Source organism: Dama dama, chromosome 16 (genome assembly GCF_033118175.1).
Source record: "Dama dama isolate Ldn47 chromosome 16, ASM3311817v1, whole genome shotgun sequence".
Lineage (NCBI taxonomy): Eukaryota > Metazoa > Chordata > Mammalia > Artiodactyla > Cervidae > Dama > Dama dama.
The window spans coordinates 181,981-326,159 of record NC_083696.1 but is presented as its reverse complement, the minus strand read 5'-3'; the positions used below and the strand labels follow the sequence as shown (position 1 = coordinate 326,159).

Sequence of the window (144,179 nt, the reverse complement as noted above, 5' to 3'; positions counted from 1 at the left end):
CATTAAAACTGCAAATTTCCCTCTAAATGCTGTTATTATTACTGTATTTATTTTCATAAAGGTCAAATATTTTCTGATTTTTCTAGTGCTTTCATCCTTTATCAATAAGTTATTTACAAGTGTGCTGTTTAAATTCCAAGTACTTGGGGGCTTTTCTAGCTTTTGTTGTAGTTGCTCTTTCCTTTGATTCTGTTCTGATCAGAGAACAGAAACTGCAAGATTTCAAGCTCTCAAAAGTGACTGACACTTGTTTCACGGCCCAGCACGTGGACTACCCGGGAGAGTTCCAGCTGCACTTGGACAGCACTTGCGCGCTCTAGCTGTTGTATGGCATGTTCTGTAAAAGGAAAATAAGCCAAGGTAGTTGATAATTGTTTCAAATGTCCATATGCTTGTCTTTTCTAGCTATTCTATTAATTACCAAGAACAGGATGTTAAAAGTCTTCGACTACAACTTTGGGTTTGTCTATCTTTCTTTCATTCTCAGTTTTCTTATAAAAAGAAATGACTTGAGGTTTACACTTAGATACATCCACATTAATGATTAGTATGTCTTCCTGAAAAACTGACTATTTTATATTTGCAAAGTGTTCCCCTGTGCCTTCGGTAACAGGTTCTGACTTGGTCTACACCTGGTTTTGGTATAAAGGCAGCACAGCAACCTTCTTATGCTCATGGCACGTCAGTCTTCTCCTGTCCTTTTACTTTCAACCTATTTTCTATATTTAAAGCCTCTTGTAGGCAGCATATGTCTTATTTTCTATTTAGTCTATTTAGATAATCTCTGCATTTTAATTGGACTATTTGACCCATTTACACTTAACAAAATTGCAAGATTGTCATGCTTAATAAGGCTAAGCTACCCTGAAAAATGAAAAATCACATGGAGAACAGTTTAAGAATCTTAGCGGAAAATCACTTACCCCTGCCAGGTGTGCACAAGTGATGAGGGGCGTTCAGATCAGTCAAAGCACCTCAAGCCGTAAGGACACCAGCGACCCCACAGAACCATGAGCTGAATAAACAGCCGTTGCTTTAACCGCCAAGATTTTATTACACAGCCAAAAGCCAGCTAATACACCACCTCGTTAACTACCATTTAATTAACTGACTTCTAACTGTACTTCCCATAACTGTTTCATCTCTGAGTCAGTCTGAATACTTCTTTGCCTGATACTCTTTCCATGTTATATATCTGTAGAAAATCTGTTAAGACCATTTCTGGCTAAAAACAAACAAAAACACTTTTGCTAAATTTTATTCAGTATATGATTTCATTTGAGTTTGTTCAACTTCAAAGATCTCTGTCCATATTTAAGTAATGACATGATTTCTTAGATGACCCCAATTATCCACCTGAACTTTTATTTTAAAGAGGCTGATGTTTTCTTTAATGTATTTACCCATTCTTGACCTTTTCCCTTCTTTTAAAAAAGAAAGATCTTCAATAATCTATCAGTTAGAGTACTTTATTTGGGCAGCCAAAAAGTCTCACCTATGTCTATTTTTGAATACTATTTTCCAGTTGACATATAGGTAGGGACTTAAAATGTCTCTGTGAAAAACTTAATGGGGCTAAACATCAGAATGCATGGAAAACCCATGCAGCTGACCCTTGAACAAGACGGGGTTAATCTGAGTGTCATTTATAGCTGGTCTCTGTATCCGTGTTTCCTCCACATCAGAGGGCCAGCCACCCAAGGACTGTGTGGTCCCATAGTGTTACTTTTGGGAAACATCCAAGTGTAAGTGGACCCACACAGTCCAAGGTCAACTGTTTGTATGCATATGGCTACCCTGAGGCTGCTCTAGCAGAGAATGAAACGCCCCATTAAAAACATCATTGGTCATTAGCTAATAAATGTTCTAAATATAAAGAACTTGTATGTATACCTCACAGGTTCACCATCATTGATACATGTCATTGATGATAAACATTAACTTTCAAGCTCACTTTCATCAAACAGCTGAATCAAAAACCTGAACACAAACTGCCAGGGCCTATGAGAAGTCACTAAGCTAAGCTCACAGTTATCAATCCTCGTAGGAGCTCCCATGCTCTGATTAATGATGGTATGGAACAAGATTTTGCACACAGATATTTTTAACACTTCATGTATAAATTTTTTTAAAAAATGAAAATTTCAGTTTAGGGCCATTTTGGAGCCTGAGAATCATTTTCTAATACAAAATTCGGGATCCCTAAGAAATCACCCAGGAGACTAGAATATTAGGTACTGCTGCTGGTTAAACTGCATTCGTTTCCATGCCCTCACATTCTCAAGGCACGATATTTTATTTATAGGAACTCTATATAAAACTTGGAAAATTGAATAAAAACAAACAGATATGGTTTGCCTTTTCAGTCATGAGAGATAAAAACTTAACAGTACAACAATGTGCTCATGGGACCTCCTAAAGCAACGTCAGGGTGGAGCTGGCGAGGATGGGTAGCTAAAGACACCATCAGTTCTGAGCCACAGAATCGTTGCCTGTGACCTGGCATAGTTAGAGCTCCAGGTTCAGTGGGAGTCAGTCCAAGGGTGTGGGAAACAAGATTTCTGGCTTCTGGGCCCTGGGTCTACAAACCATGAAACTTGGAACATCCAGAGACTCGAGCTGTGTGTTGCAAGATAGAAGAGAAGCCGATGGAGGCCTGGCAGGAATCTTTGCCAGTCGGCCTGGCACTCCAAGAGTGCCCCCTTGATCCAGCTGCTCACGACAGTCATGGGGCATAAGGAACAGACTCTAGGCCTTAAGCCAGAGAGGGGAACCAGATACCAGTTTTCACATTTATCTTCATGGAGTCTAGTTATTAGTGCAGCCCTGGGAGGTCTGGAGCTCTGCAGACAAGGACAACAGCCGATCAGCACCTCCCTCGGATGCAGAGTCAGTTCACGCCATTTCCCGTCTTGTGCCAGGAACAAGGGGCCAAGCTGACAGACTCAGGGAACAGGAGCCCCCATGGCCAGCCTGCAAACGCCAGGGAGGAAGGAAGCAAAACTGCTTCCGCAGGGCGTGCATCCCTCCAGGCTGAGCAGTCACCTCACTGCCGCTCCCGGTCTCACCTGCTCACTGCTCTGAATACCGGACTTGGAACTCTTCCTCCGGCTCTGAGATTTAGGGGGAAACGGTTGATATAATAGACAAATGGGGGCCATGGGAAATTCAGGAGCTAGAAACAAGGACGCTACCCTTCACATGTGTGTTAGTCGCTCAGTCGTGTCCTGCTCTTTGTGACCCTGTGGACTGTGGCCCACCAGGCTCCTCTGTCCATGAGATTCTCCAGGCAAGAATACTGGGGTGGGTTGCCATTCCCTTCTCCAGGGATCCTTCACGTAAGTCTCCACATATTTTTGAAATAAACTGGCCCTGCCTTCCCGATCTGAGGTTGCACAGGCAGCCAGACTCCCCGAGCGAAGGACCACCCACAGTGCACGGACTCTGGGTCCAGGCCACAGTCCGCCCCCAGCCCCACCGAAAACTCCGCTTACCCCAGTGACTCAAAAAACCCTGGTTCAAAAGGAACAGACGGGAAGATTTTCAGGTGTTTCTTAGCTCGTAGGGCTTCTGTCCTCAAAGGTTGCTGCTTATAGCCCAGGACAGTTAAGGACCAGAGCTTGGCACCTGCTCAAGCAGTGTCTGGCTGCCCTTCACCCCAGACAGCTCAGCGCAGCCCTGGAGCTGAGAGATGCACGGATGCGCCTCTAGAAACTGCTCACATGTCCTTCCTGCGAACCCCGAGGACAGAATCCGTGGGAGCCCACGTGTGAGGTAGCGGGCTGGGCCAGTCAGCAGAGGGCCTGGGAGAGCCCAGCGCAGAGGCAGGGGCGAGGCGGGGGCGCAGGGGGGACTGCTGGTGGGAGACGGGCGCCCCCACCCTCCGTGCTCGCTCGGGGGAGAGAAGCGTTCTCTCCAGAGAGCCCGTCCAGCTGGTGCTTCCGGACCACGTGGGCTTCCCCGGCTGACGACCCTCAAATGGCTCTAGAGCAGCCCCTCAATCCAGAAATGTGCCCCTACAAGCCACTCCAAACAGTAGCACATTTTCTTTCTCTTTGCTTCGGCTTCGGGGTCCTGGAAATCACACATCAGATCCGAAACTCCTCTCCCCTCAAGGCTGTGTGGGGACCCAGACAAGGGGCCCTTGTCAGCCCCCGAGATGGGGTGCACTGCGGCCAAGCCTCCAGTGAACATCTCCCCATGGGCCCAGGGTCACGGCAAGCCCCCCTGGGTTGTCATCTGCCCCCATAGCTACTAGGGCGTAAAGCACCACCCCCTCTAGGAGGGGCAGCTTTCATACTGATCTAATTTCAGATTCAAAATAGATCAACTTAAATTACTAAAATATAAGTGGTAGTTTAGACGCTGAGTATACCTTAAAATTTCTTTATGACAGTTCTTGGCCTGACTGAAAGGATCATCCCGCGAGTATTGCTGGAAAAGAGGAAAAGTCATCACTGTCGTCCTGCGCACATCAGGCCTGCGTCCACAGGCCGACCCGCGTCCAACGTCCACACAGCTGACCCCCATCCACATGGCAGACCCCGTCCATACAGCTGACCCCCATCCACATGGCAGACCCCATCCATACAGCAGACCCCCGTCCACACTGCTGACCCCCGTCCACACAGCAGACCCACTCCAGACAGCTGACCCCCGTCCACACTCCTGACCCCCATCCACACGGCAGACCCACTCCAGACGGCTGACCCCCGTCCACACGGCAGACCCACTCCAGATGGCTGACCCCCGTCCACACGGCAGACCCACTCCAGACGGCTGACCCGTGTCCACACACTGCTGATTCCTGTCCACACGGCAGACCCACTCCAGACAGCTGACCCGTGTCCACATGGCTGACCCCCGTCCACACGATAGACCCTGTCCACACAGCTGACCCCCATCCACATGGCAGACCCCGTCCATACAGCAGACCCCTGTCCACACTCTGATCCCCGTCCACACGGCAGACCCACTCCAGACGGCTGACCCATGTCCACACACTGACCCCCATCCACACACTGACCCCCGTCCACACGGCAGACCCACTCCAGGCAGCTGACCCCTGTCCACACACTGACCCCCGTCCACACTGCTGACCCCCGTCCACACGGCAGACCCACTCCAGGCAGCTGACCCCTGTCCACACACTGACCCCCGTCCACACTGCTGACCCCCGTCCACACGGCAGACCCACTCCAGACGGCTGACCCCCATCCACACTGCTGACCCCCGTCCACACAGCAGACCCACTCCAGACGGCTGACCCGTGTCCACATGGCTGACCCCCGTCCACACAGCAGACCCGCGTCCACGTGAGGGGTGGCCTCCCTGCCTCACAGACAAGGAAGCTGGGGTTCCAGACCCACCGGTGCACACAGCTGACTGCCGCACTGCGTCCTCTACACCTGGGGACTGGCCCTCGGTGGCTGGCACACCCCTCGGGATGAGTGAGGAGGGACCCGGCATGTCACAGCTGCCCTCTCCCTGGGTGAGGACACGCATGCACGTGTCCAGCCCCGGCGCCTAGAGGACAAGGCCCGCCCGTGGGCTCTGGTGGTGGCGGGGCTTCCTCCTCCTCTGTGATCACCAGCTCAACAGGGTCAGAGTCCACACCTGCAGGAAGCACTCTCCCTGGTAAAGTATGAGGACTTGCATGGATTGCTTGAGGGAAACTTTCACAAAACTTCTCTTACCTTATTTTTTAAAATATTGTATATAAATATAAGGAAGTGTTCTACCAAAGGTATGCATTCTGCAACTCAGGACACTCCCCACCTGAAGTCACAGTCATCCCCACGGTGCCCAGGGATTCGTGCCGTGCCCCGGGTTTATCCAGTCCAGAGCTCACCCGGGTGAACCTCCTAGCTGGCAGGTCAGGCCGTGTCCTCGGGGGCTCGGAGCTCACGTCCACTTTCCACGCCTTTCTGCTCAGAGTGAAGAAAGCTCCTCTGAAGCATCTGCTCTTCACATGCTCCTCTGCCTCTGACTTTCGTCCCCGCTGACCCTTCCTGGGCATGTGTGCTGCTTCCTAACTGACCGCTTCGCAGGACACCGTCTCTCAAGACAGGGGTGATGTCCGCAGTGACTGGCTCTCAACTCAGCCGCTTCCTCCTGCAAGTTTAGCTGTACCCACTGTCAAGTCCTGCCCGAGTCACATGGGAAGGAAGGAGGGAAAGCTGGCAGATTCTGACATTTCAAACACAGCCATTTACAAACCAGATTTCCTTCTGAGAAAGGTGTGTGCAAAAATAGCCCCGAGTGATCTGCACCCACTAACTGGAGCCTATAAACAGGTAGACGGGATCTGACGTCTCCCTGCAGGCAGGGCAGGTAGGCAAGTGGGGGTCCCAAAGCCAAGGCAAAACCCGCATGCGCCCTCAGCTCAAAAGGCACCGGGTGAGCAGAAGCGGCTGTCTCACTCAGTGAGGTCAGAGGACGCGCTCACCCTGGGAGCAAAACTACACGCAAACTCTCTAGGCCACCTGGATAAGCAAATGTGTGCAGAGAATCAGGCCTTAGGAAACATCATCTTCTGCTGTGATTTTGTGTAATTGCAAGTAGGAAAGCAGAAACCCAAGTGTGTGTCTGCGACGCCTGCCCCACCGCCAACAGCACCCTGAACTGGACTCCACCTCCCAGAGAGTAAGGCACTCTGACCTGAGGTGGGGGCTCCTGAAGACGGAGACCACTCCCGCCTTTGATTAGAAGTCAGCCCTGCTGCTGGGCGCCCTTGGAGCACCACCCAAGGCCAGTCTAAAGCCAAACCCCAGATTTAACCACCCTTTCCTAATTAGCATGTGCTGTATTGATTGCATGTGTCCAAAAGCGGAGGAAGTTTGAAGAGCCTGAATAGAGAGGGGTCAAGTCCAGCGATGCTGGGTCAGGGTGGGGGTGGGCTGGCCCCTCTCCAGCCTCCCTGCAAGCACAGTGCGGGCTGTTTATATCCCGTGCTTTTTCTGTCACTTGCTAAGCCACCATGGGGGAAATGAAAAATCTGAGTACCGGTGGTGCATAAGTAATTTGGCCAGATGCCAGGAGTGGCCAGTGGCCTGCCACGCAAAGCTGCTGGTGGAATTTTGCCTTTATTTGGTACCAAAGGAAGAAAGGAAATGAGCAAGTGAGCTGAATAGAAGCTAAGAATATCTTCTTGAGGAAAAACTCAACTTTCTTTTTGAATTTTGATTTTGGGTGGCTAAGGGTTTGTCCTTACATTCTGGTGCCAATGAAAGACCCTCTCATAGCCCTCAGCGCCCCACTCCACGTGCCTGATACGTCCAACAGATGTCTCGTATCAGGAACAGAATGCTTGCCTGGCATTAAACAAGGACATATAAGGTGCCAGACACACAGCCCCTCCTTCCCGCTGGGCCACGTGTGCTCAGGATGGTTTACACTTGGGCATGTGAAGCGATTTAGGCTGGCCTGGTGTTATACTGTACGGGGTTAGCTTTTACAAGGTGGGTGGGGTGGGGGTCAGTATTTTATTGCTTCTGCTCCTTGAAATGGGCCCATTTTTTGGCCGACACCATATTCTATGGGTATCTGGTTGTTGTTCTGTTGTGAAACAATTTAAAAATTAGATTTCTTAATCTACTTTTCCTCATATTATCACTACTACAGCCACTACTTTCAAATTTACACATTGCTAAACGCAAAGGTTTGTCTCTCATAAAACAAAGCTGATATGTTGAAAGGCAATAGGAACTCTGAATCTTAGAGGAAAAGAAGCCCCCCAAAATTTTTGTTTGCAAAGATAGGGTTAACTTTTTACCAAAATGACAGAGACCAGTTCTCCTGAAGCCAGCATGGGCTTAGGTGCCAGTCTGGGGCAATTTGCTATCAGGTCTGACTCATCAAGTGATCGTGCACCATGGGACTCACAGAGGAGGTGCTGAGGTGCTGGGTCTTGGGACCCTGACGGGGCCACTCTGGAGTCAAAGACGTCATGCAGCGCTGGAGACTCTGGAAGCCCAGGGCCTCCGCAGCCGCTGCCTGCCTGACCGCAGCCCTGTTCATCCCCACAGCCTCAGGCCCTGACCAGCAGGACAGAGACTCGAGGGCCACCCAGCGGACCCAGTGGCCCCACTGATCACAGATCACGCTAAAGATCCCTGCCACTCACAGGCTGGTAGCGACAGGCTCAGATTTTTATTCCATCACAGCAAATGTGTTCATCACACTAGAGCCTCCAGCTCAACTCTTGTGTGGGTTGCCAGCTCTGCCCATACAACAGAAGGTAATTTAGTTGAAAAGTGAAAAACGCCACTTACTTGGATGAGTGGTGAGTCACAAAACTAGAACCGCTTACTTTGCACAGACTGTGAACAGTCCTAGGAAATCTTCTAACTTCATCTCCTTTTTTCTCTTTGAAGGGCACAGAGGCTGAAGTTCAGGGTCATAAGCTACTTAGTTGCAGCTGATCCCAGAGCCCTGCCCCGAGCGAGGACCCTGCGGTCAGCACCTGAGACATGCTGTCAGTGGAGCTCCGCCCCCACAAGATGCCTACCAGACTTGCTCGGAAGAACACGCGCAGTGCTCACTGTTCAGAGACTGAAAAGCATTTTCTCAATTCTTTCAGCCAGGGTGATGGTGATGGGTGGTTTGGGAACACCCGGGGCCCCTCAGCCAATGTCCAAAGCCAGGGTGGACAGTGGAAGGAGCCACCCCAGAACACCTGCCCTTCCCGCTGGTAAACACCTGTTGAGCAGTGAGTCAAAAATCCATGTGAGCTCCATGCATGACCCTCCAGCATGCACCATGACTTAGATGTTGGGCATGGATTTACTATTGATGCAGGAAACATTGGGTTGTATATGTAATATATGTATCAGTTCAGTTCAGTTCAGTCACTCAGTCATGTCCAACTCTTTGCAACCCCATGAACCGCAGCACGCCAGGCCTCCCTGTCCATCACCAACTCCTGGAGTCCACCCAAACCCATGTCCATTGAGTCGGTGATGCCATCCAACTATCTCATCCTCTGTCGTCCCCTTCTCCTCCTGCCCTCAATCCTTCCCAGCATCAGGATCTTTTCAAATGAGTCAGCTCTTCGCATCAGGGAGCCAAAGCATTGGAGCTTCAGCTTCAACATCAGTCCTTCCAATGAACACCCAGGACTGATCTCCCTTAGAAACATATAAAAAATTGGGAGGATAGTACCTTTTGGGGCCTACATTGCTGATAGGTCCAATCAAAGAGACATTTCCTCTTTGAATATTAATTTCTATTTTGATTAATCTGGACTTTGTGAGCATTTTTTTCTATGATCGTCATTATAACCCTATTTAAATATTAATAGCTATTTATTTTAGTAGAGTGTTTTCAATATCACCTATACAAGTAGTTTTGATTTGGAAAGAATTGAAAGCCTAAAATTTCCATTCTTGGTCATTAAACTGAGTAAAGGCATCAATTCTATCGTTCAGAAACATTCACGGAGTGTCTACTCAGCTCAGTCTTGTGCGGTCTGCAGGAGACAGAACAGGTCCATTCTTGCCCTTCACTTGCTGATGCTCCAGGAGCGCTGGAGGCTCTAGGATCATACACTTTCACCAGGAGGCCCAGCGCTTGGGCACCAGGGCCGGCATCCTTGTGCACTGCGGGCCTACAGGATGCCAGACAGCAGATGCCCTGAGGGTTCTGACCTGCCTCCACACCCCAGAGGGAGGGCACTGACTTACAGAAGCCAGGTGTTTACCTCCTCAGGAAGCGGAAACACAGCGGCCCTGGCCACGGCCTGCTGCCACATATGGACCACAAGTTACAAGTCTCGGTGCAGAGACTTGTAAGGCTCACTTTTGAAGACATTGCGTGACCTCAGTTTTCTGTGCAAAAAGTAATCATTTTCCTTCTTTCTCCTGTTTTCAATTCAAAAACATTCTTTCCATAAAGCCCAAGGGGAAAGATCCAGTAAATGTTAAACAAATGCACTTAGGAATAAAAGCTAAAACCCGAAGCCAAAGCGGCATCTCAGGCAGCCTTAGGTAAGCCATCCTGGTAGGAAGCAGCTAAGGTGTGCGGGTCTGGGAGAGGCAGCCAGGCCCGCGGAGACGCAGGGCAGTCCGGGGCCAGGTGGGCTGCAGCGGAGGCCCCTGTGTGTTTCCAATTTGGGGAACAGAAACACACCCCAAAGGCCATAAATCTATACAGCTCGCCCTCCCCATCTAGCGACCACATCTCTGGAAACCCTTCCTGGTAGACGGCAGTTGTTTCAAGAGATTCCCAGGGAGAAACAGGTTCGACCCTGGCTGCAGACCCCTGAGACAACAGGCAGAAGGCTTGGCCACTGAACCTGGTGACGGAGGAAGTGAGGGGTGGGAGAGCGAACCACGTCTGTCCTCCTCCTCGTCCTGCCTCCAGCACTGCTCTGTAACCTTTGTTTTCTCTGGACTCACTTAAGTGGAGGCTTGTTGCGACTTTTTGAGCTGCACTAAATGCTACTTTCAGACTCTCTCAGTGAACAAATGCTGAATGGCCGACTGGGCCCAGCGCTTGGACCGAGTGCAGCCTGAATGCTCGCTGCCTGCCGCCAGTGCCTTTCCTCCCTCTGAGCTGAACACCAGATGTTTGACAAGCACAGAGGGCCTGTGTTGCCCTCTGGTCAGAGAAGGGATACAGGCCCTCCTGTGAGCCCAGATGACACCTACAGAGCATTTACACCCGACAGCAACACGGGGGCTCCCAGGGGATCTTAAGTCTAAAACCTGGGCTCATTTTAAGATGCAGTTGTGAGTATAAGCATTCACATTTGTTATGTCTCCTCCATTCTCCTCCTTAACAAATTCATCTTGTATCTCTTTCATTCCATATTTTTAAATGCTCAATTTCTTGTTAGATTCACAAGATTAAATTCTGATTCTTCTACCTGACTGCCTTGAGGCACAGGGAGGGGGCCATCGTTAAGGCCCTAGAACTGGGTTTCTGTGTCTGTAAGTGGGGATGTGTGACACTGACCCCGTGAAATGAGAAGGGGACCTCTGACCCTGCTTCGAACTGCAGACCCCCGCACACCCAGTTCTTCTCTGTTGGCTGCATTTCTCTCCATACTGTTTCATCATCTGACACACATGTGCTTTATTCTGTTTGTCTGCTAATCATCGTGCCCTTCCCATTCGAATTAAATGCCATGAGAACAGGGTTTCTCTATTTACTCACTGCTGCATTTCCAGCACACACAACAGTGGTTGACACATTAAGGGCACAGATGTTTGTTGAAAGAATGAATGTGTGTTTCCAGCTCATGTAGCTAACAGCACATGGGACACACCCTCTGAGTATCAGCAGCCACAGCGCTGGCCCCGGAAGGTCACCTGTAGAGGGTCTGCTCTCTTGTTTACAACCCACAACAAAGAACAGTACTTTTTATTCATGAAACAGCATGCATTTATAGAGTAGCTTCTACATGGAACATTAGAGTATATTTGGAACATGTGCTCTGTAAACCACAAGCATCAGATGAACTAGGGGAGCTTTTGAACAAACATACTATGTCTATACGAATATATATATATATATATATATATATATATATATATGTATATAGAGAGATAGATAGATGGACAGATAGACAAATAGAGAGAGAGATGTGATGTGCATGTCGTGTGGATATGGTTGGAGTCCTCCTTACTGAACCTGAATTCACCATTGATGGGAAAAATATCTTACTCTCTTTCATGGCGTTCTTAGTCTACATAGGAATCACCAAATCTTTGTTCTTATTTACAAAGAAGAGAGCTGAATACAGATGGTTTAAGCAGCAAAGTAACTCTTCTAAACGTGTAAGATGGTGAAAATATCTCCAAGAGCCAGAGCCAGGCCCCAGGCTTCACATGGCGCCATTGCAGGGCCTCCACGATAAGGTGCTCCTGCACCAGCCACGCGGCATCTGGAGGGCTGGCCAAGTGCGGGGGCATCCCCCTGCCCCTCCCCGGTGGGCCACCAGGTCTGACTGAGAGCTGAGGTCACACACCTGCAGGCTGCACCCGGGGCGCCTAAGACAGGAGGATGTTCAAGACGCTTCCCAAAGACAGGTGGCAAAGGTCCACGGGCAGGAACTGAAGCACCAAGTGAAGTTCTCCTCGTTTCTCAGAGGCCACGAAGCACTGCGTGCAGCTGAAATGCATTCAGAGTGCGTTCACTACTTTCCTGAAATGGAGCTAGTCATCCACATCGATGGTCAGACGTGTATCAGCCACTGGCTATAATGTACATTTGCATTGAGCCAATCTGAGAAAACAAGCAGCCCAATAAATTGGAGTAACTAACTTCTCATTGCTAAATTATGGCAAAATTTGTCTGTTTACCAACATCATCGGTTATCCTCTTTATAGGAGTAAAGAAAACAGAGCTGAACATTTTGGACTGGTTAGAACTTTGCTAAAAATGCAAAGAAATTTTAAAAATATATTTAAGTAGGCATATTTTCTTTCATGGTATTAAAATATGCAAAGCTGCAAAGCACGAAGAATAAACAAAGTGCTTTGAATCCAAGAAGGCAAGTCACTTCAGAATATGGGCATCACCATTTAAAACGTGCAGACTTTATGCAGTCATTCAATTCATTGTTTAGGTTGAGATTTTAAGCTACAGGCTCAGGATTTTCATGTTTGAATGATACTGCTGTGTACTTAGCAGACCAGTTCTTCAGACTAACCTGGGCTACCTCTGGTCCACTTTAAGGAAATCTTCCCATTCTCTCGTTATTTGGGGGAGGAGGGTAACATTTCTACTAAGAATGTTAACATTTCTGCTAAGAACAAAATGCTTTCTGTAGTAATTGGCTGAGAAAGGAGGAGAAGCAAAAGGCAAGGGAGAAAAGGAAAGATACACACATTTGAATGCAGAGTTCCAAAGAACAGCAAGGAGAGATAAGTAAGCCTTCCTCAGCGATCAATGCAAAGAAATAGAGGAAAGCAATAGAATGGGAAAGACTAGATATCTCTTCAAGAAAGTTAGAGATACCGAGGGAAAATTTCATGCAAAGATGCACACAATAAAGGACAGAAATGGTAGGGACCTAACAGAAGCAGAAGATATTAAGAAGAGGTGGCAAGAACAAACAGAAGAACTGTACAGAAAAGATCATGACCCAGATAACCACTATGGTGTGATCACTCACCTAGAGCCAGACATCCTGGAATGCAAAGTCAAGTCGGCCTTAGGAAGCATCACTACGAATAAAGCTCGTGGAGGTGATAAAATTCCAGTTGAGCTATTTCAAATCCTAAAAGATGATACTGTGAAAGTGCTGCACTCAATATGCCAGCAAATTTGGAAAACTCATACATGGCCACAGTACTGGGAAAGGTCAGCTTTCATTCCAATCCCAAAGAAAGGCAATGCCAAAGAATGTTTAAACTACCACACAGTTGCACTCATCTCACATGCTAGCAAAGTAATGCTCAAAATTCTCCACACCAGGCTTCAACAGTACATGAACTGTGAATTTCCAGATGTCCAAGCTGGATTTAGAAAAGGCAGAGGAACCAGAGATCAAATTTCCAACATCCATTGGATCACAGAAAAATCAAGAGAATTCCACAAAAATATCTACTTCTGCTTTATTGATTACACGAAAACCTTTGACTGCGTGGATCACAACCAACTATGGAAAATTCTTCAAGAGAGAGATGGGAATACCAGACCACATTGCCTGCCTCCTGAGAAATCTGCATGCATATCAGGAAGCAACAGTTAGAACTGGACATGGAACAACAGACTGGTTCCAAATTGGGAAAGGAGTACGGCAAGGCTGTATATTGTCTCCCTGCTTATTTAACTTATATGCAGAGTATATCATGCAAAATGCTGGGCTGGATGAAGCATAAGTTGGATTCAAGATTGCTGGGAGAAACATCAATAACCTTAGATACACAGATGACCCCACCCTTATGGCAGAAAGTGAAGAAGAACTAAATAACCTCTTGATGAAAGTGAAAGAGGAGAGTGAAAAACGTGACTTAAAATTCAACATTCAAAAACCTAAGATCGTGGCATCTGGTCCCATCACTTCATGGCAAATTGATGGGAAACTGGAAACAGTGACAGACTTTATTTTTCTGGGCTCCAAAATCATTGCAGATGGTGACTGCAGCCATGAAATTAAAAGACACTTGCTCCTTGGAAGAAAAGTGATGACCAACTTAGACAGCATATTAAAAAGCAGAGACATTACTTTGCCAACAAAGTTCTGTCTACTCAGTGGTATGGTTCCTCCAGTAGTCATGTATGGATGTGAGAGTTGGACTATAAAGAAAGCTGAGTGCCAAAGAATTGAAGCTTTTGAACTGTGGTATTGCAGAAGACTCTTGAGAGTCCCTTGGACTGCAAGGAGATCCAACCAATCCATCTTAAAGGAAATCAGCCCTGAATATTCATTGGGAGGACTGATGTTGAAGCTGAAACTCCAATACTTTGGCCACCTGATGGGAAGAGCTGACTCATTTGAAAAGACCCTGATGCTGGGAGGGGTTGAAGCGGGAGGAGAAGGGGACGACAGAGGATGAGATGGTTGGATGGCATCACCGACTCAATGGATATGAGTTTGGGCAAGCTGCAAGAGTTGGTGATGGACAGGGAGGCCTGGCGTGCTGCCGTCCATGGGGTTGCAATGAGTCAGACATGACCAAGTGACTGAACTGAACTGATTCCTGGATCACTGAACATTGTCATGTTTCAATGCAACATTGATTCTAAGGCAATCAATTCACTGTGTCAAACCCACAGAATCATGTCATCAATTATTAGTGAAAGCAGTTGATGTGTTTCCATTTTATTATGTTGAAATTTTTATAGAATCATCTAAGGAGATGTTTCAGTGCTTCGCTGGTGACTCAGTGGTAAAGAATCCACCTGTCAATATAGGAGACATGGGTTCAATCCCTGGGTCCAGAAGATTCCCTGGAGGAGAGAATGGCGACCCACTCCAGTATGCTTGCCTGGGAAATCCCATGGACAGAGGAGCCTGGTGGGCTACTGTCCATGGGATTGCAAAAGTTGGACATGACTTAATGACTAAACAATAACAAAGGAGATGTTTTAGCCTCTAGTAGAGGAAATCTTGTACATTGAAGATAAGTTCTTCAATCAAATGGTCAATGTCATTCAATATGGATTTCCAATCAGATGCTGAGTCACCACCTGCCAAGGAAAAACACTGATGTCTGGATAAGCAAGAAGTGTTCAGGAGAAACACTTGGACAAAATAAGATTCATGTTTCCTTTTTTGTTGTTCATTTTAGTTCTAGAAGCTCTTATAAGTCTTCATAGAACCATTCAACTTCAGCTTCTTTGGCATTAGTGGTCAGGGCATAGACTTGGATTACCATGATATTGAATGATTTGCCTTGGAGATGAACAGAGATCATTCTGTCGTTTTTGGGATTTCACCCAAGTACTGCATTTCAGACTCTTTTGTTGACTATGATGGCTACTCCATTTCTTCTAAGGGATTCTTGCCCACAGTAGTAGATATAATGGTCATCTGAATTAAATTTGCCCTTTCCAGTTCATTTTAGTTTCTGATTCCCAAAATGTCAATGTTCATTCTTGCCATCCTGTTTGACCACTTCGGATTTACCTTGACTCATGGGCCTAGCATTCCAGGTTTCTATGCAATGCTGTTCTTTACAGCATCAGACTTTACTTCCATCACCAGTCACATCCACAACTGGGCACTGTTTTTGCTTTGACCCAGCCTCTTCATTTTTCTGGAGCTATTTGGTGATGGAATTCCAGCTGAGCTATTTCAAATCCTAAAAGATGATGCTGGTTTACTCAATATGCTTCACTCAATATGCCAGCAAATTTGTAAAACTCAGCAGTAGCCACAGGTCTGGAAAAGGTCAGTTTTTATTTCAATTCCAAAGAAAGGCAATGCCAAAGAATGTTCAAACTACTGCACAGTTGTACTCATCTCACATGCTAACAAAATAATGCTCAAAATTCTCCAAGCCAGGCTTCAATAGTATGTTAACTGTGAACTTCCAGATGTTCAAGCTGGATTTAGAAAAGGCAGAGGAACCAGAGATCAAATTGCCAACATCCATTGGGTCATAGAAAAAGCAAGAGAGTTCCAGAAAAACACCCATTTCTGCTTTTTTTTTTTTTTTTAGTGTGTTATACATTTTATTTTTTTATTTTTATTTTTTCATCTATTTTTATTAGTTGGAGGCTAATTACTTTACAATATTGTAGTGGTTTTTGTCATACATTGACATGAATCAGCCTTGGATTTACATGTGTTCCCCATCCCGATCCCCCCTCCCACCTCCCTCCCCATCCCATTCCTCTGGGTCTTCCCAGTGCACCAGGTCCGAGCACTTGTCTCATGCACCCAACCTGGGCTGGTGATCTGTTTCATCGTAGATAATATACATGTTTCGATGCTGTTCTCTCGAAACATCCCACCCTCACCTTCTCCCACAGAGTCCAAAAGTCTGTTCTGTATTTCTGTGTCTCTTTTTCTGTTTTGCATACAGGATTATCATTACCATCTTTCTAAATTCCATATATATGTGTTAGTATACTGTAATGGTCTTTATCTTTCTGGCTTACTTCACTCTGTATAATGGGCTCCAGTTTCGTCCATCTCATTAGAACTGATTCAAATAAATTCTTTTTAATGGCTGAGTAATATTCCATGGTGTATATGTACCACAGCTTCCTTATCCATTCTTCTGCTGATGGGCATCTAGGTTGTTTCCATGTCCTAGCTATTATAAACAGTGCTGCGATGAACACTGGGGGTGCACATGTCTCTTTCAGATCTGGTTTCCTCAGTGTGTATGCCCAGAAGTGGGATTGCTGGGTCATATGGCAGTTCTATTTCCAGTTTTTAAGGAATCTCCACACTGTTCTCCATAGTGGCTGTACTAGTTTGCATTCCCACCAACAGTGTAAGAGGGTTCCCTTTTCTCCACACCCTCTGCAGCATTTATTGCTTGTAAACTTTTGGATAGCAGCCATCCTGACTGGCATGTAATGGTACCTCATTGTGGTTTTGATTTGCATTTCTCTGATAATGGGTGATGTTGAGCATCTTTTCATGTGTTTGTTAGCCATCTGTATGTCTTCTTTGGAGAAATGTCTGTTTAGTTCTTTGGCCCATTTTTTGACTGAACCAAAGCTTTTGATTCTATGGATCACAACAAACTGGAAAATTTTCCAAGAGATGGGAATATCAGGCCACCTTACCTGCCTCCTGAGACATCTGTATGAGGTCAAGAAGCAACAGTTAGAACTGGACAAGGAACAACAGGCTGGTTCCAGATTGGGAAAGGAGTACATCAAGGCTGTATATTGTCACCCTGCTTATTTAACTTACATGCAGAATGCATCATGTAAAATCATCACCAGGCTGGATGAAGCACAAGCTGAAATCAAGATTTCCATGAGAAATATCAATATCAACCTCAGATATGCAGATAACACCACACTTATGGCAGAAAGCAAAGAGGAACTGAAGAGCCTTTGATGAAAGTGAAAGAGGGGAGTCAAGGGATGGCTTAAAACTCAACATTCAAAAATCTAAGATCATGGCATCTAGTCCCATCACTTCATGGCAAATAAATGAGGAAACAATGGAAATCGTGACAGACTATTTTCTTGGGCTCCAAAATCACTGCAGATGGTGACTGCAGCCATTAAATTAAAAGAAGCTTACTTCTTGGAAGGAAAGCTTTGACCAACCTAGACAGCATATTAAAAAGCAGAGACATTACTTTGCCAACAAATGTCAGTCTAGTCAAAGCTATGTTTTTTCCAGTAGTCATGTATAGATGTGAGGGTTGGAATATAAGGAAAGCTGAGTGTCAGAGAATTGAAGCTTTTGAACTGTGATGTTGGAGAAGACTCTTGAGAGTCCCTTGGACAGTAGGGAGATCCAACCAGTCCATCCTAAAGAAAATCAGTCCTGAATAATCATTGGAAGGACTGATGCTGAAGCTGAAGCTCCAATACTCTGGCCACCTGATGGGAAGAGCTGACTCATATGAAAAGACCCTGATGCTGGGAAAGATTGAAGGTGCGAGGAAAAGGGGATGACAGAGGATGAGATGGTTGGATGGCATCACCGAGTCGATGGACAGGAGTTTGAGCAAACTCTGGGAGTTGGTGAGGGACAGGGAAGCCTGGTGTGCTGCAGTCCATGGGGTCGCAACGAGTCAGACATGAGTGAGCGACTGAACTGAACTGTCTTATTTTCAAGTGTATAAAAGATTCAGAGACAGAGAGAAAGCAGACAAGAGAGAGAAAGAGAGGGGGTGCTGTATTTGTCTCTCTGTTTACATGAAATGTGTACAAACAGACCCCTGAAGAGTCTCCAAACACTTAGGAGGCACATGGGGTGCGAGGACTGTCCTGATTTACTCCCTTACATCAAAATAAATTATTTCACAGTGAAACACAGTGAAAAGGTGTTTTCAGGTCACTGGTGTTGTTCAGCAAAATTGTTTTAAATATACTGTATCGTACTGTACTTTCAGATATGTATTAGTGAAGATTAGCCATTGATGCAGCACAATAAGTAACTGTTTATACTGTTTACAAAAAAGATTCAGGAGAGAAAAATGCTTGCAAGCAAAGGAATAACCGGCTATAAAATCCCTAGATTGAAGTCCTTTGGTCAGCAGAAAGACTGAAACTGAATGCTAACTAAGGCTCCATTTGGCAGAAAGGATAAATTAACAGAGTGGTTACCATAGCAACAAAGGGAGGCTAAGGGTATTGGGGCACCTGCATTAAAACAAGTAACATTGTAGTTGATCATTCACGCACTGACCCTCACCTGATGCCCATCACCCTGTCTCAGAAAAACTGGGCCATACAGGACCAATGTGTTTACATAAATTATTGAAAACACTAAGAAATAAACTAACAGAAAATACTAAATACATGCAAGACAGATGAATTTTGTTGACCATCAGTCACCACTGAGATTTCCCAGATATCCTCAGCTTAAAAACTCATTTCACCTAGTGTCAGTGTCCAGGGGTCCTAGCAAGCTCTGGAGACCACGGGGACTTGCTCCCCGCCAGCCTCCTAATGTCTGAGATGCTCAGACCCCGAAGGTCCGGCTCATGGATGGCAAAGTCTTCACCTCCTCCTCCTGCTGCCCTGTGAGAGGCGTGGCCCAGCCCCCTGCCCATCATTTGCCCAGTTGGTCCCCATGAACACTGACATCCACTCAGATATTCGACCCTTGTTTTTATAAAATAAGCTTGCATGTTCATCTTGTTTACATAGTCATATTTAAAAGGTCACCATAAGAAATTAGGAGTCTAGTGGGAACACCAAAGCCTTGATTCAGGCCTCAAATCTACCACTTAACAAGCTGTGCGATCTTAAGAAAAATGGATTTCCAGTAACTTTTTTGAATACATTCCTACAAAGGTGAGAGCATGACCATAGATCAGTAATTTTCAATCTTTATTAAGCAGTGAAATTCTTTAATTTTTTCCAAAGTATAATGTTAAGCAGAAGCTCAGTGCGAAAATGAAAGAGTTGTCCTAGATTAAGGGCCCTGCTATCAGAGCCCAGATATCCATTGTGGGGCTCCTGGAAGCTCTTGAAATACTGGTACTAGTTCCAATGCAATTTGACATGATTGTATCAAGTATCTCAACAACAAGAAAAACATATGGGGTTTTCCACACAAAGACACGGTAAGAAAAGAAATGGTGCTGTCTCTAAAATGAAGATGTCTCAGTTCTTGATGAAGGAAGATACAAGGAAGTTGTAATTTATGAAGAGAATCACCCAGGTTAACAATAGCAGCCTCAAGTAGCAGCAGTTGATTGTGTGGTAGGTTATTTCACTGATAAAGTAACATGTATTAAGGTTGAGTTTGGTTATATGGGGACTTCCCTGGTAGCTCAGCTGGTAAAGAATCTGCCTGCAATACAGGAGACCCCGATTTGATTCCTGAGTTGGCAAGATCCCCTGGAGAAGGGATAGGCTGCCCACTCCAGTATTCTTGGATTTCCCTGGTGGCTCAGCTGGTAAAGAATCTGCCAGCAATGCAGGAGACCTGGGTTCAATCTCTGGGTTGGGAAGATCCCCCTTACCCACTCCAGTATTCTGGCCTGGAGAATTCCATGGACTGTATAGAACACAGGGTCACAAAGAGTCAGATATAACTGAGTGACTTTCACTTTCTCTCTTTCCTTTCTTTCACCTGTGGCCACATGGATCAGGACACCCAACTTGCAATCGCTTGACCACATAGAAAATTATATTTTGCATGAAATAAGCAGGTGCCATTAGGCAACCCAGCAGATAAACAGCAAACCCACAACATCACCAGGCTCCCACCGGCCTTCTGCTTCACACGCCCTAGACTTATCGAGGGTCTTTCAGCCAGCAGGAAGCCCAGCAGAGGGAGGGGGAGAATGCCCTTCGCCGTCACCCCCCTGCTGCCTGCCTGTGAAGTCACCTGAGCTGATCTGTCTCTCCTGAAACCAGATCCTCTGCGGTGTTCTCACCTTCACCGCTCTGGGGGTGGGAGGTGGAAGCCCCTGTGGTTTCCCATGGCCTGTCTCTAGTCATCACGTCATTAAATGTCCCCTCCTACGTCTGATGACAGATGAGTGTAGCCATGATCCACGCTCTTGCAGCGCACCCCCTTTGGCCAGCCAGTCCCCGAACACTCGCCTCTGCAGGGCTTCTTGCTCTCTTCACATGCATTCTGCTTTCAGTTCAAAAATCCAGGGTTGCAGACAAAGTGAAGACCAGAGGCGGCTCCCCTGTCCACCAACCCAGTCTCTTAAAGGCTAGAACTTGCTGACAAGCGTATGCTCTGGGGCAGCAAAAACAGGAACAGAACGAAATCACACAGTAAACCCTTATCAATATCTTCAGTCACTGACTTGGGAAGACTCTCCACTGGGGACTGGGAAAAAAACCTTGAGCGTGAGACCAGGACAAAGCATCCAGACAAACGACGGAGGTGTTGGACTGACGTCCTAGAACCACTGACCAACTCCCAAAACTTCTACCCTGGCTCTGTGTATGTGTGTGGTGTACACACACACGCACATGTGTACATGCATTGTGCACGTGTGTTTTTAGCCCCCCTTGAGTTTCCTCTCATTATTAAAAAACCATCACTAAATCCATCATTCTCAGCTCTTAGGTCAGCTGTAGCCAAGCATGACAGTCTTGATGGTGGTCTGAACAGATCGTGTGACTGATCAGCCTTGAAGGTAAAACGCAGAGGTCTAGATGCTGGGGTCGGGAAGGGGCAGAGTAAAAGAAATTAAGTGCTTGTAGAGCAGAAGGGCATGTAGATTATCTACACTAAGAGTCAGAGTAAAGTGTGTGCATTTCCAGTGGAACCAGTGGAAAAGCGAAATGCAGAGAAATGATTCCATTTGTCTTATGGGAGGAGAGAGCTAAGAGGATGCAGACCACATCCAGATATCACAGGGCAAGTTTAAATCATCTAATGAGTTTGCTGCTGCTGCTACTAAGTCACATCATTGTGTCCAACTCTGTGCGACCCCATAGACGGCAACCTACCAGGCTCCCGTCCCTGGGATTCTCCAGGCAAGAATAGTGGAGTGGGTTGCCATTTCCTTCTCCAGTGCATGAAAGTGAAAAGTGAAAGTGAAGTCACTCAGTCGTATCCGACTTTTCATGACCCCATGGACTGTAGCCTACTAGGTTCCTCTGTCCATGGGATTTCCCAGGCAAGAGTACTGGAGTGGGTTGCCATTGCTTTCTCTGGTCTAATGAGTTTAGCATAACGTAAATGACTGCTTCTAACCTTTAAGGTGTGCGGAATCACCAGGTCTTACTGAAATGTAGACGCAGATTCTTGGTGAAGGGTGTGGAGATGGTTATGCCAAGGGGATGCCATGCTGGCCAGTGACCCAAGGTACCACCCGCACCTGGGGTCCAGCGCCAGCCTAAGAAACGGCTTCAGGAACCATCTCCTTGGAGAGGAGAGGACTCAGGGCCTCACGCTGAAGGTGGTTTTTTTCTGTTTGAGGCTTGTTTACTTGATCTGACTCTTATAAGTCAACATTTTTGGAAAGGACAGTATACATAGAAAATGTGGCATAATGAGCAAGTGGTCTCTCCTTGACCTTCAAAGATTTTCCAGCAAGTGATGATGAATGATGATGACGATGAGGATAATAAGACTGACAACAGTAAAGATGAATCCTTCCTGAATAAGAAAATGGGCTGCATTGCACTTCTATGGACTCTTTCAAAGCCCCAAATTCAAGTTAAGCCAAGTCTGCTTGGAGGCAAAGAGGCTTAGAAATGCAGAATTCCACAGTGGCAAACCTGAAGCCTTTGTATTTCTGCAGATACCACCGTGTTCTTACATAGCTTATTATAATTTAAATATGAGGATTAAAATAACTATTGTAAAAATGTAAGGAAATAATCAAAAGAATCCTAAGGCATCCAAGATTGTTTTAAAAATCTATTTCTACTTAGTGAAATAAATTAAAATTTGCAAAAAACTATAACGAATGTCAATTTTCCTCATTTTAAAAAGTATATATTTCTTTAAAAATAAACAAACCAGATTCTTTAAATAACAAACACCCTTAGTATGTTTAGGATTCAACTCAATTTAAATTTCACCCATGTTCTCAGGAATACACATAAGTAATTACAAGCATATTCTCAGGGTCAGCTCTACCAAAATACTTTCTAAAAAATGAGCTAGTTATTTAGATGGAATTTCTACAGATGCCAAACATTTGAAAGCATAGAAATGATTGATACCATTACTCATTTTTCATCTGAATGCTCTTGCCTTTTGTAGAGTGAATATTGTCATACTATATATCAGTTTCTCAAAACTGAGTGCATTTTAAAAGATGGAGGAAATTATAATTACTAAACCCTTACATATGGGACTATTCTTTCACAAACCTGCTAATCATAAGGGTTCAAATAGAAGTCAAAAGTGTAAAGAGCTGTTTTACTTTCTGTACATACAAATTATATTAGGAAAAAGCTGGACCCAGTGAAAGTTGCGACTTTGGAATTGATATAAATTTGTTTCTACCATTTTCTATCGCTCTAATTTCAATATGCTGACAATGAAAATGGAATTTCTTCATACTGTGGTATGCACATGGAATTCGTCAGTAGAAATATTCATCAGGATCTGCATCAGCACAGTTAGGAAGTAAGAAACTCTGTCAACCACTGTAAATAGGACATCAATTAATTTTTATAAAAAATATCCTTTGCAAACTGCTTATTGCTATCACTTCAACTAAGAATGCTTTTAAAATTACACCAGTCAATTCTAGGTTGTTCCAACACAGATCTCCATTAGACCGGTTACATCCTCATCAAAGCCATGGTATTGATAACATTTAGTCAGGGCCTGCCTGAAGGAAGTCTGATAACCGAGATTCTGAGCAATGCAAACTGGATTTACTTTTTGCTATTTATATCCAGTTACTATTTTGTAAAATAAATGCAATAAAATGCTAAACAAAGTGCCCCTTTTAAGGTGCTGTCTCCTCTCAAACTCAAATGCTCCCACTCTGTGGGGAAAACCCCACTGCCCCTGGCTTAAGCTCTGCTGTACCGGACACTGTCCACATTTCTGCGGCAGTGGCGAGAGGCAGCCAGGGGTGTGACTGTGTCCCCTGCCGCAGAGCAGTTTATGGCCTTTGTTTAAACTTTGGTTTTTTTTGTTGCCTATTTTTTCTAAGTGGCTAACATTACCTCTTAAGCCAAGTAGTGAGAACTTAGACTTTGCACACTGCAGTGTTCCTAAATCTGCTAAGACTGTTGATACACGGTGGGCACAAGACCAGTATTTGCTGAATGGACAGATGAATAAGCTAATGTAGGTTCAAGTCTGCATTTGGTCTTTTCACTGTATTTTTAATACACTTGGGGAAACTTGTCTCACTGGGCATGTTGACCTCGTGATGAAACAAGAAAGCAAACGAGGTAGTTCTCTCAGGCAGCCAAGACTTTCTTTCCTCTCCAGCCTCGTCTCCACACCCTCATTCCTGGGCTTTGTCCTTTTTTCACTTCTACTGCTGTTTCCATTTTTCAGATTTCTGTTCAAACGACACTTCTTCGGAGACGATTTCTCCTGCTACCTTGTGAAACACAGGTTCCCCTCCAAGTCTTGTGACCCCATCTTTCTCAGCATTTCTTTCTTTCCTTCTTCTGAGCCTTTTGTAATTTATGTTTTTACTCAGTCATCTGTTATCTGGCATGAGAGCAGCACTGGGCAGGGACCTGATGTAGCACTGAACCATCAGTGAGGTCCACGGTGAGGTCCACAGTGTGAGGTCCACGGTGTGAGGTCCGGGGTGAGGTCCACGGTGTGAGGTTCAGGGTGACGTCCACGGTGTGAGGTCCACGGTGTGAGGTCCATGGTGTGAGGTCCAGGGTGAGGTCCATGGTGAGGTCCACGGTGTGAGGTCCATGGTGAGGTCCACGGTGTGAGATCCAGGGTTAGGTCCATGGTGAGGTCCACGGTGTGAGGTCCACGGTGAGGTCCACGGTGTGAGGTCCATGGTGTGAGGTCTGGGGTGAGGTCCATGGTGTGAGGTCCACAGTGTGAGGTCCACGGTGTGAGGTCCACGGTGAGGTCCACGGTGTGAGGTCCATGGTGTGAGGTCTGGGGTGAGGTCCATGGTGTGAGGTCCACAGTGTGAGGTCCACGGTGTGAGGTCCACGGTGAGGTCCATGGCGAGGTCCATAGCCCCGCGAACTACAGCTGCTGCCTGGAGGGAGGGGGGAGTGAGGAGTGCCTCTTCACTGGGCCACCTGCCGCTGGCAAACACTCAGAGTCTATTCTCTACATCCACCCCCAGCAGGATCCATGTGAGATATAAATCTGAGGACCCCATGAACATATACTACATACCACAGGAGAGAGTCCACAGAATTCAGAATGGCCTTGTCTCTCTTCATTTCTCCAGAGAGGAATTCCTCAGATTTTCCAGGACTTACAACAGCTGAATGCATGAGTTGAAGTTTCTCCACATGAATCACCCTTCCTTGGTAGAAGTATAGCACTGTTTGCTGTCATTGAAGCCGAGTTCCCTCAGGACCAGGTATCAGCCTGCATCTGGAGGGTACCGAGTACCCCAAACACTCTGTCTGATGTGTTGAGTCATAAAAGTGGCAAAATAGTAGGGCTGCCATGTTCAAAGGTCCCCATGATTACAAGCAAGGGCCAGGTGATCAACAAATAGACCGTTCCTACATGTTCATGCCCCAAGCCAACCACACACACGTGTCTTCCTCACTAAAGCAGCGGGTCTTGTGCTGCCTCAGATTAGGGCAATAGCCCTCACCTGCTTGTCTGAGTGCCAGCTGGTCACATGGACTGTTAATAGTTCTGGATGTTTCAGTCCACTTTCTAACTATAGATTTTCCGTGCAGCTGTGAATGATTCACTAAATTCTGCTGCCCCAGACACTGTAGGATTTGGATGATGCTCTCTTTCACAGCGTGTTGTAAGAAGTGCAGAAAAAAAGACTTTTAGAGTGGGATGCGGGACTCAGACTGAGCCACGCTCTCCACCCTCCTGGGCTCCCGGGTCAGCAGCACTGCTCCCACCAGCCTTCTCACGCTCAGACTCCTATGGCTTTGTGCTCTCACCGTGGCCTTGGACAGGCACATCCCTCATCCCCATGGACAACCCCATCATTCAAGTGCATTTCAAATATCACTTTTCCTACCAAGTCTTATGAGATAGCTTAAGTTGGATAGAACATTTTCCTATTAACAGTGTATTAGTTGTGGCTTTACCATATGATCAGACTCTTTCTAAAGAGATAGCCCCTCTGTTCATGGGATACTCCAGGCAAGAATACTGGAGTGGGTTGCCATTTCCTGACAAGTATTTAAGTCATACTTTTTGAGTATCTGTCATAAAAATTACATAAAAATATCTTTATTCATATTTTCAAACATATTTACTTTGTCTGCACAATGTTTCCCATATGACATCAACATTGGCCATCTAAAGAGCTCATGGCTGCAAGAGGATACAGAAAAGTGACGCAGGATATTTCTGGAACTAAATGGAGTGAGTGAGGTTACTGCCGTGACAGGAAGAAGCACAGATGCAAGGCTCAGGCAGGTGGGGGCCGGGGGTTCCCAGAAGATCTGCTGTCTGAATTGGGAATGAGCTCTTCAACGAAAGTGAGGAGTAGAAGGAAGTGGTTCCACACAAAAAGAGCAGTTTGGGTAAAGGTCCGGGTGCGAGAATTTATGAAGCACAGCCGCATGGCTGAAGCACAGATCTTGAGACTGGGGTCTCCTTCGGGGAGGCCAGCGAGCCCTGCAGTCCTGCCTTTCTGCCCAGAGCATGGCAGTGGGCAGAACAGGGCTGGCACACATTCTACCCTGCCCCACCATCCACGAGCGGGCACGGGGGCCCTGCCCGACGCCAGGGGTTAGGAGCTGTTGCTTCCTGAATTCCTTAAGGGAAAGAAAATAGGTCTTAGGTTTCTGAAGAGAGCCTGCTCCTGCTACTCACAGTGATCTGAACCATCCTGTGGGAGGACAAGCTGGCATGTTTGGCGGGGTGCTGACCCTGGGCACTGGGCGGGCACCACGTACCAGCTCCAGGCCTGCTTCCACCACCCCCAGGCCAGAGGCAGAGGGCCCAGCAGGGGCTTGTGACCCAAAGAAAGGCAGCCCCTGAGTGACAGAAGGGAGAGACTGCGCCCCTCCACATGATGGACCCAGGCTTGCAAAAAGCCACCAAAATACAAGGACTGTCTGTTAAAGAAGTTATCTTACTTTTAAAAGTACCACTTGGTTTGGAAATATCTTTGGAATATGGCACCTTTTTTGCACATTGGAATTGCCTACATGACCCCAATCATTACACATATCTCTTTTGATCAGGATGTTTGATCTGCAGAAAAAAGTATCCAGAAGATATTAATAGACTGATGTGGGTATATCACATTGTTCCTCAGCAGGACTACAGTCTATACAGATATTCCCATGGGCAAACCTGACTGTTTACAAATTTGAGACATATTTACCAAATAAGGAGGTCTTTTTTTGATGTGGGGTGTCTACATTTCTATTTACTCTCATTGTTGCCATCAAAAGGTACCAGAGTGTTACCTCTAAGGACAGAACCTGTCAGCAAGCCTTAAGACACCACCTCTAGCTGGGTTTTATACCTGAACCAGTTCCAAGGAACAAGGTAAGGTCCACACTCCCTTTAAGCTTTGCCCCCGAGGGGCGTCCCCTTCAGCCCTCAACAAAGATCTGAGCAAGAATCAGTCAGTGACATCACCAGTGGCCCTTGGGCCCTGTCCCTTCTGGACCAGCATGAGTGAAGCTCTGCAGACTCAGGAGTGCCATCAAGGAGTGGAGAGGGGGTGGACAACCTGCGTGTCTTTAGACGTGTCCCCCTTCTCACATCTGAGGGAGGGAACTACATGGAAGCTGTGTTTCGTTAATCCAGAGTACACTGCTAGGTAGCATTGTTACTTCTATGTGACATATAACATATACACTTCTATGTACATATAACAATGTTATATGTATTACATTTGTACTAAGAAGATTGGTCCTGTTAGAAAGGTTGTCTTCCTAAATGCATGGTTTCTAGTACATGCCTAGGATACTAACAGCATATTAATAGTGAAAATAAAAGAGCTGATAAAGTTAAACATTAAACAGTATTTCATTATAGCACATAATGTTATCCTTTATGAAAGGTAATTGTTTTCTCCCTAATAAGAGTTTAGTTAGACTATTAAATGATAAGCATAATGGTTGAAGAAATGTAACAATTCATTTTGAAACATGTAGTTAATTAACATATACCTACTTTGGAAGCCTCTGAAGTTAGTTAATAGTTATCTCAAATAAAATATATTCCTTTTGGAGGGAAAGAGAAAATTGATTGTAGCTGAAACACTGGAGTTTCACACTGTTTACAAAAAAACACTTTTCCATCTTACAACGTACATCTCCAGTAAATATAAGTTAAACGCAGCTCTCCCCTTTATGATCCAATATTGCTTTCTCAAAAAACTAAATCAAATCTAGCAAAATAAATTATTTTTGTTGTTGTTGTTGTGTAATTTTCTCCCTTATCTTTTCTGGGCACTTCAGAGTGGAAAGCTGTTCACTTACTAAAGGAGGAAGTTAAATTTGTTAATATGAATATATCACCTCTTCTTGCCCAAAAACAGATGTGAAACTTGTAGAGATTATTTCAGTGAATTATCTTCAGCTTTTTGTAGGAAACTTCTATTTTGTTGTTTTTAAACTTTGCTGGTAACTATCATAGAATTACATAGCTTTAGACTTCAGAAACCATCCAGTCCAACCACCATTTCACGCAAAAGATAGGGGAAAGTATAAACAATTTGCAAAACCAATTCCACATTTTTGTGTGATCCAGTTTACATATGTTATACTTCAGTTTGCCTTAACCAGCACAAATTAATTTAGCCAATCAGATGGTCTGTACAACACACATATTTCTGGTGATTGTAGAGCTCCAGAAAGTTCATTCTGGCAATACCACAAGTGGAAAAGCTCAGTAGATATTCTAAATCCATGCACTCTTTTATGAAGTTGAAACAGTTTGTTAAAAAGGCTCATCCAAACTGAGGGCACCTAGTCATTTCAGCCTGTGCAAAAATGGATGAACTAACACATGAACTGTCTGAGCCTTCATTGGCAGATCTCATGAATCTAAAGACCGACTAAATACCAGTTTTGTCACTGTTGTTTATACATCTAAGTATCTAATTAGCTGAGCTGAAGTGTTGGCATATATATAAATGGGTGCTAGAAGCATTCATTCAAGAAATCCATTGTCTGTCCCATTTAAAAACTGTAAGATAAAAAAGGATAACAGTGATTACTATCAAGGCTTTTTTGACTGGTATAATTTGGGGTGCAGTGGAAGATAGTTCTTACCGGTATTTTTTAGAAAAAAAATCTAGCTTTTGATACGGTAAGATTTAGAAAGAAAGATTATATGCAAATTTAAAATAATATGAGATTGGGCTAATTTCTTTTTTCACTGCAGCAAGATGTTTTTCCAAAAACAGATTTACACCAAAATATTTTTTCATAGAAACGTCACACGCTTCCACTATGCTGGAGGGGAGTCCAAAGACACCCGGCTGCGCAGGGATGCTGCTGAGAGCTGGCTGGGAAAGACTTGTCACTAGGCGGTGCTCTCCGAAGAGCAGCGTGAACTCCATCTACACACAGAAGGGAAAAAGGAAAAATACCTCTTTTATCTGCCTCAGAGCAGTTTGATATGAGGTTTTACTTTTCTAGAGTACCTTTGACAGAAAGTTCACGTTTTAGTCATTGCTTGGACAAAGAAAAAGTTCACTGAGAAATCAAACCATCTCCTTCAAACACATACCCCCCACAAGTGTGTGTGCAGAAGGGGTTGCGTTTAGATGACCACGATTTTTCAGCTCTATTCTATTTACCCCACCCGACTCTGCCAAACACTTTCCTGAGGACGCGGACCGCCGGGAGGGAGCGAGAGGAAGAGACGCGGAGACCAGCGCGGAGTCCGGCCGGGGTCGCCGCGCGCCCGCAGCGTCCCGGGCGCATCCAGCCGGCCGGAGTCGCCGCGCTCGCGGCGGAGGTTTCCATTCCCACCGCCGCGCTCCCTGCGGGTATTGCGCCGAGAATACCTTTCCCAACCAGATCGCCGGTTTGGAGGAGGTCCAGCTCTTGCCCAGAAAGGGCCAATAAAATGGGAAAGTGCGCAACTGATTGATAATACATTTTACAAGAAGAAAAATTAAAGGAGGTAAACTGTTGAGTTCTCACAAATGGGCCTGCCTACAACCTAAAACTTTCTGCAAGACGCGGGCCTGGACGGAGGGCCCGGGAGCGCTTCCGAGGGCGTCGCCGAGAGAGCCGGCGAGCCCGGGGCCGAGGGTCCAGCGCGCCGTCCTCCGGGGGCTCGCCGGGCGGGTGAGGGTGGCAGGGGGCCGCCGCGGTCCAGCCGGGGGGCTGTGTCCGGGGGTCCCAGCGCTAACCCAGACCCTGCCCTCGACCGGTCTGGGGCGAAGCGACCTCGCTCCCGGGAGTGGTCCCCAGCCTCGCCGGCAGATCCCCCAAAACACACAGACTCTCGTTGACTTATTAAATGTGAGGCAATCAGGCAGCTCCTTTTTTAATAGCCCGAGATCTACATTTAGACAAAAACAGATCCGAGTTCCTGGTAAAGGCGTTTCTTCTCATCCTGTCATAAGTGACAGGAACGGAGGGAAATAGACTGAAGGAGAGAAGGGGGGGTAGAAGGGGAGGGACAAGGAGGGGAGGGAGATGGGAGAGGGGGCCGCCGGGGTGGGGGTGCAGGGTGGGCAGAGGGGGAGGGGGAGGGAAATGGGGGAGACGGGGAAAGGGGGATCGGGTGCGCGGGGAGAGGGGGTGTAGGAGGGGGTCGGGGGGGGAGGGGAGGGGAGGAGACGAGGAATGTGGGGAGACGGGGCAGGGAGGCGGGGAGGAGGGGGAGACGCGGAGGGGCGATGCGGGGGAGGGGGCAGACGGGGTGGGGAGACGGGGAGGAGATGGGGGTGGTGAAGGGGGTGTCTGACGAAGATCCGCGCGGGGATACGAACACTCCGGCGGCTTCTAATTAAAGACCCGAGCCGGGCCCTCGGGGACCCGCCTGACGTCGGCAGCCGCGGGGATAAGAGGCGCCCCGAGGTCCGAGGCCGGACTCCGCCAGCCCGCACCCCAAGCCACCGCGAGTTCCGCGTCCGCAGCTCCGAGGCTCCGCGTCCCCTCCCCGCGCGTCCAGTGCGCCCCACGGCCGGGCGCCGCCGGGCATGGAATAGGGATCCGGGCGCCAGCTCCGGGGCGCGGGGACTGACGCCGGAGGACGCGCACGGCTGCGGGGCGCGGGGACGGGCGACCCGGCCGGGTTCCTGCGCGCAGGTGGCCTCGCGGCTGGCTCCGGGCAGGTACGAGCCGGGCTCCCTCCCCAGGGCAAGGGGTTTTCCAGAACCGGGCCCAGCGGGCGTCTGGGGAGAGGGTCTCGTCGCGGGGGCTTCTCGGCGGAGATCAGGAACACAGGGAGGAGGGGGCGACCGCCACACAAAGGCGCTGCTGGAAACTTGAGCCCGGCCGCCGGGCAGGGCGCCCACCTCCCGCCCCCCGACTCGCCGGGGTGCGCTGCGGATCCCTGAGGGAGACGCCTGGGCCCGAGCCCCCGAGCCGCCGCTGGCCCCTGCTCGGCGCCCGTGGGGGACGGAAAGTTGAGGCGCCGCGCCGCGGGGCTCCGGCCGATGAGCCATCTCCAGGAAAAGTTCGGGGCCGCGGCGGGGCCGAGGCCCTTACAGCCCGGCGCGGAGGGCGCGCGGCACCCACGGCGCGCTCTCCACGTCGCCGCGAGGGGCCTCGGAGAGGGGGCGTCCTCGTGCGGACCCCGCCCAGCCTCCCGCCCCGGCCCCGCAGCGGCCCTCCCGGTCCGGACGGCGCGGGGCGCCCCTCCACCGGCTTGGCGCGCGTCCTCCGGGGCGCGGGGGCCGGGGCGCGCGGTCCGAGGGGAGTGGCCTCGCCTCCCTCCCTGCCGACCGGCTCTCCGGGTCTCCCCGCACCCTGTCCCTCCAGCGAGCCGAGCTCCGGGAGCGAACCGACCCCACCCGGCCCGGCCGAGCGCAGAATGCACGGACCCGGGCGCCCCCTCCTGCTGGGGCTGCTGCTCGTGCTGGGGGCGGCGGGGCCCGGCAGGGGCGGCGCGGAGCGCCGGGAGGCCGCGGACCGACAGACGCTGCTGCGGCTCATCGTGGAGATCGTCCAGGAGCTCAGGAAGTACCACTCGGGGGAGTCCAAGAGGCTGCAGCTCTCGGGCCGGCAGGACTACATCCTGGACCGCAGGGAGGTCGCCGACTACGTTTACCCCGAGGAGCAGAGAGTGGGTGAGTCCCCGCCCGCCCGCTGTGGAGGCGAGCGCGCCGCCTGCAAAGGCCTCCTGCGTGTGGGGCTGGCTGAGCCCCCGGGTCTGCCTGTCCTGTATCAGGGGACGCTAGAAGATCCAGGACTTGCTTGGAGATAGAACTCTGAGAACGCATACGTAGTTTTAAAATATAAATGCATTTCTACTGTTTAAAAAAAGCTGGGAAATATTTTTATTTAAAAAAGGATATAGGAATTCCATGAATGATGCCTGGCAGATAACATAACTACCCCTCATCCACATCTAAGACGTGTGAGTTGTTACCGTTGTCGGTAATTTCAGCATGGAACTGTCATCTGTTATTTTGGAAATGGAAATATTTTCAGCAAAGCAGTTTCAACTAAGACAGAAATGTTTCAGAATCCCCCACCCCCATCCCCACGGCAGAGCCTTCCCAGAGTGGCTGCCCTCTGGGAAATTTCCAAGGAAAGCATGCAAGCTTTTAATGCTTTCATGACACAATCAGGTCAAATATGATAAGGTCAATTTTATATAGACTGACTAAAGTTAGTTGTAAACGAAGACTGACATTTAGGAGATGTCTAAACCTTGCAAGTAAGATTCTTATGGAAATTTTCCCTCTTTGAATGAGGAGAATTGGTGGTAGTGTGACCACATGCCATCACATTACCAGTGCAGATCAGGTGAGTAAAAATGAATCCAGATGACTGTTAAAAAGAGCAAACACAAGGCTGAAAGCAGAAAGGATGTCAGTCAGGCTAGTCACCAACTCCAGCTAGGACTGCGCAGACACATCTTTCCCTGGGAACTGTGCTTTTAGCTCCTCTACGCGGTTCTGCCTGTCTGCATGCATTCATATCAGCCTTCACAACAGGTGGTACTGACATAATCTCACCCTTTTTCTAAGTAAATACCTAGAAGAATATACCTATAGCAGATTTTTTTGTTTGTTTGAAGGATGATATCAGGTTTTCTTCTTAGAACTTTGAGAGATTGTTGAATTTGATTCTCTAGGTCTTCAAGATGAAAATGTCTAGAGTGATTTATTCACTGGAAGATAACCGTCACACACACACACACACACACACACACACACACACACACTTCATGGTCCCTGACTCTCTCCTGGTGGTGGAGATTGGTGTTAGTAGTGGATTTTGGAGAGTTGTGAACCTGATTTGAGGACAATGTGCCCACTCACCCGTCCTCATATTGCCATGTACAGCGATCAAGGGACTGCTGTGATTGCTGTTTATAGCAGAATATCCAGTAATTTTAAACATCCACTTCAGATCACATGAGAAAATGCTTCTTTTGGTCAAGTTAATAATTTATTTCTTTTCCCTTAAACAGAAATTGTCCCTCGAGATCTAAGGATGAAAGACAAGTTTTTAAAACATCTTACAGGTAAGCTTTCCGCTCATTCCTTCGCCTCTCCCCAGATACTGGCCTCCAGGAGCTCTCACTATCTGTTTCTTCTTGTGCATTCCAGGTCCTCTGTATTTCAGCCCAAAGTGCAGCAAACACTTCCACAGACTTTACCACAACACCCGAGACTGCACCATCCCCGCATGTAAGTGACCACATCTGAATCGCTGGGCCCTCCACCTGGGTGAATAGGCGCCTGCCTTGTGTCACCCAGACTTGCTAATATTTACTCCCTGTTGACTCTGCAGTCGGGGGCTGGGCTGAGTAGACCACTGAGGAAGATAACGACAAGCAGCAGCTAGTGCCAAACAGAACATGGTTTACATTTGCTGGAATTAATGAAGTCTTGGAATGGGCTGGACTCTTCCATGCATTTCTTGAATTCTGGCCTCATGCCTGTCCTTGTATCCACTCAACTCTAACAGTGTAGCAAACGCTTAAGATGAGTTGCTGAGATGACTACTATAGGGTGTAAAGTATCGAAGGATGGGTCTGGACCATTCCCACCGCCCTGGCCACAGCCTTTTTGTTTCTACCAGTAATTATAACCTCATCACCCAATAATTTTACTGCTATTTCAAAACTTTGCTCTTCTGCTTGGCTTCATCATTCATTCAGAAATGCAGATGCCCCCTCCATGTGGCTCTCAGCTGTAACTTTCTGGGTTATCTACAACAAAATGGATTTCATTTCCCCCAAAAGTGGCTCCTTGTGCTCTTCACAAAACCTGCAGTGATGACAAGTAGCTTAGTAGGTAGAGTGACATGTGCTAGAGCCCTAAACCAATTTTTGTGTGTGTAGGGACCACAGCTTTCCATCCCTTTAAGGCTCACAGGAGGACAGCTGTGCCAATAAGTCAGGCCTCTTAGGAGCTGTTTTCAGGACCATCCTTAGGGGCAGCAGACCAGCTCTGCCTGTCCTGCTCAAAACACTAAGCCCCTTTCCATGAGTAGGCAGCAGAGCCACCTCATGGAGCTCTCCCACCCCCAGACACAGCAGGAAGGCAGGGAGCTCCTGCTGGAGGGAGGGGCGGTGGCCTCGGTCAGCGCTGTCACAGGGCCAGCGGCACACGCGCTATCTGTGGGCTTTGCAGATGCCACAGGCTCATCCACAGACCCTCCCCAGGAACCCCCCCCCCCCGACACTTGCTGCCTCTTCAGCTAACATAACTCAGTCACCCACGATTCTCCTGGTCACCCAGAAGGTGAGGTGGCAGGATCAGGGCGCATCATGGCTACACCTGGACCTGGAGATAGGTCAGTGCCCTGGACGCGTGGCTGCTCACATGGCTTCCACCAGCTCATAATGAGCTTGGAGCCGAATCTGGGCACATCTGTGCAGTTCAGGGCTGCATACAAGGGTTCCCAGAATCCTGGCAGGTCAGACAGAAGGAACAATAGACCTTCTCACTCAAGGTGTGATCTTGGGATGAGGTCCTTTGAAGAGCAGGACTTTTGAGTCCATCACACCCACTGAGCAAAGTCTGCACCTTAAGGGGACCCCCCACCAGGTGGCCATCAGAGTGGAGAACATGTTTTCCAGCAGGGAGATGGTTGACCTCGGGATCTTAGGGCATATGTCAAATGCCAGTATCTTCTCTGAGCTCATACAATCCACTGTATCACATATGGTCTGTTTAGGAAAACCACATCCTAAAAAACGTGGTGCATCTGGTGAAGAGCCAAAAAGTCAGGAGTCTCAGTGACCCTGCTTCCAGCTGTCAGATCATCCTTTGAGTCCAAATTATGTCCTCTAAATATTTATCAGGTGTAATTTTTGAAGAATTAAACTGCTTGTCTACCATGCAGTGGATATTTATTGCTGTCAATTTATTCATTCACTCGGAATTTTGGCCAAGAGTATGAACTCTTCTGTCTTTAAGTAGTATTCTGTGACTCTTGAGAAGTAAACTCTGTCTTGAGGAATCCCTGTGTGGGCATGACTGCTGAGCTGCCTGTCCTCTGAGGCAGCACCTATGAGACGAATGGCACAGGAAACCACGATCGCTAGGAAGGCCAGGCTGCACTCAGAAACCAGCCCTTGCTTCCCTCCATCGTCCAGCCAGGTGTTTTCACTCTGGTACTTGGCTGCTGACCCACTGTCTTTAGAATTTTTGTGTGGAAGGCTTTATGTTACGATCAACTCAAGAGGGGACCCGGCCTACACGTGACCTAAAAGTTAAATAACACAGGGCACGGAAGACCGTCTGCCAAGAAGCAAACGAAAGCCATTTTGATGAGCCCAGCAACCACTGTGAGGAGCAAACAGGCAGAGAGCAGGCGTGTGGACGTCCGCGTCCCTGCCCGCCATGGCCCCCAGTCACATCACTTATCTTCTGTCACGTGACACTCATGGCCCTGAGGTGCCATAAATTATTAAGTCAGCAGCTTCAAGCCATGATTGCAGATGACAGTCTGCGTACTGCTTCCAGGGAATTTAGAGTGTTTAAAGGAATGAATGGCTTTCGCAGCTGCTATGGTTTTTAAAGTGAATGCTGTTCATCTAAGCTGCTGAGTTATCTGACAAGGGTCTGTGATCTGTCCGCACTTACAGACTACAAGAGGTGTGCCCGGCTTCTTACTCGGCTGGCAGTCAGCCCGATGTGCATGGAGGGATAAGGTAAGCTGGCGGCCTGGTCACCATGGCCTGCACACCAACAACGGGGTGCGCCTGGGACATGAAAAATTCACGGGGGTTTAGAGACAGTCTTTCTCAGCGAAAGTAGAGTTACTGTGGATCAGGCTGACAGAATACTCCAAATGTCTTTAAATACTGGACAGCAGTAAAACACGTAGCACCGCAGACAGCCGCTGGGACCTAGTCCCAGGAGGGCGTGCTGGCCGAGTGCACATTGATCTGCACACAGCCCGCTGGCTACTGACCTCAGCACGTGCTTGGTGCATGTGTGAAGTCCTGCTCACCCACTTACAGGCTCTCATTCAGACATTCACAGGTGAGTATATGACTGACCGTATCCATGCAGATTCTAGAGACACACTGTTTGAGGTGGACTTCTACCAGGATGTCAGGGCACTAAGGAACAGCTGCGAACAGGCATCCTCTGTGTCTTGTGTGCCGGGCCAGCCAGATGCTGGGTCTGCCTGCGTCTGATGGCTGCCCCTGCGTCTCCCGTGAGTCAAACAGGGGTGCTCTCTGTGGCGAAGGCCACGCTGACCAAGGTCTGTGCGAGTGCCCGGGGCAGCCGCCGTGGGTGCTGCGCTGGGCTCCACCCACAGCACCGCTTCTCCCCAGCGGGAGTCCCTCCAGCAAACAGGGGTTCAGGCAAACAAGCGGTTACTGGAGGCTGTGACCCCACACTCTCCACAGGCTCATGAAACTTACAACACTTCGTATCTGGGAGGAGTGAAAGCACATTTTTTAAAGTGAAAGCTGTGAAATTCCTCCTCCTTCATTTTTCATCTGAATGCCGTCCAGTTTCTCTTCCACTGCCCACGTGGCAAACAGAACACTTATTTTTAAAACAATGAATGGATTATTATAAGTCTCCCAAAGTACCTGCCAGGAGAGATGAGAATGCTTTTATTAAGTATTTCTTTATAGTTAAAGCATCACTGTTTCCAAAGATGAACCAAGCACATCCTTGGAAAACAACTGCCTTTACTCACAAGTGGAGAGACCCACTCCGGCCGCAGGCTCCCCGCCTCCCTGCCTGTGAGCTGACCCCTGCGTCCCCTGACTGCTCTCCTGCAGAGACAGCTCGCCCGAGTGCAAAGGCGGGAGGAGTGGCCCCCTGGAGCCCTGGCGGCTGTGGCTCGGCTCCCAAGAGTGGTCCCGCTCTGCTCCGTGTCAGGAAGCACGCTTGTCACCACTGTCAGGAACCATGTTCGTTTTGGCCAAGAAAGGTGTCATTTAGAATATAGATTCTTATGCTAAAATACCTTTATAGTACTTTAAAAGATTAATTTCTTCCAATTCCAGAAGCTTTAAGCCCCAATTGCAAATGCTTAACTGGTTGGTGACAGTGTAGACAGTCAAGGGTCGCCCTGACCCCCTGGAGGGTAGAGCTCACATTCTGCATCAACATCCGACTTCGCTCGCAAGCCATAAGTTGTGCCCAAGCGCCTCTTCTGCAGTCCTAACCCACGAAGAAGTCAGGACGCTCCTGCAGAGGGAGATGCCTCTTCCCACGCCAGACCATGACCTCAGCCTCTTAAAGGCTGGTCTAAGGAAGTCAGGTTTCAGGGGGTCCTGAGCATGGAGCCCCTCCACTCCATGATCTCAGAGCAGAGCCCTCTCCTTCTTTCTGAACCTCACAACCTGATCTCCTCCAGCCAGAGGAGTCAAGCTTTCCAGCCCCTCTCCCACGTGGCAATACAGCCTCCCTCACACCCTTTCCTTGATCTGGGCTTCCCCTCGGGTAATTTCAAGGCCTTAGGCCAGGAATATTTTCAGAGGAAAGAAGTAGCAAGCATCCACCTCATTCTACAAAATGCAGCCTGATCTGAGCAGCCCAGGACCACCCCAGTCAGTTAGACTGCACTGCCGAGAACCCACAGCAGACGCCGGCAACACTGCGCTCGTCTTCAGCCTGACAGCATTCTCTTCATCTGAGACAATTTCACTCCTTCAGCACAGCAGGCCAGTGGTGACAGCAGGACGGAGTTACTTCCCACAGTAAAAGACTCAGGAACACGGGGAAACACATGCAGACTCAAATTCCTCAGGTCTGGACACACATCACGTCAGTCACTCAGTCTGTCTGACCCATGGACGGTAGCCCGCCAGGCTCCTCTGTTCACGGGATTTCCCAGGCAAGAACTCTGGAGTTTTCCTTCGCCAGGGTATCTTCCTGACCCAGGGATTGAACCTGGGACTCCTGCATCACAGGTAGATGATGTTACATGTAGTTTAACATATAGGTCTTCCAGTGTGAGTCATTTTAGGAGACCAAGCCTGTCTGTTTTGCAGTGAGCAGAGCCGTGCAGCAGCCCAGGACCCATGAGAAGTGCCTTGGAGACCAACAGGACAGAACCCACTGCCTTCTGAACACATCCCGTGAACAGAGATTTATTTTTGCAGACAGACTCTTCCATAATTCCTTTGAGTTTCATATGTTGTTGACACCATATGTGGACACATTCAGTAAATTTGTGTGCCTGACAGCAATGCTTGCCACTCATCATTTTAGACAACAGGACTGCATTTGATGTGTCATGCTGTGAAATGGCAGAGAGAGATCTTTTTTCCTGATTAGGTGACATCACAGATATTTCTTTAGAAACATAAGCAGAGTCAGCAGAATCTAAAAATATATTTTCATATAGCATATGGTATTAATATTTTATTATTTTTACAATTAAATTCCCAGAGTATTATTTGGAGCTGCATGGAAAAAAAAAAAAGAACTTCAGTGTGGAGACATCTGTGTACATGCTCAGGCTAATTTCATTTGTCCTTTTGTAAAATAAATGTAAAATAGTATGCAGATACTGTGCAATATGTAAATACTGTAAATAAAACACAAGTAATAAATGAAGTGTTTGTTACAGTGAAGTCTTCAGAGTGACTCTTTACTTCTGAAAAAGTTTATCTGGGGAATTTGTGATTTACAAATCTTTATGAGACTGAAATACTGGCAGAAGTCACAGAATATAAAAGGTATAAATAAACTGAGAAAGCTACAAATTCTTGTAAGGGACAATCAGCATTTTCTAGGAAGTGGTACTATATTGGTGACATACTCCATAAGATACGTGATTTGGTAGTGAATAGTTCAAGTAAGTTTGCCTCTGTATTTCCTGTATGACTTTGTAATGGAAACGTGCAACTAAGCTTCCAAGAAGCTCCAGATCTTATAGGTAGATATATTTTATAGGTAGATGTATTTTATAGGTAGATGTATTCTATAGGTATACCTGATATATTTTGTAGGTAGATATTTGATATGTTTTGAACAAATCTGACTGGATCTGACTTTTTTAAAGACAAGTGAATCCAGCAGTGAGTTCTTCTGTTCAAACGATCCCTGGTCTGAACACAGCCTGACATGTACTGTGCTGCTGTGTCCGTCATGTCGGACTCTTTGCAACTGCACGGACTGTAGCCCGCCAGGCTCTGCTGTCCATGGGCTTCTCCAGGCAATAATACTGGAGTGGGTTGCCATGCCGTCCTCCACGGGGTCTTCCCGACCCAGGGCTCTAATCTGCGGCTCCTGAGGCTCCTGCCTTGCAGGTGGAGTCTGTACTGCTGAGCCACCAGGGACGCCCCAGATAGAGCCTAGGGACAAAGTCAGCTAGAATCCGAGGATTTGTGTGATAATCCGCATGTAAGACATAAACATTAAGTAAACTATGAACATGAAAGAACAGAAAGAGTAAAAAATTCTCTTGCTCTGAGATTATTAAGCAATTACTAAATGGTCAAGACTCTGGGGTTTAGCTTCTGAAGTACTTTACTTTCCTGTTTTCTAGCTGCAGGTTAAACTTTTCCCCTTGATTCTTTACTTTTTAGAGCTATCATTATCAAATCCTCAGTCCACCTAACTCTCAAGTCTTCAGGATAAGTCTCACGTAGCAGTCTTCTGGCCAAACCTCCCCAGCGTTTCACCTCTGCTAACCCTGACGGCCTGGGGTGACGACAGCCTTATTCGTCCCTCAGGCCCAAGTTAGTTTAGGACTAAATGCCCCCACCTGAGACCCTCATGAGACTGAGGACTGGACGCCATGCCTCTGAGCTCTTCCTGCTTCTGAGTGACCGTCACTCAGACTGATCTGAAACTCAGTGCTCCCAGGATTTCAGGTGGCCAGCTATGGACCCGGGTGAAGACTCGGAGAAATGGAGAAACGCGGTTCCTCATCCAGCCCTTCACGCAGAGTCTCTCTTGAGGTCCCAGCCCCACCCTCTGCTGAAGGTAAGGGAGGCAAGGCGGCTATATAGGGCTGAGGGCCACCATCTTCTCCCATGAACAGATGAGTCAGGCAGAAACAACGCGCTTGCTCAGCAGGTCCGCTCCTCAGGCTTCTGCCCGACCCTCAGCAGATAGGCACACCACACCCCAAACACAGAGACAGGGGAGCCCAGGCGTTCTGACTCTTCCTCCCCTCTCAGTAAAAAGCAGGCAGACACCAGACTTGCACCTCAGTTGTATTTTTCTAATTTCCCCAGTTTATTTGAGAACAATTTTGTCTGACATACATTCATATGAATTTTAGATCAGTTATTTCAAAGTGTGCACAAATTATGTATATTTCCCTACAACCAGGCACTGACAAAATAATACTTAATATATCAATATTTAAGTATTCCAACATAAAAGGACTTTTTCCAACTTAATACTTTTTCCCACACAAGGTGATCTATAATTGGCATTCAGGCAATTATATGCATGTAGAAGCAGACACAGTCCCCAAACTGACCATAAGATAAACCAGCACACACTTCTCCTGGATATAATTACATTTCCAGAGGCAAAGGGGTTCAAATGGGAACAAATAAGCTGACTTCCTTATGAAATAAGCTACACAGACACAAACTAAGAAGGAGTGAAGGTGCTAAAGGTGAATCCCACAAATCTCTCTCCTTCCTGTCCTGAAAATACACGCGTGGGCACTGTGAGCGCGTGACACTCGACCAGCGTCGCTGGAGGCCAGGCCCTGGCATCGAGAGGTAGTGCAGGCAGGGGCCCATCCGGAGGGAGAGGTAGTGTGGGTTCCTGGAGGGACGTCTTATTCACTTCATCATGTTCCACTGTGCTGCTCCACTATTTCCACTGTTCCACTGTTTTTGTAACTGGGGCAAAGTGGGAGGTTTGTAACTGGGGCAAAGTCTAAGGAACTCTTACCCCATAAACTATCTGAATCAAAGATTTTTTATTTACTCTTGCTAAACATAAAGACTGATTTCCATCTACAGTTATTTTGTCAGGTGAGAAACAGCGAGTAAGCTGAAGGGAGGGCTGCAGCCTTGGCTCAGAAGGGACACTGTTGACAGTTGACACATGGCCTGGGGGGACGAGCCTGGGCCACAGCGGGACGGCCTGGTCAGCGGACCTTCTCCAGGAAGGCCCTGCAGCACCGCACGCACTGCTGGTAGACGGTCTCAAAGTCCGCGTCGTTGCCCTGGAAGGACAGGGAGAAGGGAGAGTAACAAGAACACTCAGGGACTCGTCTTCAGGGCGCCTGCCTCTGACCCCCAACGGCAGGCACTCACGCGGGCTCTCTGTACGTCGCCCTTGTCTGTGAGCATCAGGACGGAAGTGAGACCACACTTACATAATAGGGATCTTCAATGATAAGTTGTTTTTGTGGATCATAGCTCCCGAGTAGTTCGATTTTCGCTCTGCAGTTTTTAACTTGATTACTTTTTCTATTCAAATCTCTGTAAAATTGAAACATGAACTTAGTTTTCTGATCTATGGCTTCCAGTTAAACTGGGACATCTGCTAGGGTTTTATGAAGTATCCGTATCAAAATCCAGCAAAAGTGACCTGATTTAAAAAGGAAACCAAACACTCGGCAGTTCGGCACAGCCTCCACATGGCTGCCCCAGCGGGCTCTCTCTTCCAGGCAAGGGGGCTCCAACAGCAGCAGGCTTACACAGAATGTGCACCCTCAGGTCGGACAATAATTAGCACTCTCCTCTGAAGCATATGTTCAGACAGACCCAGGGTCAGCAACTGAGCAAGACAACAGGATGGAACTCCAAAAGCCACGAAGACCAGGTCCCAGAGGGTGGCAGGCTCCCTGGGGAGGTGTCCTGAGCAGACCCTTGGCCACTCCGTCTGCTCCCACCTCAGCCTTCTCACTGAGCTTTGTGGGGCCTGGTTAACAAACCTCCAAGGGGGAGGCCAGGGTCTTACAGGAATCCTGCAGGCCTCAGAGCACAAAGCCTCCCCGAGAAGCCACGGGGCTGAAACAAGAGGGGCGGGTAGGACTGGGATGGCAAGGGCTGCACCACCAAATGCCAACCACTTCCGGAAATTTATCTAGTAAACATGCCACACAGAGGTCTCTAGCAAGATGCTGCTGACAACGCTGATAAGCTATTCAGTGAGAAAAATGAGGCCAAACACGTGAAAAGCAAACACAAAATATACGCATTTTAATGGACTTAATGAAAACCCAGGTAAGTTTGGTGCATCTGTACCTGTCCGCTCCACAACAGAGACTCCAGGAAAGAGTTTCTCTTCATTAAACGCAGGCGCATTTACGAGTTAGCAGGGAAGCAGTCAGGGTAGCCCTGTGCTCACGCGGAGGGCTGCTCTCTGTCCCCTCGGCGTGGGCAGACGCTGGGGGCCCTGCAGGCAGACTGTGACCCGCTGTGTGACAAGCAGCTTGGCGCCTGCCTTACAGCGGGCACAGGTCACACAGTCCTCTGAACTGTCAGACATGCTACTGTATTCACTTATCTTTGCACCGTCGGCACATTATATCATATTGTTTGTTAGGTTTAATTTTCACACACATGGCCCACCCTAGATGTCACAAGAGAGGCCCAGGTGACCAGTGCCAGGCACACACCGCTGCAGAAACGCCACCAAGCTCCTTGCTGCCCAGATTTAGGTCCCGAGGGCCAAACCCACGTAAGTGACAGCACAGTGGTGGTGTGACTCACGCGTGCAGAGCCGAGGCCTAACGTGGGCCACGTGCACCACTGAACCGGGAACCTGGGCAAGCGATGAACCTCCCTGTGCCTCCAGCTCCTCTGCGATAGCACGGGGCAAGCCTGCAGACTTGTGGGCTGAGTCTCTGGCGTGCAGAGCCGCTTTTGTCTAATACCTTCATCTGACAGCTTTTGTTTTTAAATTGTTTAAGGCAATCAACAATTTAAATGGAGTAAAAAGTCTTTTTTGGTCAGTCTTTCTTTCGGGGTGGGGTGGGGCAGCAATAAAGGAGAGTAAGATGAGAAACACAGTAAAACACTGTGCTGCCCATGAGTCATTAGGGCAAGAACACTCTCTCTTCTGCAAAACAGAGAGTCCCTTACATACCAGACTTGTCCTTATCCAAAGGTGCGTCTCAATCAAACACACCTATGAGACTCAATTCTAAATGACTGGATTTCTCACTCTTCTAAATAAATAATTCTGCATATTATGACCATCACTATTTATTAAAAGTTTAATGTAATAAAAAAGTTATTTGAACAAACTGCTTGGCCTATTACTGAAATGAGTTGAAGAGAAATAGCTTTTAAAAATGTGATTACCTCAGATTGCTCTCATCCATACATAGTATATAATCAAAAGTGGCAAAGTCTTCTTTGGTAACCTGAAAGCAAACGAGAAATCAAAACACAGTGTTTACATTCAGACCAATCAAGCCTAGAGGACCAAAAACAGAACTTAAAAAAAAAAGCTAAACTTGAATCTGCTACTAATTAAGTTGAACCATTTAGGGCACTTTAGAGTTAAAACAGAGTTAACCTGTTAGTAATTTCCTAGAGTTGTATTACAAAGTTTTATAAAGTTTCCTGGAGTAACCATGAGATAGTCTTTTATTGTATGTGCATGCCAAGCTTATACTTCATCTTAGACTTCTCAGAAACAAGGTGTAACACAGCTAACTTATTACACACTCCACATCCGAGTCCTGTTCTTCACTCTCCAGGCCCTCGTTCCGAGCCCCCGTGACAGGCGCCCACTGCAGGGCAGATGGCTGTCTTTGTGGGGCTTCCCCAACGCAGGGCGGGCAGCTCACGGGAGTGACTGTGTCTCATGGAAAAATAAAGCAGAGAAGAGGGGAGAGGAAGATGACATGTAAGTAGGGGTCAGGGAAGATGAACTAAGACAGAAACACATGAGTGACACTCTCTGGATCGTCTTTCTTCTGACTGAATATTTATAATCTGGACATGACACAGGAAGAGTGCCACTCAGTAGTTTTACAAATTCCAACCTAAACTTGGCATTTTGGGGGGATCCCCTCATAGCTCAGTTGGCAAAGAATCTGCCTGCAGTGCAGGAGACTCCGGTTCAATTCCTGGGTCGGGAAGATCCGCTGGAGAAGGGATAGGCTATCCACTCCAGTATTCTTGGACTTCCCTTGTGGCTCAGCTGGTAAAGAATCTGCCAGCAATGTGGGAGACCTGGGTTTGATCCCGGGGTGGGGAAGATCCTCTGGAGGAGGGAAAGGCTACCCACTCCAGTATCTAGAACTAAGAAAGAAATGCATGAGTAACAGTCTCTGGATCTTCTTTCTTCTGACTGAATATCTACAATTTGGACATGACACAGAAGAGTGCCACTTAATATTTTTACTAATTCTAACCTGAACTTTTCATTTTTTGACATTTATAAACACAAGCCTGCTAAAATATAAATGAAAAATTATTTTACGATTTTTTACTGTTATAATGACAATAAGAAAGGAGCAACTATATTCAATTTTAATAACCTATAAGAGAAAAGAATCTGAAAAATATATAGAATAGAATCACTCTGCTGTACTCCTGAAACTAACAGAGCATTGTAAGTTAACTACACGTCAACTAAAAAAATGGCAGGAAGGGAGGGAGGGAAGAAGGAAAACATGCCCCAAATCAAAGGTGGAAATAATTTCTAGGAATGCAATTTCAATAATCATCTTCATCACTAAAAAAAGTCCTCTGAAATACAGTGGTACAGTGACACCACAAGGAAGATTCTGATAATCTGGTTAAGCAGAGAAGTGATACTCGACTATACTCAGTTTTGCAAAAGAACAATAAATATACTCATTATTCTGTTAAAAATAATAAATTTTGGCTCTCAGTATGCATTTGCATTAGTTTTCAGCATACTATATTAATAAAATACTGGAATCAATTTTGTTCACATTCCCAAGGTACTAGATTATTTCAAAATGTATTAGAACAAACATTATAAGTTATTGCCCCAAGTTAGTTGTCTGAAAATGTCCTGGGATTAAACATTAAACATTGTCTTTAATTTTGGAAAGACTGTGACTACAGACCCTAAAATTTAGTAACTGACAGCTACATGTAGCTACGTGATGTTAAGATGTTAAAATAATTGCTAAAGAGTTGACAATTAACATAAAGAATGCACAGTAAAGGATTTCCGCTTGCACCTATAAATGAAATAGCTGTGACAAAACAACCCTATTGCTAAAAAAACCTAGAAAATGCCCATCAAAACCGAACACATCTGCACAATCATTAACTCGCTCCCACGACAGCCAGGCTAAGAAAGACCAAAATCCCAAGTGCGTGTGCAGAGCCAAGGGTGCAAACCCGGGGGCTCTGCTGCTGCAGACAAGCCTGGCTGCCTGAGAGGCTGACCTGTCAGAGGCAGCCGGCAGTCTGCTCCCACTCCCAGAGCACTTGCTGACCCTGCACCTCGGCTTGGGATCAGAAGAGAGATCTTAAACTTCTTGGTTTTAACTCTTAAGATGTTTACCAAAGTTATTAAAAGTAAAATTGTTACAAACTATTTGCTTAAAATAATAAAAATTCATTACTTGTTATTATAACATTTTGTAAATGAAAAACAGCTATACTTTCCACACTGAAACACATGCAGGAGGAGAGTTGCACTGTTTTACATCTCTGCAAATTTCTTTAATATCTGCTTATTCAAGATGGGTGGTTATCCTGTGTGCTTCAGCATCTGATCGGCTGAAATACGCAAGCCCAGCCTCACACAAGTACATAGCTTGAAAGAAGTCTTTTAACACCCATTGTATGACTGTGGATATTCTTTGATCTAACACCAAAACTGACTAAGCAGTGATTTCTCACAGGTCTCTTACAATGCGGAGTATGAAACCATATATCAGCAAGCTTCTCCTCTGTCCACGTTCACTGGCTAGTCTGACCCTTTGAATGGACCCCTCACTCACACATTTTGACCTCATGACCGAGGGTCCCTGGACCCCACTGTGGGGACCACGCTCTAGACTCACAGGAGGGACTGTCAGCAACATCTGATTACACTGTGATCACAGCAATGGGGGGGGAAAGTGGGTGCTCAGCATCAGGAGGGTAGAACCATGTGGCCTCCCGGGCCACGAGAAGCCTGGGCAGAAGCACCAAAGGACAGCCAGCAACCTCACCAGCCGGAGAAGCTAGAGGCAAGGATGGCAAGACAGCCAGAGGAGGAGGGAGCCCCAGAGAGGGGAGCCTGGCCCCCACAGGGTCTCTCTCAGAGCACCTGGTGAGCTCCTAACAGACTCAGCGCAAGAAGCCGAGAGGACAAGTGGCAGGCAGCAACAGCAGACCCAGGGAGGGAGAAACAGAACTCTGCCTCCAGACAGAAGCAGGCACCCCGATCAGGTAGGGCTCCTGAGTTTCCCCGAGAGGAGCTGACCAGGATGGCAGAGCCCGGTGAAGCAGGACGAGCTCCCAGTCAGCTCGGAACCAGACCCTTCCCACCAAAGCGAAGCCCCGAGGGTGAAGGACCTGCACGCGGAGCGTCCACACGGCTCACAGGTCAAGCTCGGCATTTAATCCAAATCAGCACAGAAGCAATAAGCAAAGGGGAAGCAGAGGAGACTCACAAGGACCCAGGTGTCAGTCACCAGACCTTATTTTATTGGGTTGGCCAAAAACCTCATTTGGGTTTTCCAGAATATGTTACAGAAAATTCCAAACAAACTTTTCCCAAATAAACTCTTGTTGTCGTTGTTCAGTTGCTTGTTGTGTCTGATTCTTTGCAACCCCATGGACTGCAGCACACCAGGCTTCCCTGTCCTTCACTTTCTCCCAGGGTTTGCTCAAACTCAGGTCCGTTGAGTCAGTGATGCCATCCAACCATCTCATCCTCTGTCACCCCATTCTCCTCTTACTCTAATCTTTCCCAGCATCAGGCTCTGTTCCAATGAATTGGCTCTTGGCATCAGGTGGCCAAAGCATTGGAGTTTTAGCTTCAGCATCAGTCCTTCCAATGAATATTCAGGGTTGGTTTCCTTTAGGATTAACTGGTGTGATCTCCTTGCAGTCCAAGGGACTCTCAAGAGTCATCTCCAGCATCACAATTTGAAAGCATCAATTCTTTGGCACTCAGCTTCTTTACGGTCCCACATACATACATGACTACTGGAAAAACCACAGCTTTGACTATATGGACCTCTGTCGGCAAAGTAATGTCTGCTTTTTAACATGCTGTCTAGGTTTGTCAAAGCTTTTTGGCCAACCAAATAAACAGCTATGATCAGAATTGTTCAAAAAAATATAGGGCAAATTGCATAATTTCACCCGAGGGTTGGAATCAATTTTTAAATGAAATAAAATGTATTAAATAAAATAACAGACATCAAATATTCCATAAAGGCTTATATCCTGGGTGTTCACTGGAAGGACTGATGTTGAAGCTGAAACTCCAATACTTTGACCACCTGATGCAAAGAGATGACTCGCTGGAAAAGACCCTGATGCTGAGGAAGATTGAGGGCAGGAAGAGAAGGGGACGACAGAGGATGAGACAGTTGGATGGCATCATCGACTCGATGGACATGGGTTTGGGTGGACTCCGGGAGTTGGTGATGGACAGGGAGGCCTGGCGTGCTGCAGTTCATGGGGTCACAAAGAGTCAGACACGACTGAGCGACTGAACTGAACTGAACAGTTTGAAAACACAGAAAGACTAGTATATCACAAAACAGGTCAGTAGAAAATCTCAGACTAAAAACCAGCGTGAAAAGGATGGAAAAAGTAGAAAAGTCATAAGAAATTTATGTTTAAAATACATTTAGGTTGAATTTCAGAAGAATGAGGGGAAGAAAAATATACACAGATAACAGCCCAGAATTTTCCAGCACTGATAAAAACCATCAAGACACAAATTCAGGAAGTGAAGTTGACCACATAAAATTGCCAGAAACTACACACCAAAGAAAAGCTAAAGACAGCAGAAGAAAATGATAGCAAGTGTCGGAAACAACAAAATTAGGATGGAGCAGATGAACCCTTCCCAGACGGTTACAGCAGAGACACCGTCGCTGTTTGGCGAAGGTTCTGTAAGCGAAGAGAACATCAGGCCACCTGTGTTACAAGGCCGCTCCGCCCACAGGCACAGATAAACAAACTGCCACTAACTGTGCAATGACCCTGAATCCACAGATGAAGATGACTGAAGCTCTGCTATGAGCAATACGGAGAATCTCACAAAGGAAAATGCTGACAGAAAGATATGCACTAGAGGATTCTACCGCCATAAAGTTCAGAGGTCAGAAGGCACTCTGAGTGGGGCCCTCTGCAGTAGAGGAGGGGAGCCGGTATGATGCAAGATGCACTGAGCACCCAGACATCTGTGTATGTGTCAAATAAAGTTTACTGGAAAGGAAAGAATGTATGGTAAAGTAAACAACCCCACAGAACTAACCGGATGAGAGTTCACATACTCCAGAGAACTGATTTACACGCGATGCAGAGAGAAAAGCACCCTAAATGTATTTTGTCTGTTAGACTCAGGTTTAGTAGAAGTATTATAGTTCTCATACAAGTTGTGACACTAAAGAGGAAACCTGTAAACATTAGAAAATGCTAAAAAATAACAAAGATCTGATGTCACATTGACATATCCTACCAGAACTTCAAAATTTAAAAAAAAATCATTGTTGAGAAGTTTCTTAAAAGCAACAAGGAAAAGGAAAAAGTAGATTATGTGGAGATACCACTTCTAAAACGGGTAATAATTTCATAAGCAATAACTTTCTAGCTTTGTTTTTTTAAGGCATGTGTATTTAAAATACTTCATTTGTGCCCATTTTTATTATAAACTTAATGTATGAAAAAAATCTGATCTTAAAAATAGAAAACATGAAAATATGATTGCTCATAATTCTCAAGGACTACTCAAAATAAATCTGTTATTTAAAAAACAGAAAGTAGAAATTGGCAAGGAATCCAAAACCCTGAAGAGATAAGAATGGACAAATGATATAAAAAATGTTTAATCTCTGTCCAATGAAATCCCAATTAAGAAAGGGTTTTTAAAATAGTTAAATAGTAAATTGTTAACACACATAGTCAACTGACATAGCCAGAAAATTAGTTCACAGATCTCAAATTATTCTAAGACAAAAATAATCTGTGTATTACTAATTCCTGAGACATAAACATGTTAAAAGTATTTCTATAGCAATTTTGTTTTGTGAATTTTCTGGCCTACATTCCACCAAATAAACCTGTAATTAAATCCAAGTTCTACTACTTGGCAGCTGGGTAACCTTTAATAAGTCATTTATTTTCTCTCTGGAAGTGTTTCTTGATCTGAAAAATGTGTTTATCAACTACTTCCTGCCACAATTGATAAAAATTAAGACAATAATAATTTAAAATATGATGCGTGGCAAAGCAATCTGCAAAGTTTTAAGCAAAGACAAGATTTAGTATAACAATAACTAAGGAATCTTTATCTAGTTTTACAAAAAGTTCTGATTTAAGCACTAGTACTCAATTATAGTTCCCACGCTGCCATCCATACTTATAAACATGCAATATATTTGACAAGCGATTTTCAAAATACTTGGCTTCTCATTTTGAAGGCCTCAAAAGCTCTTCCCCAGGCGTGGGCTGTCATGCTCTGACACCAAGCCACAGCCCTTCTTGGGCTGTGCATGGTTCAGCTGGAATCCAGTCCACAGAGCTGTATATTTTGTTAGGATGATATAAAACGAAGTTCAAAGGTTTTAGACAGGTTTTTTAAAACATCCAATTGAATCTCCAGAAAATAATTGCACCGATAAAAGTAACAGTTCCCGTAGAACAACACAGCAGTCAGGAAGAAGCCTATTTCTGCAGAAGCTGGTCCCTGTGCCTACAGAAGCTCCCCGTGCCAGCACCCGCTGCAGCTTCTAGACAAGGAGAGACAGGGTTGGCTGCCCTTGGGCCCCGATGTCTTGCCAGGCACGCCGCTATGGAAACCTCACTCCCCCACCCCATAGTCCCATGTGAGTCTGGAACCCCATAGGCACCCACCAGACCAAATGGCTATTGAAATGTGTTATAATTTAAAATTCAGCTCCCATCACACTGGCCTTATGTCAAAAGTGCAAGAGCCACATGCAGCTGGTGGATTCCACCCTGGAAAGCAGTAGATGCACCCGCCTCAATGCAGAATGTTCTACTGGGCCACAGTCCAGAACCCAAACTCAGAAGTAAAACTGCTGTGTGCAGAATATGCATCCATAAAAATATCAGCATTACCCTGTATTTCTAAGGCACTTCACAGTTGAAAATGATTTTGTATTAATAGCAGCACTGTATTCTATTGGGTTGGCCAAAAAGTTCGTTCAAGTTGTTCCGTAAGATGTTATGAAAAGCCCAAACAAACCTTTGGGCCAAGCCAACAGTAACAACCTTGTAACGGAAGCAGACTAAGTCACCATGGACCAGAATACAAAAGGACACCAGAAATACAAAGGACACGACAGCTCAGGTCATCCAGCGCTCAGTCACGGCTCTCTCGACCTCGCACTCTAATAAGCCAATTCCAAGGTCACACAAACCTTTCAGAACTGTGGACCCAGGACAGGTGCACTGTGGCTGGTTAAGCCAACCCTACATAAACACATTCATTACACGTAAGTCTCATTAAGCTTCTCACAACTCTCAGGTTATGGGATCAACGTATGAGAAATTAAACAAGGTTTCTTCTACCTGTCTTGCTTTATGGGCTGTGTTAATGCCATGATTTCTTAGGCAGCTCACAGCTCTTGGATCTGGTGACCGGCCCACGTTCCAGTCAGAAACAGCGCCACTGTCAATGACCCACTGCAACATAAAACACACAAGTGCACTTTCAAGGTCAAGTACGGTACCTGCCGGGCAACGTGACTCATGGGGATACCATGCTTCTTCATGCAAGCCTGCCCCCGATAATCAGGAGGGTTTCCTAGTTCATACGTGGATGTCGCTGCACTGTCTATCCTCCACTGCAGGAGAAAAAAAGAATTCTTTTCACAACTTTCTGCCCCAAAGCCATTCAAGTTGGCCTCTTTAAGACAGTAACAGTACTTACATTATCTGAAATGTTTTGATCAGTTACAAGTTTCCTGAAAACCGCTTCTGCGATGGGTGATCGACAGATGTTACCTTAAAAAGAGGTGGGGGAGCAGAGAGTGAGCGTCTGGTTTGAGGGAAGTGCAGGTGCTGAGCCCAGCACAGAACAAGCTCACAAGACTCCACACAGCTGGGGCGGCGAGGGAGCAAGGCAAACACTCTTCCCTGCGGTGACTGTGCTACCAGCACGTGGCAGGACCCAACAGGACAGCTGACCCAACCCCACTCGATGACTGCAAACCAACTGTCCAAATACACAAAGTACAATGACAAGGACATTAGAAATCAGAACAGTTAGGACCAAAATCATCATTTTTCAGTTTGCTATCACTGACCCAGAAGCTAATCATGAAATCAAATGAATGGGTTGCAACCAGTCTATTTTAAAATGATATAGAACAAGAGTTTTAAAATACGTACTTTCAAGTATACTGCACACAATAAAACAATACATTGTTTCATAAAATACAGAAGCAAATACATTTAGGCCGAACAGTGGTTCTACACAGACTCCTACTGAAGGACCCGTGCAGAGCCCTTGCTTGAGCGCCATGCCCCCAGGAGCCGGAGCTTGGGCAGGGACAGGCCTCCAAGCTGTCCAGTTGGCCCAGAACTTCCGCCCAGAACCAGCTGCAAGTTCATCGATTCCCAGGACCACCATCAGTTCAAACTAGCTGGCCACAAATTTGGGGGTCCGCACCTGATGTGTAGAGCTGACTCAATGGAAAAGATCCTGATGCTAGGAAAGACTGAGGGCAGGAAGTGAAGCGGGTGACAGAGAATGAGATGGTTGAATGGCATCATCAAGTCAATGGATATGAATCTGAGCAAACTCCAGGAGATAGTGAAGGACAGGGAAGCCTGGTGTGCTGCAGTCCATAGGGTCACAAAGAGCTGGACACGACTTAGCGACTGAACAACAACAGGTTCAATATTTCTTTAAAAGGATTGTAGAATTCAGGAAAATGTTGTAGTTTTACTATTATGAAAAGACACAGAACAGAACCAGCCAAACTCAGAGGGCATATTGAAGATTCTGGAAGAATTCCAAACAGGAAACTCTGGTCTTCAGGGACAGGTCACCTTCCCATCATCCATGTGTGACTATACTCAGGGTACTGCCAATCCAGAATGCCACCCAGAGCTCCAGTGCCAAGGACTTACTGGGAATGACTACAATTAATTTATTGCTTAATTAACTATAATTAAACTCAATTAAAACAAGAAAATAAATGCTGATAGATACAAGAGAACAGGAAAAGAAGATAACATTTCTTATAAGAAAAAAGAACAATTAGGCTTGGTTTGTAAAGTATGAGAAGTATTTATCAATAAATACTGATTAATTGTAGGAAAAAGGTCACCTGACATCACTGTGTTCTCATTTCCCACGGTGCTGGCTGGGACAACACAGTCCATCTGCCTCGCAAAAGTACCGAATACTTCATAGTCTTGCCAAAATAAGGAGTTCCATTCTTTTCTGCTATCACCCTTACCGATGGTAAACATTTGACACTTTTCTGCACTTCAGTCTGGCTCAGAGGTTAAAGTGTCTGCCTGCAATGCGGGAGACCTGGGTTCGATCCCTGGGTCAGGAAGACTCCCTGGAGAAGGAAATGGCAACCCACTCCAGTATTCTTGCCTGAAGAATCCCATGGATGGAGGAGCCTGGTGGGCTACAGTCCACGGGGTCGCAAAGAGTCAGACATGACTGAGCAACTTAACTAACTAAATGTTTGAAGGAATAAAACTTTCACCTTTCGGAAATGCACTGCTGTTACTGTTCTGCATACAGGCTGCCAAGTGAAATGGCAAACTGTGACCTCAAATCCCCTCAGAACTCCACGTCTCACCCCCTCCACCAGCAAAGCTCTGGTCCAACACACACGCTCTCTTTCAACGGTGGGTCTCCCTCTCGTGGCTTTCGCTCTTCTTCAGTCCAATCTCAACACGACAGCTGAATGGCCACAACACCTGAACTTCCCACCTCTGCTCAAAACCCTCCGAAGGCTTAACTCACTCAGTGATCCAAGTCCTTACACAGCCTCACCAGATCCATTCTCCACAGGACCTAATGTGGGTCTGAAAACTAGGAATCAGGACCCACCACCTTTGTACACAGTTCTCAATGCTAAAAATAATTTTTACATTTTTAAGCAATTGAAAAAACTCAAAAGTACAGTATGTTGTGACATGAGATTATACAGAATTCAAATTCCAGTGGGCACGAACAATCACACCGAGCATGACTGTTCACGTACTGGCTAGGGCTGCTTCTGCACTACACTTCTGGTATGACCGTCAAAGCACAATATATTTGTTCTCTGGCTCTTCAAAGGGTTTGCTGACTCCTGCCCCAGCTCACTGTACATACACCAAGAATGGGACAAGTTTCGGATCCACTGGGCGCTGAGAAAACAAGTCAAGATTATCTCCGAGTCCTCGGGAACTGAGGCAAGTCTGTTCAGAAGCAACTAGAGCACCAGACCCAGCGCTGCAGCTTCCCTGCTGTGTCGTGAACATGGCCAGAACCTCTGTTCAGAATCTTTCACCTGCTTTCCTCCAGGTCCAGGATGCTTTTCCAAAATACCCTATGCTTGCTTCCCTACTTTTTCCAAGTCTTTCTTCAAATGGCACCTTCTCAGTAAGGCCTCCCCACAAAACCCTTCTTACAACTGCACTCCACTCCCATCCCCCCTTCCTGCCTTAGTGTTAACACCAGCTGACTGAGTAGCCAAATCCTTGACTGTTGATGATACAATGTGAGCTCTTGAGAGGCAGGGATTGTTGTCTGTTTTCCTCACCACTGTATCCCTAGCACTCAGAACAGTGCCTGGTACCATGGCAGTTGCTGGAAAAAGAAAGCGTACAGAAGATAAACACACACAAGCAGATATCTCCCATCAAGAGCCAGCAGAGTGCACCATGTCAGCCTAACCAACACCGCTAAGTAAAATAAGCAAAGCAATGGAATCCTGTTAGATACTCAACATAAACCGAACTGCCCTTTAATAAAGCTGTTGAGTCCATCAGTCAGCCTTCAGTGTAGAGCTTAAAATCAAATGACGCCCACTGTCAACGTGAAACAAGGACGCCTTTTACTTTTTCCTTCATAGATATCCAATTCTACAAATATTTGGTGAACATATTTTCTCTTAAAGCTGTAAACAGAAAGAAAAATAAGCCACAGTCATTGCCTTCAAGAGAGTTAAATCTGGCTATAATTGCAGCAGGCTTTCAAATAATTATAATAAAATTTGTGTGAGGGAAGATGTATATAAAGCGTCATGGGAACAATTACCTGTACCAAGAGGATCTGGAAAAAGTAAAGAAGGGAATGCTTGGGTCTGACCTTTTAGAAAGATTCTCCTGGAAAAATGCAAAGTGAGTTCCCAGAAAGAAGTACACAGTGGAAGGCACGCTGAGCAGCTGAAAAGCAGGGGAGCAGGCAACCAGAGGGCGTGTGGGTAGGAAACAGGAAACCAGGGAAAGTGGGAAAGGCCAAGCAGATCTCTATGGTCTTCCATAAGAGTGCATCTAAGGAGGAGTGGAAAAGCTATTATTCCGCAGGAAATGCAGGCTCATCCAGAGCTTTTTATGGACTACCGGCCATTTAGGCCTTCCTGGGAATTAAGGAGATGGGGTGAAGTGCTGAGATGCGGTATCAAATGAAGAGTCCCGAAAGCTAAAGGAACACTGAACTCTATTTTAAGAAGGGAAGGCTGATTGCTGAAATCTTAAAAATGAAATAATTCCGAGCTGGAAAGTACCTAAAGAATTAAAAGGGAGAAAAATACCTTCATTTCATGTAGAGGAATATTGGCACATGGGGCTGTTACACAGCGACCTAAAGAATCAAATCTCCCAGGTTTGAATTTTACAACAAGAAATCCTAATCCTTCGCATTCCATCTGCCTTTAAGTGCGCTCCATCTGGGAGCCTGAGGCAAGGAAACAGGCCAGCAAACCAGTGCTATCATGGGTCTCGGGTATCAGCAGACCCTTAAAGGTCAGATCAGTTCAGTAGCCTGGGGTTTACCTGCAGGGGAAGGAGCTATAGCCAAGTACAACGGCAAGACCCCGGCTTGGAGTGCAGATGCTGCAGGTGAGCGGGGACCCGGGCTTGAGAAGACTGAACAAAAGCTAGAGACCCAGACCTGCACAGAGGAGTAGGCAGGCGACAGAGGTTCTGACTCAGACACCTGACTTAGAACCGGGGTTGTCAAGAGCACCCAGCGTGCAGAGCCGCGCTGCGGCCGCGGGGCGCACAAAAGGGGCGCCGCGCACCGACCACCCTCGGGTCTCCCATCTCTGGCCGCCTCCCCATCGCTTTCCCTGGTTCAGCAGCGCAGAGCAGCTCAGAACGCATAACGCCCTACCCAGCCCTCCGGAAAGCTCAGAGCAGGGCTAGATCGGCGCCGTCTCACCCAGACACACGAACAGCACCGACTTGGTCACCTGCTCAGCCATCTTCCCGCGCGCGCAGAGGCGCCCAGTAAAAACGTCGGAACGCTTCCGGCGCAGCGCATGCGCACTGCGAGCGGCCCGCCGGTGCGCCTGCGTAGTCCGGCGCCGACCTCTGGGGCGAGCGGGGCGGTTTTGCGCTGGCGCAGTCTGGCCCCAGCGCCGCCGGCTGGAGGCGGAGCCGCGAGCCACCTGGAGGCCTTGGGGGAGGGGGACGGCGGGGCGGTGCCGAGAGCCACCTGAGGGGGGAGGGCCCCGGGGAGGAGCGGGGTGCGCGCCGCCGAGTGACCGCCGGGACCGGAGAGGGCGTAGCCCCGGGCCACAGGGGTTCGCGGGACCGCAGGGCGAAGCAAGCGCGGCGGGGCCTGCTCTGTCCCCTCGGGTCCTCGGAGAGCGGAGGGCCAGTCCTGCGCTCAGGTGAGCGCCCGTCAGCGAGCCACCGGCTGCACGTGACGGCCGCCCTCGGGGGGCGGGTCCACTCGGGCCTCTTGAGACCTGGGGCCCCCACCCCCGCCCGGTGGGACCGCCGCGTTCGGCCGGCGCCGCGCGGGACGGCCGTGGGCTGCGCGCTCGTCAACCACGGGCTGCTTCCGGGCCCGAGGGCGGGCGCGCCCCCTAACTGCGAGTCCGTACAAAGCGGTGCTCCCCCAGTGGGAGCGTGTGGACCTGCCCCTCACCTGCCTCAGGTGTGCGCCGCCCACCGCGGCCATACCTGCCCAGGTGTGCGCCGCCCACAGCGGCCCCCGCCCGGAGGCGGAGCCGCGGCAGCGCTCTTCCTTTCCCTGGGCGCGGTCCACAGCGCCGGGGCGCCGGAGCGGGCCAGGCTCGGGGTCGCGAGTGAGTAGGGGCGTCGGCGCGGGCCTCTCCTGGCCTCGGGGCCGCCGCCGGGCCTCGAGAGTCTCGCTGGGGAGGGCCAGTCTTCGGGGGAAAAGGGAGAAGCTGTGTCTCTGGGATTGTTTGCTCTTGCGCGTCTTTTAATGCTGTCATCCCACAAGCTGTCAGAAGTTAAAAGGGCTCTCCACAAACGTGGTGTGATGCGGACTCAGCCTCCGTCGATGCGATTCACAGTCAAGCTCTTCTTGTTTACAGTTTTTATGGTTATCGTTCATTTTATACGATGTGTAAATATCTAAAGCTTGAAAAGCCAGGTATTTGTTGCTGTCCTTTCCGTTTCCTGTGTGTAAGTGCAGGTTATTCTGGACCTCTGTCAGAGCCGTCTGGGTTGAGCCTGCCTCTGACTCGGGCAAGAGTCCGGGTGCTGCCCTTGCTCCGCGACCTCCTGAGGCGTAACTGCCAGGCCCTCCAGGCTCACCGGCCCCGCATAAGCCGCGCTTTGCGGGTATCGCTTAGGGTAGACTGACTGCAGCCTGGCTCTGGGAGCCCTGGACCCCGTATCTCTGTGCTGTGATAGCTTTTCCTTGTTTAAAGAAGCAGGAAACTGCTCTGAGTTGGTAGATGACCAGACGGTGATGAGATGTGCCCTACTAGCTGGAAATGTGTCATTTTCACTTCCTCTCAATTGGAGTGTTGCTACTACTGCTGCTGAGGCTGAGTCGGAGAGAATGACACAGACAGGGGACCCCTGCCCACAGACAGTAGGAAGCTGATGGCCCCAGAATGTTCTACCAAAGGGGCGAGGTTTCTAGGTTTTATTTTATATACAGAACATACAGTGTTCTGCGTTTTTGTCCTCATGAAAGTTTTATTGAGATGTGAGAGATGCCTGAGTTAATAATGGGTTAGTCAGAAACTCTGCACACACCCACCTCAGAGAAACAAGTTTCCAGTGGTGCTGTTTAGTTCTTTGTGTGGCCTGCTGTTGAAATACCTCTGCAGTGACCAGCTGGAGGTTAAAGGAAGTTATTACTTCCAGCCTGTTTATCGTGCTTAAACTAAGGAGAATTGGTTACCTGGTTTACAAATGTTCTATTTAAACAAAGTTTCTGTAAAACTAGTTAATACTGCGCCTCATCTTTTGAAAGATTAAAAAAAATACTTAAAAGAAATCGTTGCTCATCAAGAGTGATTTGATGCTTTTATTCCATTTAGGAAATTTTCTCAGGGAGTTTCTCTCTGTTTAGAAATTAGGAAGTGGTATTTGGAAAGGAGACTGCCGTCAAGTCAAGGGGATGCTGCTGCCGTGTCGCTAAGTGACCGGTGGGCACAGACGTCTTTCTATAAGTTGCTTTATGAGCAAGTGGTCGTGGTAAGACATCATCCTGTGCAGATGAAGACCTTAGCATATTGAATTTTTATTTTCTTTGGGAGGAATCAGTTTTTCACAGTCAGTGATTGGACTAGAGTGGCATATGTAGTCTTACTCTGAGCCAGGATCACTCTTCAGTTTGAGAAATGGTAAAGCGAGTATAAGTCAAGGGTCTCCTTATGCTGGAAGTTATGGGTCTTGTCAGTCTACACTTCTGTCTCCTGTCCAAAGCCTGCAGTCAGGGGAATGGAAAAGAGGCAAAGGCAACGATAATGTTTGGGGGTTCAAATTATCAGTTTGGTTTGAAGTTTGGACTAGAAGGTTAATGGCCTGACCAGAGGGACCCATTTTGATTTCTAGAACTGACAGACTTTGTCTCCTTAAGACAAAGGAAGCAGTTAAGCCTGGGCCACGGAAAGATAAGAACTGGTTTAAGAAAAAATGGCCGTAGTTCTCAGGCAGTGGTGTCCATGATGATAATATACTAATAAAGCTAAAGGCAATATTTCAGAGGTTTTTGAAAGATCACATACAAAGTTTCTTTTAGCTAAGATTTATAGCCAAAATAAAAATTTGTAAAAAATTTCCTATAGATAGCCTTCTCGTAATTGAGACTCTGTTGAGAAAAATAATATATTGGATGCTTTTGTCGACAGAAGGAAAGTTTGGAAGCCCTTGAAGTCTTATGATGTTGAGGTGCTGGGAGGGGCCTTGCCTCTCCTGCATTCATTCCAGACCTCTGAAGGGCCAGACAGGAAACTAGTCAGTCCTCTCCCCCAGGTGGCAACCTTCTCTGAGTAGATTCTAATGTCCTGGTTGCCCCCAGTGCCCCCCGCCCTGAGTTTAATACTCTCTGATCAATATGGAAATTATTTCTACATCTTAAGGTCATTTCAAGGTTTTGAGGTTTCAAAAGTAAAAATTTTCTCCTCAGTATTTAAAAAAAGTCCTCTCAATTAAAAAAAAAAAAGACAGTATGGGAATTTCAAATATTTTAGTTACTTTTTAAAATTTTAGTTTATCTTTGGCTGCACAGGGCTCTTGTGGCAGGGTGTGGGCCTCTCATTGTGGTGGCTTCTTTTGTTGCGGAGCACTGACTCCAGGCACGTGGGTTCAGTAGTCGTGGCTTAGTTGCCCTGCAGCATGTGGGATCTTTCAGGACCAGGGATTGAACCAGTGTCCCTTGCATTGCAAGGCAGATTCTTAACCACTGGACCACACGGGAAGCCCTATTTTAGCTACTTTTTAAAGGAAATTTCCCTCTATTTTCTTGGCTTGAGGTTTGGCAGCCATCCTTCTCCTGGGAGGAAACTCAGATATTTATACATAATTTGCTTTGCCTTGGAATTCAAGAGACTTAAAACTTTTATGAATGTTCAGATGCAAACCAAGACTTAATAGTGACCTGTATCTTCATAACTTCAGGAATATAATGATACCAACTTTCTCATCAGACCATGCCCCTCTGCCTTATGGTCAGCAGAGGAAAGTGGAAGAGCCACGTGATACTGAGGACTGGAATTGAGGCTTGTTTCCAAATCATTATTGTTACTTGTTGGCTCTGGCAGAGAAATTCACTATACACAACTGTGACTGGGCAATATGCTTTTATTAGAGCTTTAACAGGATCTGTGCTATTCAGACCCATTAGCCCGGCTCTTCTGGAGCTCAGCTGGACATGACGCTGTCTGCACCACGGCCAGCTTTGTGACGTCAATTCTCAGTGACCAGGGCTGTGTCTGGCGCTCAGGCTCAGTGGTCTGCAGGCATCCCAGCTGGACCCGAATTCCCCAGCCCAGTAGCTTGCCCTTCCCATGTTTATGAAAGGCTCTGACCTTCCCTAAACAGGATGTTTGCAATAGCAACTCTCAACATGGAATTTGCTTGTTTAACTGGTTTAACTCTGCTTGATTGATAGAGTTCAAAGTAGAAGGTCTTTTGGGGGTAGGATTTATGATCATTTACTAAGCTTTAGTTGCACGTTCCAGAAAATCTTATCCAAACTGGCTTTAGCAGAAGAAGATTTTCCTGGCCCATGTGCCTGAAGAGGGGGCTTCCCAGGTGGTGCTAGTGGTAAAAAATCCACCTCCAGTGCAGGAAATGCAAGAGACTGCGGGGCTGCTTGTGGCTTCAGCTGTGGCCCAGCTCAGGGCAGAAGGAGAGCCATCAGAGCCCGGCTTCTCTCTCTAACTCTAGTCAAGAGCTTCCCCACACAGCTCTGCTCTCAGGCTCTCCCCGGTGGTGAAAAAGTCTTGCAACAAGTCAACACAAGTGCCTGCAAGAGAGTTCTGGCAGCTCCCACACAAGCCCAGCCAGATGCTGGTGTGGATCAGCTTTGGTTACAAAGCTCTGCTGTGGCGCAGAAGACACTTGTTCTGATTCAGCAGATGGGTCACCTGTCCTGCTCTGGGTGCTGCAGCAGGGGGAGCAGACAAACTGCTGGTCCCCCCAAAAGACATAGATATTTAGCAGCCAAAGGAACCAATTTCCACTGCAGTTTATTAATGCAAGGCAGTGAGAGAGATTGAGCATCTGTGTGTATGCGTGGGGCTCTGCAGGGCAGTGCTTTGTAAAAGCACTCCTTCTGACCTGTGAGGACTGCAGCTGAGTGGCGGACAGGTGTGTGGATGAGTCTCAAACCACACACTCAAGTGCCAGAAATGTAAGCATTTTATCCTGAGCCCTCCCAGTCAGTCACTTTTCAGAGTGGGTTTTGAGAAGAGGAGTTGGGTCTTTGCCGTCTCTGCCCAGTCAGGTTTGCTTTTGGTCTTCACTCGTCGTTAATTCTGAAGACGACCCTGGTTGCACTCACCAAGTCCGACACTGCAGCTCTCGGATGGAGCAGCGGGCGTTCCCTCAGGCACAGCTGGCTCTCCTGTGCCTTCTGGGCGGAAGTGCTCTCAGTGGGGTGAGCACCACTTCAGCTGGAGCCACACGCAGGTCTCCTCACCTTCTGGTTTTGTCTTCCCTTTCCTATGACAACTTTGAAAGGACTATTTTAGGGACTACATCACTTATACCTTACTACCCCCTTACCCTCCACTCTTTAAACGTCTGGGAAATGTTACAGATTCTGAGAGGCAGGGAACCTTTGCTCTTATTCAGCACATATTCTTCTAAACCTACTGGATTTTCCAAGTAAATGAATCTTTCCTAGTCCACACAGAGATTTGACATTTAATTCCAAAAAATCACAAATGCTTTATTCATTTAACAAATATTTATTGGGCACTTACTGTATGCACTTAGGATGTGTATTGGAGATACTACACTGAATAAAATAGTCAATGTGCTTAACCTGTGGCACTTACATTGTAGAGAGAGAGATTAGGTTAGAAAGATTAGACAGACAGGGGAGCGATACAGCCTGTGTTGTTGACATTCAGTTGCTAAGGGGTGTCTGACTCTGTGACCTCACGGACTGCAGCACGCCAGGCTCTGCTGTCCTTCGCCATCTCCCAGAGCTTGCTCAAACTCATGTCCATTGAGTCAGTGGTGCCATCCAACCTTCTCATCCTCTGTCGCCCCCTTCTCCTCTTGCCCTCAGTCTTTCCTACCATCAGAGTCTTTTCCAATGAGTCAGCTCTTCACATCAGGTGGCCAAAATATTGAAGCTTCAGCTTCAGCATCAGTCCTTCCAATGAATATTCAGGGTTGATTTCCTTTAGGATTGGCTGTTTTAATCTTGCGGTCCAAGAGTCTTCTCCAGCATTACAGTTCGAAAGCATCAATTCTTTGGCACTCAGCCTTGTTTATGGTCCAGCTCTCACATCTGTACATGACTACTGGGGAAACCATAGCTTTGACTATATGGACCTTTATTGGCAATGTGATGTCTCTGCTGTTTAATACACTGTCTAGGTTTGTCATAACGTTTCTTCACTAGTGGATCAGATGGTAAAGAATTTGCCTGCATTACAGGAGATCCAGGTTTGATCTCTTGGTGGGGGAGATCTGCTGGAGAAGGGAATGACTACCCTCTTCAGTATTCTTGCCTGGAGAATTCTATCGACATAGGATTCTGGCAGCCTACTTTGTCCCTAGGAACACAAAGAATCAGACAACACTGAGCAGCTAACCCTTTCACTTTAACTTTTCTTCCAATTAGCAAGTGTCTTTTAATTTTACTGTCCACAGTGATTTTGGAGCCCAAGAAAATAAAAGTCTGTCATTGTTTCCATTTTTTCCCCATCTATTTGCCATGAATTGATGGGACAGATGCCATGAACTTAGTTTTTTGAATGTTGAATTTTAAGCCAGCTTTTTCACTTTCCTCTTTCACACTCATCAAGAGGCTCTTTAGTTCTTCGATTTCTGCCATTAAACCATCATCTGCATATCTGAGGTTGTTGATACTTCTCCCAGCAATCTTGATTCCAGCTTGTGAGGAATCCATCCTGGCATTTTGCATATGAGCTCTGCATATATGTTAAATAAGCAGGGTGACAATATACAGCCTTGATGTACTCCTTTCCCAATTTGGAACTAGTCCATTGTTACTTGTCTGGTTTTAACTGTTGCTTCTTGACCTGCATACAGGTTTCTCAGGTGACAGGTAAGGTGTATTCCCATCTCTTTAAGAATTTCCACAGTTTGTTGTGATCCACTCAGTCAAGGACTTGAGCCTAATAAATGGACAAGTAGTTTTCTTTTCGGAATTCCCTTTCTTTTTCTGTGAGCCAACGGATGTTGGCAATTTGATCTCTGGTTTCTCTGCCTTTTCTAAATCCAAATTATACATCTGGAAGTTCTCTGTTCATGTACTGCTGAAGCCAGCTTGAAAGATTTTGAGCATAATCTTGCTAGCATGTGAAATGAGTGCAGTTGTACTGTAATTTGAACATTCTTTGGCATTGCCTTTCTTTGGGATTGGAAACTGATGTTTTCCAGTCCTGTGACTACTGCTGAGTTTTCCAAATTTGCTGGCATATTGAGTGTAGCACTTTACTAGCATCATCTTTTAGGGTTTGAAATAGATCAGCTGGAATTCCATCACTTCCAATACCTTTGTATGTAGTAATGCTTCCTAAGTCCCACTTGACTTAGCCCTCCAGGATGTCTGGCTGTAGGTCAGTGATCACACCATCATGGTTATCCAGGTCATTAAGACCATTTTGTACACTTTTTTGTGTATTCTTTCTACCTCTTCTTAATATCTTCTGCTTCTGTTAGGTCCTTGCCATTTCTGTCCTTTATTGTGCCCATCTTTGCGTACAATGTTCCCTTGATATCTCCTTCTGAAGAGATATCTAGATCCTCCCCATTCTACTGTTTTCCTCTGTTTCTTTCCATTGCTCACTTAAGAAGGTTTTATTATCTGTCCTTGCTTTTCTCTGGAACTCTGCATTCAGTTGGGTACATCTTTCCTTTTCTCCTTTGCCTTTCACTTCTCTTCTTTTCTCAGCTGTCTGTAAGGCCTCCTCAGACAACCAGTTTGCCTTCTTGAATTTTTTTTTACTTGGGGATGGTTTTGGTCACCAACTCCTGTACAGTGTTATAAGCCTTCATCCATAGTTCTCACTCTCGCATGTCCAACTCACATCCATATGTGACTACTAGATGTGACTAGATGGACCTTTGTTGGCAAAGTGATGTCTCTGCTTTTTAATATGCTGTCTAGGTTGGTCATAGCTTTTCTTCTAAGGAGCAAGTGTCTTTTAATTTCATGGCTGCAATCACCATCTGCAGTGATTTTAGTGAGTGAAGTGAAGTCGCTCAGTCGTGTCCGAATCTTTGCGACCCCATGGACTGTAGCCTACCAGGTTCCTCCGTCCATGGGATTTTCCAGGCCAGAATACTGGAGTGGGTTGCCACTCCTTCTCCAGGAGATCTTCCCAACCCAGGGGTTGAACCCGGGTCTCCCACATGTGGGCACACACTTTACCATCTCAGCCACCAGGGAAGCTCTGCAGAGATTCTGGAGCCCCCAGAAGTAACGTCTCTCACTGTCTCCCCATCTATTTACCATGAAGTGATGGGACTGGGTGTCATGATCTTAGTTTTTTGAATGTTGAATTTTAAGCCAACTTTTTCACTCTCCTCTTTCACTTTCATCAAGAGGCTCTTCAGTTCCTTTTCACTTTCTGCCATAAGGGTGGTGTCATCTGTGTATCTGAGGTTATTGATATTTCTCCCGGCAATCTTGATTCCAGATTGTGCTTCATCCAGTCCGGCATTTCGCATGATGTACTCTGCATATAAGTTAAATAAGCAGGGAGACAGTATACAGCCTTGATATACTACTTTCCTGATTTGGAACCAGTCTGTTGTTCCATGTCCAGTTCTAACTGTTGCTTCTTGACCTGCCTACAGATTTCTCAGGAGGCAGGTAAGGTGGTCTGGTATTCCCGTCTCTTGAAGAATTTTCCAGTTTGTTTTGATGTACACAGTCAAAGGCTTTGGTGTAATCAATAAAGCAGAGGTAGATACTTTTCTGTAACTCTTGCTTTTTCAATGATCCCACAGATGTTGGCAATTTGATCTCTGGTTCCTCTGCCTTTTCTAAACCAACTTGAACATCTGGAAGTTCACAGTTCACGTGCTGTTGAAGCCTGGCTTGGAGAATTTTGAGCATTACTAGTGTGTGAGATGAGTTCAACTGTGCAGTAGTTTGAGCATTCTTTGGCATTGCCTTTCTCTGGGATTGGAATGAAAAGTGACACTTCACAGTGCTGTGGCCACTGCTGCGTTTTCCAAATTTGCTGGCATGTTGAGCGCAGCACCTTCACAGCATCACCTTTTAGGGTTTGAAATAGCTCAGCTGGAATTCCATCACCTCCACTAGCTTTGTTGGCAGTGATGCTTCCTAAGGCCCACCTGACTTTGCATTCTAGGATGTCTGGCTCTAGGTGAGTGATCATACCATCGTGGTTATCTGGATCATGAAGATCTTTTTGTATATTCTGTGTATTCTTGCCACCTCTTCTTGTATCTTCTGCTTCTGTTAGGTCCATCCCATTTCTGTCCTTTATTGTGCCCATCTTTGTATGAATTGTTCCCTTTGTTATCTCTGTAATTTTCTTGAAGAGATCTCTAGTCTTTCCCACTTTATTGTTTTCCTCTATTCCTTTGCATTGATCATTGAGGAAGGCTTTCTTATCTCGCCTTGCTATTCCTACTTCAATTGCTATTCCTTCAATTTGAGCCTGCATTTTGCAGTAAGGAGCTGATGATCTGAGCCACAGCCAGCTCCAGGTTTTGTTTTTGCTGGCTATATAGAGCTTCTCCATCTTCAGCTGCAAAGGATATAATCAGTCTAATTTTGGTATTGGCCATCTGGTGATGTCCATGTGTAGAGTCATCTTTTGTGTTGTTGGAAGAGGATGTTTGCTATGACCAGTGCATTCTCTTCTCAGAACTCTGTTAGCTTTTGCCCTACTTCATTTTGTACTCTGAGGCCAACCTTTCCTGTTACTCCAGATATCTCTTGAGTTCCTACTTTTATATTGCAGTTCCCTGTGATGGAGAAAGTGTTGGTCACTCAGTCGTGTCCAACTCTGTGACCCCAGGGACTATAGCCCTCTAGGCTCCTCTATCCATAGGATTCTCCAGGCAAGAATACTGGAGTGGGTAACCATTCCCTTCTCCAGGGGATCTTCCCAAGGCAGGGATCAAACCTGGGTTTCCAGCATTGCAAGCAGATTCTCTATCATCTGAGCCATGAGGGAAGCCTATTATGATGAAAAGAACATTTTCTTTCTTTCTTTCTTTCTTTTTTTTTGGTGTTAGTTCTAGAAGGTCTGGTAAGCTTCATAGAACCATTCAATTTCATTGTCTTTGGCATTAGTGGTTGGAGTATAGACTTGTATTAGTGTGATGTTTAATGGTTTGTCTTGGAAACGAACCAAGATCATTCTGTTGTTCTTAAGACTGTATCCAAGTACTGCATTTTGGACTCTCTTGTTGACTGTGAGGGCTACTCCACTTTTCCTAATAGATTCTTGCCCACCGTAGTAGATATAATGGTCTTCTGAAATAAATTTGCCCATTCCCGTCCATTTTAGTTCACTGATTCCTAGAATGTCGATGTTCATGCTTACCATCTCCTGCTTGAGCATGTCCAGTTTACCTTGATTTACCTTGATTTGTTGGACCTGGACCTAACATTCCAGGTTCCTATGCAGTATTGTTCTTTACAGCCCTGGATTTTACTTTCACCACCAGACACATCCACAACTGAGTGATGTTTCTGCTTTAGCCCAGCCTATTCATTCTTTATGGAGCTGTTTCTCTGCTCTTCCCTAGTAGTGTATTGGACACTTACTGACCTGGGGGGCTCATCTTCTGGTGTCCTATCTTTTTGCCTTTTCATTGTGTTCATGGGGTTTTCAAGGCAAGAATACTGAAGTGTTTTGCCAGTCTCTTCTCCAGTGGACCACGTTTTGTCAGGCCCTGACTAGCAGGGACGTGCCCTGCAGCCATTCCCCGTAGCCGGACAGCATGCCGGCTCCCTGATTGTCCCACAGCTGGTCCTCACTGAGCCTGTAAACCTTTACTGGCCACCCAGTGTCGATCAGCTTGCCACCTAGGGGCCTTGGCAGAAGCCATGCTGGAGTACCTGGAAAGGGGCCTGGGGAGGCAGGAGCTGAGGTTGGAGCACACCCGGAGCGCGTGGTTCCTCAGCTTCACCGCTGCCACTGGCTGCCCTGGGGCTGATCTGCCGCCCGCATGACCCGCAGCCCACCGAGCTCTGGGTCCTGTCTGTCCTCTCCTCTGGCTCCTCGGCCTTATTATTTATTCAGTCCCAGCAAGCCCAGTCACCCCACATCTGCCCCACACAGATATAGGTCATGGTGCAGGCTAGATATGATGGAGGAACTTTAAGGGATGTTACCAGTGGACTGCTATTATTTGAGATATTACTTAGAGCATTTCTTTAGAGAAATGACCACAGGAGTTCAGAACTGGAAACAGAAACGCCAGAGGAGGCTGTGGAACGGACACCACAGACTCATACTCCCTGGGCCAGGCTGGAGGCGGGAGGAGGGTGAGCTGCAGTCAGATTCTAAGCTGGAGGTTTGTGTTGGGTGCTGTGTACTGGAGGGTGGCAAGGCATGAGAGAAACGTGGGAGTCCCAGCTGGTCCGGGGTCTGAGCGTGAGCCCCCCGATGGACGAAGCCCTCCTGGAAACGGAACTTGGGGAGCAGGCTGCAGAGGGGCCAGGCGTCCCTGTGACGTCTAGATGTGGTTAATCTGAGATGCTGACTTGGTTTCAAGGTTCAATTAGTACTTGATACTCTTGAGTCTGGCGTTTCGGGAAAGGATTACCAGATATAAATGGTGTTTAAAGTCACAGGCCTAGGGTTGAGTGCGAATAGAAAAGGATGGCACCTTGGGGAGGCTGAGAGGACCATAGCCTCCACCTCTTGGCTCATTCCTGGAGGCTGTTGACTGAAAGAGATGCACAGCATGAGATCTGAGAGTTCAGCTTATTCGGTGCAAAACGAGGACCGTAACCAAGCAGTCTCGGAGGTACTGCTGAGGAGCTGCTCTGAAGAGATGGGGCAGGGAGGCCAGCACTTCTGTTTTGCTGAAGGGGGTGCCTGCAATCAAGCACACGTTTTGGCAGGAAGTTGCTGCTCGTCACAAGGAAGAGGTGTCTCCATGATTTTAGCGCTCTTCTAGATATGAGAAAAGGCAAGAAATTGGGCTCTTAAAATCTTCTTCTGAAAATAGCTAACTATCTGAAGGCCTGTTCTACCAGTTTTTCCAGAGGACAGAGGTCTTTGTTCCTGACCTCTAGCCCAAACTCCTTTCAGGGTTTGTGGAAGGTCAGCAACTGCAGTGACCTAATCTTTGTCGAGTCAGATGACAAGTGACAATGTTGAGTTGGCAAGGCAGATGAAGTCAGCATTAGCAACCATGGTGTTGCTGGCCCCCGGGCCTCACCCTCCAGGCATGGGGTCAGGCTGTTCCTCACCCCTCAGCTCACCCGTGTTTTGTGTGGTCCAAGTGGTGAGGCTCTGCCTAGCTGCCCCAGGAAGGGATGACCCGGGGCAGGGGGGTGGGTGGGAGGGCTTCATGCCAAATCTCAGGCCTGGTCTAAGATTTCAGTTCCTCAAAGGGCTGTCTGTGTGCAATGATTTCAAGTAGAAACAGCTTTTAAAATTGATCTTGAAGAATGAATGATATTTTAAGAGGTCAGAGGTTGCCATTTTTTTCCTGTAGGGCCAGACAGCCCGTAGATCAGGCTTTGGAAGCCGAGGCAAAACTGTGTATTGACACTTAAACAAGAGAGAAAACTATCTTCCACAAATTTTTATTGATAACTGGATTATAATAATAACTGAGCACTTCTTTTGTAATCCAAGTGTACTGATGCGTGAACTGTGATTCTCTTTGTGGGAGAACACTTTTGACTTGAGCTCACTATTTAGTGCCCTTTACCACGACAGGTCACGAGTGTTCAGCTGTCAATGCTGATCTAGGACGGGATTTTACCTATTTCATCTTTGAAAGTGTATTCTCACCCAAAACGTTCTTTTGATTCAGTTTTTTGCAACCAACCAGTCTCACATCCAGGCCATAGGAGAACAGGTAGCAGCTGGATTTGCCGAGTCCTTGGAGCTCTCGGCTCCGCACGCGGCCTTCAGCGTGTGCCCTGGGAGGACCAGCAGAGCTCCTTTAGAGGGGCCGATGCCGAGCTTCCTCAGGAAGAGTCAGGCGGGGTCAGCGAGTGGTAAGAGGGCATCCGGCAGAGCCTCCTGAGCCGTAGGCCCAAGAAAGGCCCCTGGAGAACTCCGCATAGCCCCCTGCACTCAGAAACTGGAGCCCCCACGGGCTCTGAGGGTCCTGCCCCTGCCTCACCCAGATCCCACGCCTGCCTGTACCCCCGTCCGCAGCTGAGCCTCACCTCCTCCAAGGAGGGCTGCGTCCTTGCACATGTCCCCCTTCAGAGCAAATGGTTCTCACAGTTAAGGTCCACCTGCTGTCGGACTCCGCCTGCTGCTCCTCCTCCAGATGAGTTGGGGAGATTACAGCCGGAGGGGCTGGCATAACTCGGGGGGCGCAGGAGGGGAGCACAGGGAGGACCCCCTGACGTGAGGCTGTTTCCAGGCTCGTGCTAACTAAGCACTCGAAGCACTCGGGGCACCCAGGATCATCTTTTCATCCATTTTAACATGTAATGAAAAGGCAAAAAGCACACCTTTGCTTTCTTTAAGGAGGACTTGCAAATAGTCTATTATAAAAGCTATGTAATCAAAGAGAAAGATATTAACATAGGTATGTTATATCTTAAAAGTGTTTTTACCCATTTATCTACCTCCCCAAACTAATTGAGTGATTAGAATGTATATAAAACAAGTCAAGTCTAGTTCTAAGTTAGAAAATAAAAATTGCAAATATTTTTCCATATTCTGTAGCAGATGCCATGGAGAGATGATAAGTTTCAGCCACAACAACAAGCCCACAAATCTCGATTTCTTGCCATGATAAGAGTTATTTCCCCCTCATGCTCCAGGTCATGGGCAGCTCCCAGCAGCCAGTAAAGGAGAGGGAGAGGGTGGGGAAACACGACGCCCTGCCCTGGCGAGAAGTACCGCATGACGCTGTCCGAGCAGCCGCTCCCTAGGATGGCGCTGCGTGTGTGGGTGGGAACTCCTGCCCAGCCAGTGCAACTCACCCAGCAGCCCTCTGCGTGCAGCCCGTTCATTGTGTTAGGAGGAAGGCTGCGTAAGAGAACAGAGGCCTGTCTAGTCGGGTGCAGTGTGCTAACAGGTGCACACTCGTCAGTTTTCCCGTCGTGTCCCAGTGTGCCCTTCTGACTCCTGCCAGCTCAGCTCCTCCCTCCTCGTTGTGATCACTGCAAGTGGGGCTGGCTTTCATCACATGTTCACTCTGGCTGTGGTTTTCAGAGTCTGTTCACTGTGTCAGTACTGTATTGAAAACTTGGAATTGCCCTCACCATATACGCTTTTTCTTGATCACTGTGGAGTATCAAAAACAGTTATATGTCTTTACCCTGCTACTGGTGGCACTAGTGGTAAAGAACCCACCTGCCAATGCAGGAGACGTAAGAAAGGAGGGTTCCATCCCTGGGTTGGGAAGATCCCCTGGAGAAGGAAATGGCAACCCACTTCTGGGTTCTTGCCTGGAGAATCCCATGGACAGAGGAGCCTGGCGGGCTACAGTCCTTAGGGTCACAAAGAGTCGGATATGACTGAAGCAATGTAACACAACATTAATCAAGTCATGACTAACAGCTTCTTCTATAAAATGTACTTTAATGGCCCAAATATCTACATAAATATGTTCATTTGGAATTTTTATAGGTTATATTTTTTCTAAGACCTTTTAAATCCAGATTGTATAACCAAAGCACTGATAATAGGAAATGTTTAAAATGGCACTTGTACATTGACATACTTTTAAATGGGTGTTTTAAGATTCCTTCCCTATTTAAAAATTATGTGCTTCTGAGAATTTTTCTGTGTTCATCTTTGTGCTTCGTATCCAGCACTGAGAGTGACAGCCGAGTACTGAGAGTATCAGCCTTTCAGCATCTTAGTGCCGTCAGCAAAATGGGGCAGTGATTTTAAATACATGACTGGGGAGACGAAGAGCAACTGTACATGGTTCCTAAAATTAAAATTTAAGAGTTAGCAATAATATACAAGTGCATATAATAATAATTGAATATCTAGTGTGTAGCTACTCACCAAACCCCTGTCCTGTGAATTCTGTGTGTGTTTGTGTGTGTGTCCACAGAGGCACAGAGAAGGGGAGGCTGTCTGTACTCTTGTTTGTGTAAAATGTAAGGATATATTTTTCCCTTTTCTATACCTCTTCATACAAGACATGTTCGTTGTGAGAGGTCACACTTTAAACAAAAGATAATGTATGGAGTAATTATTCATAATATACATTTTTTAACAGCTGGGGTCATGCATTTCCACTACTACATTAAATATTTAATTGTACAATATTCAATTTATGCTGAGCAATCTTTGTTATGTAATATTTCATACATATAACATACAAAGGACTATTGAGAATAACAATTTACCTCCATGACTTACTATACATGGCACACGTTTCCAGCGAGCTTCCTATATAAGCCTTCCCCATACCCCACAGCAAGTATCATTATTCTTTATTTTTATATATAAATATTTATATAAACATTTACATAAGTGTGTGATACCCTATATATCTTTATGTAGCTTGCTTTTCCTCCTAATATTCATATTTTGCCATGCTGATACATGTAAACCTAGTTTATTTGGAGTTCTGTATAGAATACAGTTTTAATACTATACCAAACTAGGTATATCCATCCATCCTCCTCTTGAGGGGAATTTGTTTCCTGCTTTGAAGGTGTTTGTTTTTATGTGCTATTCTTACTGTTTTGCTATTAAAAGCCTTGCCCCCCGCGAACCTTCTTACACATGTAGTACTGGTTTCCTGGGCTGCATGACAAGCTACGAGAAACTGGTTGGCTTACAGCAACAGGCAGGTGTCTCCCACGGGGGAGTCAGCCGTGGGGAGTCAGCGGCTGCACCTGGAGGGCCCCGCGTCTCCAGAAGGCCCGCCTTCTCCCCAGCTCCCCGGCCGAGTGCTCCAGGCTGGCGGCCGCACGATGCCGCCTCCCCTCCTCTCCAGGTCTCGCCCTTTCTGTCTCCTTAAGGACAGTCATCCTGCACTTAGGGACCACCTGGGGAGTCTGGAGTGATTAACTTAGTTACATCTGCAAAGGCCCTTTTGCCAAGTGAGACCCCTTTCACAGGACCCGGTGGACGTGAATTTGGGGCCACCGTCCCGCCCAGCCGCCATTGTCTCCGTGAGCGCATCCAGGCATGGAATTGGTAGGTCATCTCTGCTGTCCTCGGAGAGCTCCCGCAGCAGCTGCCCTTCCTCAGGACCTCACCAGAGGGGCACAGGCTTCCCTCCGTGCCCCTGCATGGCCTGCACATGCGCACTGGCAGGCTGTGTACATTGCTGTCCACCTAGAGGAGGAGAAATGATAATGCGTTATGGTCCGGCTTTGCACATCCCTGGTATCTTAGGAGTTTGAGCCACTTTTCATGTATTTATTGGCCATGGTGGTCTCCTCTTCTGTGGATTAGTTAGTTGAATATTTTGCCTAATTTTCTATAGTAATTTCATATTTTTTGATATTAAAAGATCTTTATATATTCTTGAAGTGGTACATATATACAGTGGAATATTACTCAGCCATAAAAAGGAATGAAATAATGTAAGTTACCACAACATGGATGGACCTGGAGATTGTCACACTGAGTGAAGTAAGTCAAAGACAAATATCATATGATACCACTTATGTGTGGAATCTAAGAAAAAGGTACAAGTGAATTTATGTATAAAACAGAAATAGAGTTACAGACATAGGAAACAATCTTATGCTTACCACTGCTTAAGGGGTAGGGAGGGATAAGTTGGGAGACTGGGATTGACATATACATATGACTATATATAAAATAGATAATAAGAACCTACTGTATAGCACAGGGAACTCTGATTAATGTGCCTATATGGGAAAAGAATGTTTAAAAAAATGGTAGATAAATATGTAAGTGACTTCTGTACAGAAGAATCTAACACAATATTGTAAATCAACTATATTCCAATAAATTTTTTTTTTCTAAAAAAGGAGAAATTGAAGCAAAATGTGCAGAACCAAAGATGGACTTAAAAAGTCTACATGAAGAACTCTAAATTTTAAATGACAAAAGAAAAAATACTAAGGATATGATAGAAATACAAATTGAAAAATTCAGTGATTTGTAATTATAATAAATCAATAACCATAAACTATATCAATCATAATAAATGTAAATACATTTAAGTTTATGTTTTAAAAAGTAAAAGATCTTTATATATTATAAGTTCTAAATCTCTGTCATACTTATGACAAATATATTCCAGTCTGTGGTTTATATTTTTATTTTTAAATATATGTTGATATACAACTTTTTACATTTTAATGTAGTTGAATATATCTGTAGTTTCCCTTTATTTTGTGCCTTGTTTATACCATTCCTCCATCCTCAGATCATTAAGATATTCCCTATTCTTTTTATTCTAAAAGTACAAAGTTATGCTTTTAATATTTAGGCCTTCAGTTACATTGAATTTTTTGTATGATATGATATTGTAATATAATTTTATTTTGTTCCCCTTTGAATGACCCAGAGTTGTCCCAGAACAATTTATTAATCTACTGTGTCATCTCTCATATATTTTTAAATATATGAGTATATATATTTATATGAATACTCCTTTCTTGCTTTTGTTGTGAGTATAGCATTGTTAATTAAGTGCTGTGGTTTATTCAATAAATTGTGTCAAATATGTTTAAAATATTAGGTTCTAACTTCACATCCTATACAAACACAAGTTTGAGGTATGTCAAATATTTAATGTAAAATAAAAGCTCTGAAAGAAAATCTGAAATAATACTTGTAAACTTTGTTCTTCAAATAAGACTTTTAGTCACAATAATAGAAAGATGATAATGGTAGAAAGCCCAGGGAGGTATTGTCACATAAATGAAAATAAATACTGAGAAACTATACATTAAAGTGTAAAAAACAAGAAGCTGAGATGGAAACTTGCGACATGATTAAAATTATAGATAAAGGCATATAGGACCAGAAAAATAGGCAAAGAGCACCAACAGAAAATATGCAAAACAGAATGTAAACAAGTGAGACCTCAGCTGGTGTGGGATAAACTCAAACATGAGTTTGCCGCCCTGTTCTGACATGCCCACCCGGCCTCTGCGGCTTCCCTGGTGACAGTACATGTCTCATGGTAACACTCGGTGGTTCTAAGGTTGGAGAATAATTTTAGAAGGCGACCTGATAATGGAAAAAAGCCTAAAAAAAATTTTTTAAGTCATTAATTCCAACTCCTAAGATTCTCTCAAGATAATTACTATCTAACAGTGGAATCAATAAAAGCTAAAAATGAAATAATCTACTTGTTTAACAATAGGAACCAATTGAAGCACACGCTAAATGCAGACAGCAGTACTGGTGAATATCAGTGATAGGAGTGTCTTTTTTCCTTCAGTATTTGCATACCTATGCTTTTTCCTTTATTTTTATAATGCACTTATGCCATAATTTTTTTTTTTAACTTTTCGTCTCAAAATTCATGGGCCTTTTACACTATGAATTTGAAAAGTAATTCTCCCAAAATTTCTAGTTCTTTTATGGTTTGACTTTTGGCATTTTGAATCATTGATAGATTTGGAGTTTATGTAATGTGACACTGAGGATGATTTTTTCCCCCCAAAGGACCACTATTTATTGTGTAAGGCAATTTTTCCACATTTATTTGAGATGCAGTATTCATCACATATTAAATTCACTTATACATTTGGGCCAATTTTTGAATTTTCTATTTTGTAAAATTGATTTTTCTGTCCATATTTGTATCACTAGGAGGTAAATTATTGAGGCTTTATAATATGTTAAACGGAGATTTTCACCCTTATTTTTCTTGTTTCACACATTTTCTTCTAGCTTTTCTTGCTTATTTTTCCAAATGAATTTGAGGACTACTTTGTTTTCATTTTTTAAAAAGTAGAAAAACTATCATAAGAAAATTGAAAAGACAAATGACAAAGAGGAAATCAATGTAACTTGTATTCTAGAAAAAAAGGTTAATTCTTTAATATATAAATCAATAAGAAACAGAGAAATACCCTCCCTAAATAGACAGGAAATATTAAAAAAAAAAAGATTTGAAAAAAAAAAAGATTTGACAGAAATGGAAGGATACTAATATTACTTATCATAAAAGAACAAATTAAAGTGCACTGAGAGCTTCAAACGAAGACACTGGTGTTGGAATCGCCATTTGCGTAACAACCAGAAACTGGGGGAAAAGTTTCCAGCATCAGTTTTTACATTGAATGACAGCAAGTGGATCTAGGATTCCTGAGGGGAGGGAAAGTTGAGGTGAAGGCCAGGATTTCCGCTTTTCTGCCTGGAAGCTGCAGTGCGGGAGAGAAGCCCACCTCTGCCTGTGTTCCTTACAAACTGTTGCTATTCAGTTGCTAAGTCCTTTTAAGATCCTTTAGATCTCTGTGATTTTAAATTTCTGAGATTTTTGAGAGTTTAAGGTTTCCCAATCTCAGAGTGAATTTAATTTATTAGGAAAATAGAGATGAAATGATCACCGAATAAGGATTTTCAATTTATTTCCTTTGTCTGGTAGGATACAGTTTGTTAATGCTTAATTGTGTATGACAAAAATGAAATTACAACAAACTTCTAACTTCTATTTAGTAGATTTTTTTTTCATTAAAATCACTTTTTTAATCTTTTAGTGAACAACCCTATACCTTCCAATTTGAAATCTGAAGCAAAAAAGGCTGCTAAAATTCTAAGAGAATTCACAGAAATAACTTCCAGAAATGGACCTGATAAGATCATTCCTGGTAGGTGAATAACATAAGTACTTTCCACTTCTACATTTGCTCTGTTTCCCAAATTATCTTCCCAACCCTTGACTGCACACAGGTCCTCAGACCACCTTTCTGCTCTGGGCCTGTCTTCCCCACCGGGCTCTGGGCGGTCACCTCTCCCACCTGCCTTGTAAGACCCCTGCTCCTTCCCCCTTTTGGGGGCGCATTGCTGTAAGTATCCCGGGCCCTTTGCCAGCGCCACTTCCCTCAAACTCACAGGTCCTTGTCTGCAGTTTCTGAGGACTTTGCAAACTCACTAGCTAATCTCATAAATAAATTTTAAATTTGTGTTTTTTCTTTCTAGATAAGATAGTTATACCTTACAGTGGTTTAAGAAGGCTAATCAACGATTCCCAGTACAACTGCAAATCTGTGTTCCTGGGGTCAGAAACCTCAGTTCCTAAGCTCCCCCAGACCTGCTGAATCAGACTCCGTGATTCTCCTGTAGTCAGGCGGGCCACACCAGACCTGGTCCAGAAGCAAGCCTTTGGGAACCACTATCTGTTCATTACTACTACCAGCTGTTTCTAAAAGGTGTTTCAGAAAATACTTATCTGATGCTAAGAGACTCATATGCAAACTAGCTTGGGCAGGCAAATTTCCCTCTTAGTGCAGGACTTTCATCCTTCATTTAAGAAAGGAGTTTAATTTCTTAAGCTAGATTTTCTCAAGTTGTTTAACAGATCTTTAAATGTTTTTAAAAATTACTAATTTGTTGTTGTTATAATAATAATACTAATTGCTCTTATTTTGGCCTAGCCACTCCTCTCATCTTAAGAAAACAGGGGTTTTTAGAGCATTGATACTTTAAGTGCAGACTGGACAACATTTAAGCATCACCTGGGAGCTTGTTAGAAATGCAGGACCTCAGGCTCTTCTTAGACCTAAGGAATCATAATCTGCATTTTTCACAAGATCTCCAGTGAGGTACATGCATGTGAAAGTTTGAGAAGCACTGCATAGGACTTGAAGGAAAGTCAACCAGAAAATTTGAGTTTTCTTAGCTCTGTTCTGAAGCAGGAGGTAGCAGACATTTCTTGGTATATATCAGCTACATATCAGGCTAGCCCAACTTAAAGATGAAGTGTATTTCCTACCATAAAAATATCTAGGTATGGATTATTTCTCAAGGATTTTGTCCAGCAGAATTCTGTCTTGCCTTTTCTGCCTCCAGTTAAAGGCCACCCAACTCCTTTTCACTGGCTGTCACTCAGAAAATGAAAATCTGTTTACATAGGATCCTCGGGAAGAGCTTGCTCCCAGGGTATCCAGACTGTGAGTGGAGGGATGGGGGTGGGAGGCAGGAAGGCTCAGCTGCCAGGGGAGCAAGCCTTGCCTTTCCATGGGACGTGGAGGGAGGGGCATTATGTTTACATTAAAACTGGGGAGCTCTGTTATGAAACAGAAGATGAAGTCTCAAAGCATTTTAAAACAGAATGCCCAGACCTTTAGACCTCCTTGGCTGTGAGTTCACAGTTTTCTGGTGTAAGGGCTCTGAGATGTGAGACTGAATTTAGAGAGTAAATTTGCAATCGATCCATCCTCATTACAAATGAAGAGCTAACTGGACAATTATTTAGTGATTATTGGTAGTTTACTGTCCCTGAACTTGGGTGGGTAAGATATTAAAAACACACCTGACATTTGAAATGTGTTCATTAAAAAAATCTACTTTTGTTCTATTTAATGTTTCTGAACAGAGGCAGTGCTCACTGTAAAAGCACTGAGAACGGCCTGTGAGGTGCTGAGGATGTTCTGCCAGCATGTGCTGTATAAACAGGCTCCCTGACGTGTAATGAAACTGTCCATTATCATTACCTTGTTACACCCATTAGAACTTGAACTCAGGCCCCCTTAGCAGGCGGCCCTCTGAACAGCATCACTTCTCACCCTTGCTTCAGCACCAGCAGCTGCAGAGACAATCTGCATGTCACACTCCATGTGCCTGTGGTCGAATCATCTCTGAGAGTCTGTTATTAATTTAAATTTTGAAATGGTATGCATAATTGTATTCGAAATTTAGTGTCTCCTAAGAGTCGGACACAACTGAAGCAACTTAGCAGCAGCAGCAGCAGCAAGGATACATACAAAGTCTTTTTTGTGTATTTGAGTACACTATTTGGTTTGACTTCTTCAAAATAAGAAGGGCATGGCAACCCACTCCAGTATTCTAGCCTGGAGAATCCCCATGGACAGAGGAGCCTGGCAGGCTACAGTCCATGGGGTCGCAAAGAGTCGGACATGACTGAGTGACTAAGCACACAAAATGATGATAAATTAAACTACCTTAGAAGTAGTATTGGGATCCAAGAATAATTTCAGTCTTAAGGCTTCCTTTGTTATTTGAAAGATGTACTATTGTGTAAATAAATCCACAGAATAGTGAGGCACTGTGTTTAGTAGGCCCTATGTTAATAACCTTCCTTTTATGGAATGAATTTCCCTGAAATGTGAATAAACCAATATTTTGTAAATGGAATTATATTTTCAGTGCCTTGGTAGTTATGTGTTATTCAAATACTGATCAAATCATTTTATACAGTTAAAAACCTTTTTTAAGTGGCAAAATCATTAAATTTTTCTGGTTTTGAATCTAGATTTTCATATTATTAGCAGGTGAGCTCAGTGATGTGGCTTCAAGCTCAAACACTGCCACACACTGCATATCAGTCACTGTTTAAGTCTCTCCTTAATACTCTATAGATCTTAATTTCTTTGAATAAATTTGAAAATTATACATTATGTTCTAAATTAATTGAAATCTCCAAATTATTTGTCCTGCTACTAGACATCAGCATGGTCTCATCCCAGGCTCTCATTTCTTGTGGCCACTGCAGAATTTCTGAGCACCTGTCCTGTCGGGTTAGGGCCACCAACGGCTTCAGGCTCATGTGGGATGGATTTTCCTCAGTTACCTGTGCCACTCAGACCAGGGAGACCCCTGTCCGGGAAGCACAGCTCCATGCCCAGGCCTGACCCGTCCGGGCACACACTCTCCTCTTTTGCAGCGCATGTCATCGCCAAAGCCAAGGGCCTCGCCATCCTTTCAGTGATAAAGGCTGGCTTTCTGGTCACCGCGAGAGGAGGCAGCGGGATCGTGCTGGCGCGCCTTCCAGACGGAAGTAAGTCAGTGACTCTTCACCGGGAGGAGCAGAGAGCGCCTCCCGCTCGTGTTCTGTTTCCATTGGAACATGTTTCCTCGGGAGGGAGGCGGGTTTTCTGGTCCCACCGGAACCGCCTCCCTCGGGCCGCTCCCTGGGTGTTCTCTGTGAGTCAGCCAGCCCGGGAGCCTCTCGGAACACCGGAAGGCGTGCCCCCGCCTGTATATATTTTCTCCTCCTTCCGTGGAGCAAATACTAAACGTTGACATTATATTTCTCTTGTCAAATATGTATTCTTATTCCTCAGCTTCAGGGTACTACTGTTTTCTTCTGTTTTATGGAAGCTGATGAAGTGAAAGAACATCTGTAAGCTTTTCCCCCATTTTTCCTGTAGGAGACCTTAAAAACTGAAACATTTTAAAGAATATCCATCCCCAGGGCAGAATCATGTCAAGATCAGTATAATTTGGCTTTACTTTCTGGTGTGAAATCTAATATCTGATTTTTCAGACATGACATCAAAATATATTTGCCTTGAATCTCAAGAACCAACATTTACCATATTTGAAATGTATGTAGGTATGTGTAGGGGCTTCCCTCATAGCTCAGCTGATAAAGAATCTGCCTGCAATTCAGGGGACCAGGGTTCAATTCCTGGGTTGGGAAGATCCCCTGGAGAAGGAAATGGCAACTGCAGTATTCTTGCCTGGAGAATCCCACAGACAGAGAAACCTAGCAGGCTGTAGTCCACGGGGCCGCAGGAATCCGACACGACTTAGCGACTGAAGCCCCACCAGGTGTGTCATAACTGTCTAAAAGCCTTTTGATATGAATTTAACATTAGCTGTTCAGTTATATAATTGAACACATTTTTCTGTTAATGTGTTAATGTGTTGGGCTTCCTTTGTGGCTCGGCTGGTAAAGAATCCGCCTGCAATGCGGGATACCTGGGTTCAATCCCCTGGAGAAGGGAAAGGCTACCCACTCTAGTATTCTGGCCTGGAGAATTCCATGGACTGTATAGTTAGGCTCCAGGTTTGCAAGAAGCCCCCATCTCACCCGGCAGGTGTGCACTGTGGTGGACAGGTGCCTGTCAGAAAGCGGAGGAGCTGTCCACCCTGGGTCTCCTCTCAGAACCTCAGGGGGACCTGCCCACTGGTTTAAGTACCCAAGTTTCTCTCTTCCATCTTCCCAATTAGCTGGTGGTCACTCTGCAGAGGGTATTTCAAAAGCCACCCAGTGTGGCAAGCAAATTCCCGGACCCTGGCCAGGTGAGCCGTCTTTAAACAGGGACAGTCCCTAACCGAGGAAGTGGAAAACAACTTTGGGGTTATGAGACATTAATTTCTATAGTCAAAACTCCCCTAAGCCCAGACAAAGGAGTTCTGGATGCATTCAGGCACCAGCCTGTCATCCAGGAAGCCTGGCATCAGGGAAGCAAGGCTCAGGCGCCACCGAGCGCCTTCCTGCAGGACTCCAAGGTCACCCCCACCCCCAGCTGCTTTTCTCTAGACTTGTTTACCATAATTGTGTCTACATCAGGAAATATAAGCACAAGTAATCCTGAAATGTACCGTATCATGGCAAATGGAGTTATTTTACTTAGCTTCCAAATGTCAGGATAGGTATCTTGTTAGAATTTTAATAATCTTGAATTGATAATCTGTTTCTTGTGCTTCTACTAGGCACAAAGGGTGTCAAAACAGGGTTTGCCCTCAGAGACTTACAACAGAAACGTTTAGTATTATGTTACCCTTAGAAGTGACTATAATACTCTTGAATCCTTTTGCTCTCATATCTATGATAAAGTTCTAAATAAAGACTAGAATTCCAGCTCAATTATTTTATGAAACATTATAAATAATGATGGTTGAAATTATCAAATGCTATGTATAGTTAATCAGTGAGAATTCAATAGTTTGGTATTATGCATATTTATTATGCATTTTTTTGGTGACTGCCCTGGTGGCTCAGATGGTAAAAGCGTCTGCCTACAATGAGGGACACCTGGGTTCAATCCCTGGGTCGGGAAGGTCCCCTGGAGAAGGAAATGGCAATCCACTCCAGTACTCTTTCCTGGAAAATCCCATGGACAGAGAAACCCGGTAGGCTACAATCCATGGGGTCGCAAAGAGTCGGAGATGACTGAGCGACTTCACTTTCACTTTCTATGCATATTTATAGGGAAAGATTGGAAAACATAGACTTGTGAGTCTATGAGGCTCATAATACATATCTAACACCTTTCAAACATTTTTAACTTAAAAAACTACATATGTTTATTAAAGAACATTTAAAAACATAGGCAAAAATGCCAAAGTCTCATTATTTTAAAAATAAACACTATTCATTCACATTTTAGCATCTTTCCTCTCTATATTTATATGCCAAGGAGTTTTAATGTTAGAATTGCTTGTTTGTTTCTGTTAGAATGGTCTGCACCTTCAGCCATCGGGATAGCTGGGCTTGGTGGAGGATTTGAACTAGGAATAGAGGTGAGTAGGTGATGTGTGTATGTACAGTTGCCTTATTCTCTAAATGCAGCTGATACATGAAAGGTGAGAGATTTGAGATTTCCTCCTGTTCTTGTTTTACCACCTGTGGAAATTGTTCCCCTTTATTTTCTTGAATCTCTGCCTAAAACTATGGAATGGTTATCATTTGTCTCTTTTTTTTTCCTTGGCTGTAGAGTTTCTTCCATTTACCATGTCATATGTTCCCATCTTTAGCACATCTGAAAAGCAGTTATTCTCAGATCTGACAAAATTTAATTGGCAGCTTCTGGCTTCTGATTGCAGTCGTGGGTGCAAACAGCTTAACGTTATGTATCATCATTTGTGGCAAAATCCAGTTTGTGTTACTACTAATGTTCAAATTACTTCAAATTTTTTAAGTACAAATTGTCTTTGTATTATTTCATTTTGCAACTTTGCTCTAATTATGGTTTCTATCAAAGGGACTAGAAATCACACCAGCACACACTCCTTTTCAGAGGTCTCGCTAACAGGGAGCATCTGCACAATATTAATCTTTCATCTGTTGTTTTACTGCTGAGTGATTGGTAAATCAAATCTCCTAATGTTCCCAAATCATTTTTTTCTCAAATTTCAGTCAGTTTCTTCCTTTAATGAATTTGCTCTGTTGCCATAATTTAAAATGCCCTTGGGCTTCCCAGGTGGTGCTAGTGGTAAAGAACCTGCCTGCCAGTACTGGTTAGATGTAAGAGACATGGGTTCGATCCCTGGGTCAGGAAGATCTCCTGGAGAAGGAAATGACAGCCCACTCCAACATTCTTGCCTGGGGAATCCCATGGACAGAGGAGCCTGGCGGTCTACAGTCCCTGGAGTCACAAAGTGTTGAACGTGACTGAAGCAACTTAGAACCCACAAACATGGCCTTATTAGGAGGAAATACTTCCACTACCGTTTTTTTTTTTTTTTTGACCTTTACTTGCTGCTGCATAAATCTGTATCATAAAAAGAGGAACATATTTTAGTTTTGCTATTACGACTGCCTTTTGTTGTATATTCAATGAAATCATAGCCTTCAGCAACATGGCACTTGTATGCAAAGTGTGTTTTCAGCATCTGTTGTGCACCTCTGCTCACACCTCCTGGCACTGTACCCACGTGTCCCTGTTGTCACTGCCCCCTGACCCCAGACTTTGAGGCTCCATCTCAAATAACATTTACCTACATGTGCCATCTTTGGGAAATTTGGGGCTTCCCTGGTGGCTCAGATGGTAAAGAATCTGCCTGCAATGCGCGAGACCTGGGTTCAATCCCTAGGTTGGGAAGCTCCCCTGGAGAAGGGAATGGCTACCCACTCCAGTATTCTGGTCTGGAGAATTCCATGGACTATATAGAGAAACCGGAGATCAAATTGCCAACATCTATTGGATCATCGAAAAAGCAAGAGAGTTCCTAAAAAACATCTACTTCAGCTTTATTGATGACGCCAAAGCCTTTGACTGTGTGCATCACAACAAATTGTGAAAAATTCTTAAGGAGATGGGAATACCAAACCACCTGACCTGCCTCCTGAGAAATCTGTATGCAGGTCAAGAAGCAACAGTTAGAGCTGGAACAACAGACTGGCTCCAAATTGGGAAATGAGTACGTCAAGGCTGTATACTGTCACCCTGCTTACTTAACTTATATGCAGAGTACATCAGGCGAAATGCCAGGCTGGATGAAGCACAAACTGGAATCAAGTTTGCCGGGAGAAATATCAGTAACCTCAGATATGCAGATGACACCATCCTTATGGCAGAAAGTGAAGAAAAACTAAAGAGCCTCTTGATGAAAATCAAAGAGGAGAGTGAAAAAGTTGGCTTAAAACTCAGCATTCAGAAAATGAAGATCATGGCATCTGGTCCCATCACTTAATGGCAAATAAATGGGGAAACAATGGAAACAGTGAGAGACTTTATTTTCTTGGGTTCCAAAACCACTGCAGATGGTAACTGCAGCCATGAAATTAAAAGATTCTTGCTCCTTGGAAGAAAAGCTATGACCAAAAAGCAGAGACATTACTTTGCTGACAAAGGTTCATCTAGTCAAAGCTATGGTTTTTCCAGTAATCATGTATGGATGTGAGAGTTGGACTATAAAGAAATCTGAGCACTGAAGAATTGATGCTTTTGAACTGTGGTGTTGAGAATCCCTTGGACTGCAAGGAGATCAAACCAGTCAATCCTAAAGGAAATCAATCCTGGATATTCATTGGAAGGATTGATGCTGAAGCTGAAGTTCCAATACTTTGGCCACCTGATTCGAAGAACTGACTCATTTGCAAAGACCCTGATGCCAGGAAAGACTGAGAGCAGGAGGAGAAGGGGGCAACAGAGGATGAGATGGCTGGATGGCATCACTGACTTGATGGACATGAATTTGAGCAAGCTCCAGGAGTTGGTTATGGACAGGGAAGCCTTTCGTGCTGCAGTCCATGGGGTCACAAAGAGTTGGACATGACTGAGAGGCTGAACTGTGGAAACTTTGAACATAGCTTATCCTCGTGGCTGTATAGAAATTAACTCTGAAATTCTATTTGAATATTGTACATGGAAAATACATGTTAACTTTGAAAAATATCCACTTCAAGTAGAGATTAGACTGTCGTAGGAGTTTGTGCCTCTTGAATATGACCCGGCTTTGCTTCCCCAAGCACAGGTGTAAGGTTAGAGTCGTCAGCCGCTTTTCAGTGCTAGGAAGAGGCCCAGCTGGTCCCCCAGGAAGCATCTCAGTCCTGGACAGGAGTGTGTTTCCCTTCTGGGCACACCCCTGACCCAGGATAGGTGAGGAAGCTGGTAGGTTGTTGGCCACGAGCCCACAGAGCTCCTGCTGCTAGATGCTTTTGTTGGCCCAGCTCTGGTCCCAGTGAGATGCAGCAGAGCCATGGCCATTGGGGGCTGAAGACCCCCGCCCCAGAGTCTGCAGCCCCCTGGGCTTCCTGGTCCTCTCTCTGGTGTTCTTCTTCCACCAGACACTTGCTGCTAATGAGATGGAGTGCTTGACACATGATCCAGCCTGGAGATTTTCTTGTCTGGCCTTTATCTGAATTGTCAGTCCTTCGTACCTATGTCCTTAGACTGACCAAGTATCAACCACAAGTAGACACACAAAATAAGTCTATTTCTTTAAAGCACTGGCATCAGTGGTTCAGACTATCAAATATTTGTTGAATACTTTAATTATCTGCCATTCTGTTTTAGAATGGAATAGTTAGCAATAATGGTTATAGTCTCCTAAAACGCTCACATATCTTCTTACAGAATCATTTCCATACCATAGTCATGAAGGATGTCGTAGTGTAGAAAACTGAGTTATGTGGCTCCTTCAGTGGAGACAGGCAGAGAGGGACAGGCTGGTTATTCAAAGGGAGGCCTCTGGCCCCAAACACAGTCGGCGAGTTGTCTGCAACCCTGGGTGCTGGTTCCCTCATGAGACGTCTCGTCTGGGCCGCCTTTCGTAGGCAAGGAGGTGGAGGCTCGGAGACATCGAGTCCTGTGCGCTTGATTCCAGGGCTGCTTCCGGTGACCCATTTGCTCTAGACTGTAACTGCCGTCCCTGTAACATGCTGTGGATTTGAGGGCATGCATGAGGTAGGCAGGGTACCTGAGAGTATTTCAGTACTCAGAGATGCTCGGCATCATGCAGAGGTGGTGTGTGGTTGTCTCTGATTGGTTTCCCTGGAGACAGAGCCTGAGACGGGACTTGGGGCACACATGATTCACTGAACAAGTGTTCTCAGGAGGACTGTAGGGGCCAAGGGAAGCAGACAGATAAGAGGAAGCATCCAGGCAAGGCTATCATCCCCAGTAAACTCAACATGGGCTGATGACAGGGAGCTGAGGCTCATCCTACGACAGAGGAGAAGCAGCCGGTGTCTGGGGACGGCTGCTCTCACCACCTGTCAGCGTGAGGGGGCTGAGTGCTGGGTGCAGGGCTGGAGGAGCCGGGGGTGCCCCTGCTGTGTGACCAGACCACTCTCCTGAGCCCAAGACCCCAGTGAGTTTCCACCCTCCACGCTCCCTCCCATGGGTGGCGACCCCTTCCATACATGTGGAAATGTGGATTTGACCACCAGGAAGTCTAGATTTATCTCTGCTTTGCAATCTAGACCAGGCTAAGACTATGAAGTCCTTCATAGGACTGTCATGTTTTGACAGGATCTGTTGGCCTGTATTAGCTTGGACATTAGTTAAATATACATTCTGGCACTGGTCCACTTGAGAGAACTGCTGAGAATTCCCAAGGTTGTATAACTCATACATACCCACCAAACACAATAACAACAAAGAAAAGTTTTAAAAGTCAGTGGAGTCAGAAAAGATAATGCTAAGACCTAGTTTAAATGCTACTAATATTTTCTTTCCAGGACAATTATAGCAGAGCCCAAAGCTCTGAAAACCCCAATACCTCGGATTATCCCATTGTTTGTCGTTTACCAAAAGCCAGAATCCACACTGGGCCATCGAGTCTGATCAGTCTCACCCAAGACTGTAATGTGAAAAAAATGGCTCAGTCTTTCACAGGAGAATTTGGATGAACTCTTTTACTTTAATAATGAGAAAGGCTAGATCTAGGCTTAAACTGAGAAGCTACTGTTAGAGATCAGAGCTCAGTGTCTAAGTCCCCTAAGGTTCTGTGCAAGAGAGGATCTGTTGGTGTGAGGAGTGAGAGGCGCTGGGAGCCTCTCAAGTTTGGGTTGGATGTTGAGGCTGATGATGCCCCTGAGTGAGAGCATGAAGCTTGTCACCCACAAGAGGAGGCTTTCCAGGGGAGTGGGGCAGACTCCTGAGCAGAATGGCTGGAGAGATGTAGAAAAAGACCGTCTGAGCTTCTGCAGAGGGTGGAGGAGGTGGAGGCAGGTCTCACCAGAACTACAGGAGGAGCCCTGGGCTTTCTCACCAGGTTGCCTGGATGTGGGGCTTCATCACAGGACCGCAGCATCGGGGACTCGGGTCCACGGTGGGTAAACCTCTGAGGGCAGAGGGCAGGGTGTGTGGGGCAGGGGGCCGGGGAGCTGTGGCCAGTGGCTCCTGAGAACACTTTTCACTCGCCTGCATGATAGTGACTTATTTATTTATTTATTTATTTTTTTGAGAATTTTATGATTCTTTTTATTATTATTATTATTATTATTTTTGTCATACATTGATATGAATCAGCCATAGATTTACATGTATTCCCCATCCCGATCCCCCCTCCCACCTCCCTCTCCACCCGATTCCTCTGGGTCTTCCCAGTGCACCAGGTCCGAGCACTTGTCTCATGCATCCCACCTGGGCTGGTGATCTGTTTCACCATAGATAGTATACATGCTGTTCTTTTGAAATATCCCACCCTCACATTCTCCCACAGAGTTCAAAAGTCTGTTCTGTATTTCTGTGCCTCTTTTTCTGTTTTGCATATAGGGTTATCGTTACCATCTTTCTAAATTCCATATATATGTGTTAGTATGCTGTAATGTTCTTTATCTTTCTGGCTTACTTCACTCTGTATAAGGGGCTCCAGTTTCATCCATCTCATTAGGACTGGTTCAAATGAATTCTTTTTAACGGCTGAGTAATATTCCATGGTGTATATGTACCACAGCTTCCTTATCCATTCATCTGCTGATGGGCATCTAGGTTGCTTCCATGTCCTGGCTATTATAAACAGTGCTGCGATGAACATTGGGGTGCACATGTCTCTTTCAGATCTGGTTTCCTCAGTGTGTATGCCCAGAAGTGGGATTGCTGGGTCATATGGCAGTTCTATTTCCAGTTTTTTAAGAAATCTCCACACTGTTTTCCATAGCGGCTGTACTAGTTTGCATTCCCACCAACAGTGTAAGAGGGTTCCCTTTTCTCCACACCCTCTGCAGCATTTATTGCTTGTAAACTTTTGGATAGCAGCCATCCTGACTGGCATGTAATGGTACCTCATTGTGGTTTTGATTTGCATTTCTCTAATAATGAGTGATGTTGAGCATCTTTTCATGTGTTTGTTAGCCATCTGTATGTCTTCTTTGGAGAAATGTCTGTTTAGTTCTTTGGCCCATTTTTTGATTGGGTCATTTATTTTTCTGGAATTGAGCTTCAGGAGTTGCTTGTATATTTTTGAGATTAATCCTTTGTCTGTTTCTTCATTTGCTATTATTTTCTCCCAATCTGAGGGCTGTCTTTTCACCTTACTTATAGTTTCCTTTGTAGTGCAAAAGCTTTTAAGTTTCATTAGGTCCCATTTGTTTATTTTTGCTTTTATTTCCAATATTCTGGGAGGTGGGTCATAGAGGATCTTGCTGTGATTTATGTCAGAGAGTGTTTTGCCTATGTTCTCCTCTAGGAGTTTTATAGTTTCTGGTCTTACATTTAGATCTTTAATCCATTTTGAGTTTATTTTTGTGTATGGTGTTAGAAAGTGTTCTAGTTTCATTCTTTTACAAGTGGTTGACCAGTTATCCCAGCACCACTTGTTAAAGAGGTTGTCTTTTTTCCATTGTATATCCTTGCCTCCTTTGTCAAAGATAAGGTGTCCATAGGTCCGTGGATTTATCTCTGGGCTTTCTATTCTGTTCCATTGATCTATATTTCTGTCTTTGTGCCAGTACCATACTGTCTTGATGACTGTGGCTTTGTAGTAGAGTCTGAAGTCAGGCAGGTTGATTCCTCCAGTTCCATTCTTCTTTCTCAAGATTACTTTGGCTATTCAAGGTTTTTTGTATTTCCATACAAATTGTGAAATTCTTTGGTCTAGTTCTGTGAAAAATACCGTTGGTAACTTGATAGGGATTGCATTGAATCTATAGATTGCTTTGGGTAGAATAACCATTTTGACAATATTGATTCTTCCAATCCATGAACACGGTATGTTTCTCCATCTGTTTGTGTCCTCTTTGATTTCTTTCATCAGTGTTTTATAGTTTTCTATGTATAGGTCTTTTGTTTCTTTAGGTAGATATACTCCTAAGTATTTTATTCTTTTTGTTGCAATGGTGAATGGTATTGTTTCTTTAATTTCTCTTTCTGTTTTTTCATTCTTAGTATATAGGAATGCAAGGGATTTCTGTGTGTTAATTTTATATCCTGCAACTTTACTATATTCATTGATTAGCTCTAGTAATTTTCTGGTAGAGTCTTTAGGGTTTTCTATGTAGAGGATCATGTCATCTGCAAACAGTGAGAGTTTCACTTCTTCTTTTCCTATCTGGATTCCTTTTACTTCTTTTTCTGCTCTGATTGCTGTGGCCAGAACTTCCAACACTATGTTGAATAGTAGTGGTGAGAGTGGGCACCCTTGTTTTGTTCCTGATTTCAGGGGAAATGCTTTCAATTTTTCACCATTGAGGGTGATGCTTGCTGTGGGTTTGTCATATATAGCTTTTATTATGTTGAGGTATGTTCCTTCTATTCCTGCTTTTTGGAGAGTTTTAATCATAAATGAGTGAATGAAAATGAAAACACAACAACCCAAAACCTATGGGACACTGTAAAAGCAGTGCTAAGGGGAAGGTTCATAGCATTACAGGCTTACATCAAGAAACAAGAAAAAAACCAAATAAATAACCTAACTCTACACCTAAAGCAACTAGAGAAGGAAGAAATGAAGAACCCCAGGGTTAGCAGAAGGAAAGAAATCTTAAAAATCAGGGCAGAAATAAATGCAAAAGAAACTAAAGAGACCATAGCAAAAATCAACAAAGCTAAAAGCTGGTTTTTTGAAAAAATAAACAAAATTGACAAGCCATTAGCAAGACTCATTAAGAAACAAAGAGAGAAGAACCAAATTAACAAAATTAGAAATGAAAATGGAGAGATCACAACAGACAACACTGAAATACAAAGGATCATAAGAGACTACTACCAGCAGCTCTATGCCAATAAAATGGACAACTTGGAAGAAATGGACAAATTCTTAGAAAAGTATAACTTTCCAAAATTGAACCAGGAAGAAATAGAAGATCTTAACAGACCCATCACAAGCAAGGAAATCGAAACTGTAATCAAAAATCTTCCAGCAAACAAAAGCCCAGGACCAGATGGCTTCACAGCTGAATTCTACCAAAAATTTAGAGAAGAGCTAACACCTATCTTACTCAAACTCTTCCAGAAAATTGCAGAGGAAGGTAAGCTTCCAAACTCATTCTATGAGGCCACCATCACCCTAATTCCAAAACCAGACAAAGATGTCACAAAAAAAGAAAACTACAGGCCAATATCACTGATGAACATAGATGCAAAAATCCTTAACAAAATTCTAGCAAACAGAATCCAACAACATATTAAAAAAATCATACACCATGACCAAGTGGGCTTTATCCCAGGAATGCAAGGATTCTTTAATATCCGCAAATCAATCAATGTAATACACCACATTAACAAATTGAAAGATAAAAACCATATGATTCTCTCAATAGATGCAGAGATAGTGACTTTTTAAACTCTTGTTCAAGAATTGGGTTTAATTGTAAAACTTGCATTTTATTTACAAGTTAATTGTATCTTAATTCAAACTTCTTAAGAAGCCCTTGTCAAATTCTCAACTGTCAGTCTTACTTGGCTTATTTGCTCGCTGTTCCAGTTTTCTTTCAGGAAACCCACTCTGCTTTTCATTCTAAACTGTGGAAATAAGTAAAGAGCCATTGCCACTGTTGCTGCTATTCAAACTGTGGAGCTTTGGACCTGGCTCTCTGTCTAATTGGTCGTGTCACCAAAGAACACAGGATTATCTTACTCTTATTTCAGGAGAACTGAATTAAGATTGGACATAAACTTAAAGGATTAATTTATTTTCTTTATTGACTCATAGTTGTGCCTTACTTTACTAAGATGTACCATCTGCAGGAGACATACAACTAGAGTACCTACAAGGTCATGACTGGAGATTTAGTACTTAGTGTGTATACACTAAGCATTATGCAAAGTAATTTCATGTATATTATCTTAAAAAGTATGTATGGTTTGGTGATACAGTCATTGGCAAAATTGCTTAACTTTGCATAAGAAATGCTAAATAATTCTGTATCGTTAAACACCATGATCCCCAGAATTCTTCGTGTATAAAGTAGAAATAACAATTGATATGAGTCAGCGGTATGTTTTGCATGGGTCAATTAGCTGGCATGTTCACTCTGTCCTATAGAACCTGAGTGTACTTTTTCATGAAGTGATTCAAATTAAACTGTATCAGGAATTCTACTAGACCCTTCCAAGTGCAGTCACATTTGATAATAATTGGATTCTTCTGTCAGATGAAGACATCGACTTGAAAAATGTAAAGAACAGTATAAATGAAGTCATCTTTTAAGAATTAATCTGCTTGGCCTTTGCATATTTTATTGAGACGTAGTGAATACGCCAGGCTTTACAAATTATTTCAATTCATCTTTCAAACAACTATGTCTGTGCATGCACATATATACATGCATAACAGCCGACTCAGTGGAAATGACTCTGATGCTGGGAAAGACTGAAGGCAAAAGGAGAAGGGGGTGGCAGAGGATGAGATGGTTAGACAGCATCACCAATTCAGTGGACGTGAATTTGAGCAAACTCAGGGAGACAGTGAAGGACAGGGGAGCCTAGCATGCTGCAGTCCATGTGGTCTCAAAGAGTCGGACACAATTTAGTGACTGAACAACAACAATACACATGCCTATGTGAGTGCATATACTTATAAATGTGGGCACTGTTATTATACCCACTTTATAGAGACAGAGACTGAAGCTCTGAACTGCTCAGTTTGCCCAAGGTCACACAATGTGCTGGAGAAGGAAATGGCAACCCACTCCAGTGTTCTTGCCTGGAGAATTCCATGGACAAAGGAAGCTGGCAGGATACAGTCCACGGGGTCGCAGAGAGTTGGACACGACTGAGCGACTAACACACACACACACACACACACACACGTGTGCAGGGGGCATAAGTGGAGTTATCACCCAGATGGCTTTAATTTTGAGCCCAGATATCCAGCTAAACCCTCCTGCCTTTTGTTTTCTGGGCACTTGACCTCCACGTAGCTTAGGGGGTGGGTCCTGTTGTGGACTTTAAATATGAAAAGGCCAAAGGTACCCCTGGTGTCCCTGGGGCCCTGCTAGCTGTTGGCCCTCCTGGCGGTCCTGCCTCAGAGTCTGAAGAATATACCCCCCAGGGCGTGTTCTCCCTCCAGCTTCGCTTTTATTGTACTTGGAGGACTAACCGTGGTGATAGGCACAGCTAGTGGCAACAGGTCTTCCTCCTGACATCTTGCACGTTGCAGGGTGGGGTTGGGGGCATGGGTGGGATCCGGACTCCAGATCCCTGACCTTCTAACCTGCTCCTCACTCTACTTTGCCGACTCAGCCTTCGCCGAGTGTTTAATTTGAGGAAGTCCTTTGACCTTGCACACCTACCTGAGTGTGAGCTGGTCACTAGGACACCCACCTGGCCTCACTCAGGCTGCGGAGAAGCTGCAGTGGCGCCTGGAGGCCCCCAGCCGGGTGCCCGACCCCTCTCCTTACCTGGCGGGGGGGGGCTGCTTAAGTGCTCAGCTGAAAGGAAAGTGCGACTCTGCTTTCCTACTCTTTGACCACATTGGAATTCTTGCTGCATTACATATTGCATGTTTGAGTTGTAATAAACATATTTTAAATGATATACAGGCGGGATTATTTAAAAATACTTGGTTCTACATTGCAGGTATCAGACTTGGTAATAATTTTGAACTATGACAGAGCGGTAGAAGCTTTTGCCAAAGGTGGTAACCTGACACTTGGCGGGAACCTCACAGTGGCCGTTGGGCCCCTGGGAAGGTGAGTGCTCGAAACCCTTTCTGAGTAGCTATGGACAGTAAAGACTTTAAAAACCATATTGTTTTGCATTAAGAGAAAATTGAATTAGAATGACACAAATTTATGATTTACACATGTCCCAGAGGATTTTCCCAGGTGGAGCAGTGGTAAAAAATCCGCCTGCCAATGCAGGAGACGGAGATGAGGATCTCTGGATAAGGAAGGGCCCCTGAAGGAGGAAATGACCTCCCACTCCAGTGTTCTTGCCTGGGAAATCCTGTGGACAGAGGAGCCTTGCAGGCTACAGTCCATGGGTCCAAAGAGTCGGACATGACTGAGCACACACACATGCATAGAGGGATTGAGGTTGCTTACAAATAAGAAACTTACACAACACACAGTGTAATGAAATGAGAAAGTCTGTAACTAACACATGTAAAGAGAAACTAAATTTCAGAAATGCAGGCTGTTGTACCTATCAGAGTTAACATAAAATTTATGAATATGCTTTCAAGGAGCCAGGTCAAGTCAGTTTTAATTAACTGAGAAAGAGCAGAATTGATCGGGGGTGGGGGGCGGGGGAAGCATTTTTCCAAACTACATTGTGAAAAATTGAAGTGGAAGTTTTACGTGAGTGACGATTACAAGATTGTGGTCTCCCCTCTATTACAGTGCTGTGGTCCCCCCTCTCTATTACAGTGCTGTGGTCCCCCTCTCTATTACAGTGCTGTGGTCTCCCCTCTATTACAGTGCCGTGGTCTCCCATCTATTACAGTGCTCTGGTCTCCCCTCTCTATTACAGTGCTGTGGTCTCCTCTCTATTACAGTGCTGTGGTCTCCCCTCTATTACAGTGCTGTGGTCTCCTCTCTATTACAGTGCTGTGGTCCCCCTCTCTATTACAGTGCTGTGGTCTCCCCTCTATTACAGTGCTGTGGTCTCCCCTCTATTACAGTGCTCTGGTCTCCCCTCTATTACAGTGCTCTGGTCTCCCCTCTATTACAGTGCTGTGGTCCCCCCTCTCTTTTACAGTGCTGTGGTCTCCCCTCTATTACAGTGCTGTGGTCCCCCCTCTATTACAGTGCTGTGGTCTCCCCTCTCTATTACAGTGCTCTGGTCTCCCCTCTATTACAGTGCTGTGGTCTCCCCTCTATTACAGTTCTGTGGTCCCCCCTCTATTACAGTGCTCTGGTCTCCCCTCTATTACAGTGCTGTGGTCTCCCCTCTATTACAGTGCTGTGGTCTCCTCTCTATTACAGTGCTGTGGTCCTCCCTCTATTACAGTGCTGTGGTCTCCCCTCTATTACAGTGCTGTGGTCTCCTCTCTATTACAGTGCTGTGGTCCCCCCTCTATTACAGTGCTCTGGTCTCCCCTCTATTACAGTGCTGTGGTCCCCCCTCTATTACAGTGCTGTGGTCTCCCCTCTATTACAGTGCTGTGGTCTCCCCTCTATTACAGTGCTGTGGTCCCCCCTCTATTACAGTGCTGTGGTCTCCCCTCTCTATTACAGTGCTCTGGTCTCCCCTCTATTACAGTGCTGTGGTCTCCCCTCTATTACAGTGCTGTGGTCCCCCCTCTATTACAGTGCTGTGGTCTCCCCTCTATTACAGTGCTGTGGTCTCCTCTCTATTACAGTGCTCTGGTCTCCTCTCTATTACAGTGCTGTGGTCTCCCCTCTATTACAGTGCTGTGGTCTCCTCTCTATTACAGTGCTGTGGTCCCCCCTCTATTACAGTGCTCTGGTCCCCCCTCTATTACAGTGCTGTGGTCCCCCCTCTATTACAGTGCTCTGGTCTCCCCTCTATTACAGTGCTCTGGTCTCCCCTCTATTACAGTGCTCTGGTCTCCCCTCTATTACAGTGCTCTGGTCTCCCCTCTATTACAGTGCTCTGGTCTCCTCTCTATTACAGTGCTCTGGTCCCCCCTCTATTACAGTGCTCTGGTCTCCCCTCTATTACAGTGCTGTGGTCCCCCCTCTATTACAGTGCTCTGGTCTCCCCTCTATTACAGTCCTGTGGTCTCCTCTCTATTACAGTGCTCTGGTCTCCCCTCTATTACAGTGCTCTGGTCTCCCCTCTATTACAGTGCTCTGGTCCCCCCTCTATTACAGTGCTGTGGTCTCCCCTCTATTACAGTGCTGTGGTCCCCCCTCTATTACAGTGCTCTGGTCCCCCCTCTATTACAGTGCTGTGGTCTCCCCTCTATTACAGTGCTGTGGTCTCCCCTCTATTACAGTGCTCTGGTCTCCCCTCTATTACAGTGCTGTGGTCTCCCCTCTATTACAGTGCTCTGGTCCCCCCTCTATTACAGTGCTGTGGTCTCCCCACTATTACAGTGCTCTGGTCTCCCCTCTATTACAGTGCTGTGGTCCCCCCTCTATTACAGTGCTGTGGTCTCCCCACTATTCAGTGCTCTGGTCTCCCCTCTATTACAGTGCTCTGGTCCCCCCTCTATTACAGTGCTGTGGTCTCCCCTCTATTACAGTGCTGTGGTCTCCCCTCTATTACAGTGCTCTGGTCTCCCCTCTATTACAGTGCTGTGGTCTCCCCTCTATTACAGTGCTCTGGTCCCCCCTCTATTACAGTGCTCTGGTCCCCCCTCTATTACAGTGCTCTGGTCTCCCCTCTACCACAGTGCTCTGGTCCCCCCTCTATTACAGTGCTGTGGTCTCCCCTCTATTACAGTGCTGTGGTCTCCCCTCTATTACAGTGCTGTGGTCCCCCCTCTATTACAGTGCTGTGGTCTCCCCTCTCTATTACAGTGCTCTGGTCTCCCCTCTATTACAGTGCTGTGGTCTCCCCTCTATTACAGTGCTGTGGTCCCCCCTCTATTACAGTGCTGTGGTCTCCCCTCTATTACAGTGCTGTGGTCTCCTCTCTATTACAGTGCTCTGGTCTCCTCTCTATTACAGTGCTGTGGTCTCCCCTCTATTACAGTGCTGTGGTCTCCTCTCTATTACAGTGCTGTGGTCCCCCCTCTATTACAGTGCTCTGGTCCCCCCTCTATTACAGTGCTGTGGTCCCCCCTCTATTACAGTGCTGTGGTCTCCCCTCTATTACAGTGCTGTGGTCTCCCCTCTATTACAGTGCTCTGCTCTCCCCTCTATTACAGTGCTCTGGTCTCCCCTCTATTACAGTGCTCTGGTCTCCTCTCTATTACAGTGCTCTGGTCCCCCCTCTATTACAGTGCTCTGGTCTCCCCTCTATTACAGTGCTGTGGTCCCCCCTCTATTACAGTGCTCTGGTCTCCCCTCTATTACAGTCCTGTGGTCTCCTCTCTATTACAGTGCTCTGGTCTCCCCTCTATTACAGTGCTCTGGTCTCCCCTCTATTACAGTGCTCTGGTCTCCCCTCTATTACAGTGCTCTGGTCTCCCCTCTATTACAGTGCTCTGGTCCCCCCTCTATTACAGTGCTCTGGTCTCCCCTCTATTACAGTGCTGTGGTCTCCCCTCTATTACAGTGCTCTGGTCCCCCCTCTATTACAGTGCTCTGGTCTCCCCTCTATTACAGTGCTGTGGTCTCCCCTCTATTACAGTGCTCTGGTCCCCCCTCTATTACAGTGCTGTGGTCTCCCCTCTATTACAGTGCTGTGGTCTCCCCTCTATTACAGTGCTGTGGTCTCCCCTCTATTACAGTGCTCTGGTCTCCCCTCTATTACAGTTCTGTGGTCCCCCCTCTATTACGGTGCTCTGGTCTCCCCTCTATTACAGTGCTGTGGTCTCCCCTCTATTACAGTGCTGTGGTCTCCCCTCTATTACAGTGCTGTGGTCTCCCCTCTATTACAGTGCTGTGGTCTCCCCTCTATTACAGTGCTGTGGTCTCCCCTCTATTACAGTGCTCTGGTCCCCCCTCTATTACAGTGCTGTGGTCTCCCCTCTATTACAGTGCTCTGGTCCCCCCTCTATTACAGTGCTCTGGTCTCCCCTCTACCACAGTGCTCTGGTCCCCCCTCTATTACAGTGCTGTGGTCTCCCCTCTATTACAGTGCTGTGGTCTCCCCTCTATTACAGTGCTGTGGTCCCCCCTCTATTACAGTGCTGTGGTCTCCCCTCTCTATTACAGTGCTCTGGTCTCCCCTCTATTACAGTGCTGTGGTCTCCCCTCTATTACAGTGCTGTGGTCCCCCCTCTATTACAGTGCTGTGGTCTCCCCTCTATTACAGTGCTGTGGTCTCCTCTCTATTACAGTGCTCTGGTCTCCTCTCTATTACAGTGCTGTGGTCTCCCCTCTATTACAGTGCTGTGGTCTCCTCTCTATTACAGTGCTGTGGTCCCCCCTCTATTACAGTGCTCTGGTCCCCCCTCTATTACAGTGCTGTGGTCCCCCCTCTATTACAGTGCTGTGGTCTCCCCTCTATTACAGTGCTGTGGTCTCCCCTCTATTACAGTGCTCTGGTCTCCCCTCTATTACAGTGCTCTGGTCTCCCCTCTATTACAGTGCTCTGGTCTCCTCTCTATTACAGTGCTCTGGTCCCCCCTCTATTACAGTGCTCTGGTCTCCCCTCTATTACAGTGCTGTGGTCCCCCCTCTATTACAGTGCTCTGGTCTCCCCTCTATTACAGTCCTGTGGTCTCCTCTCTATTACAGTGCTCTGGTCTCCCCTCTATTACAGTGCTCTGGTCTCCCCTCTATTACAGTGCTCTGGTCTCCCCTCTATTACAGTGCTCTGGTCTCCCCTCTATTACAGTGCTCTGGTCCCCCCTCTATTACAGTGCTCTGGTCTCCCCTCTATTACAGTGCTGTGGTCTCCCCTCTATTACAGTGCTCTGGTCCCCCCTCTATTACAGTGCTCTGGTCTCCCCTCTATTACAGTGCTGTGGTCTCCCCTCTATTACAGTGCTCTGGTCCCCCCTCTATTACAGTGCTGTGGTCTCCCCTCTATTACAGTGCTGTGGTCTCCCCTCTATTACAGTGCTGTGGTCTCCCCTCTATTACAGTGCTCTGGTCTCCCCTCTATTACAGTTCTGTGGTCCCCCCTCTATTACGGTGCTCTGGTCTCCCCTCTATTACAGTGCTGTGGTCTCCCCTCTATTACAGTGCTGTGGTCTCCCCTCTATTACAGTGCTGTGGTCTCCCCTCTATTACAGTGCTGTGGTCTCCCCTCTATTACAGTGCTGTGGTCTCCCCTCTATTACAGTGCTGTGGTCTCCCCTCTATTACAGTGCTGTGGTCTCCCCACTATTACAGTGCTGTGGTCTCCCCTCTATTACAGTGCTGTGGTCTCCCCTCTATTACAGTGCTGTGGTCTCCCCACTATTACAGTGCTGTGGTCTCCCCTCTATTACAGTGCTGTGGTCTCCCCTCTATTACAGTGCTGTGGTCTCCCCTCTATTACAGTGCTGTGGTCTCCCCACTATTACAGTGCTGTGGTCTCCCCTCTATTACAGTGCTGTGGTCTCCCCTCTATTACAGTGCTCTGGTCTCCCCTCTATTACAGTGCTCTGGTCTCCCCACTATTACAGTGCTGTGGTCTCCCCTCTATTACAGTGCTGTTGTCTCCCCTCTATTACAGTCCTGTGGTCTCCCCTCTATTACAGTGCTGTGGTCTCCCCTCTCTATTACAGTGCTCTGGTCTCCCCTCTATTACAGTGCTGTGGTCTCCCCTCTATTACAGTGCTGTGGTCCCCCCTCTATTACAGTGCTGTGGTCTCCCCTCTATTACAGTGCTCTGGTCTCCCCTCTTTTACAGTCCTGTGGTCTCCCCTCTATTACAGTGCTCTGGTCTCCCCTCTATTACAGTGCTCTGGTCTCCTCTCTATTACAGTGCTGTTGTCTCCCCTCTATTACAGTCCTGTGGTCTCCCCTCTATTACAGTGCTCTGGTCTCCCCTCTATTACAGTGCTCTGGTCTCCTCTCTATTACAGTGCTCAGGTCCCCCCTCTATTACAGTGCTGTGGTCTCCCCTCTATTACAGTGCTGTGGTCCCCCCTCTATTACAGTGCTCTGGTCTCCCCTCTATTACAGTGCTGTTGTCTCCCCACTATTACAGTGCTGTGGTCTCCCCTCTATTACAGTGCTGTGTTCCCCCCTCTATTACAGTGCTGTGGTCTCCCCTCTCTATTACAGTGCTCTGGTCTCCCCTCTATTACAGTGCTGTGGTCTCCCCTCTATTACAGTGCTGTGGTCCCCCCTCTATTACAGTGCTGTGGTCTCCCCTCTATTACAGTGCTCTGGTCTCCTCTCTATTACAGTGCTCTGGTCCCCCCTCTATTACAGTGCTCTGGTCCCCCCTCTATTACAGTGCTGTGGTCCCCCCTCTATTACAGTGCTCTGGTCTCCCAGTCCTGTGGTCTCCCCTCTATTACAGTGCTGTGGTCCCCCCTCTATTACAGTGCTGTGGTCTCCCCTCTCTATTACAGTGCTCTGGTCTCCCCTCTATTACAGTCCTGTGGTCTCCCCTCTATTACAGTCCTGTGGTCTCCCCTCTATTACAGTGCTGTGGTCTCCCCTCTATTACAGTGCTGTGGTCTCCCCTCTCTATTACAGTGCTGTGGTCTCCCCTCTCTATTACAGTGCTCTGGTCTCCCCTCTATTACAGTCCTGTGGTCTCCCCTCTATTACAGTCCTGTGGTCTCCCCTCTATTACAGTGCTGTGGTCTCCCCTCTATTACAGTGCTGTGGTCTCCCCTCTCTATTACAGTGCTGTGGTCTCCCCTCTCTATTACAGTGCTGTGTTCTCCCCTCTATTACAGTGCTCTGGTCTCCCCTCTCTATTACAGTGCTGTGGTCTCCCCTCTCTATTACAGTGCTCTGGTCTCCCCTCTATTACAGTCCTGTGGTCTCCCCTCTATTACAGTCCTGTGGTCTCCCCTCTATTACAGTGCTGTGGTCTCCCCTCTATTACAGTGCTGTGGTCTCCCCTCTATTACAGTGCTCTGGTCTCCCCTCTATTACAGTGCTGTGGTCTCCCCTCTATTACAGTGCTGTGGTCCCCCCTCTATTACAGTGCTCTGGTCTCCCCTCTATTACAGTGCTGTGGTCTCCCCTCTATTACAGTGCTCTGGTCTCCCCTCTATTACAGTGCTGTGATCTCCCCTCTATTACAGTGCTGTGGTCTCCCCTCTATTACAGTGCTCTGGTCTCCCCTCTATTACAGTCCTGTGGTCTCCTCTCTATTACAGTGCTGTGTTCTCCCCTCTATTACAGTCCTGTGGTCTCCTCTCTATTACAGTGCTGTGGTCTCCTCTCTATTACAGTGCTCTGGTCTCCCCTCTATTACAGTGCTCTGGTCCCCCCTCTATTACAGTCCTGTGGTCTCCCCTCTATTACAGTGCTGTGGTCTCCTCTCTATTACAGTGCTGTGGTCTCCCCTCTATTACAGTGCTGTGGTCTCCCCTCTATTACAGTGCTGTGGTCTCCCCTCTATTACAGTGCTCTGGTCTCCCCTCTATTACAGTGCTGTGGTCCCCCCTCTCTGTACAGTGCTCTGGTTCTCCCCTCTCTATTAATGAATGACTGTTCTTGAGTGAATTGAGCAATTAAATATTTTAAACTCAGACTGTAGAAGTTAGTAAAATCATTTAAAAGTATTTCTGAGTTCTATGAAAATACTCATAGTAAAAAGAACCACAGTCTTTTACTCTTGAGATGCACTTCCCTGTTTTGGTAAAAGAAGACAAAATTGGAAAATCTCAGCTTAACATGTTTTCTTCACGTGTATCACCTTGTCCTACAACCATCTTGCCTACTATGTCTGTGCTGTGAACTGTCCTTTCCTCTGAACCACCTTCAACACACCTAGCTTAGGCCAGCAGGAAGTAAAATATATAAAAATAAAGTAGGTATAAAGTGAGAAGTAGGTATAGAGCGAGATCCTTCTTTTGGGTTGGAAGTTAGTGCCAGTCAGACAGTCATCTTTAGATGAAGATGCTCACAGTGCTGGGATGCTCACCTTCTGTTTTGCAGGAATTTAGAAGGAAATGTCTCCCTAAGAAGCTCAGCTGCCGTCTTTACTTACTGCAAGTCAAGAGGCCTCTTCGCTGGCATATCTTTAGAAGGCAGCTGTTTGATTGAGAGGAAGGAAACTAACCGAAAGTAAGTGTAAGGCAAATAATTTTAATTGATTTGAAGGGAATAAGGCTTTGTAGATTCACATGGTTCTTAGGCGTGTACAGAGAACCTTCGTGTGGCAGGTCTGCTGGCACCACATTTCCAACGGCACCTGCTCATCTCGCGTCTCTGCGTCTTGTTGTGGTAATTCCTACACGATTTCAAACTTTTTCATTATTACATTGGCCCCGGTGATCTGCAATCTGTGACCTTGGATGTTACGGTTGTGATTGTTTGGGACACCAGGCACTGCGCCCTGTCGGGGGAGAACCTAGTCAGTAAGTGCGTCTGTGTTCTGACCGCCCCTCCCCGAGGCTCTGTCCCTCTCCTCAGCCTCCCTGTTCCCTTAGATACAATACTTTGACATTAACAAGGACCTCCAAGTGTTCAAGTGATGTGCTGCACATCTCTTACTTTAAACCAAGAGCTGGAAATGCCTGAGCTTAATGAGGAAGGCACGTCAAAGCTGAGACAGGCCGGAAGCTAGGCCTCTTGTGCCGAGTAGTCAGCCAAGCTGTGACTGCAAAGGAGAAGTTCCCGAAGGAAGTGACAAGTGCCATACCAGTGAAAGCATGGATGATAAGAAAACGAAACAGCCTTATCACTGATATGGAGACAGTTTTAGTGGTTTGGATTGAAGATCCAAGCAAGCACAACATTGCCTTCAGCCAAAGCCTCATCCAGAGCAAGGCCCTAATTGTCTTCAACTCTGTGAAGGTGCCGAGAGGAGTGGAAGCTGCAGAAGAAAAGTGTGGAGCTGGCAGAGGCTGGTTCATGAGGTTGAAGGAAAGAAGCCATCCTTATAACATATTAGGTTGGTTCGAAAGTAATAGTGGTTTTACATTGTTGAAATTTGTCATTTGATATTGGAATCCATTCTTAAATAAATGTGGTTATGTTATACATCATTTTAATGCTCATTTCTTGCTTTATGGTTTTTGCTAATGACTTATTACTTGCTGTTTATTTTATATTTATTTTAGATTAGGGAAATGGTGTTAGACAAAAAGCAAATTCAAGTGATTTTTTTATTTGAGTTCAAAATGGGTTGTGAAGTAGCAGAGACCACTTGCAGTATCAACAATGCATTTGGCCCAGGAAGTACTAATGAACGTACAGTGCAGTGGCGATTCAAGAAGTTTTGCAAGGAGACAAGAGCTTTGAAGATGAAGAGCGCAGTCGCTGGCCATCAGAAGTTGACAGCAATCAATTGTGAGCCATCATTGAATCTGATCCTCTTACAATTACATGAAAAATTGCTGAAGAACTCAACATCTACCATTCTACAGTCATTCTGCATTTGAAGCAAATTGGAAAGGTGAAAAAGCTCAATAAGTAGGTGCTTCATGAGCTGACCAAAAATCAAAAAAGTCATTCTGAAATGTAGTCTTCTCTTATTCTAAGCAACAATAATGAACCATTTCTTGACTGGATTGTGATGTGTGATGAAAGGAGGATTTTATTCGACAACTGGTGATGACCAGCACAGTTGTTGGACTGAGAAGAAGCTCCAAAGCACTTCCCAAAGCCAAACTTGCACCAAAAAAGATCATGGTCACTGCTTGGTGGTCTGTTGCTGATCTCATCCACTACAGCTTTCTGAATCCTGGTGAAACCTTTACCTCTGAGAAGTATGCTCAGCAAATCAAAGAGATGCTTCAAAAACTGCAATACGTGCAGCTGGCATTGGTCAACAGAATGAACCTAATTCCTCTCCGTGATAACGCCTGCCACATGTCACACAACTGACACTTCAAAAGGTGAACAAATAGGGCTGCAAAGTTTTGCTTCACCCACCATATTCACCTGATCTCTCACCAACTGACTACCACTCTTCAAGCATCTCAACAACGTTTTGCAGGCAAAATTCTTCCACAACCAGCAGGAGGCAGAAAATGCTTTCCAAGAGTTCATTGAATCCTGAAGCATGAATTTTTACACTACAGGAATAAGCAAACTTATTTCTTGTTGGCAAAAATGTGTTGATTGTAATGGTTCCTATTTTGATTAATAAAGATGTTTTTGAACCCAGTTATAATGATTTAAAATGCATGGTCTGAAACCATAATTACTTTTGTACCAGTGTAATAAAAGCACAGTGTTCATCATTATAAGAGGTTCCCTATTGTTACACTCAGCTTTTGTCTTTCTTCCGTAACTCACAGACCAATTTTGATCTAAAAAAAAATACAAGATTTGGAAGTATCCTAACAGGGAACAAGGAACTTCCTCTTTAACCTGGCATCTAGCTAATAGTTCCCAAAACTGCGCTTCCGAATTTCCACTAAAATGTGTCTAATTGCCCAGAAAAAGGTAAAACGCTAGGACTGAGAGGGCGGCTTGGAGAAACTGCAGGAGTCCCACAGCAGTAACCCTGACAGAGCGGGCCCTGCTCACAGCTGAGAGGGAAGGCAGAGCCGCGTGTGTGGCTCTTCCACCTGGAATCCCACACTCGTTCAGTATTGTTCAGTGCAGGCCTCAGCAACCAGAAAATGGGAGGAATGGGGGGGAAAGGAAGGCTTGCAGAACTCTCTGACTTGTAAAGTAAAATGTTTTTACTTCTGGTTTTATTAATTTGAGAAATTTAAGTTAAGAATGCTTTTAGAAATGTGTGATTCTAGGCCTTTGGAAGATTTCCCCACTAAAGTTCACCTAATTCCTGGATAAACTAAACCAAATATACTTTTTAATCAACTGCAGGGCTTCCAAGCATGTAAGGCAAATCCTTACATAATTTTGTTACAAATAAGCATTTTAGGGAACTATAGGTTGGCACCATTTTTATAAGAAACTTATAAAGCAAAAACCTGTAAAAATGTATGTGCTTGTAGGTACATGTGCATAAGTGTTTAATATATATATTTATATATGTTTATATATAAATATTATATATATGTTTTTATGTATAAATGTATGTGTATGTGCAGTACTTTTATATTATTGGGAAAAGGATATAAATATCAGACCACTTATGGCAGTTGCCTCTAGAGGTGAGCTTAGAGGGATGAATTCAGGGCCTTAACATGGGAAGTTAGTGTCTGAAAAGTAGTTTATGTAAGTACAGTAGGTCAGTGAAGCACACTAACATACGAGGGTGTGTGTCCTACGTTTACCTCTAGAAAAGATCTATGTCTGCAAAGTAAATGTTCTTCATGTTTCCTGTTAGATTTTATTGTCAAGACATTCGAGCTTATGACATTTTATTTGGCGATATACCACGGCCTGCTCAAGCAGAAGACCTTTATGAAATTCTTGACTCCTTTACTGAGAAGTATGAAAGCGAAGGGCAACGAGTCAACGCCAGAAGAGCCGCCCGGGAGCAGAAGAAGGCTTCGGTGATGCTGGATTTCTCTGTTTTTCTTAGTAGCTGCAGAGAATTTCTTCATATAGACTATTCTGCCTTTGATATTGAGCTTCCCAGGTGGCTCAGTCCATAATCTGCCTGCAATGCGGTGGACCTGGGTTCCATCTTGAGCCAGGGAAGACCCTCTGGAGGAGGGCGTGGCTCCCCCTCCAGTATTCTCGCCTGGACATTTCCTTGGACGGAGGAGCCTGGTGGGCTACAGTCCACTGGGTCACAAAGAGTCGGACAGGACTAACACACACATCCTTCCTATCCGATTCTAAACACCCTACTAAACCTCCCTTGTAATTTCATTTGCATACAGTTCGTGTGAAAAATGTCATAAAACCTTGACAATCATCTATACAGATTTCAGGAAGAAACGCGGTTTTCTTTGATTGCCTTTCTGCGAGGACAGACCTTTATAATATTAATTAATAATTAATTACTGCTGCCGGCCTAGTGCCTTGATGTGCGGAGAGTCTTCTGCGCCGGGTTCATAGCTTCTCTTGCCTCATCGCCGGCTCCTCCTGCGTGGTGGCGGGGCCGGGGGGAGGGACGCTTCCGGCTGCAGAAGCTCGGCCCCTGCGGTCACCCGCCTGTTGTCCAGTTCAACCAGAGGTGGCCCAGAGCGGTGTGTCTGCCCTGCTAATGAGTGCAGGGGCTAACGTTTGCATTTACACGCACTGGCGGGGGCGGGGGCGGGGGAGCGTCCTATGCTCCTAAGTAAAAACGGGGTTTTAAAATCATGTGCCTTTTTCCTTCTCATCCCAGGCTAAACTGCCTCCAAAACCATCGTCAAGACCACAGCAATCGTCTGCACAAGTGCAGCTGAGTTCTGGCTCTCAAAGTAAGTGTTTTTGTTGCAATTCAAATACAGTGATAATTAAGTAATTATGAAATATTATTAAGAAATCAAAAGTTATAGCTTTAGAGTCCAGTAGAAGAACAGATGCATATTAAAGAGAAAAAAACAAATGTTTAGCCTCTTCTAAACACATGAGGCTAATTGTCATTCCTATAATTTGTGAAAATGTTTATTCTCATTAAGAAAATGCTTTTTCCAGTGACAGAGATTTACCTTTAAACTTTGTCTCTCTTTGGTTTTTTTTTGCATTTCTTCTAAACACTGTTATCCTGCTGATTTGAAATGAAAGCAATAAACCTGTTTTTCTCATATACACATAGATTTATATTTCTGAATATTGATTTTACCATACATTCTTGGAAGCTTAGGGTTTCACAAAGTGGTTGTAAAATAGAATAAATTCATAAAGCATCAGGTTTTTGGCCTTTACTCCTCTTTCCATCACTCATTTTTATGACAGTCACTTTTGGAATTCTGATTTTCATGTACAGAGGCTACCGGTAAATAGCAATATAGTAAAGTAGGCAATGTTTCATATAATAATTAACTGTTATGCAAGTGGCATTGTGCTGTGGCTTTTAAGAGCACAGTGATGAAGCTAACTTATCTCCTGCCTTTAAAGAACTTTCCCTCTTGGAGCAGAGCGGTCACATGTGGAAAAGTAACAGCAATTACAGGAAGACGTACCATGAACTCTTGAATAATGCAAGGGTCTGGGGCACCAAACTCCCTTGCTAAAGTCAAAAAAAAAAAATATATATATATATATATATATATATATATATAACTTTTGACTCCCCCCAAACTTTACTAATAGCCCACAGCTGCCTGGAAGCCTTATTGATAACATAAACAGTTGATTAACAGATATTTTGTAAGTTATATATGTTACCTACTGTATTCCTATATGAAGCAAACTAGAAAAAATACTAAGAAAAAGTATAAGGAAATGAAAATATATTGATGGTACTGTACTGTATTTATTTATACCAAAAGTTTACATCTTTCTGTTTACAAGATGAATTGTCTGTCACTACCCATGTCAATATTGTCTTATGTGATACAAAACACTGTAAATGTTATATGTAATACTAACATTAAAAAATTAAAAATTAATAGGAAAAGAAATTCACATTTACAGATATAATGATTCATGCACTGATAAAAATAAGTAGCAATATGATTGCTTTATGGTAGCCTAGCCTGTATACTGATGAATGAAGAACTAGAAATTTTTTTGGCACACAGTATTACAGCCATATTTATAATAAATATTAGAAACATCAGTACATTTTTTAAAAACCACTTACATGAAAAAACAACAAACCACTTACATGTGGTGAAGACTGATAGTTTCTACAATTACAAGGAGAGAGAAGCATGCTATACAGTAATGTAATTCTTTGAAAGCCAAGTTATATAACAGTAAGAAAACTAACACATTATTAATTTTGTATTACATGTGACTCATCTTAGCCTATGTGAGGATAGCCTATCCACTTCTGTACAAGTCTTGCACACAGTGTTCTGTGTGATAAACACTTAGGCAATGTTGGTGATGACATAGAGACCTCTCACAATTATTAGATTTTCACGTGAGGACATGTGCATACACAGCAGATAAGTTTGTTAACTGAATGACATGATGATTATTTACTATTTGTTAAGTGGAGGTGGATCATCACAGAGGTCTTCATCCTCCTCATCTTTATGTTGAGCAGGCTGAGGAGAAGGAGGGGGAAGAGGGTGGGGTGGTCCTGCTGCCCCAGGGGTGGCAGAAGTGGGGTGGGGGGGAAGAGAGGCAGGCACCCTCGATGTCCCTTTATGGAAATACATCATGATTTCTGTCTGACTTTTTTGCTTTTTCATTTCTCTAAAAATGTGTATACAGGATCCCAGTCCTCCTTCCCCCGTTTGCTTTAGTTTCGGTCCCTGTATTATACAAGATCCATGTTGAAAAAGAAGTTTAAAAGCAGTCTTGACTAAGCAGGGCTTCCCAGGTAGCTCAAGCATTAAAGAATCTGCCTGCCAATGCAGGAGATGTAAGAGATTCGGGTTTGACCCCGGGTTGGGAAGATCATCTGGAGAAGGGCATGGCAGCCCACCCCAGTATTCTCACCTGGAGAATCCCATGGACAGAGGAGCTTGGCGGGCTGCAGTCCTTGGGGTCATGGAGAGTCGGACACGACTGAGCGACTGCTGCTTTCACTTTTACTTGAATAAGCAGAACCCTCTATGAGATTGTCTGATGTCAGTTTGTCTTTGGCACTGCTCCTACGTCTTTTTCCTCATTATCTGGCACTGATTCAGGAGCTCTCATCTACGTCAAATCATCTTTTGTTAATTCCTCTGATATGGTGTCCATTAGCTCTTGAAAGTCTCCAAGATCCATGTCTTGAGACCCTTCACAGCCACGCTTCCCCCACCTATTTTGCTGTATTTGCAATCTATTTCCTGATTTCCTTGATTGGCTCTATTGTAAATTCTCTGAAGTCATGCATAACATCTGTAACAGTTTTCTTCAGCAGGAATTTATTGTTTCAGGCTTGATGACTTTCATGGCTTTTTCTACAAGAAATGGCATCTTCAGTGGTGTAATCTTCCAGACTTTCATACTGTTCTCGCTCTAGGCCTTCTCTTCCACAGCATCAACAGTTCTTTCTGTAGAGTACCGTGTGGAGTGAGCCTTTAAAAGTCCTGATGATCCCCTAATCTAGAGGTTGGAAACAGAGATGTTGTGTTTGAGGCCAATACCACTACTTGGTGGTCTGCTCATAGAGCTGAACTCGTGGGATTCTTGGGTGGCCAGGGGCATTGCCCAATATCAAAAGAACTTTAAAAGGCAGTCCCTTACTAGCACAGTACTTCCTGATTTCAGGGACCAAAAAAAGAAAAAGAGTTGTCATGATCCATGCCTTCTTTTTGCACAACCGAAAGGTTGTCAGCTTGTGTTTATCTGTTCCCATTCTAGGTTTGGGGGTTAGCAGTTTTATAGAGGAGGGTGGATCATGAACTCCAGTGCCTGTGCTTGGAAGAGCAGTGCTTGTCTGTCCCTTCCTGCCTGAAATGCTGGTGTTCACTTCTCTTCCTTACTAATAAATGTCCTTGGTTGCAGTTTTTCCCAGAATAGGGTAGTTTCATCTGCATTAAAAACTTGTTCAGGCAAATATTCTTTCTTGTCAATGATTTTCTTAATGGCGTCTAGGACTTGGCTATTGCCTCTTGGTCAGCAGAAGTTGCTTCTCCTGTTATCTTGATGTTACTTAAGCCCAACTTCTTACTAAAATTATCAAAGCAAACTTGGCTGGCATTTAGTTCTCCAGTTTTAGATCCTTCACCTTCTTTCTGCTTTAAGTTGTCATATAATGACTTTGCTTTTTCTCAAATTTTATTAGAGTCTACTGCACCCACATAGAAACTGCATTTACAATATAAGATAAAAAGGTATTTCACAAAAGATGCAAGGTTTCTGTGCCTGTTGGTGCAGCCACAGCAACAACTTCATGGATTTCCTTTTCTCTTTTAAATATGGTTCTTACACTGAATTTATTTATGTTGGAATGGTGGGCAGGTGCAGTTGCAGACCTCAGATTCCACACATCAAGCAGTTCAGCTTTTGCTTGTAATGACTTTTCTCTGCTTCTTGGGAGCACTTCCAGGATCACTAGTGGTACTTTTTATGGGTCCCTTGGTGTTAATCAAGGTTTATAGTATCATTTTAAACACAATGAAAAATACACCAGAACTGTGAAAGAGAACTTACCATAGTGATACACAATTTACTGCAGAGACAGCTCATCATGTGGAGACGATTAAGGTCAACACCTTTGGCAGTTACTTGCAACACTCATCACCTCACCACAGCAACAGGGGGGTGGCCACACAAGTATTACAGTGGTACAGTATGTATACTTGGTGTGTACAGTAAGTATGTTCATTTATATGATTATGATTGAATACTGCAGCTTCACATTTGTTTACATTTCTCTCCACTGCAAATGGAGAGTGTGAGTGTGCATGTGTGTAAGTTTTGATAAATTTTAACTCCTAGTAAAAGATTTATGTGTATCTTATGGCTGCAAATGGTAAAACAGAATAGTATCTACATAAATTCCATGCATTCATGACACACCTAACTTTTAGTTATTTCTTTTGATATTTCTAGGCTATGTGTTTCATCTGAGTTTTTTCAGTTTGTGGCAAATCTCAGACAAATTTTCCAATGTTGTCAGAAAAAATCCACTTGTAAGTGAACCCACACAGTGCAAACCCACGCTATTCAAGGGTCAGCAGTATATGATAAGCTCTGGGCAAAGGACTCTAAGTGTCAAAGTGCTGCCAAGGCCATAAAGCTGGTCCTGCACCTCCCCCTCCGTGTTTTGTATCCATTTGCCCAGTTTTCATGCCCAGGTGAAAAATGAGCATGAAACCCAACTCATGGCCCTCATAGTGATTCCTGGCTGTGCCTTTAACTTGTCTAAATTTACCTCATCTAGGAAGGTCCTCAGGAACTAGACCTATTCTTCTTTATAGCGTGTGTGTGCTCAGTCACTCAGTCCTGTCTGACTCTTTGCAACCCCATGGACTGTAGCCCTCCAGGCTTCCCTGTCCTTGAGGTTTCCCAGGCAAGAATGCTGGAGTGAGTGGCCACTCCCTCCTCCAGGGGATCGTCCCGACCCAGGGGTCAAACCTGTGTCTCCTGCATTGACAGGTGTGTTCTTTGCCGCTGAGCCCCACCCCACGCCCTAAACACACGCACAACTTGCTCTGTATCCTGTTCTCTTGGGATGCTGCTTTGTTCTTCCAAAGGGATCAGTTCAGTTCAGTTCAGTCGCTCAGTCGTGTCCGACTCTTTGCAACCCCATGAATCACAGCACACCAGGCCTCCCTGTCCATCACCAACTCCCGGAGTTTACTCAGACTCATGCCCATTGAGTCGGTGATGCCATCCAGCCATCTCATCCTCTGTCGTCCCCTTCTTCTCCTGCCTTCAATCTTTCCCAGCATCAGGGTCTTTTCCAATGAGTCAACTCTTCTCATGAGGTGGCCAAAGTACTGGAGTTTCAGCTTCAGCATCAGTCCTTCCAATGAACACCCAGGACTGATCTCCTTTAGGATGGACTGGTTGGATCTCCTTGCAGTCCAAGGAACTCTCAAGAGTCTTCTCCAACACCACAGTTCAAAAGCATCAATTTTTCAGCGCTCAGCTTTCTTCACAGTCCAACTCTCACATCCATATTTGACCACTGGAAAAACCATAGCCTTGACCAGACGGACCTTTGTTGGCAAAGTAATGTCTCTGCTTTTTAATATGCTATCTAGGTTGGTCATAACTTTCCTTCCAAGGAGTAAGCGTCTTTTAATTTCATGGCTGCAGTCACCATCTGCAGTGATTTTGGAGCCCCCAAAAAATAAAGTCTGACACTGTTTCCACTGTCTCCCCATCTATTTCCCATGAGGTGATGGACCCAGATGCCATGATCTTAGTTTTCTGAATGTTAAGCTTTAAGCCAACTTTTTCACTCTCCTCCTTCATTTTCATCAAGAGGCTTTTTAGTTCCTCTTCACTTTCTGCCATAAGGGTGGTGTCATCTGCATATCTGAGGTTATTGATATTTCTCCCGGCAATCTTGATTCCAGTTTGTGCTTCTTCCAGCCCAGCGTTTCTCATGATGTACTCTGCATGTAAGTTAAATAAGGGTGACAGTATAGTCTATTTTTATTTATGTTCTGGTGATTGATTTGCTTATACTCTTATTTTCATTAGCAAGATGTGAGCATTGAATCTATTTTTATTTTAGATAGGAGTGGTTACATAAAATCTGACCTATGTGAATACTTCAAAATACAGAGTGTTTCTAAAATTTCCTCACTGAGGGAGTAGGTATCTATATCACACCTACATAAAAATCCTGCTAGTCTTCAATATCAGTTACTTGTCAGTGTAAATTAAAAAGCTACTTACCTTATCTCAAGAAACTCCTCTCAGCTAACGATGGAAAAATCTTGGGAGGCTTGTTTCTCTTGCATATTCTCCCTGAGCAGGTATTTTAGTATCTAGCCTCATGGGGCGCAGGTCCCCCTGCTGCGCCAGCCTCGCCCGTCTGTCTGCCGCCGTGACCTCGGTCTGGAAGCGCCCTGTCCCGGCAGGGGCTGCTCTTGCTGGTTCCACAGGGTGCTTGCCAGCTCACCTTCTCGCCCGGGCATGTGTCTGCAGACTCAGCTCTAGTTGCCACCCACTCTTCTTCTCGCTTTACTTTTTCAGCTTCAGTATTTGTTGCTCGATTCCTGTTTTTTTCACATGCCCATCATCTTTTCTCATGTAGCATATCATGCCTGGTTGCGAACTCCTGGTTTTGATTCAATAAAAGAGTTTAAAATTTGTATCTATTTTTAACCTTTCATTTTAAATATGACTTATTCCTAAGTGCTTTATTAAAAAAGAAAATCTTAATTTTTAATTTCTTATATATCCTCACATATATAATTTTATATAGGTGTATATGTGATTCATAAATATGGTTTTTGAAAGCATTTTTTTTCTTTTTCTTTTAGGAGTCCTTCCCCTTTTCCCATTTCTCCTCGGTCCTTAATTGCACGTCACTCTCTTCCATACTCAAACCAGCAACAATAGGAATGATACTCTTCTCTGTGTTTCTATAGTTCCTCTGTATTTTCTCCATGTAGTTCCACACATAAGCATGTGTATAAACATGTAGACCACACACAGTCCAAATGTTTTGTTGTCATCTCACAAAAATGCTGTTATAGTATTCATGTTTTACTATAGCTTGTTTGTTCGTGGGATTTATTTGTTCCTTTTGCTCAGCAACATCTCATGGAAATCCCTCAATCAACTGTGTTCTTGCAGTTATTGGATACTTACTCCTCTCTTAATTTAATTCTTTGTAGTGGATATTCAGTATTCCATCATGTAGATGGACATATTTTATTAGCCACTCTCCTACTGATAGATATTAACTTTCAACTTTTTTCCATGCCAAGCAGTGTCACAGTTCATTTCTTAAGCTGTCTACATAGTGGAAATTTTTTAAAGATAATTTCGAGGAACAGGCATGATAAGTGAAAGGATATATTTTTAAATATTTAAGAGATTTGGTAGATTGATTTTTAAAAGTTTTTACTACTGCCGAGTCTTGTCAGCCATTTCCCACCACCTACGCTTCCACTGTGCTCACCCCTATCAGACACCCACACACCCTACTGTGTACACCCCTGTCAGACACCTACACTCCCTACTGTGTACACCCCATCAGACACCTACACTCCCTACTATGTACACCCCATCAAACACCTAAACTCCCTACTGTGTACACCCCTGTCAGACACCTACACTCCCTACTGTGTACACCCCTACCAGACACCTACACTCCCTACTGTGTACACCCCTGTCAGACACCCACACTCCCTACTGTGTACACCCCTGTCAGACACCCACACTCCCTACTGTGTACACTCCTGTCAGACACCTACACTCCCTACTGTGTACACCCCTGTCAGACACCTACACTCCCTACTGTGTACACCCCATCAGACACCCACAGTCCCTACTGTGTACACCCCTACCAGACACCTACACTCCATACTGTGTACCCCTGTCAGACACCTACACTCCATACTGTGTACACCCCTACCAGACACCTAAACTCACTACTGTGTACACCTCTGTCAGACACCTACACTCCATACTGTGTACACCCCTACCAGACACCTACACTCCCTACTGTGTACACCCCTGTCAGACACCTACACTCCCTACTGTGTACACCCCATCAGACACCTACACTCCCTACTGTGTACACCACTACCAGACACCTACGCTCCCTACTGTGTACACCCCTGTCAGACACCTACACTCCCTACTGTGTACACCCCTGTCAGACACCTACACTCCCTACTGTGTACACCCCATCAGACACCCACACTCCCTACTGTGTGCACCCCTACCAGACACCTACACTCCCTACTGTGTACACCCCATCAGACACCTAAACTCACTACTGTGTACACCCCAACCAGACACCTATACTCCCTACTGTGTACACTTCATCTACACTCCCTACCTGTACACTCCACCACAACACTCCTCACAGTCATCCCTCATCACTCGTAGTGTTGAAGTGTCTTGAAGTGTTTACCAGTCTGAGGGTTGGTTATATCTCCTTGGTGATTGATTGTGTTTGTCCCTATTAGTGATGTAAGCATTTTTTTCATCTTATTGCTGGTGTTTGGAATTTGATCTTATCTTAAAAGTCTGTATTTCATTGGTTAATTTTTTTCTGTTGGAATGCTTGTTACATTTTCAACTTGTAGGAGTATTTTGTATATTAAGGGGTTTCTCATTGAGATGACAGGTTATTTCTCTAGATGTATCATTTGTTGATCTAAATTTTCATGTAGTTCATAATCTATATGAAACATAAAAGTTTGATATATACAACTTTCATTTATCAAAGTTTTAACGTTTATGTAAAAATTTCTCTGTCACTTATTTTTTATAGATATTGTATTTTGTAGTTGTTGTTGTTGTTACTCAGTTGCTAAATCATGTCCAACTCTTTGCAGCCCCATGAACTGCAGCACACCAAGCTCTGCTCCTCTTCGCTATCTCCTGGAGTTTGCTTAAATTCATGTCCATTGAGTCAGTGATGCTATCTAACCATCTCCTCCTCTGTCATGCCCTTCTCCTTTTGCCTCCAGTCTTTCCCATCATCATGGTCATTTTCAGTGAGTCAGCCCTTCACATCAGGCAGCCAAAGTATTGGAGCTTCAGTTTCAGCATCAGTCCTTCCAATGAGTATGCAGGGTTGACTTCCTTTAGGATTGACCAGTTTGATCTCCTTGCTGTCCAAGGACCCTCAGGGTCTTCTCCAGCACCACAGTTGAAAGCATCAATGTTTTAGCATGGTTAAGGTCTTCTCTCCTATACATTGCATTCATAGTGTCCTCGGTTTTTTTGAAGTATTTCATTCTTGCAGTTTTAGATACTAACTCCTCAGTTAATTTAGGAGCATTTTACCAATACTCCTGTCAACTACCAATATGCAATTCTGGTTAAAGTAATGTTATGTACTTATATGAACTCTATGATTTTTATATTAATTATAATAACATTACATGTATAAACTAATAAATTTGGCATTTGTATGATAATCTTCCTGTTTTATGCTTTCCATTTGTTGAAATATTATATTGTGTCTTTCCTAAGATTTCATAGTTTCTATGCCTTTCTTGTTAAATTTATTTCTAAGTACTTTGTAATTTTGTTTTGCTGTGTTGAATGGAAGACGCTTTCCCATTTATATTTCAGGGTGCTTCTTTTAATAATTGAGAAAGCCTTAATTTGCATATATTTTGTCTTATATATGGTCACCTACCCCAAATCTCTTACTTCTAGTCAGTTTTTTAAAGTAGATTCTCTGCTGTTTATACCCTCTTCCCCACCTTGCCAATACTTACTTTTATATTTTTATATTCATGAACTTCTTAGGCCAGTGGCCTTCACACTGATGCACCTCTGTCCTTAAGGGGTACACAGAGATGGGGAAGCATGTGCTTAGTCAGTCGTGTCCAACCGGTGACCCCATGGACCGTAACCGGCCAGGCTCCTCTGCCCGTGGAATTCTCCAGGCAAGCACACTGGAGTGCGTTGCTCTGCCCTTCTCCAGGGGATCTTCCTGACCCAGAGGTCGAACCTGGGTCTCCCTGCATCACAGACAGATTCTCTGCAATGGGGCCACCAGGGAAGCCCTGAGGGGCACGCGGGGCCTGGGAAGGAGCCCCCGAGCACACAGGCGATTTAAGACGCAGTCTACAGGGGGCCAGTTTCCACACCTGTCTTCTTGTGAACACGGCGTACACGTTGCCCTCTTTGTCTTCCATTCTTTCACAGATGTTTTTCACACTTCAATAAGGAAAGCAAACTCCAAACTATCTTAATCATGCTACTACAACTTTTTCCCCAAAATGTAAGGACAATGATATAATTTGAAATATGAAGGTTGATATTAGTGTAGTGGTAAGTCTGATGAACAGTAAATAATTTTGTAAATTAGATGAACTACATTTTTTTTAGCTTTCAACAAAGCTGAAGGGAGACCTAATGGCACCATTATCTGAATTTACAATAAGAATAGTAATTAATATTATCATTATATAGGAATTATTTATAAAATCACATAGCTATCACCAAAATAAAAATTATAGTAGCAATAGCTTATTGGTTAATAAGTAATATTTTATTATTTCTATTGTTTTGATGATAGATCTCTATGAGAATTTTTTTACCTCTATCTAAGAAGGGAAATACAAGGATTATGTTACATTCTTATAAAATATCTCTCTTGCCCTCTAGTTTTTCTATAAACCAGTTTTCTTAGCATCTATATCTTTAAAAAAGAACACTGAAATACAATTTTATGTTGAAGCTATGTCATTCCATAAATAATAGTTATCCTGTATATATGACCTAAATTCAGGTATGACCTAAAAGAAATCCCTTACGATATACAGTGGAAGTGGCAAATAGGTCAAGGAATTAGATCTGATAGACAGAGTGCCTGAAGAACTATGGACGGAGGTTTGTGATATTGTACAGGAGGCTGTGATCAAAACCATCCTCAAGAAAAAGAAAGGCAAAGTGATTGTCTGAGGAGGCCTTACAAAGAGTTGAGAAAAGAGATGTGAAAGGCAAAGGAGAAAAGGAAAGATATACCCATTTGACTGCAGAGTTCCAAAGAATAGCAAGGAGAGATAAGAAAGCCTTCTTCAGTGATCAGTGCAAAGAAATAGAGGAAAACAATAGAATGGGAAAGACTAGAGATCTCTTCAAGAAAATTAGAGATACCAAGGGAACATTTCATGCAAACATGGGCACAATAAAGGACAGAAATGATGTGGACCTAACAGAAGCAGAATGTATTAAGAGGTGGCAAGAATACACAGAAGAACTATACAAAAAAGATCTTAATGGTCCAGATAACCACGATGGTTTCATCACTCACCTAGAGCCAGACATCCTGGAGTTTGAAGTCAAATGGGCCTTAGAAAGCATCACTATGAACAAAGCTAGTGGAGGTGATGGAATTCCAGCTGAGCTATTTCAAATCCTAAAAGATGATGCTGCTAAAGTGCTGCACTCAATATGCCAGCAAATTTGGAAAGCTCAGCAGTGGCCACAGGACTGAAGGTCAGTTTCCATTCCAATCCCAAAGAAAGGCAATGCCAAAGAATGCTCAAACTACCACACAATTGCACTCATTTCACACTCTAGCAAAGTAATGCTCAAAATTCTCCAAGCTAGGCTGCAATAGTATGTGAATCGAGAACTTCCAAATATTCAAACTAGATTTAGAAAAAGCAGAGGAACCAGAGATCAAATTGCCAACATCCTTTGGGTCATAGGAAAAGCAAGAGTTCCAGGAAAACGTCTACTTCTGCTTCATTGGCTATGCCAAAGCCTTTGATTGTGTGGATCGCCACAAACTGTGGAAAATCCTTCAAGAGATGGGAATACCAGACCACCTTACCTGTCTCCTGAGATATATATATGCAAGTCAAGAAGCAATAGTTACAACTGGACTTGGAACAATGGCCTGGTTCCAAATGGGATAAGAGTACGTCAGGACTCTATATTGTGACCGTGTTTATTTAACTTATAGGCAGAGTACATCATGTGAAATGCCAGACTGGATGAAGCACAACTGAAATCAAGATTGCCAGGAGGAATATCAATATCAACCTCAGATATGCAGATGACACCACGCATAGGGCAGAAATCAAAGAGGAACTAAAGAGCCTCTTGATGAAAGTGAAAGAGGAGAATGAAAAGGCTGGATTAAAACTCAGTATTCAGAAAACTAAGATCATGACATCCAGTCCCATCACTTCATGGCAAATAGATGGGGAAGCAATGGAAACAGTGAGAGACTTTATTTTCTTGGGCTCCAAACTCAGTGCAGATGGTGACTGCAGTCATGAAACTTAAAGACTCTTGCTCCTTGGAAAAAAAGCTATGACCAACCTAGGTAGAGACATTACTTTGCCAACAAAGATTTGTATAGTCAAAGCTATGTTTTTTTCTAGTAGTCTTGTATGGATGTGAGAATTGGACCATACAAAAAGCTGAGCACCAAAGAATTGATGCTTTTGTACTGTGGTGTTGGAGGAGACTCTTGAGAGTCCCTTGGACTGCCCAGGAGATCAAACCAGTTGACCCTAAAGGAAATCAGTCCTGAATATTCATTGGAAAGACTGGTGCTGAAGCTGAAACTCCAGTACTTTGGCCACCTGATGTGAAGAACTGACTCATTAGAAAAGATGCGGATGCTGGGAAAGATTGAAGAAGGCAGGAGGAGAAGAGGATGACAAGGATGAGATGGTTGGATAGCATCACTGACACGATGGACATGAGTTTGAGCAAGCCTGGCATTCTGCAGTCCATGGGGTCACAAAGAGTCGGTCACAACTGAGCAATTTAAGTGAACTGAACTGTGTATATGAACTAATTATTAAAAGTCTAGTCCACCTGTTGAAATGTATTTCAAATAACACTTTAATGTTTAGTAAATTAATGAATTTATAATATTTTTGAAGTTTTGATCAATGTGTGCTTATAATGATCATGATAACTCAATCTGTAAGAAATTATTAAATAGATGATTGTGTTATGTAAATAAAATTTTTAAAATAAATTTATAAATTCTTGTTTTAGAAACTTGCATAAGCTTAGTTCAGTTCAGTCGCTCAGTCATTTCCGACTCTTTGCGACCCCATGGACTGCAGCATGCCAGGCCTCCCTGTCCATCACCAACTCCCGGAGTTTACCCAAACTCATGTCCATGGAGTTGGTGATGCCATCCAACCATCTCATCCTCTGTCATCCCTTTAGGATTTCCTTTAGGATGGACTGGTTGGATCTCCTTGCAGTCCAAGGGACTCTCAAGAGTCTTCTCCAACACCACAGTTGAAAAGTACAATATTAATACACTGGTTAAAAATCTTTGGAACAAATGAAGTGAAAATATGATTTGAAGATTAAAAATGAACAGTATATAATTTCTGACTATTAAAAACATCTTATTGATTTTCTTTAATGAATGGTGTTGGGTTCAGATCACTATCATATTTAGATCTTTTTATCCAAAAAGGGAGTGATACAAATTTTAAGTAATTGACATTAAAATATGCTAAAAATACATCCTTAATCTTACATTTAACAATTTTAGGTATCAGTTTAAAAATATACATATAAATACTTCTTTAAAAATTATTTTAGGTGTTAAACAAGCAAGACTGTCTGAAAATCACTGGCTTGCTGATTGCAGATTTTCTTATTCTGGTATTTTTAGAAAAAGATGTGTCTGTGTTTTCTGTGAACATGTAATTGCAATGCCATGAGCTGTAGTTTATGTGCCTGTGGTCATACAGATATTAGACATTTACTGTCTGCCTTATGTTTGGTCTATTTTTTGTGTATATTCAGGTGTTCCTCTTGATTGAAATAAAGGATAAAATAATTATATTTCAATCAGTTAGAATGATTTAAAATATCTGCTTATCAAGAACAGTATTTGGCATTCTTGGGTATCTTATATACTAGATACTAATAAATTTTCTAATGTTCCCCTCTTTTACGTATCTATTTACTTTTTGCAGGTAGCAGAAATGAATATAACCTGTATCCTGAACTTTCCAGCTATCATGAGAGAGTTGGTAAGTAAAAATATTTCTGTTTTAAAAAGATTAGTTACCATCTTATAACACAAACCTCCTAACTAATTTGGCAGGTTGTGAAAATATCAATACTTCTTATTTCATTTATAGGATATTTACATTACTTTGAGAAGCACTTCATTTAAAACATACTCTGCACAACTGGACTGATCAAACTTGATGAGGTCAGCAGACTGGACCCACTTGGGAAAGGGCCACTGGGTCCTGTGGGTTTGGGGCCTTGACTACAGTTGAGCAGAAGTGGCGTTGGCAGTGTGACTCTGGGGACGAGCGTTCCTTTTCTCAGATTCCTTTCAAGTCTGCACCTGTTGTCTAAGTGCCTGATAAATATTAGAAATATCTCTTAAAAAGCAATGAGGGAAGATAAGAAACAAAACCCTAAGTGGGATCTGGAGACAGAGGCTCAGACTTACAGCCGGTACTTTTATTCTCTGGCTGTGTGTTCCAGACACTTTAGCTCCCATGGTTGGTCGGTTGGTTGGGTTTTGCTTTTATATTTGAGGGTAGCACAAGCTAAGTGTTTCAAACAGTAGGTAATAAGTTAATGTTAATATTAATTTATTTTAGGCCTTTCTCAAAATATAAGGGATTTTGAAGAAGAAAATGCAAGGAAAGATTTAAAGTCTGTTTCAAAAATAAAGCTTACTTTACATTGCTGTGTGAAATCAGTTAAACTCTTACAAGAACTTCCTTATGCCAGTCTATCAGCCTTGCAGAGGAAAGTCCCAGCTCTGTGACCCCTCGGTCCTGAGGCCTGAGCTGGAAACCCGTCTGAGCAGGACTCCTGGCCGCCCAGGCTGGCCCTCCCGGGCCTGCCCCGCGCGGCGCGGGCACGGCAGTGGTTCTCCAGCTGTGCGTGCTTTGGCCTCACTCCTACGGAAGCTCCAGCTACGAAGTCTTCTGGCCTCATGGTGAAACGGGGGGTGAGCATCCATAGTCCTGTTCACTAAGGTTTTTGTACCTGGAGATCCGAACCTCCTTGGTCAGCATCCATCACAGCCCCCTGTCCACCCTCTGACTGGCAGGGGCCCCCTGGGCCTGGTGCAGAGCTCTCTGCCGTGGGGCTGTCCTGAGCTGTGTGTGCCTGAGGACGCAGGCCATGATGCCAGCAGGGCCCCTCCCCGAGTGTGACAACCACGGATGCCCTTCGTCTTTTGACTTTGCCGTTTGAGAATTGCGGGTCTTGTGACCTCTGCCAGTTGGCCCCATCCAGCTCACTCACGCTCCTGCAGAGATTGAGGTCACCAAGGGTCATGGACCCCACCCACATCCTGGGGGCATGTGGATGCCAGGATCAAGTCAGCCGCCCAGCTCATCACGACAGCAAAGGCACCACTTCTAGTGCGTCTTGGAGGGGACCTTCCAAGGTCTCAGATTCTTCTGAGTCATGTCTGGGGCCAGATGTGTTGATGCCATATGGGTTACATTATGCAGGCTCCACTGAGAAGTGAAATAAGACAGTGGCATCCCGTGGATGCAGACTTGCTAGTTATGAGCTCAGAGCAGCTGCCAGTCACCAAAGCTGACTGTAATCTGTTTCCTCTTAAGTGTAGCCCTGATTTGGGAGAGAAAAATAACCCCTATTTGAATAAACTTGAATATTTGGATATAAAATAGTCAATTGCTTCAAAGATCCTCCATATTTTTGTAAGTGTAGGAATACCGATCTTGAAGGCATGTGTCCTCAGTAGGGAAGGCATCTGTGGACACTGGCTGTTTCAGTGACCCTGTGGGCTTTACTTCCCTGCTCTCCAAAGTTGTCTCCCTTCCTGGAAGAACATGTCCTCTTGGCTGACCTCTTCTAATGAATTATATTGTGGACATTAAACTTCTCCTTATGGAAACTGTCCCTACTATTTACAGTAAAGAGGACCTTTGCATTTTGAGCTTATTGAAGAAAAAGCCAGCGGGGCCTGGCACCGGGTGGACGTGAACTGGCCCCTGGGGGGCGCCTGTGCTCACCCCGGCCCAGCTCTCTCCTTTTTTCCTGTGGATGAACTTTCCCAACAACCCCTCAAGACCCTCCTGCGCCCTCCTAGAATAGAGGGGTTTGCCTGACTGGTGAGTGGTGAGGAATTCGGCACACCTCTGCCGGCCTGTCCTGCCCACGCTCTTCACCAGCTCTGCCAGCAGTGACACCTCCCTCTCTGCTTCACCTCTGTTCAGGAGGAATGCTGAATGTCAGCCTCCTCCCACCCAGCAGCACTGCCTTGTCCTCTGCTGCGACTCAGAACCCCTGCTTGGCTCTTAGGCCCGTTTTTCCTGTTACTGTTTTCATCCTTATCTTATTTGAAAACTGCAATTCAGAGGCATTTAGACAGCCTTCAGTGGGGGGAGGGGCAGAGACTGAACCTGGTCTGCAGTTCTTTCTGTCTTTTCTTCAGGTCATAATATCTTTCTTCCTCTAATTATTCATTATAAAATATATTTCTAAAACTACTAAGAACAAATTCAGTTATCAAATTCAGGGATCAGCAGCAGCAGATATTCCTATTATTTGTACAGTCTGGATAACTCAGTGATGCAGGAAAATAGTTTGCCTAACCAAACTACAGGGAGGGAACACAGCCCCACCCATCAGCTGGAAATTGGATCAAAGATTTACTGAGCGTGGCCTCCCAGACCAGAGCAAGACCCAGTTTTCCCCACAGCCAGTCCCTCCCATCAGGAAGCTTCTACAAGTCTCTTATCCTTCTCTATCAGAGGGCAGACAGACTGAAAACCACAGTCACAGAAAACTAATCAATCTGATCACATGGACCACAGCCTTGTCTAACTCAATGAAACTATGACCCATGCCATGTAGGGCCACCCATGATAGACGGGTCATGGTGGACAGGACAGTGGAATGTGGTCCACTGGAGAAGGGAATGGCAAACACTTCAGTATTCTTGCCTTGAGAACCCCATGAACAGTATGAAAAGACAAAAAGATAGGACACTGAAAGATGAACTCCCCAGGTCGGTAGATGCCCAATATGCTACTGGAGAAGAGTGGAGAAATAATTCCAGAAAGAATGAAGAGGCTGAGCCGAAGTGAAAACAATGCCCTGTTGTGGATGTGACTGGTGGTAAAAGTAAAGTCTGATGCTGTAAAGAACAATAGTGCATGGGAACCTGGAATGTTAGGTCCATGAATCAAGGCAAATCGGAAGCAAACAGGAGATGGCAAGAGTGAACATAGACGTTCCAGATATCAGTGAACTAAAATGGACTGAAATGGGTGAATTTAATTCAGATGACTATTATATCTACTACTGTGGGCAAGAATCCCTTAGAAGAAATGGAGTAGCCCTCAGAGTCAGCAAAGGAGTCTGAAGTGCAGTGCTTGGGGGCAATCTCAAAAGCAACAGAATGATCTTGGTTCATTTCCAAGGCAAACCATTGAGTATCATAGTAATCAAAGCCTATGCCCCAACCACTAATGCTGAAGAAGCTGAACACGTCTATGAAGACCTACAAGATCTTCTAGAACTAACACCAAAAAAAAAAAAAAAAAAAGTCTTTTTCATCATAGGGGACTGGAAAGCAAAAATAGGAAGTCAAGAGATACCTGGAGTAACAGGCAAGTTTGAGCTTAGAGTACAAAATGAAATGACAAAAGCTAACAGAGTTTTACCAAGAGAACACACTGGTCATAGCAAACACCCTCTTCCAACAACACAAGAAATGACTCTACACAGGGACGTCACTAGATGGTCAATCCCGAAATCAGATTGATTATATTCTTTGCAGCCAAAGATGGAGAAGCTCTATACAGTCAGCAAAAACAAGACCAGGAGCTGACTGTGGCTCAGATCATGAATTGCTTATTGCAAAATTCAGACTTTAATTGAAGTAAGTAGGGAAAACTACTAGACTACTCAGGTATGACCTAAATCAAACCCCTTTCAATGATAAGTGGAAGTGAAAAATAGACTCAAGGGATTAGATCTGATAGAGTGCCTGAAGAACTATGGATGGAGGTTCATGACATTGTACAGGAGGTGGTGATCAGAATCATTCCCAAGGAAATGAAAGGCAAAATGGTTGTCTGAAGAGGCCTTGCAAATAGCTGGGGAAAGAAGAGAAGCGAAAGGCAAAGGAGAAAAGGAAAGATATACTCATCTGTATGCAGAGTTCCAAAGAATAACAAGGAGAGATAAGAAAGCCTTCCTCAGTGATCAATGCAAAGAAATAGAGGAAAACAATAGAATGGGAAAGACTAGAGATCTCTTCAAGAAAATTAGAGATACCAAGGGAACATTTCATGCAAACATGGGCACAATAAAGGACAGAAATGGTAGGGACCTAGCAGAAGCAGAAGATATTAAGAAGAGGTGGCAAGAATACACAGAAGAGCTATACAAAAAACATCTTAATGGTCCAGATAACCACAATGGTGTGATCACTCACCTAGAGCCAGACATCCTGGAATGAGAATTCAAGTGGGTCTTAGGAAGCATCACCATGAACAAAGCTAGTGGAGGTGATGGAATTCCTGTTGAGCTATTTCAAATCCTGAAAGATGATTCTGTGAAAGTGCTGCACTCAATATGCCAGCAAATTTGGAAAGCTCAGCAGTGACCACAGGACTGGTAAAGGTCAGTTTTCATTTCAAACCCAAAGAAAGGCAATGTCAAGGAATATTCAGACTACCACACACTTGTAAAGTAATGCTCAAAATTCTCCAAGCAAGGCTTCAACAGTACATGAACCAAGAACTTCCAGATGTTCTGGATTTAGAAAAGGCAGAGGAACCAGAGATCAAATTGCCAACATCTGTTGGGTAATAGGAAAAGCAAGAGAGTTACAGAAAAACATCTACTTCTGCTTCATTGCCTACACCAAAGCCGTTGACTGTGTGGATCACAACAAACTGGAAAATTCTTCCAGAGATGGAAATACCATACCACCTTACCTGCTTCCTGAGAAATCTGTATGCAGGTCAGGAAGCATCAGTTAGAACTGGACATGGAACAATGGACTGGTTCCAAAACGGTAAAGGAGTACTTCAAGGCTGTTTATTGTCACCCTCCTTATTTAACTTATATGCAAAGTTCATCATGAGAAGCGCTGGGCTGGAAGAAGCACAAGCTGGAGTCAAGATTGCTGGGAGAAATGGAGGTGACACCACCCTCATGGCAGAAAGCGAAGAGGAACCAAAGAGCCTCTTGATGAAGGTGAAAGAGGAGAGTAAAAATGCTGGTTTAAATCTCAACATTCAAAAACCTAAGATCATGGCATACTGTAAAGCAATTATCCTTCCATTAAGAATAAAATAATTTTTTAAGAAGGTAAAATATACCGATGAATCCAGGTTCAATCTATTGAATGCAATTTAAGACTCCTATGTTTGCTGAAGACCCTGTGGCTTAATCTCAGTAGTGATTAAGATTGCCTGGAGACAGGCTTCCGAGATTTGAATCTTACCCCCTCGGCAGATCACTTAACATTTGCAAGTCTCTGGTTCATATTCTGGGAAGTGGGGTGAGAGCTCCCTCCCTGGAAGTGAGGAGCAAGTGTGTTTATCACAGCGCCTGGCTCAAGGACCCGGAGCCGCTCTACTGTATCCACGTGGAATGATGCCTGCTATCATGGTGTTCACCATCCTGTGCACCCTTAATTGTGTAATTAGTGCTACAGGTGTGTGCATGTACTGCAGTTAAGGTGACTGTAGCTTCCAGAACATTTCCTCATATTCACAGGCACCCTTTTTGCTTGCTTCTGTTATCCACAATGTTTGGGAGACAAGAAAGGGGAGGAGGAGTTATTGAGGGCTTTCCTTAATTACGTTCGGTATGTTGAGACTGAGCTTTATATGTGGAGGTCATGGATACAATTATTGATAAAATCATCTTCAGAGTGATTGTGCTCTTTGGCATTAGCTTGCACGCTTCTGGTCTGAGCGCAGTGAGGATGTCGTGAGGACTCTCTGCGGGTCCCTCTCAGTGAAGAGCTGTAGCCACTTTTCATGGTGCACAGTGATGACCCTTCACTCATATACCTTAGTAGTCATTTAACTGCTTTGGTTTTATCCAGACTGTATCAAAACTTTATTCTTTTAGTGACACACTTTTACTCTTATTTCTTTAAAGTAACAGGTTAAAAGTAAATACAGTATAAAATATAAAAATATATAGAACTTCTCTGTTTTATAGATAAAAACTGTACCAGCAATATCACTAATACAGTTATGTTAGTTATTATTAAGGTTATTTCTTTAGGAGAATTCAACTACGTGGTACATGCTCTATTGAAAGAACTATAGCACCATCTTGTGTGAGATACAAATTCAGTGCTTCAGTAAATGTACTGCTATTAGAGTGTTGACTATTTTCATTTCTTACTAATAGGTCAAGGTCACTTTATTTTTTATGATTATAGTATTATAGATTCAAGCAAGTAAATAGATTTAGAATTTGGTTATATATGCTTTCAATATATCTGTACTAAGATGCATTTAACAAGCATCTAACTGCCTAACTCATGCACAAAATTATATGAAACATGAAAATACCAAATTCCATGTAGCTGAGTACACAGCAAATGTCTGTTGTTGTTGTTTTATCTCTTATGATTCTATACAATTTATAATAGTTAATGTCTTTTGCTCATGTTACCCATTTGGTCCTCAAGGTATTTTTTCCGAATACTTGTTAAAGTTCTGGTTAAACTTATGTAGACATGCTTCTTGATGTGCCAATTTGAATTTCATCTCTCTTTTGAGGGAAAGAATCAAGTATAGAAATGAAAACAGCCATAAAACCTTAGGGGGAAATAAATTTCTACTGATGAAACAGCAAATGCATCTGAGCTGTAACCCTCATTATCAGTGACCACAGAGCATAGTTTTTAAGTTTAATCTTTTATGATACAATCAAGAGTGTAAAATATCAACTTTTACCTAATAGTGTAATTCACTGAAGCTACTATGACTATTCTATTAAAATAGGGAAAATGTAATAATATTATCTTATAGACTAGACAAATTTAAACCATTATAACCACAGATATTTGCCAAACACATATTTAAGTATATAATAATGTACAGTTTGACTTGTGTGATTTAGGAAATGTTATTACCAAATATTTGCTCTTTGCAAAGAAAAACATAAGGTTAATGATGTGATGAAAAATCACACAGACTGTGTGCTCTGGACTCTGCTGGCCTCCCACATTAGAATCCCAAGCCCTGAATTGCTAATTTATCTCTTCCCTACACATACTTCCTGTTTTTCTCACAAAAATGTGAATAAATATTTTTTTCTTGTTTTAGACAATTCAAACCAACCCATGGAAGTGACAGCACTATATTCTTTTGAAGGACAACAGCCAGGAGATTTGAATTTTCAAGCTGGAGACAGAATCACAGTTATATCAAAAACAGATTCACATTTCGATTGGTGGGAAGGAAAGCTTCGAGGTCGAACTGGCATTTTTCCAGCCAACTATGTTACCATGAATTAAAGTTTGTATTATTTTGTTCTTTGAGAATTACAAAAAAATTAGTTCTACACTGGAGGGAATTACTATTCAGTTGAATAATGTTTAGTATAAATGTAAAGACACCTCTGTTTATTCCTTAAACTTTTATCCAGTATGTAAAAGATTTTGGCTTTATGTATATAAATGGTTAGCTTACATATCTTTACTTTCCATTGATTTTTATCACACACACTATTTAATAGTTGATACCACATTTTTCTTGTGTTCATTTGTCAAGTATACACTAAACATTTGATTTGGCTGTGTATATGGTGACTTGATTGTATCTTGAGAATCTAAGGATTAAGGTATGAATACCACTTCATATATTTGCAAAATGACTAGAAAAGAATAAATCAGCTTAAATAGTATATTAACTAATACTCAGAGTTGGAGATATTGACTAGAATAGTAATCCTTAAAAATTATCTCTATATCTTCAAAAATTATATATATATGAAACCTCACAAAGAAATTCAACTATGCATTAAAAAAAGATGACATCTGTTAGCTTTCCTTCTTTATGAGGTGATGCTTGTTCATATGTAGCAGTAGAATAAAGTTATGTTGATATGGTTCCATTGTCTCTAAATAAATGTTTTTAAAATGCTAAGTTACTATCTTGATTTTGTTTTTCTTATTTTCTTATTTTTGTTTTTCTTATTTGTAACCTGAGGTCTGTGGTTAGTCTGGAGGTTAAAATCCACCTCCACGACTGTGTTGCTAACTTCTTTTTTTTCCAGCTTTCTCAACATGTAATTGACAAAATTGTAAAATATTTAAAGGGCACAGCATGATGATTTGAAATACTTATGCATTGTGAAAGGATTCCAGATTAATTAACACATCCATCATCTCACATATTTACTTCTTTAATGAGAACACAAGTTCTACTGTCTTAGCAAGTTTCAGTTATATAACACAACATTATCAACTGTAGTCACATGCTGTACATTAGATCGCCAGAACAAATTGCTCATAGAAACTAGAAGTTTGTATCCTTTGACTTGTATCTCTTAGTTTCCCCTCCTCCCAATCTCTGATAACCATCAGTTGACTCTCGTCTCTATGAGTTTGACTTTTTCAGATTCCCACGTGAGATCACATGGGCTTCCCAGGTGGCTCAGTGATAGCGAGTACATGCCTGCTGAAGCAGGAGACGCAGGAGACACGTTTCCACCCCTGGGTCGGGAAGATCCCCCGGAGGAGGAATGGCCACCCACTCTAGTATTTGTGCCTGGAAAATCCCATGGACTGAGACTGATGGGCTTCAGTTTGTAGGGTTGCAAAGAGTTGGATACAACTGAGTATGCACACGTGTGTGCGCGTGCACGCACACACACACGAGATCATACAGTGTTTGTCTTTCTCTCAGAGAGACTGACCTATTTCACTTAGCATAGTGCCCTCTAGGTCTATCCATATTGTCACAAGTTCCAGGATTTTTTGCTTTTATTTATGTATACCGTATTTTCTTTGTCCATTCTGTTGGTGGACGCTTGGGATTTTCACAGATAATAACATGCCATCTGCAAACGCAGATAACCTTACTTCTTTTCCAATTTGGATGCTTTTCATTTCTTTTCCTTGCCTTCTCGCTCTGGCTAAGGATTCCAGTACTAGGCTAAATAGAAGTGGTGACAATGGCATCCTGTTTGTTCCTGACCTTGGAGAGAAAGTTTTCACATTTTCACTGTTGAGTGTGATGTTAACTGTGGGCTGGTCATATACAAGCTTGTTGTTTAATCTCTACTTCTTTGTGAATTTTCCAGTTTTCTTCTTACTCTAGTTCATAAAATGTAGTCAGAAAGATGCCTGATGCTGTTTCAGTTTTCTTAACTTTATTAAGACCTGTTTTGTGCTTAACAGAGGCTCTATCCTGGAGAATGTTCCATGAGCACTTGAGAAGAATGTGTATTCTGCTGCTATTGATTGAACATGTTCTTTAAGGACAATGTTTCCTCACTGATTTTCTGTCTGGATGATCTATCTGTTGGTGAAAGTGGGATATCAAAGTTCTGCACTATTACTGTATTGTCGTCTGTTTTTCCTTTCATGTCTGTTAATACTCGCTTTATATATTTAGGTGCGCCTATGCTGGGCACATAAGTATTTACAAACGCATTGCCTCTTGTTGAATTGACCCCTTTATCATTATATAATGACCTTCTTTGTTCTTATTACAGTATTTGGCTTAAAGTCTGTTTTTCCTGATGGATGTATAGCTACCTCTGCTTTCTTTTGGTTTGCAGTTATGTGGCATATTTTTTCCATTCCTTCATTTTCAATCTACATGTGTCCTTAAAGCTGAAGTGAGTCTCTTGCAGACAGCATATAGTTGAGTCTTTTTTTAAAAAGTCCACTTGTCCTCTCTAAGTGCTTCTACTAGAGAGTTTAGTCTATCTGTACTTAGCGTGAAACTGATAGGTGTGGACTCACTGTCACCACTTTGTTCATTGTTTTCTGGTTATTTTGCAATTCCTTTGTTCCTGTCTTCCCCTCCTGCTCTCTTTCTTTGTGATCTGATGATTTTCTGTAGTGGTATGCTGATTCATTTTTCTTTATATTTTGTGTATCTACTGTAGATTTTTGCTTTGTGGTTACCATGAGGGCTTATAAAACGCGTGTTTATAAGAGTCTGTTTTAGGTTGATAACAACTTAGCACGTACATCATAGCATTTTTACTCTCCCTTTCCCTTCATGTATCTTTGATGTTACAATTTATCTCTTTTATCTGTGTATCCATCAGCAAATTCTTAGTTATTTTAGCACTTTGTTATTTAACATTCATTTTCATACTAGATTTGTAAGTGATTTAACCACCACCACAATTATAACAGTAGAGTATTCTGAATTTAATGCTAGACTTAGACTATCCTCACAGCTTCCAGCTTCAATTTCTTGCCTCCACACTGCAGCCAAATGATCCTCACACTCCAGCTTTTTTATCCTACTTTGTGATCTTATTGCGTTACATTTTATGCATAAATGTGTAGACTTTTTTTATAAAATAATTCTTAAGACATGGAAAAAGGAGAATAAAGAAATTATCATCACCCAGCAAGAAATAAAACAAACTTCCTTTTCTAACTCAAAGATAATCACCATGCTGAATTAGCTATTTATTAATTCCATATATTTCTTTATATTTGTATTATTTATGTATGTGTCCCTAAGCACTATGTGGTATTGTCTTGCATACTTGAAAGCTTACAAAATTTAAACTTTTAAATTTTTAAAAATTATACTTGAACATACTCATTTGCAATCAGATTATCAGAAATTATGATGTATACATTCAAGGAATTAAAAACATGTTGGAGAATTTCAACAGAAAGTTAACACTATATGGAGAACTAAATGAAAAAAAATGGGAGTGAAAAAATAAACTAAAAACACAATAAATGGATTTAATGATAATTTAGACTCAGCAAATAGAGAATCACTGAACTGACGGTAGGTCTAAAGCATAAGGGAGTTGAAAAAAGTTGAAAACACAGGAAAAACTTGTCTGCACATTTTCCCAAACTGATCAGATTTCAAGACTTTATGGTATTTTTTACATGTAGCAGGGCGAGCAGTTCTTCTCACCTTTTTTTTTTTCTTCTGCAGGTTTCCCTGGCTGTTCTTTTTATTTATGTTACAGGTGAACTTAAGAATCAACTTAACCATCTTCAGGAAAATAGACTTACTATTTTTTAGTGGCATTGTGTTGTTATATTAATAATAATGTATTGACACAAGGAAAATTATCCTTAGGATGTTCAGTTGTCCAAAGCAAGGATAATGGGTGTCTTTGTATTTGTCCTTGGACTGCAAGGAGATCCAACCAGTCCATCCTAAAGGAGATCAGTCCTGGGTGTTCATTGGAAGGACTGATGCTGAAGCTGAAACTCCAATACTTTGGCCACCTCATGCAAAGAGTTGACTCATTAGAAAAGACCCTGATGCTGGGAGGGATTGGGGGCAGGAGGAGAAGGGGATGACAGAGGATGAGATGGCTGGATGGCATCACCAACTCGATGGGCATGAGTTTGAGTAAACTCCAGGAGTTGGTGATGGACAGGGAGGCCTGGCATGCTGCGATTCATGGGGTTGCAAAGAGTCGGACACGACTGAGCGACTGAACTGAACTGAACTGAACTGAGCTGAATGTTGTCTTTAGAAGTATTCTAAAGTTCTCGCATGACACTTGCATACTTCTGCTAAGTTTCCATCTTGGTGTTTTATCATGTTTGTGGATATTTTAGTTTTGCATCTACCTACTTTAAATGTCTCAGAACCACACTTGTTCATATGCTGCTCCTTTCACCAAAACTCTTGAGGAGAAGACCAAGCCTTATTCAATTTTGTATTTTCAGTGCCCAGCAAAATTTTCTGTTACTGAGTGAATTTCCATTTCTCAACTGAGAAAAAAATAGAGGACAAGACAATTAAATAGTTTGCCAAGACTCATGGACTTGTTAAGAACTGGAACTTAAAATACACTCTTCTAAGTCTATAGAAACACCCTGTATTTAATGGGATTAAGCAAAATCCTCCAACCATTACTCATATATCACAAGATATTTGTTTTATATCTAAGACTTCCCTAAAGCCAGCTTTTGTTAAAAAAAAAAAAAAAGATAGACTTTTCTTTGTTCATCCAAGACACTCATGAATATTTCTTCAATATTATCTACAATTTGAAAGCTTTATCAAGAGTTTCAACCAGAATTGAGAGTACTTTTTTTTTTAAAGCTAGATGCCTAAACACATTTTGAGTTTTGTCTTTTGTCATCTGGAGTATTTTCTGTACTCTCTCTCTTCAATCTCAGTAATCTCATTTTCCTGTCTATTTAATTGCCATGTTAATTTATGGTCACACTGAGTGGTCTGGCCTTTGGGACTGAACACTGTGTACTGTCCATCAGAGCTGCACTTACAAACGATCAGTTCAGTTCAGTTCAGTTCAGTTGCTCAGTCGTGTCCGACTCAGCAACCCCATGGACTGCAGCACACCAGGCCTCCCTGTCCAACACCAACTCCCAGAGCTTACTCAAACTCATGTCCGTTGAGCCGGTGATGCCATCCAACCATCTCATCCTCTGTTGTCCCCTTCTTCTCCTGCCCTCAATCTTTCCCAGCATCAGGGTCTTCTCCAATAATTCAGTTCTTCACATCAGATGGCCAAAGTATTGGAGCTTCAGCTTCAGCATCAGTCCTTCCAATGAATATTCAGGGTTGATTTCCTTTAGGATGGACTGGTTGGATCTCCTTGCAGCCCCAGGGACTCTCAAGAGTCTTCTCTAACACCAAGGTTCAAAAGCATCAGTTCTTTGGTGCTCAGCTTTCTTTATGGTCTAAGTCTCACATCTGTACATGACTGCTGGAAAAACCATAGCTTTGACTGTATAGACCTTTGTTGGCAAAGTAATGTCTCTGCCTTTTAAAATGCAGTCTAGATAGGTCATAGCTTTTCTTCCAAGGAGTAAGCATTGAGAGAGTCATTTCCTAGGCAGGTTGATAAGAAGTCCAGGGGTCCCCAAGGAGAGTGTGAAGTGAAGTCGCTCAGTCGTGTCCGACTCTTTGTGATCCCGTGAACTGTAGCCCACCAGGCTCCTCTGTCCATGGGATTCTCCAGACAAGAATACTGTAATGGGTTGCCATTTCCTTCTCCAGGGGATCTTCCCGGCTCAGGGATCGAACCCAGGTCTCCCGCATTCCGGGCAGATGCTTTAGGAGGGGGAAAGGACAAGTTTTTTGTCCCTCTACATTCCTTAGGATTATATAACAATAATGTATCCTGCTTGAGGACAGTTTCTAGAAAAACCCTTCTGGCTAATCCTGTAATCTAAAAATGTAAATTATGGGAGTGGGTCTAGTAAGGTCTCTACAACCTCCAGACATTCTTTTGATTCACTGTAATAAGTAATTAAAAAGTATGTAACTCCATGTCTAACACTAGCAAGGGGGGTATTCTTTCTGTCCCCTTCTGACATCTGTGTCAGAAGCTTTCTCTATCTCTTTTATACTTTAATAAAACTTTATTACACAAAAGCTCTGAGCGATCAAGCCTCAGCTCTGGCTCTGAATTGAGTTTTTCTCCAGAGGCCAAGAATCCCAGCATCTTTCATGGTTTAGCAACAACCTTTCAGCATCTTTTAATTTCATGGCTGCAGTCACCATCTGCAGTGATTTTGGAGTCCAAGAAAATAAAGTCTGTTGCTGTTTCCATTGTTTCCCCATCTATTTGCCATGAAGCAATGGGACCTGGTGCCATAATCTTCGCTTTTTGAATGTTGAGTTTTAATCCAACTTTTTCACTCTCCTCTTTCACTTTCATCAAGAGGCTCTTTAATTCCTCTTTGCTTTCTGCCCTAAGGGTAGTGTCATCTGCATATCTGAGGTTATTGCTATTTCTCCTGGCCATCTTTTTTTTTTTTTTTTGGTCTGTTTTTGCCTATGCATTTGCTAATATTTTTCTGTTTTTTTAAATTTATTTTTAATTGAAGGATAATTGCTTTACTGAATTTTGTTGTTTTCTGTCAAACCTCAGCATGAAGCAGCCATAGGTATACGTATATCCCCTCCCTCTTGAACCTCCATCCCATCTCCCTCCTCATCCCTCCCCTCTAGGTTGACACAGAGCCCCTGTTTGAGTTTCCTGACACACACAGCAGATTCCTGTTGGCTGTCTATTTTACATACAGTGATGTAAGTTTCCATGTGACTCTCCATGCCCCTCACCCTCTCCTCTGCTCTCCCCACATCCATAAATCTGCTATGTCTGTTTCTCCATTGCTGCCCTGAAAATAAATTCTTCACTACCATCTTTCTAGATTCCATATATATGTGTTAGTATATGATAATTATTTTTCTCTTTCTGACTCATTAGAACTGACTCAAGTGCATTCCACTTTATGGCTGAGTGATATGCCATGCTTGGCTGGATGAAGCACAAGCTGGAATCAAGATTGCTGGGAGAAATATCAATAACCTCAGATACACAGATGACAGCACCCTTATGGCAGAAAGTGAAGAAGAACTAAAGAGCCACTTGATGAAAATGAAAGAAGAGAGTGAAAAAGTTGGCTTAAAACTCAGCATCCAGAAAACTAAGATCATGGCATCTGATCCCATCACTTCATGGCAAATAGATGGGGAAATAATGGAAACAAAGAGAGACTTTATTTTTCTGGGCTTCAAAATCTATGCAGATGGTTCCTGCAGCCATGAAATTAAAAGATGCTTGCTCATTGGAAGAAAAGCTATGACCAACCTAGACAGTATATTAAAAAGCAGAGACATTACTTAACCAGCAAAAGTCCATCTAGTCAAAGCTAATGGTTTTTCCAGTAGTCGTGTATGGATGTGAGAGTTGGGCTATAAAGAAACCTGAGTGCTTTTTAAGAATTGATGCTTTTGAACTGTGGTGTTGGAGAAGATTCTTGAGAGTCCCTTGGACAGCAAGGAGATCAAACCAGTCCATCCTAAAGGAAATTAGTCCTGAATATTCATTGGAAGGACTGATGCTGAAACTGAAGCTCCAATATTTTGGCCACCAGATGAGAGGTACCTACTCGTTGGAAAGGACTCTGATGCTGGGAAAGATTGAAGGCTGGAGCTAAAGGCTATGACAGAGAATGAGATGGTTGGATGGCATCACTGACTCGATGGACACGAGTTTGAGCAAGCTCCGGGAGTTGGTGATGGACAGAGAAGCCTGGCATCCTGCAGTCCATGGGGTCACAGAGAGTTGGACACGACTGAGTGACTGAACTGAACTGAATATTCCATTGTGTATATGTACCACAACTTCTTTATCCATTCTTCTGTCGATGAACATCTAGGTTGCTTCCATGTTCTAGCTATTGTAAATAACGTTGCAATGAACAATAAGACGTGTCATTTTCAATTTTTGCTTCCTCAGGGTATATGCCTAGGAGTGGGATTGCTGTGTTACATGATGGTTTTATTCCTAGTTTTTTAAGGAATCTCCATACCATCTTCCATATTGGCTGTATCAATTTATATTCCACCAACAATACAAGAGAATTCCCTTTTCTCCACACTCTCTCCAGCATTTATTGTGTGTAAACTTTTTGATGAGGGCCATTCTGACCAGTCTGAGGTGATATCTCATTGTAGTTTTGATTTGTCATTTTTTAATAATGAGTGATGTTGAGCATTTTTCATGTGTTTTCTGGCCATCTGTATATCTTCTTTGGAGAAATGTCTATTTAGGTGTTTTTCCCACTTTTTGATTGGGTTGTTTGTTTTCTGGTATTTAGTTGTATGAGCTACTTGTATATTTTGGAAATTAATCCTTTGTCAGTTGTTTCATTAGCTATGATTTTCTCCCATTCTGAGGGTTGTCTTTTCACCTTGTTTATAGTTTCCTTTGCTGTGCAGAAGTTTTAAGTTTAATCAGGTCCCACTTGTTTACTTTCACTTTTATTTCCTCTACTCTAGGAGGTGGGTCATAGAAGATCTTGCTTTGATTTATGTCATCGAGTGTTCTGCCTGTGTTTTCCTCTAAGAGTTTTATAGTTTCTAGTCTTTTAGGCCTTTAATCCATTTTGAGTTTATCTTTGTGTAAACTGTTAGGAAGTGTTTTAATTTAATTCTTTTGCATGTAGCTGTCCAGTTTTCCCAGCACCAGTTACTGAAGAGGCTGTCTTTGCCCCATTTTATATTCCTGCCTCCTTTGTCAAAAATAAGGTACCCATGGGTGCATGGGTTTATTTCTGGGCTTTCTATTTTGTTCCATTGGTCTATATTTCTGTTTTTGTTCCAGTACCATACTGTCTTGATGAGTGTAGCTTTGTAATATAAACTGAAGTCAGGAAGCTTGATTCCTCCAGCTCCATTCTTCTTTCTGAAGACTGCTTTGCTGTTCAGGGTCTTTTATGTTTCCATACGAATTGTGAAAGTTTTTTGTTCTAGTTCTGTGAAAAATACCACTGGTAATTTGATAGGGATCGAATTCAATCTGTAGATTGTGTTTGGTAGTATAGTCATTTTCACAATATTGATTCTTCCTACCCAGGATCACGGAATATCTCTCCACCTGTTTTATGTCATCTTTGATTTCTTTCATCAGTGTCTTATAATTTTCTGTATATAGTTCTTTTGTCTCCTTTGGTAAGTTTATTCCTAGATATTTTATTCTTTTTGTTGCAATGGTGAATGGGATTAATTCTTTAATGTCTCTTTGTGATTTTTCACTGTTTATAGGAATGCAAGTGATTTCTGTGTATTGATTTTGTATACTGCAACTTTGCTAAATTCACTGATTAGCGCTAGTAATTTTCTGATAGTATTTTAGGTTTTTCTATATAGAGTATCATGTCATCTGCAAGCAGTGAGAGCTTTACTTCTTTTACTATCTGGATTCCTTTTATTTCTTTTTCATCTCTGATTGCTGTAGGTACGACTTCCAGGACTATGTTGAATAATAGTGGTGAAGGTGAACACCCTTGTCTTGTTCCCTTGATCTTAGGGTGAATGTTTTCAGTTTCTTACCATTGAGAATAATGTTTGCTGTGGGCTTATCAGATATGGCCTTTACTATGTTGAGGTAGGTTCCTTCTATGCCCATGTTTTGAAGAGTTTTAACCATAAATGCATGCTGAATTTTGTCAAAGGCTTTTTCTGTATCTATTGAGATTATCAGGATTACAGGACTGGAAAAGGTCAGTTTTCATTCCAATCCCAAAGAAAGGCAATGCCAAAGAATATTCAAACTACTGCACAATTGCACTCATCTCACATGCTAGCAAAGTAATGCTCAAAATTCTCCAAGCTAGGCTTCAACAGTATGTGAACCACGAATTTCCAGATGTTCAAGCTGAATTTAGAAAAGGCAGAGGAATCAGAGATCAAATTGCCAACATCCGACGGAACATCAAAAAAGCAAGAGAGATCCAGAAAAACATCTAATTCTGCTTTATTGACTATGCCAAAGCCTTCAACTGTATGGATTGCAACAAACTGTGGAAAATTTTTCAAGGGATGGGAATACCAGACCACTTGACGTGCCTCTTGAGAAATCTGTATGCAGGTCAGGACACAACAGTTAGAACTAGACATGGAACAACAGACTTGTTCCAAATAGGAAAAGGAGTACATCAAAGCCGTATATTGTCACCCTGCTTATTTAACTTATATGCAGAGTAAATCATGAGAAATGCTAGACTGGATGAAGCACAAGCTGGAATCAAGATTGCAGGGAGAAATATCAATAACCTTAGATATGCAGATGACACCACCCTCATGGCAGAAAGTGAAGAAGAACTAAAGAGCCTCTGATGAAAGTGAAAGAGGAGAGTGCAAAAATTGGCTTAAAACTCAACATTCAAAAAATGAAGATCATGGCATCCGGTTCCATCACTTCATGGCAAATAGATGGGGAAACAATGGAAACAGTGAGAGACATTATTTTCTTGGGCTCCAAAATCACTGCAGATGGTGACTGCAGACACGAAATTGAAAGACGCTTGCTCCTTGGAAGAAAAGCTATGACCAACATAGACAGCATGTTAAAAAGTAGACACGCTACTTTGCCAACAAAGGTCTGTCTAGTCCAAGCTATGGTTTTTGCAGTAGTCATGTATGGATATAAGGGTTGGACTATAAAGAAAACTGAGTGCTGAAGAATTGATGCTTTTGTACTGTGGTGTTGGAGAAGACTCTTGAGAGTCCCTTGAACAGCAAGGAGATCAACCAGTCCATCCTAAAGGAGATCAGCCCTGAATATTCATTGGAACTACTGATGCTGAAGCTGAAACTCCAATACTTTGGCCACCTGATGTGAAGAACTGACTCGTTGGAAAAGACCCTGATGCTGGGAAAGATTGAAGGCAGGAGGAGAAGTGGATGACAGAGGATGAGATGGTTGGATGGCATCACCGACTCGATGGACGTGAGTTTGAGCAAGCTCCAGGAGTTGGTAATGGACAGGGAAACTTGGCGTGCTGCAGTCCATGAGGTTGCAAAGAGTCGGACATGACTGTGTGACTGAACTGATTTGTTTGTCATTTGTTGCTAACTCTTCATCAGTTACAATCTTTTCTTATTTAGGAGATATCTAAGTTTTCATTCTGTAAAACCCAATAGCTATATTAGAATATGTTTATTTTTATTTAAATAAAGGCCCAGGCCCTCACCAAAGAGGCCCAGGCCCTCACCAAAGAGAGTGCCCAGTGACCCAGGATGAATAATCTGAGCAGCAGAACAATGAAAGCTTTCTATTATAACCCAGAAAATAAACACCCAGAGTTCATACTGCTATTACTAACTGAATAAATAAGTAAATGGGGAAGAAGGGCAGCTCTTTCTCAGGGAAGAATTCCAATCAATAATGTGAAAAGAATCAAGAAAATATAAAAGTGATCCTTTTCCTTGAACTCAGGCTTACATATAAATATTTGCTGTTTTCATTCATGTCAGAAGATACCAGTTTTCCATTTAGCATGCCAGTACAAAATAAAATTTCCTTTTAATAAGTGTTTAGTAACAGAGAAGATGGTTTTCTAAAGTGGTAAGAAATTGTGAAATTATATAAAAATGACTGATGTTTGAGAAGCAGTTCCTCAGTCTGGACATTTTTTGTGCTTTTCTGGACTCTGTTTCTGTTCTCATGCTTTTGGAAATTACTTATGTAAAAGAACCCAAGTGAACATCTAAGGTGCTACAATGTTGACATTCAGGTCTAGAGTGCAGTTTCCAGTAAACTTCACAGCAGTCTTTGGCTATAACCATGTAAATAAAGCATCATATTAAACTGCATCAAAGAACATGAAAGTGACATAACATGAGAGGAAAACGATACAATGAACCTAACTGTGTTGCAGTAGGGTCCCTGGAGGGGGCAGGAAGGAAAAGCCTTAGTCTAACTTTGACAGGATTTTGACTGAGAAAAACAGGTTCAAAATCATGCACAAGTCCCACACTCTAGCTGGTAAGTGTGCTCAGTGGTGTGGGGAGCAGTCGTAACCGTGCGTGCCCTGGGACTAAACAAGCAGGAAGGCCCTGTTTCTCACATGGAATAAGCTACACGTTTAGCCGCCGGGAATAAGACGAGAAAGAGCCTTCGGTCTGGGGTTGGAAACAGAGGCACTGACAGGTGCTCATGGCTTGCAGTACCTGTGCAGACAAATGGACACAGACCGTTCACACCACGTGTTCCCAACTCTGCACTGAGAGGGTCCCGGAGCCAGGACCCCCTGCTGTCATGGGCTTACCCAGCCCCCCAGACCCTCATTCTGAAATACCACGAAAATAGCAATACCATCTAAACGTCAATGAAAGAATTAGCCAATGTCGCTATCGGAGGCAGGGAAAATGCTAGACGAGCCTGAGAAATCTTGTGGGGCCAGAAAGTAAGGAAGAGCTCAGAAAGGGTCTGGGATGGGGGAGGGCCCAGGCCCTCACCAAAGAGAGTGCCCAGTGACCCAGGCTGAATAATCTGAGCAGCAAAACAATGAAAGCTTTCTATTATAACCCAGAAAATAAACACCCAGAGTTCATACTGCTATTACTAACTGAATAAATAAGTAAATGGGGAAGAAGGGCAGCTCTTCCTCAGGGAAAAATTCCAATCAATAATGTGAAAAGAATCAAGAAAATATAAAATCACCTAAGAACACAATAGTAATCATTCTAGCAAGCCAGATCCACTCACAGATTCAAAATTAGGGGCAGGAGATTCGTACATATTTCAAAGTGTCTCCCCAAGATAGCTGATTAAAATGGGAAAATGATAATCTTACAATGGGAAAGTCCAGTAGGTAGTACTTTCGCCATGTGACCAAGGCTAACAGCGTCAATGATAACATTGAGCAGCAGTTTGCATACTCTTGAAAAGCACTTTCTCATCATGAAAGATGGGAGACTGGGCAATGTTGCATGTTGGAGGAGAGTAAGGAGACTCCTGGAATAGCAAAGGGCATGGATGGGAAAACGTTAAATACAAATAAAGTCTAACGTTAATCATTTTGATAATTAATAAGATATTAACACAGGAAGAAGACAGGAAAATCTATCTAGTAGTTTTACAAACTTTCTATAAGTCTAGAAGTATGTCAAAATAAAAAATGCACAATTGCAATTAACTTCTGTGCATTAAGAGATTTTTAAAAGGTTTGCACATTTAAGCGTTGCTTGAGTGTGCCTTTAAGGCTCAAATCCCTCTACTTGGCATTCTTTAGGGTTTAGGCTAAGTTGCTGTGCTTGGCTGGGTTGTTATTGTGTTTGGCTTTTCTGAATATTTTTATATGCATGTTTACATTATTTCATAATTGTGTTATTATTATCATAGCAGAGTAAGCAGACTTGTCTGTCTTCAGACAGCTCTTGTGGGACTACATCAGCAAAGGGTGGAAAGTGGCAACCAGGAAGGAGACTTTGCCTGAAGCAAAGCAAGGGGTCCTTCTCGTGAGCTTAGCAGGTCACCCGGTGGCCCTAGGGCTGCCTGCTCACGTAGGGAGAGAGAGAATCTGGGAAAGCTTCTCAGTATTAGACATTGGTTTGAAACAAAAAATCAGTCCTGAGTGATTTCTCTGTCCTTTCTTGATCTGGACAAAGCCAAGCTGTGAACACACTGCTCCTTGACCAGCTGGTTCCACCGGTATTTTCCAGACTTCATTTGGTTTTCACAAATGATTAAGGTTCATGTTCAGGTAAACTCTGTGGGGCTAGTTCACTCTATCAGACTGATCTCTCCATTAAATACCCCCAAATCCTTATTGGTCACAGTGTAAATCAATATAGCCTCTGTGTCATACTACAGAGATAGTGATTAAGGAATTTAGTTAAAAACGGCAATAAAACAGATGTTTAAAATCTTGTACAATTATTTTATATTCACAAAATGAACCATTTTTTTAACATGTTGAAATGTCCATGCTTTCATTTAAGTCAAATAAAAATGTCAGATAGATGTGTATTTCAGACTTCATGGTTTATGAGTTACCTTCAAAACCATTCTTTCATTTAATCTTCACAGATGAACAAGTATAGTATCACTGTGCAAATATTAATGGTGCAGAACCTGAATGTCCAACCACACACTGCTAGTAAATGTCAGAACCAGAGCTCCAGAACAGGTTGGAGTGCTAGTTCCAAACTCACACAGACATGCCAACCAGCTCTGAGGCCGTGGGCACACCAGCTGTCTCACTGATGGCTCTCAACATCTACTACTCAGGGCCTTTCTTCCAAACCTTTCAGGATCCCGTGTTTGAAGCGATTTATCAGTTCAGTTCATTTCAGTCACTCAGGCGTCTCTGACTCTTTGTGACCCCATGGACTGCAGCACGCCAAGTTTCCCTGTCCATCACCGACTCCCGGAGCTTGCTCAAACTCAGGTCCATTGAGTCGGTGATGCCATCCAACCATCTCATCCTCTGTCATCCACTTCTCCTCCTACCTTCAATCCTTCCCAGCATCAGGGTCTTTTCCAATGAGTCAGTTCTTCACATCAGGTGGCAAAAGTATTGGAGTTTCACCTTCAGCATCAGTCCTTCCAATGAATATTCAGGATTGATTTTCTTTAGGTTTGACTGGTTGGATCTTCTTGTAGTCCAAGGGACTCTCAAGAATCTTCTCTAACACCACAGTACAAAAGCATCAATTCTTCAGCACTCAGTTTTCTTTATAGTCCAACTCTCATATCCATACATGTCTAATGGAAAAACCACAGCTTTGACTAGACAGACCTTTGTTGGCAAAGTAATGTCTCTGCTTTTTAATATGCTGCCTAGGATGGTCATAGCTTTTCTTCCAAGGAGCAAGCGTCTTTCAATTTCATGTCTGCAGTCACCATCTGCAGTGATTTTGGAGCCCAAAAAAATAAAGGTTGTCACTGTTTCCATTGTTTCCCCATCTATTTGCCATGAAGTGATGGGACCAGATGCCATGATCTTAGTTTTCTGGATGTTGAGTTTTAAGCCATTTTTTTCACTCTCCTCTTTCACTTTCATCAAGAGGCTCTTTAGTTCTTTTTCACTTTCTGCCATAATAGTGGTGTCATCTGCATATCTGAGGTTATTGATATTTCTCCTGGCAGTCTTGATTCCAGCTTCATCCAGTTGTGCTTCATCCAGTGCAGAATTTCTCATGATGTACTTTGCATACAAGCTAAATAAGCAGGGTGGCAATATACAGCCTTGATTTACTCTTTTCCCAATTTTGAACCAGTCTGTTGTTCCATGTCCAGTTCTAACTGTTGCTTCTTGATCTGCATACAGATTTCCCAGGAGGCAGGTCAGGTGATCTAATATTCTCATCTCTTTAAAAATTTCCCACAGTTTGTTGTGATCCACACAATCAAAGGCTTTGGCATAGTCAATAAAGCAGAAGTAAATATCTTTCTAGAACTCTCTTGCTTTTTCCATGATCCAACTGATGTTGGCAATTTGATCTTTGGTTCCTCTGCCTTTTCTAAATACATCTTGAATATCTGAAAGTTCACGGTTCATGTACTGTTGAAGCCTAGCTTGGAGAATTTTAAGCATTACTTTACTAGCGTGTGAGATGAGTGCAATTGTGTGGTAGTTTGAGCATTCTTTGGCATTGCCTTTCTTTGGGATTGGAATGAAAGCTGACCTTTTCCAGTCCTGTGGTCACTGCTGAGCTTTCCAAATTTGCTGGCATATTGAGTGCAGCACTTTCGCAGCATCATCTTTCAGGATTTGAAATAGCTCAACTGGAATTACATCACCACCACTAGCTTTGTTCATAGTGATGCTTCCTAAGGCCAACTTGACTTCACATTTCAGGATGTCTCACTCTAGGTGAGTGATCACGCCGTCATGATTATCTGAGTCATTAAGATCTTTTTTGTATAGTTCTTCTCTGTATTCTTGCCACCTCTTCTTAATATCTTCTGCTTCTGTTAGGTCCGTACCATTTCTGTCCTTTATTGCACCCATCTTTACATGAAATGTTCCTTTGGTATCTCTAATTTTCTTGAAGAGATCTCTAGTCTTCTCTGTTCTATTGTTTTCCTTTATTTCTTTGCACTGATCACTGAGGAAGGCTTTCTTATCTCTCCTTGGTATTCTTTGAAACTCTGCATTCAAATGGGTATATCTTTCCTTTTCTCCTTTGCCTTTCACTTCTCTTCTTTTCACAGCTATTTGTAAGGCCTCCTCAGACAACCGTTTGCCTTTTTGCATTTCTTTTTCTTGGGGATGATTTTGATCCCTGTCTCCTGTACAATGTCATGAACCTGCATCCATAGTTCTTCAAGCACTCTGTCTATCAGATCTAATCCCTTGAACCTATAATCATAAGGGATTTGATTTAGGTCATACCTGAATTGTTCAGAGGTTTTCCCTACTTTCTTCAATTTAAGTCTGAATTTGGCAATAAGGAGTTATATAGTCATATAAATTTTAAGTTAACATATATACTAGAATTAGACTGCTGAGCACAGTGGTTAAATACCAGACCTGGACTCGACTATCTACAAGCTCTATGATTTATATAAGGGACCTTTCCATATTTGGATCTCAGATGTACCATATGTAAAATGGGTATGAAATAAGGTAACACATGTAAGTAATTTCATTGAGTGATGGTTGTTTAAGAAATGTTCAATAAGCATTATCAAAGTATTATTGCTATCACCACATAAACTTTGCAACTTGAACAGGTGATCACCGTTAATCAATATGCACAAACCCAACTGCGTGCTCAGATTTCAGCCGCCTACAGAGCCAATATGCTTCATTTAGCTCTTGCCACTTTCTGGCACAATCATCAATAGACATGATCATCAAGGAACATGAAAGTGGGAGGTCTTGGAGCATCACAGAGGACTGTTAACTCAGCAATCTCTGCACCCAAGGGCTGTGTGGATACCTTCTGGTTCTAACTGCTGTTTCTGAGGCATGTTTATTTAGGACTGAGCCCACGTATATCGTACACTGTATTTTCTATGCCTGCTTCCATTTGTATCTCCCCAATAGGACAGAAGTTTTGTCACTGTGCCCTTGGAATTTAACCTACTAACTAAACTGCCAGTGTAATAAATGGAAGTTGGGTAAGTCTTAAAATTCCAATGTTAAAATTTTATTACTGTATTTGTGCAAAATAGGAGGTGCCAACACGCTTGTCATTCATCAGGGTCTAGAAAAACACACAAGGAGGCTTTACGAGCATAGTTTGGGGTTCTTCTGATGCCACACTATGAAATAAAACTGGAAGTCATCCAGGCTGCATGAAATCTGACCCTCTCCTTTCTGCCCCAGACACCTTGAAGTCAGATGCCTGCCACAGCCAGAAACAAGCCCGCCAGACACTAGGCTTTTCCTGGCTGTGAGCTACAATGGGCAGTCCGTGCCTTGCTCACCTTCCCTCCCGCAGCCTTTCACAGAGTGCACGTCAGGTCAGCAAAGGCCTAGCTAAGCTGCAGCGTCAATAGCTTGCACTCTTCAAAGAAGTTGAAAACCAAATTTAGGCAGAAAAAGACCTAAATACATATGGGCATATGTTTGAGGGACTAAAAAATGATCAACAGACTAACAAGGCTAATATTTAGTCAGCGTTTTGGATTCTTATCCCTCAAATTATTGTAAAATGGTTGCATTGCTTTATTCCCACGCAGTCAGCACAAGCAGAGGAGGAATACCTCTTTCCACAGAACTTGGCTGTTCTGAGCAGTACCCACCTCTCCAAAGGCACTCTTGATTTGAATTTATTTTTATAATTGCAAGCACGTTATCTAAAAACAGCAAAGAACATGGGAAAAGACAAAGTTTAAAACAAACTTTAAACCTTGAGACTGCAGGTGACCCAGCTGAAGAAAAGAGAATGACAGGGAGGGTGAACCTAATGTCTGTGCTACAATATACTCACCACAGCAAGATGACCCAACCTTGGAGACAAGAACCAAGGATGCAGAAATGGGATCAATTAGTTTTATTTTTAAATAGTTAGTAAATTTCAAAGTATGTGAAGCCCAAGGAAAATCCAGCTATTGTTGGCCATGCAGGAAACACTGTTTCATTTTTTAAGGCCCATCATGGTTCAATATTATTTTATTCACAGTCATATGAACAGTGTTGAGTGTTAGGAAAAACGCCACGGGAGGAAAAAAGCCGCCTCTAAGGACCGGTGGTAAAGGCCTTTATTGAGCCCCGCTCTCGGGCAGAACTCCCAGGGGCTGGTGAGTGAGGAGACAAAGGGAGTCTGCAAGGTATGAGGGGTGGGGAGGGGTTTCATAGTCCGGGCCGGGCGTCCAGGCCAGGTCTTTTCATATAAGGAAGAAAGCGCGGGCTACAGCGGTGGTCAGTGTCCGAGGGCTCTATGTTGGTACCTGATTGGACAAGGCTGCAGGGGGCCAGCCCCTGGAAGTTCAGCCAGCCTCCGGAATTTGCCTTGCAGCACTTTCCCGGGGCATGCCCTGACCTTTCATCCCGGCCTTTTTGTTATAGGACAAGGGGCGCCGGTTCTCTCTGGCTATTTCCTGCTGAACGGGGCGACGAGGGGTAGGGGCCAGCCAGGATGAAAGGTCAGCTTATGCAGGATTGTGAGGTGGGTCTATGTCTTCTTGATTGAGTCGAGTGTAAGCTGTTAGGAGCATGGCCCGTCCGGTCGCAGCCTGCGCTATTTCTTGGACCCAGCGAAGAATAAGTTGGACGAGGCAGGGGCCTGTGGTGAGGCCCAGAACCAGCAGGAGTATAGGGCCTAGAAAGGGCAAGAGGTATGGGAGTAAACCATTGAGTCCGGTCCAGAGGGGGCTTTCTTGGAGCTGTCTGAGCCTTTGTTCCAGGCCTGGCGGTTGGGGCCGATAGGGGATGTGGAGATGCCAGTCGATGTCCAGGGCCGTAGCCACCTGCTGGGAGATCTGTGAGAGTATATATATTTTTTTTTTTAAGAGAGGAGTAGGGCAGGAGGGGATGACCAGAAAGGAGTGGGCAAATAGGCAGGAATCTAATTGACAGGGTGGTGGTTGGGTTTGTAGTGGACAT

The 144,179-nt window shown here is 44.3% G+C and overlaps 3 protein-coding genes across 8 annotated transcripts; 2 read left to right on the top strand and 1 right to left on the bottom strand.

Annotated features, from left to right (window-relative positions):
• The first annotated feature begins 31,630 nt into the window (after positions 1-31,630).
• ALKAL2 (ALK and LTK ligand 2) lies at positions 31,631-38,822 on the top strand. Of its 2 annotated transcripts, none has more exons than XM_061163964.1 (5): positions 31,631-31,886; positions 33,239-33,292; positions 33,378-33,458; positions 35,867-35,932; positions 38,243-38,822. In XM_061163964.1, exons 1-4 carry the CDS (start codon positions 31,631-31,633, stop codon positions 35,929-35,931), a joined length of 456 nt encoding a protein of 151 aa, XP_061019947.1. In that variant the 3' UTR covers position 35,932; positions 38,243-38,822. The 2 variants fall into 2 exon arrangements, with proteins under 2 accessions (XP_061019947.1, XP_061019948.1); XM_061163965.1 differs by lacking the exon at positions 38,243-38,822 and adding an exon at positions 37,905-38,141.
• A 1,593-nt stretch (positions 38,823-40,415) lies between these two features.
• ACP1 (acid phosphatase 1) lies at positions 40,416-55,807 on the bottom strand. 5 transcript variants are annotated; one of them, XM_061163241.1, is made up of 6 exons: positions 55,701-55,807; positions 51,234-51,307; positions 51,034-51,147; positions 43,481-43,542; positions 41,545-41,650; positions 40,416-41,391 (listed from the first exon to the last, which is right to left on the bottom strand). In XM_061163241.1, the coding sequence occupies exons 1-6, from the start codon at positions 55,741-55,743 to the stop codon at positions 41,314-41,316; spliced, it is 477 nt and encodes a 158-aa protein (XP_061019224.1). In that variant the 5' UTR covers positions 55,744-55,807; the 3' UTR covers positions 40,416-41,313. The 5 variants fall into 5 exon arrangements, with proteins under 5 accessions (XP_061019224.1, XP_061019222.1, XP_061019221.1 ...); XM_061163239.1 differs by lacking the exon at positions 51,034-51,147 and adding an exon at positions 50,873-50,986 and having other exon boundaries at positions 55,701-55,770; XM_061163238.1 differs by lacking the exons at positions 51,034-51,147; positions 55,701-55,807 and adding exons at positions 50,873-50,986; positions 52,639-54,240.
• Positions 55,808-56,481: 674 nt separating this feature from the next.
• Positions 56,482-125,829, top strand: SH3YL1 (SH3 and SYLF domain containing 1). Its single transcript, XM_061163235.1, has 10 exons — positions 56,482-56,574; positions 75,243-75,353; positions 78,389-78,502; positions 80,912-80,976; positions 91,644-91,756; positions 99,641-99,769; positions 102,951-103,119; positions 103,902-103,977; positions 117,673-117,729; positions 125,008-125,829. Coding segments are annotated over exons 1-10 (1,026 nt in total). The 5' UTR covers positions 56,482-56,573; the 3' UTR covers positions 125,199-125,829.
• The last annotated feature ends 18,350 nt before the right edge of the window (positions 125,830-144,179 follow it).

Coding starts and splice junctions, on each gene's coding strand:
- ALKAL2 (XM_061163964.1), top strand. CDS start 31,631: ATGCACGGACCCGGGCGCCCCCTCCTGCTGGGGCTGCTGCTCGTGCTG. Junction 31,887..33,238: donor CCCCGAGGAGCAGAGAGTGG/GTGAGTCCCCGC, acceptor TCCCTTAAACAG/AAATTGTCCCTCGAGATCTA. Junction 33,459..35,866: donor AGACTGCACCATCCCCGCAT/GTAAGTGACCAC, acceptor CCGCACTTACAG/ACTACAAGAGGTGTGCCCGG.
- ACP1 (XM_061163238.1), bottom strand. CDS start 52,783: ATGTTTACCATCGGTAAGGGTGATAGCAGAAAAGAATGGAACTCCTTA. Junction 41,651..43,480: donor ATGGATGAGAGCAATCTGAG/GTAATCACATTT, acceptor TCAATTTTACAG/AGATTTGAATAGAAAAAGTA. Junction 41,392..41,544: donor TCATTGAAGATCCCTATTAT/GTAAGTGTGGTC, acceptor CTGTCCTTCCAG/GGCAACGACGCGGACTTTGA.
- SH3YL1 (XM_061163235.1), top strand. Junction 91,757..99,640: donor GCCGTTGGGCCCCTGGGAAG/GTGAGTGCTCGA, acceptor TCTGTTTTGCAG/GAATTTAGAAGGAAATGTCT. Junction 117,730..125,007: donor CAGCTATCATGAGAGAGTTG/GTAAGTAAAAAT, acceptor TTCTTGTTTTAG/ACAATTCAAACCAACCCATG.